We start from the raw sequence: 110,711 nt of genomic DNA on the forward strand, positions 1-110,711 counted from the left end.
TGGTTCAGAAAGAGGGGTATGCAAGACACTTGATTACCTTGCTCAAAAGCTCTCTTTGTTCAGACCTTTTCTTTTTTTTTATAAAATACTGCTGTTGCTCTGCTATCCCATAAACATAAAAAAAATCCAAGAATATTTTGTCAACTCTCTTGGAGGCCCATTGCCCATTGATATAGCTACGACCTTAAAATCCACACAGCCAAATAAATTATTTGCACTTAATTGTAATCAGAAAGGCAATCATGTTGTCATATATTTCTTTCTTTTTGATGGCTTCTTGTTTCCCTTATTAAGTAAAACTAGTTTTAGGCTGAACAATGATTTCCGGATAATCAGATAGATCCATATGCAATATTAACAAAAAATGTGAAGATAGAACAACAGTACATGGTAATTATTAAACAGATTTAACATCTTATTCAGAATTTTATTTTTCATACAAAGGTACATAAAAAACAACATTACAAAATTATTAATCTTCATCATTAAAAAAAACCAAAGCTGATAATAAACAAAATAGAAGTACAAGTCAATTAGAATACAGAAATAGGGGGTACTTTAATGTCCCTTACTAGGTTAAACTTCTTCTTTGTTCTGTTATTGACAGAACAAAGAAGAAGTTCATCCTAAAAATTTAGCACAGAATTACAGTTCTGCTAGCGGGCTTCCTTCACTGGCTTCTCTCATAAAATACTCCTGAAGTCCATCGATGAATTTTTTTGGATCTTCTGTTGATACAAGTCTACAATGAAGACTTGGGTTTGTCTAATCTTCAACTTCACCCAGTTTTTGAGTAATCTTTTTAATTATTTCATTTTCATTGATTTCAGAGCTCTTCAAAATTTTGAACCTGCTGTTGCAAAGAATGTTAGCATTGATTATTCCACTTACATTTGACATTATCTACTTTTAAACCACATTTGGTAATGCAATTTTTGATTGTGCTACTTTTTACTTCTTCCCAACTATGCAACTGATGCAGTGAAAATATTAAATTATGGTAGAGGAAGGAAATTAAAATACAGTATTATAAAAATGTGATGTGCTGGACTTTTTAATAGTTTACATTTATGTTACAAGCAAAATTAATGATAATATGGTCCATTACCAATAAACTATTCATATATTACGGTCTTAGAATAATAATGAAGCAATCACTTCTGAACACTTCATCTACCTTTAATAATAACATGTACAAGTCAACTTATTCTTGGCTAAGATACAAATGTATCTTATGTATTAAAAAAATATGCTGGTGGTGTTTTAATGTCCTCCATGAATGAGAAATGATTTTTTTGAAGTTTTTTTTTTTTTATTTATTGAGAACAAAGAATGAGTTATCTAGTGTCTCTGGGAGTAGCATTCTGAATGCAGAGTAGATATGAGGAGGAGATGAGTAAAATAAAATGAACTTAGCAAAAGCTAAGTTCAACAAATTGGTTTTTATAGATCACTGATTAAACAATGTTGGATGTAATTTCATAGCATACTGCAACTGTATGCACTTGATTTTGTTTAAATATTTTTTATCCTGCTTAACACACATATTATGCCTACAAAAGTTTCTGTCATCATGATTGTGAAGTAGTCACAATTTTGTTTCAATTGTTAGTTTGACCTATAATAGGTATAAAGTTAGTAGTAATCAGTTCCAAAATATATCCAGTAAACTGGTCATTGGAATAAGTACAGGTTTAATACAAACTAGTTAACTAGTTGCTATGGTATGATCTTTGTTAAAACTTTGGTTAAAAATGTAACAGAAACAATCACTCTTTTAGCAGTATGAGACGATCTTGATAATGCCAGGTATAACTTAAAATGAAATTAATAATTACTACCCATCACTATTACTTGTTTAACAACAACCAAACAATGTAAGGATTTTATAAACTCAAATTAACATCTTGCTTTGATACTCAAATTGCTCTGCACTCCTCGATTGGTGAAAAAACAGCATCTAAATTTTAAAATACAGAATATTATATATATATATATATATATATTTTTTTTTTTATTGTAACTTTTATGTGAAAGTAATTTTTAAGTTTACCTATTTCAGGAAACAATTTATGGAAACAGAGTGTAATAATTCATTCCTTGCTGCAGCTATAGTGACAACAACTATGACATTTCTACAACCAGACTGTCATGCAATACTGAACCAAATAGCAATTGAACTCAACAAATTAACTGATGTACCTTCTGATGACATAATTGCTCTAGCTAGTATTATAACTATGATTATACTAACATAAAAGACATTTTTATTCAAATACTTTAGGTAAGTATTTTAATGTATGAGTTAAGTTGAGGCAGCATTTGTAAATTTAAATAGAACAATAAACCAACTTAATTACACTTTTATAATATTGACACAACAAAGGAAAAACTTAATATTTAGTAAATCATTACAACTGTAAATTTTTTCTCCAAATATATACATATAACTTACAATTAATGATTATTTTCAGTTTCAGGTGGAATTTGTAGCCAGTAAGGAAGAGTATTGCACAACAGTAATTTATTATTCTTTTGAAAATGTTAAAATGTATGACTTCTTGCTTTCAAATTACATATATTATTATTTTTAAGGTTTTTTTTAAATGAAGTTATCTAGTTTTTAATCTTTTAAGGCTCTAGCCTTAAAAGTAAAATATCATAAGTAGTTTGATTTATGATGTTTATTTAGTAGGCTTTAATAAAATTCAGTAAATTTTTTATAAATTGTTTAAGTGTGTTGTTTTCTCTTGGTATTTTATGTTATGGTAGTTACATGGAATGTTGCAGTTATTTGTATATTTGTATATTTGTCCTCACCCAATGATATGATCTGTTTATGTACAGGGCCACTGTGTTCTTAGTCTCCGATTAGTATTTAGTGCATCACTACAGTTTATTCATTTATATTTAGTTATATTAATATATTTGAGGGTTGGCGAGTTCTTTTAAAAATTTGCTGTATGATGTTGAGTATTTTCACTGCTTAAAAGTGACAATAAAGCTCATTCTTTAACATTTTGGCAATATTGAATGATCATTGGTTGAAATGTATGTATTTATGCCCTGTGCCAAATGTTTTTACTGTACTGATTGTACATTATCCTACATATGTGTAAGAAAGCTGTGCGTTTGTGCTGGGTAGGGTGATTTTAGTGTCAGTTGTTCTACATGTTGAAAGAAGTATGCATGCTTACTATTTATGTTAGATATGGTGAGGCCTAGGAATTCAAGTAATTTGTTGTATTCACATTGCAGTAAATTGTAACTTGGGTGTAGTTTGGTGATTAATATAAGGCATCATCTTATGTTGCCTTTGTATAGGCCAAAACAGCAATGTCATTACAACAAATTCAGCCAGAATGCTAAATTCAGGTGTGTCAAGTGATGTTTTTGTACTGGGTGAATTTTAGGACCTGACAGATAAGGGATACAAAATCATGGCAGGGCCATAAAACCTCCAAATAGTTTATAATGATGGAGTCTGTTGCACTTCAATAAAATAATAAACAATTTTATTACAATTCTAGTTAATGATCAACTTTGATCCATATCTTCTTTACATAAGAAAAACAGGCAAAATCAATCAAAATAACTTACATACAGTAGGAAAGTACAGTACTGCTGTTTCATAGGAAAATCAGCTCTGGCCACATTACTTTAAAATGGTAAAGGGGCAGTGTGCATAGTTCAAACACAAATACCACGTACTGTGTAAACTGTATTTTCTATTCAGCTGATCGACTAATTCATCTATCACAACATAAATTTTAAAAAATGAATAAATTTATTTCACTAAAATGAATCTGATTCTATCGTAGATTCATTAAGATAAGATGACAAGTATAGAATTCTAAAAAAACATTTCACTTGCTTTTGCACAATGAAGAACACAAAGAAGGAATGTATAGAAAAGAACAGAGAATGCCTTCACAAAAATATTATGTGCAACTCATAAAGTAGTATACAAGGTTTGATTAAAAAAATAGCAGAATTTTTAAATTTCCCAAGCTGTATTATCCAATGATTTCTTTTTTTTTTGTGTTGTTGGTATGCTTGTTCTTGACATCTGTTTACATTGGAAGCCATATTGGAGATTTCAAAAAGGCTTAGTTGAAAATTTTTAAAAGAAAAAATTGAATTACATTAAATTTTGCTTTAAGAATGTTGCTTTTGGCGATTCTTCTATGAATAAAACAAATGTTTTCAAGAGTCAAGAGAAGTTGATAAGCATCCAAAAGTAAAAAAAGAAAATGATTATGGACAATCTCCAAATCACTATCAGAGAATCAATAAGGATTACTACCTAGAAGTTCTATCTATGCTGTTTGCATTAAAGTAACTTATGAAAAAAATTCCTGAATTTGTGCCAAAACAATTCATGGTAATTGTACGATGATAATACACCTGTTCATACACACTTCTGTTCGTGAATTTTTGGTCAAAAATTGCATTCCAGAGTTGCTTCAAAGATTGGAAAAAGCACTGGCATAAATGTAATATATCTGAAAAGGAGTATTCTGAAGGTGACAAAATCAATATTGACGAATAAATAAAGATTTTCTGAGAAACTAAAATTCCGCATATTTTTTTATGTGTTAGTTGTTACTGTGACCCCTTATCTGTGCAAATTTTTAAATAAAAGAACAGAAACGAGCATGTTAATTGAATTTACTTTATTTTAACTTTTGCTTAATATATTTTTTAGCATGAAAAAGGAGGTATAAAGTTAGCTTAAAAGGTTTTGTTCGTGTGATGGATCTCAAAACATGGATCTATGCACAAGCCAGCTTCACAGTTATACATGCCATCAAACCTTCACCCCAAGTTGTTACTATCAGTGACTTGTAATACATCCCCAGAAAATAAATCATTCATTCTATTAAAAACATCATCTTGTAGGTCTACTGCATCACCAGAACCATTATGCATTATACTACCCAAATTCATCCTCATCAGTCTCATTTAATGTAACAATATCTGAATCTTCAGAATCAGCGAAATCAGTCTGATGCTAAGTCACCTAATAACCTTGCTACTTATTATCAATCACGTAGGCACTATATTCTGCCATGTTTAAACTGTTTACTTTCTACAAAAAAATTCTCTAAACAACTGAGAACAAGAAATCAAGTGTTACAATTAAAAAAAAAAATTACGGTACAGAAAGAAAACTCTTATTATAAACAAAATGTTTTTATAACTACATTTGGAAAAAGGAAACATACTGTAAAGACCATGTTTTTATAACAAAAATCGCGAAAACGTTAAGTGTAAACTGAATAACAACATTGAACAATGGCAGAAATCAGAATGACGGCAGCTTGGTGGGAGGAATAGGCTACAGTAAAGAACGTTCAAAACAGCTGGTTCTCTTAGCAATTGTTACAGAAATTAGGCCTATGAGTAACATTTTGTAGCCTGACGATACTATTCCCTTATATTACTAAATAAATTGGGTCAAGTCATTTTACACAGCAGCGGCTGATAGCAATACACAAACACCATGGGACTGAATTTTCACTGCCGTAATAGTTCACCATAAAAAAATGAATAGTTTATTGAACAAGGAATATTTATCATGTTTTTTGATAGGTTTTACTTTGCAAATTGCAAAGTATTCAGCCTTAAATGTATTCCAAGTTTGAAGTAGGGAGGGGGAAAGAAATACTTTTATAAAGGCAGCATTATAAAGATAAAAAAAAATCAAGTTTTTTCTTTTTACCAGTAGAAGGTAACCAAAGCAAAAAATAAGCAATGAAGCAAAAGATAATCTTTATATAAAATAGATAGTTACAATCAATATGACTGGACAGACCATTAATTATTGGATTTATATGACCCATTAATTATATATAGCAGTAGGAAGAACAAAGGGATCATAAACAAAATAACTTTAAACACAAACATTTTTTGTGGTCCTTCCTAGATCTTATAGTAAAAATGTTAATTGTAATTCTTTTTTTATTTTACTAACATTTTAAAAATCTTTTACGAACTATGGAAAAAGGTGAACCGTATCACAAGTAGCATGTTTCAGTAATATCACTGATTTTTCATTTTTAAAATTAATATGTTAAGTAAATGTGAAAAAAAAAATTAAAATGCTGTCAATATTTTTGGCAAGCACCTTCAGAATAATGCGTAACACTTTTTTTTTGTATGCCTTTGAAAACGTCTGGCAGTGGATAATGAGTATTGTTAATTATGTATTTTTTGTTTTGTAACTATTTTCTGAGATATTGTTATTGGCACACTACATTATAAAACTAAATAACATATTAAAATAAAATAAAAAAAACAGCATAATTCAACTACACTAAAATCTACTAGGTACGCCATACAGAAACAAGCACATAAATATCAACATTTGCAGAGAAAAAGATTTAAAAATTTGATGAAGCAACACAAAAAATACATTAACACAGCAATTGATCATCAACCAATAAGTCCACTGAAAAAGATAAGCTTTGAAAAGATTTCTCAGAAATCCAATTATCATATAATTTAATTTTCAATATTTTCTAAGTATAAAAACATGTTCATAATGCTGACCAATGAGTAATAATTATTTTTAGTCAGCCTTGAGCGATTGTCATTTCTGAAAGTGTTCTTTCATGAATACGCAGGAGCTTTATATGAAATGTTGAACAAACCACAATCTGATATTTGATCAAGGTCATCATTATGAAGAATGAAAAAATTAATTATAAAATAAATAGTGCAATTCTTTATTTCTCAGAAATTTGGTAAATTACTAACAGTCACTACCAATAACTCCATGAAAACACTGTAAGGGATTTTTTTCACTCTTTTTAAGGAATCAAAAAGAGGTGCATAAATGATCTACAGAAAAGATCTTGCTAACTCTTACTTAACTAATTTCAATTTTACCAAACAGCTATTTGAACTTCAGATGTTATTCCAAATTGGATCCATAGTGTAGTAACAAAGATTAATAATTTAGGTAGGTAGTAAGCTACTGAAACAAAAAACCCTCATTAAATCATTTATCGCTAATCTAGTCTACATTATTACAAGCTGAAATCTAGCCATTATTCTAAAGATAACTACGTTGATATGCAGGTTATTCTCTTGAATAAAAATTGCATCTCTTGAATAAAAGAGGGAGAAGTTTATTAAAACTATCAATTTCAGGCACATTAAGAATGTTTGAAACCTTTTAATTTTTACAATATTTAATTACATATATGTGCTATTCTTTTTTGTAGTAAAATGAAAAATGTTTCTACAAAAAATAAGAGGAAATTTAAATGCTTTCCAATTACCTAAATGAAAAGCATACTGATAAGCAATGAATATTGATGTAGGTGGATCAAATATTCATATTAAGTACGAGGTAATAGAGTATTCGTAAGTAAATAACACGCTGTTATACGTAATACCTTAGAGTTATTATTAAATAAAACATTTTACATTTTATCATTTCAAAAACGGATAATGAATACAAATATGGCTCACTATATCCATGTTAGTGACAATATATATGTCACTATATACAGTTACGAAAATATAAGAAGACCATAACGTCATGAACAAATTGATACTTGTTTGTTATAAAATTTATTTTATTTTTCATGAAAATGTATAAAAATTAAATAATAACACTAAGTTGTATATTAGAACTTCTTAAGTATTTATTAATATTTTTGTTAAAATTAACTAAAAAAAATTCTTAAAAAAAGATATAAAATATTTTGTTCAAATAAAAAATGTATATTGGTTTCATTAAATGTACAGTCGAATGATAAAAATATTCCTGCAAATTAAAATTTAATTACAATTTATAAATATCATTATCAAGTATGTAAAATAAAATAAATGTATAATTATTTATTTATTTACCATTTAAACTATTGCTATTTAACATTCAGTCTGTGTATGTGGTCTAAAACAGTAAATATATATGTTCGGCAGAAGTATTCAGGTGTAAACATTAAGCTTATTGGGTTACCCAATATTGGTGGGTAACTCAAAAAAATTAGCTTGAATAAATAAAAAACACAAAGTAGTAGATTAATAGATTGAAGAGATATATTAAAAGTTTACAGGAGAAGCCATTACATAAAACAAAAGTGGAACTATTATTCTAAAATGATTTTATTTAACATTTATACTCTGTCTCTTCTGTCGAACAAAAAATATTAATTTTTTTCTCCTATTAACAAATAATTACTGGCACAAAAAATGTGAAGGAGAATTAACATTATTTCCTGGTTCACTATTGTATACATTGTATCGTATAATATTTAGATGTATCAGTTCTATAGATAAAAACATAGAATGCCTACAAACATAAAATATGGAAGAAGCTAAAAATAAAGAAAATGAGTAAACAGCAAGAAAAACTGATCAATAAAAGAAGGGACTGCACAGACAACCAGCCACAACCAAAAAAGACAAAAAAAAGGTTTAATATAAAAAATAAAACTAGTTAATGTTTACTTTAAAAGAAATTAATGTTGCTTATTAAAGAAAAGCTGTAAGGATCATGTTTAAAAAAAGAAAAATATAAATGTTGTTTATTGCAGAGAATACAAAAGAGAGCAATTACCTAAGTAAACATAAGCAATTACTTATCTTTAAATATAGTAAATTGTAATAGCAAATTAATAAAATATTTATATATAGTCCTCCTTCACATTTTATCAGATTTAAAAATAATTAAACTGTACATAAAAAATTCAAGTATTAAAAAGTACCTAATATTATAAATATGTATACATATTCTCATAAATGCACATTATAAAATCCTTAATATCAACAAGTAAATCACTAAAACTGGTGCAAAAATGAAAAAAAAAAAACCATATTGAAAATGCTTATCAAGCTCCACAAAAAAGTCATATCTGTAACCGTATATTTATGAAAAAAATTTTCCGTAAAATTAGTAATCAATTACACATTATCCATTGAAACAGAAAAGATCAACCCTGTGCTCCAAAAATTTAATTAAAACATTATTAATAAACTTAACAATTAGAAAGTGCTGCCGAACTATTATTTTTTTAGTTAATTTTAGAATATTCTAATTTTCTCCAAAAAGAAATAGTCCTTTATCTAACCACACAATTACTACTTTCATCCTCCTTCTGAAATTCAAACTGTAGTTTGAAAAGTTACTTTTTCATGCAATTTTATTAAATTAAACTTTTGAAATATATGAATTGCAGACAAAACAAATCAATATATAAATATATTTTTTTTTAATAAGTATACAAAATTAAAATTACAAACTGAAATTTAAAAAGAATAGTTTGTTTCTACATGAAAAAATTAATTATTAGCAGAGGAGTGTTTCAAAATGCAACATGTCAAAAAATTTTTCAAAATTAATTATAGGTAGCAGCGCTCAACCTTTGTAATTTTTTACATCAGTAAAGTAGATTATTTGTATCAAAATATGTTATTTTCCACATTGCCATGATGATTAATTTGGTGAGTTGTTTTAATATGCAGTTTGTCTATCCATGTGATTGATTCAAAATGGAACTTGCCACTTCTTTAAAGAACAACTTGTATTTCAGGCATCATAATAGCAGGAGTGGTTTGAGGTTATGGTTTAAACAATTATTTTTTCATATCAATGTGTTTTATTTTGTACAGTTTTTTTATGATTATGGAGGCATCAGTGGATGTTGGGCCTAATAATAAAGGCTGTAGGAAGAAAATTTGTACGGAAACAAAATGCAGAAAGGAAAAAGCTCAAGTAAGTATTAATTCATACAGTACTCATTTAAGCAAATAATTTAATTTAAAATACATAATGTAATTAATTTATTATTATTTAATTGTAATTAATTTATATTATTTACAGTAATATAATTTTAAGTAATTTTTGATTTTGTTTTATACAAAATAATGAGAGACAGTGGCATAGATTTTAACATAAAATTTAATTTTAGTGATTGATGATTTTAGATTAGGCCTATAATGAATTTTATTTATTACTACATTACTTGCACTCTTTTATTTTATTCTGTTCCTATGAAACTTTGATTACTTATTAGTAACTTTTTTCCCCACCTATTGCAACTAATAATTTGGACATTGTAATTTAATGCAATCGTGACTTGTTTAGCTCACCACATGTTAATATAAAATCAATAAGAGTGAGCCAAAATGACTAATAAGATCTGAAATTTTATAAATGTTTCAGGTATACTGACAAAGATACCGAGATGGTAAATTTTATTCCGCCATGTTTGTATCGAGGTGGGAGATTTCATTACCTTCAAATATCAGATTTTGATCTTAAAATGGCAAAAACTAAGTTATATAAGACAGCTACTAAAAAATACACCAAGATAATCTCCTGTCAAATATGATAGATTTAAAATTACCTTCTTGAAAGCGATGCAGAGGAAACAGTGAAAAGGAGAGACCAAACACTATCCAAGTGAATTAAAGGTACGGAAAACTTTTTCTGGAATTAAGACTCTAGATAAATGCCTTCATTGGTCATAAAATATTAATGATTAGTTTAATCCATTTCTGTGTAATTGACACAAAATAATTGCCACTATTACATTATATTAATGTTATGTTGGGTTATTGGCATTAACCACATGCCCATATTATTATTATTTATTTGTAAGCTTATTATTCTAATCAAAGTCAGTGTATTCTATGGTCCTTAATTAGATTAATTAATTAATTAGATTGTGACTGAAAGGCAACCTGTTCCTGTGTGCTCAAAATTTTTACCAAGCTATTTAATGTTAGTGAAAACAATTCAGAAAGGAGAATCAATTTCTGAAAAAAGATGAGGGGATCGCAAGCTGAAATCATTTTCTAAAGTTAAGCACTTTATTTCTAGCCTTAAAGCCCATGAGAGTCAATATAGTAGGAATAAGATGTCCAAACTGAGAAAAATGTACAATAATTATGTTGATCAATCATTCAAAGTAAAAAAGTGTTTTTTTTTTTACAACATTTTTGTTAAATACTTTGATGTAAGATTTGGAAGCCCTGCAGCTAATGCTTGCAGTTACTGTGTCTGATTCAACTTGGGCGCACTAATAATGTTACTAAATTGAAATGTGAACTAGAAATTCACACGCTTAGAGCAGAGCAATTTCATATAATGCTTCAAGAGAAACCTGAACATTCTCTGACTTAATATGACTTACAGCAGGTGCAGGTACTGCCCAAACTCTCTGTAAGTGAAGCTTTTTATTCAAGGCAGATATCATTTTATTCTTTCTGTGTGACAGTTCTACCCACATTCCAGCATATATTTTACACATGGACAGAAAATATGGCTGGAAGAGGGTCTGTTGAAATATCTTAAGCACTATATAATTTTTGGAATAAATCCATGCGGCTTTGCTGATGGATGTGCTGAACAAAATAAAAAATGGCTTGTGATTATTAAAATATGCACCTGTACATGTAAAAAAAAAAAATAATAGTGCGAGGACACTCTATCCTACCTGCTGATGGGTTTTTCTAATGAGAATCCAGACAGCATTCAGAAATAATTCACGTAAGTGACTATATAGAATTATATATAAAAAATTCGTTAATCATCATGGAATATGACATGAAGTCACTTAGTGCAGTTTTTAGAAAATTACCAGGTATTAGCAATATGAAAAAAAGAAAAACATAAAAAAAAATGGCAAGAGTGTATGAAGAATCTAAATGGAACAAAGTTACAAAACGAATTTAGGAAAACAATACTGCAGATAAGAAAAAGAAAATAACAAGATTTTCAACATCTTGGTGACAAGATGCTAAAACGGTACAAAGAACAGATTCTGCTTAGTAGAGAAACAGATGATGCCATCAATGAAGAATTCTGTGATTGCATTGAAAAGATATTCCAAAAATGATAATTTAAAATCTTATCACTGTATAAATGTAACTAAATTGATAAATTGTAACCCAACTTGATTAGCACTGAAAACTGTTACAAAATGCAACTTGTCTGTTCTAAATACCCCTGAAAAATTATTTTTTTTCCAGTGTATTATGAATAAGCTTGGAAAATAACATAATATGTGCTAAGATTATTTTCAATTATGTATAAGAGTAATGTGCAAGTTTATTGCGATTTATGAGAAATGAATCATTTTGGATTTGTTGCATTTTGACAACAATCCTCATTTGTCCACTGTACTGGTATCTGATACATATGGTGTCATGAAATGCAGACAAACATTGGTTGTTCTTTTTCACAGTATGTACAGCAGACAGCAATGTAATCTGTCTTTTGTAGTACACATTACTAAAAAAAACACTGCATTCTATTATTAATAAAATATCCAAACCTGGGCTAAAAAACTTTTAAATACATTGGTTTAAAAACTTTTAAACCAAAATATTGCATTTAAAAATTTTATTTTTTGAATTAGTGACAGTAAGTGTGGAACTTGAGTGAAAACAATTCAAGTAAAAAAAAAAAAACATATGTATTTACAGAAAATAAATAATTGAATAAAAATTTCATAAAACTGAGGTAGTATTATAAAAATCTATAAAAAAGCTTCTTTATTGTATTTTTTCCACAAAATTTTCCTTTTAAATACCAATTTCCTTTTAAATACCAAACTAGAGAATTAAATGTTTAAAATTTTATTTTATACATACATATATAAAATGTATGATTCAAATTAAATGTTTAAGTAATGAAAATTGTGTATATAATAACAAAAAACAACTGGTAAAAGATAAAATAAAGAGCATAAAATAAATCTTATTACAAATTCTAGTGTAATAATTAAAGTAATAATAATAATAATAATAAATAGGCCAATCACCTTAAAAATTATTTCCTAAATCTATTATTCAGTTTTATTATTTTAATTTTATCAGTTTATTATTATTTACTAATTAATTATACAAAATAATAACCAATAAAATAATTGACAAACACATGAAAATCTAAACTGTCTACAAAAATTAAAAAAAGTTTGATACTGAATTTTCTACATACAAAATAAGAAAATGAAAAAAATCATAAAATTAACACTGTGTCACCAAAAAGGTCCATTAATAATTAAAAAATATATATGTATAAATTAAAAAAAAAATCTGTAGTTAAACTAAAATAAACTGATATTACTTGTGATAATTAAAATGATCACAAGAAATGTTTTCTTTTTCTTCTTATTGTACAATAAAAGAGTGCTTCACCAAAGAAATGATAATAAATAATAAATGCACATCATCTAAGAATCGATCGATCTATAATTATGGACAATATTATATGCAATGAAAATGATAATAATGATATAATGATGATGAAATGACAAGTAATCACTATCAAAATAACGTGATATTTCTATTTGTGACACTTGCAAGAAAAAAAATCTGTGCACACGCAAACCTTTAGATGTGGAAACTTTTTTCACCTCATTATTACACTCATCCAGTATATAATAATTACTTTATACCCTTATTTACATTATAATTACTACGACGTTCAATTAGAATAATCATAATATAAAGTACTTAGTTTTTATCATATTTTTAGTAACACTGATTCATTAACTAATCTGACACAACACATCCAAGGTCGTTCACTTTGCTTTACCTAATGTCATTCAAATGGTGTAGTTTTCAGATGTCTGGGCAGTGGTATTAACAGATGAGTTTGACTGAAAAACTGTTTATAAACACACCACTGAAATAAAAAATTCACAGGAAAATTAAAAAAATAAATTAAATATTACTACATAACAGTAATTAGCCACAAATCAGTAGTGCCCAATCAATCATATTCAGCATTTCAGCATATTTTTCACAAATATTATATTATTTAAACTGTACTATTAATGGAGCTTCAAATTTTTACTATAAAGGTAATATAGGTATTGAACTATGAATAAATTAGTTACCAAAGATTTATTTGACTTAACATAGATTAACTCTCTGTTGGAAGTTTTTTGAATTCAACAAAGCTGTTTATAAACAGAGGGGTCCAAAAAAATGTACTCACAGTTTGTAATTAAATAATATTTAAACAAAAAGACTTACATTCACTATTCTAATGTATTTGTCAGGGTAGGGTAGGCGGAGCTGGCAATTTATGCTGCACGTGCACCAATGGCTGAGGTTCGCTTATTGTTTGCTGAATGCAAAGCTGTACTGAAGTGGTACTGGAAGTATGAGAACATTCACGATTGTACCTTGTGAATGTTCGGCAGTGGCAGAGAAAGTTTGGACTAACTTTCACGTCGAACAATTGCCCACATTCCCGATAAATTCGAAGCAAACTGAACTGTTAAAGATGTGCACAAGGAAAGATTTGGTCGACCACGAACAGTTAAAAGTCCAGCATTGCAACATTTCACCAATCACCCCAAAAATCAGTGAACTAGGGAGCATGTGAAAGTGGGGTAGGTAAGCCGGTCAGCTGTTAAGTTAGAATTACGCCTTGTCAGTTAATTCAAACTTAACAGTACTGTGAACTGCCACAACTGTGTTTACTGGGCTCCTGAAAATCCTCATGCTCATGTGGACAGGGCAGAAAATCTACCGGGGGTTGGTGGTCTTATCAGTGCATAATTTGATTGGTCTTCTTTGAGGGTAACGTAATTGGTGAGGTGAGGTGTATCTTGATATGCTTCAGAAAAGGATTTTGCCTGCCAACCTGCATGGTAGTTGGGTTGAAAGGTGCTGTTGAGTGGGTACCTCAGTCTCCTGATTTGACACTCCTGGATTTCTACCTCTTGGGTAGAAGTCCAGTCACTCTATCAACAATCAGCGAGCTATGTGAAAAAATTGTAGTCATGTGCTGCAATTATGCCAAATACACTAACTGCCATAGTTCAGTATGCAGTTCAGCGCCAAGGCATTATACAGAAACTGCTGGTGGTCATTTCAAACACTTACCATAACCCTCTTAATGCCAAAAATTGTCTTGTCACATCACATCAAACTTTTCATGAGATATGGACTAACAAACAGTGAGTACATTTTTAAACTAAATTCTTATATCACCCACACAGTTTTTGTGTGAGAGAGATCTTTATATCACATTTAAAATAAATACACTTTAATTTGAGTTTACATTAAAAAAAAAAAAGATAAATGCAGTTTACACTTATTATATAAGTTTCTTAGGAAAGCTTCTTTTATACTTAAATACATTTTTATGTACTTTTCAGCTTGCTTGCTAAGGGATACTTTCTTTTCCTTACGGTACTATCTGTGGGATGTGCAACATTTCCTTCTACACTTTGAGTGGCTAACAAAAGATGAAATCCACTTGGAATATAAAAATTTGTGGGCAGGCTGCTAGAATACAAATCTTATTAGTTATTTTCTATTAAATGGGTTACCAAGTTCGTAGTATACATTCTTTTCTCATTACCATCCTGGATATATTCTAATAACTAGGGAGATTAGCTGCTAAAAGCACAACCTTTTGAAGTAGTGACCGAGGTCCCCAAAACAATCCCGACCTGACATTTGAGAAAAATGATAGCTTGATCAAAAAGCACACAAAAATACAAAACTTTCCACTATTCCTGTTTTATAATAACAAAAAATCATGTGTCATCAATAACAATAATCATATGAGTGCCTGCTACTTTTTTCTTTATCTGAATCAGTAATTTTTATGGAAAATTCAAATAACTCTATCTTGTTTAACTTACCCTATATGATAAATCTAAGTCTATGCCTGGACTGCAATAGAATTAGATTTCATTTGAAATTTAATCAGCTCTTCTACAAGAGATGTTGGTTTTCCAGCGTACAATATCATATACTGATTAGGACTCCTTTGTTGAAAATAATGGAACCAGCTATTTTTGGCATGTGGGTTTTGTTCTCGATTAGCCTAGATGGTTTTGTTGCGTTCTCTGTGATCTCATTTACTCCTTCCCACTAATGTGCTGTGGTAACACGACCACCAATTGGCTTATTAGCCATACTTCAATGCCATATTTAAATTTCTGTTCTTGTTATTTGATGGTGTTAGATTATACTAGTCAGCAACAGTATCATTAAGCATCAAGACATGGATATCTGGGGCCTACACTATTACCCAATAATTTCTCTTAAGATTGTTTTTTACTTCCTTGAATCAAGTAAAGGAAGTATTGTGATCGCGAAAAATTTCTGTTTTCAGATTTCAATGGAAATATCTATTTTGGCTATGCCTAAATCCATTTTGACTAGTTTCAGCATGACGTCTGTACATACATATGTATCTTTAATGTAAATTTTGGATTTAGGACTGTTGTAACATCTAGTTGTGCACCTCCCTTCTTGATTGCAAATCAGAAAAAATGTTGATTTTGGACTTTTTCTTAACTGCAGTAAAAAGCCTTCATTGAGAGCTTTTCAAAGATATATCATAAATGGTACTTATTTTCATTGGTTCCATAGTTATAGCCAAATAGAATTTTAATTAATGAAATATTTGGATCTTACAAGGGTAAAGCACATCGGTTCGAATCAGACTTCATATATATATATATTTTTTTTTTTTTAAATTTAAATTGATTTATTAATAATTATTAACCTCCGACTGTAAAAAAATATTTACAATAAATAATAATTCAATAAAAAAAAAAAAATTTTTTTTGTTGGGCAAAAGACCAAGTGTTTATCATTGCATTGCCCAAACACAAAGTATTATTTGCTTTAAAAATCAAATTTTTTAAATTCACAATTAAAATTAAAAAAAAGTCCTGGAAAACAAAACATGAAGTATAAATACAAAACATAACAGAATAAAAACTTAAAGTAGAAAGTTAAAAGCAAAATCAAAACAAAAAAAAAATATTAAAAACAAAGACAAAACAGAAAACTTAGACGAAATGTTAACTTTTTTGGGGTGAAAAACATTGTGTTACCATCGTCTGGAAAAGAAAAATCTGGAATATTAAAATAAAATATAAAATCTAATAAGACAATAATGAAATTAAAGCAAAATAAAAACGTAAAGTAGAAATATAAAAACAAAATTAAAACTCAAAGTAAAATACTAAAACAAAGATAAAATTAAAAAACTTAAACTAAGTTAACAAAATATTAATAGCTCGAAAAAACAAAAATACCTGATCCAAAACCTCCTTATTATTGCCCAGGATTTGACGAAAAAATATTATTGCATGGGGTGGTGCATACAAAACGTGCACGAACTTAATACAGTCCCTCCAGGAAAGAGTATCGAGAATAAGTAAAAATACTTTTAGTGAGAAATTACCTATGAACATACATTGAACAGTTGTTTTCTTACCAGTTATTAAATTACAACTACATTGAATTACAAAATAAATTCATCAATTCCAATAGTACAACAAGAAATAAATATATTCAAATACCAAGAAAAAATAAGATTGTGGAGAAGTCCACAAAAGCAGTTATATCAAAGCTATAAAAATATTTAATCTACTGCCAAATGATATCAAAAGATTAGTAGGAAATAAGCGTACCATACATAAGCAGAAAACTTAAGGAATGGATTATATTTAAGTTTTATGTATTTTGTTAAAATAATACTAAACAGGGCGCTTTAAGAGCCCTAGTTGAATTTTTCAAATTCTATGCTTAAGCGGTTGACGTGTGGTTATTACTTTTGGTAATATTTGTAATATGTATATCTGTTATATATATTAAGTTCATTTTGTTTTAGTATGTAAATTCCAGTCCTGCAAACAGGTAATCACTATTTCCTCTGCAGGTTTACTGATGTGTATTAACTGGTGAAATAAATAAATATCAGAAATTATTAATGAAATAAAATTTCATGTAATTTTAAAAAATTGTGTATATGTAATTTAACAGGCGTACAAGGAAGTCATGTGATGTCCACATCAGATTTTTTATTAATTAAATATGGCATTTTCCACAGTAATTATATTTTTACTTTCCCCCTCGAAAAAAAATTAAAAATTAACAATTTCAACCAGTATTCAAATAAATAATATCACCGAAACAGACAGAATGTTGTGAATAAACAATCCTGACCAAATGCAAACATAAAAATGCAAACTACAAAATAACTTCAAATAACGAAGAAACATGCAGCAAAACCAAACCAAACATATTTTAAAGATTCTCACGCCTTCAGAGCTTTTTCTATCAACTACTGGAAGAGGTCACAACATTACACCAAAGATGAATGAGGACTTAATAACAGTTCTACTCAATAAAAAAAATGGCAAGTTTGTTATCAAAAAGTGCAAGATTTATTCATAACTTCCATTAGCAGAAGTTAAATAAGGTAAAAGTGAAGTGAACAACTTTTAATGTATTTGAATTATCATTTTGTAATTATTATCATTCTGCAATTGACTATTCATTATTAATTATCTATTTATTCATTCTAATGAGTTTAATATTAAAATTTGAGTTTAATATTAAAATCTGAAAAAAACAAAAAAAAAAAACGGTGTTACTTTATTAGTTTATTTAATTGTCATTTATTCATTCTAATAAGTTTAGTAGTAATTTTTATAATCTGAAAAAAACAGTGCTTTTAGTGGTTTTGTTGGCTTCATTTCATTACTTGTCAACCCCTTTGAGTAACAAAATAGTTTTTATATGGTTTTAAAGTACATAAAAAGTACTTTGTAAACATTTCAGATTTTTGTCATCTGTCTGTCCTACATGTGGTTTTTGGGCCCCAAAATGAGACATTTTCAAAATATTACAATTTTGAAAGGACACTCCGTAACAATCCAATTTTTTTTAGAAGTACCTAAGTGTTAAAAGGTAAAAAACAGCCCTTCATTATTTATTTTGGGCCCAAAATCTGGGAAAAAAATTGTAAACAAATTCAGTAAACATTACAAGATTTGATTATATATATAAAACAAAATGAATTTTGAGTACATTTTTTACTCTTTTTCTAAAAGCCCTTTTGGACCCTCTGTATGATGTAAAGTAAGAATGCTACAGCTCATAGAAAAAGTGATGAAGATGGCTGTTTTTACATGTTTGCAAGTTATAAATGTCTATTACTCAAGAAAAAATTTTTTCAAAATATATTTGGCCACTATTAGGTGGGTAGTTATAATATACCAAATATCATCAAAATCAAAAATAGTGATGCAGTGATCATTTGTTGAATTAAAATGGATAACCCTGACACTAAAATTAACTGTTGATCAGCTGTTACGCCCACCTATGAAAAAATAAATATTTTTAATATGTTTTAGAAGGATATCTATCAATCTTCCAAATTCATTTTTATCATTTATATATAAATTTTCTGTTTAAAACCTTATTACTTATTGATCCAATTTTGTATGTTTTATTTCTAATTACAGTTGAACCTCTCAAATTTGTGTTAATTTTAATAGATTTCATTTACATCAATTTTCTCAGAATTAAATTCTCTACAGGTTAACCAAAAATTTTTATTTGTTTATTGGTAAATTAACAAAGTTAGTTTATTCCAAACCTAAGTGAGATAGAGGTCTGGGACCACTTTTATTCAATTTCTTAGAATAAAAATGCATAAGTTACTACCAAATTTACTACTCGAATTGTACCCCAAGAATTTTAGTACAGTTTAATTTCACAGAGGGAATAGAATCAGGCCTAAATGTTTCGTGAGCCAAAACTATCGAACAAACTGTTTTCTGACCTATGTTTATATGAACTTTTGTTCTTATTTTTGGCTGTAACATCATTCCCATGAGATTACCGTGCAATTTTGAATCACCCGTATTCATATTCATATACACTGTATATTTTTAATAAAATGCTTCGTACAAAAATAAAAAACTCTGAACCAGTAACAAAGTAAGTAGGCTATAAAAAAAATTCTCTGTTGTTCGGTAATTGAATAAATTTATTAAATTAAATATTTGCAATTGCATCTCTATGACTAGATTAAAATTAAACAGGGATATAAAATATCACATCACCCCTTCTTATGAATTTACAGATTGTGACTTCATAAATATTGCCGAATGTCAGAAATGACTTAACATTATATCATTACTCTTCTTATAACGAATCAAGATTTTGCCTTTATAACTCAAAATTAAATTATTTTATGGGGAAAACTGAAATGATATAATTACTGTGAAAATATTATATTTAAGTAAATACAAAGAGAATAACGATCTTCAAAATTGTCATCTCACAGTGTGAGCTCTGGTTAGTCCACTGAGCCTCAAAGAATCGCCTTGCATATATATAACCTATGGGTGCATGAAGAAGAACTAAAATCAAGGTACAGCTGATCAGGCTAAGTGCTTTTTAAGTGGTTGCGACCATAGCAAGTTGGTGAGAAAGGGAAAATGAGATTACAGCAAGAACACAAACAAAACCTAGAATAATCAAGAACAAAATCCATACAACTGATAAAGGCTACTTGTGATATGCTTAGAAAACAAATTCCAATCCATATGCATATGTTTTGTATAAAACCATATTTAATAACTTGATTTCCATGTTGAGTGACTTTATTCAAGACTTAATGAGAAAATATTTCATAGGATGAAATATTCCAACATTGCTAATTGTTATAAGATGGAAATTTAATTTACTAAAGCGATGTCAATAGGCTGTTAATTAAGAAAATTCAGATATGAACTATTGCAGGATCTTCATCAACTCTTATAAAGTTGCAGTTAATATAGTTTTACTGCATAACTTCAATGCACCTTGGCTATACAATTCGGATGAAAGAAAGATTACATAGTTAAAAAGATAAAAAACTAAAACAATAAAGTAAAATAGTTTTTGTGTTTAAACAACACACTACAAAAAACAGTGAAACTTATGTACTTACCTGAATGTAGTGGCCAATGGTTACTGAATTAACATCACACACAAACTATTCCTTTTCAACTGTGAAAGGGGTAGCTATGCAAGGGATAAGCACTATCATATACAGATAAGAGCACTAGAGTAAATCAATTTCAGCAGAAAAGAATGGAGAACATTAACTTTACACATGATGAAATTGAATGCAAAGGTGGCAGGAGTTTCACAAATTCTCCCTTCGAATCGCAGAGCCTGGACAGTGTACCTTGCTGCTGTATGATTCTGTAATCGGGTGTGTTTAAGGGTTTATTTTTAATGACAGGTCTAAGTTTTAATGTTTTATTATATTTTATGGACGAATTTATTAGCATTCCATATCCGTTTGTACCAGCGTTCTCAAATCCAATTCTGGGTCTGGCCGTGGGAGGCTAGACTTTTAAAACCTGTCCTCCCGATGTAATTCCTTTCCTGAAAATATGGGAGCTGTGGCTGATGATCATAGAGATTTCTTCGAGAAATTTAATGAATGGTGAATAAAGAAGCAAACTAAATCAAAATTTCTTGGCTGATATTTGAAAGACACTGAGCAAGAAATATAATTAAGCAATACAAGAAAAAGAAGATAATAAAATCGGCGTAATGCTGTGTATTTTGCAATTTACTTCATATTTGAACAACCTCATAAATCTATGTAATTACTTAAAAATCTCTTTCAGAGCAGAAAAATGATTAGTGTAATTGGATTAAAAAGTAATTATACGTTATTTGATTACATGTCTGTATATTTTGTAAAACAATAGTGTCATTTAATTGTGATAAAAGAGTACAAAAATATGAACAAGTAGGCAATATGCTAGCCATAAACTGATACTACAATTTCAGAAATTTTCTCACTCCTCCAAAAAAATTAAATCATTTAAGAATAATTAATTTTAACTCTGAGGAAACCATATATGAAAGTTCATTTTTTAAAGTTAATTCCAAAAATCAAAAGAAGAATCAGTACACTGTTTGTTTGTTTTACTTAGTCTTTTTGTGGAAGGTTCCTGTCATTCAGAAGGTGATATTGCAGATTATATCAGATGTGTACGGGAATTTTTATACAAATTCCATGTATTATTGTTATTGTCAGAAAAATTAATCCATCCCCACATTACCTTGGATTGTCGCAAATCACATAAATGATTATATATACAGAATGATTACAAATGATTAATCGGATTTTAAAAATCTGTATTTAAAAAAGTAATACACATAAATTTATGTGTATCAATACTGGTCCAGAGTTTCAAGACATAAGTTTCAGGTTAGGTTTAAAGTGGTCGTCGACAGGCAGCAGCACAATCTAAAATGGGTCTATGCAACAGAAAGCATTCTGTGTCTTAAGAGTGTGAGTAATGTTTATCTGCTATTATCATGCACCATTTTTATTCCGGAGATGGTTTGAAACAGAACCAGCAGGCCCTCGAAGCATTCTATGATGGTATTGAAAGTTTAAAGACACTGGTTGTTTGTGCAAAGGTAAAAGCACCGGATGCCTACGCATTTTGGATGAAACAGTGGAGAAAGTCAGAATGAGTTTTGTTCATAGCCCAAAAAAGTCGACTTGATACGCTAGTAGTGAACTCAATATTCAGCAGCCAACTGTCTGGAAGATTTTGCAAACTCGATTATGACTGAAACCATACTATATAAAGTTATTACAAAAGTTACAACCAAATGACCTCAACAAATGATACAAATTTTGTAATGACATGCAGGATGCTGCGGAGAGTGACGATTTTGCTAACAGTCTGGTGATTAGTGATAAGGAAACATTTCACTTGAATGGAGGTGAATTGCCATAACATCAGGATATGGGATACTGAACCTAATTCTGTAATTCGTGAACGTATTTCCCCAAAACTTAATGTTTTTGGTGCAATTTCTAAAACAAAGCTGTATGGACTGTTTTTCTTCTTGGAGAATACAGTGAGAGGTATTTCATACCTCGATATGATGCAGTTGTGGTTGTTTTCTCAAATGAAAGACAACTCCAATAACTTTGAATACCAAAAAGATGGGGCTCTGCCTCACTGACATGCTGAAATATGAGGCTTCCTGAATGAAGAACTCTGATGCTGCTAGAATGGGTGATGTGCAGGTGATCACTTAGCGCTCTTAAAATGGCTTCCTAGATCTCCTGACCTCACAGTTTGTGATTTTTTCCTTTGGGGGTATGTTAAAGACTGTGTTTACTTGCCACCACACCCAATAACTTTGGTTGAACTACAGGAACACGCTGCAGTTGCATTTATGACCATCAACAGGGATATATTAATGCGTGTGTGTGCTGAACTGGACTATGGCATAGATGTGTGTTGTGCAAACAAATGCAGGACTTGAACAGTTTCTGTTTATTTTCATGTATAATTCATAATTTTATGTGCACTTCTTTTGTAATAAATACAGATTTTTAAAATTAAATGAATCATTTGTAACCACTTTCTCTCTCTCTCTATGTATATATATATATGAGAAAGCTTAAAGAATTCTAAATGAAACATAATGTATAAGTATGTATACAAACTTATACATTATGTTTCATTTAGAAATCTTTAAGCTTTCTCAGGTTACAATATACATTCATACACACATCATACAAAATTCTCTTACATACTAAGAAATTAACTGGTCTACCCATCTTAAATAACAATATTTTATCCCCACCCTTGTAATAGATTCCCATTCTCATACATAACTCGATCTTATCTTTAGATAATTACATGTATCTCTTTATATAACCTGATTGCTATTTCCTGTGTATTGAAACCAATGCACATATTTTCTAAAAAAATACAAATATTAAATATTACTTTCCTTAAAACTAAATTTACAATATAAATATGACTTTTTAAATTAAATTAACATATATGTTAGTTGCTTAATCCGGCTATGTTCGTTCTATTGCTGACAGTTTTTGTATTTTTCTTGATGTATATCATTTCTAGAGTGGTCCTTTTACATGTATTTTGTTCTATGTCTAATATTTTGGTGCTGTTGAAATTGAACAAGTGCTCATGTTCTACTGTATGTTTTGTGAGCGCTGTCAATTTTTCTAAGGAATTGACAATACATAAATATTCTTTTTTTATGAAGTGTATTTAATTTATAAGTTTGTATGGTTGATTGGTTAACCCGAGTTTAATAAAGGTATAATTTTAAGTAAAACATGTCTTTTTATTTTATATATATATATATATTAAAACTGACCTCGAGCATAAAAAATTGATACTATGCAACAAATATTCTGCAAATGTAAATAGATGAGGTGAAGCACTATTGACCATCAACATGACTATGGCTTATAAACCGGGAGGGCATTAAGTTTTTCCTTTTCTGCATCAGATAGATCACGTGCAACCATCATTGAGTGATGCATTCCACAAGCAACCTGTTCTACATAAATACCATCCAAAGCTCTCACTTCTAATGGTTGAGTAGTTGACCGACGATGCTCTCCATGACACTGAACATAAACAGAACAAATAATACACATAAATAATGTTAGAAGAAATAACATCAAAATCTAGATAAAATTTATTGCTTATGTTATAATAATAATGATAATAATAATTTATTTTATTTATTTATTTGTTTGTTTGTGTTTTTTGTACAATAGGAAGATACCTATAGCCTTTGTATATTACACAATAGTACATAAAAAAATATATATATATATACGTTAAATATAAATTAAAAATACAAAATTTAATCATTAGTTCATAATAATTATTAGTCATTAGTTCATAATAATATAATAATAATAAAGAAAAAAAAATTAATAATTTGTCCAGAAAAATAGTTTTATTGAAGTGGTCTGAGCAATCTATTATAGTTGAGATGACATTTTTTATACTAACAGGAAACAACAGAATTTCTCCAAACCATAATAGTGTCTTCAAACTTCACCTTGTTTTGTATGGTCATATTATTCTATTAACATGATAATGGCCATCAAATTGTTTATATTCAGCATAATTTTTTAATTTTCATATATGATCATAAATCAGTACTAATATGAGGGGCATTTTTTGCAAGTCTGTGCAAAGTAAAAAAATAGGGGGTTGTAGTACATTGCTAGGTCATTCTTAGTTTCCTGGATCTCTGCTAGAAGCATATACCAAATTTCCGTCAGATACATTTATAATTTTGTTCTCGGCAGTTGTTTGAGCAAATAAAATATTATGATTTGTGAAAGATGGACAAAAGAGAATTTCATGTGATAATGTACATGATTTTTTTTTTTTTTGGCAAAACTGCACAAGAAAGAAGGCCAAGGTTGCCTATATACTTCACGAGTTTATCCACAGATTAGAACAATTTACCAGTAATTAGGTTATTTTTGGAATGGTAATATAAGCATAAATGTCGCTGAATGTTGTGGATGGCCTGTTAAGGTTGCAATTGGAAAAAATATTTTTTTTTGAAATCCATAATATGGTGAGAGGATAAGAGACTAAGAGTGAAAGTGCTAAGACATGAAATAGGTGCATCATATTTTACTGAATATTTATGAATGTGAAAACTGTCTATAAGATGCATATAACATTTGCTTTTAACAGCTTAAAGTGTGAATGGATAAAGATTTGTAAGGATGGTTAAGGACAGTTTCAATGTAATCGAGATCAATTTTGGAATGTTTCATAACATTTGATGAAGCTTGGGTATACTATCAACCTGAAACCAAGTAATAGACAAAACAGTGGGTTGGAGTTGGGAAACTTGCTCCAAAGGCAAAGAACATCCCATCAACAGGAAAGGTCTGCTTTTAGGATACTTATGGCATAATCTTCATTAACTTTCTGGTAAAGAGTAAAACGATAACTAGGCATTAATATTATCCAAGTTTGTGAGATTACTAAATAAGGTAATAAAGAAAAAATACTAAATTTGATGAAAATGAAGGCTCATTTTCATCATTTAGTATTTTTTCTTTATCGACTTGAAAGGAGATTATGTTGAGAAAAAAAATTGTCATAAAAATAACAAATGCTGTTTTACAAAATAAATATAGTGTATTAAAGTGAAATTTAAAATATGGGACAATATTAACACATTTTTTTTTTATTTGGTACATTTGCTATGGAAATGCTATTGAATTTATTACAAAGTTATAAAAAAGAACTTCTAAGGTAAATTAAGAATGGATGAAACTTAAAACAACATGGTTAATAACCATATATATAGTCTGTATAGAAGTTGTAAAATACTAGTAAGATTAGATTTGTCAAAGATGCCAAAAAGTTCTCTATTTTTATATTTCAAAATTATAATATTTTGCCATATTCTTCAGTTCAATAAAAAATATTCTACCAAGAGTTCTACCGTATTTATATTAAATCTAAAATTAAAAAATGTATTTTTTCATTACTTGATTTAAAAAAAATAATCAAATAAAACTCTTTAAAAAAACCGTAAAAATAAAATAAATATAATATAGGATATAGAGCCGGATGTTTTATGCTTAATCAGAATTTGTTACAGATGTATAGTAATGTTTTAATTGAATAAAAGTGTATTAAATACTATGAATTTCCTTTTACTTTACAAGGCTGTTGCAAACCTGTAGAGTTATATAAAACATTACAGAATTGAACTAAAAGAACATTACACAAAGAAATACTTGACAGTAAATTTTACTGTCTGTAATATTTTTCGCAGAATAATGGTTTTGGCTTCGACAAGTAAGTACAAGTATGTACTTGGCACCTTTTTGGACATATCCAGGACCTTCAATAACTTGTGGTGACCCTCTGCCTTGTTTCAGCTTCAGCAATGTGGATTCACACAAAACAAGATTAGGACTATCTTGAGCTATATTAGTGACAGAACCGTTGTCCTTTGTGACGGCGGCTCAGAAGTAGGAAAGACCCTGTAAAAAGGTTGTCCACAGGGTAGTGTTCTAGGTCCAATCGTCTGGGTCGTTGAGTTCAAATCTTTCATGCGGTTGTGAATGCCCAGTGGCTGACGCATCATGGTGTATGCCGATGATGGGTTGCTGGTGGTCAAAGGTAACTCATGTGCTGAGATAGAGCTCAGAGCGACACGACACAGGTATGCAAGGTTCACAGGTTGTGGAGTCTTCAGCATAAGATGGATTTTGGTGCAAAGAAAACCGCCGTTCTTAAAGGTCGCCTGGCTGAGACCTGTCACCCACAGGTCGTGATGAATGGCCTTCATACCGTTCAGAAATATCTAGGTGTCATCCTTGATGAGAGGCTTCAATTCAAGAAGCACCTTCAGTTTGTCGCAAGGAGGGCTGTTGATGCCTTCTTTGTTGTTCATAATGTCATCCATCCCCGATTGGGGGTTGAATTATCAAACATTGTGTATTCTTTACAAAAGTGTCTGAGAGGCCATAATGTTGTATGCTTTGCAATCTGGGCTCATCGTTTACAATTCCAATGCTATAAGGATATTCTATTGCGATCCCAGACTCTTCTATTGTTAACTGTTATTGGTGGCTACAGAACTGTCTTGAGAGAAGCAGTCTCTGTGATCGCCGGCATGAAACCAATTGATATCCTAGCTATGGTACGTAGTAAGTGTTACATTTCTATAAAGGAGGGCCTTCTTACTGCTAGGCTGCGAGAGATTGGAGACCAAAGTTTTGAATCTTGGCAAATTAGGTGGAATGAATCTTCTACTGGTCGATATATGCATGGTTTATTTCTAGATGTTAGAGGGTTGCTAGCGATTAGGTGTTTTTCCCCCCAGTTGGTATATAACAATTTCTCTCGGGACATGGTGCCTTTAGGGAAAGTTTGGCTAGGTTTGGTTTGGTTGATTCAGACCTCTATCTGGACTAGACCATGGATACCGGTGTTCTTTGGTGGTTGGGTTTCAATTAACCACACATCCCAGGAATGGTCGAACTGAAATGGTACAAGACTACACTTCATTTACACTCATACGTATCATCCTCTGAAGTAATACCTGAATAGTAATTCCCGGAAGCTAAACAGGAAAAAGAAGAAGGCCTCTGTCAGGCTTGTAAGATTGATGATACAGTGGACCATATCCTTTCTGTTTGTCCCCGGTATGAGGCTGAACATACCAGAGTTGTTAGGGAGCTTGAGAGAGTAAACTCCTTTCTGGATCTATGAATCAAGTGGAAGATTCGCAGAGAATGGACTGTAGTTACTGGCTTCCTCCATTTCCTCACACTGCGCAGATTAGCTGAGGGGATATAAGTAGAGCAATACCCTGGGTGGCTAGGGCTCCACCTGGACAGTTGATTGGCCGGAGGTAGGCACATTGGCATCGAGCCTTGTAATATGTTTTGGAAGTAAAGTAGCAGAACTGCTGTTGGCGGGATGGCGTCTTTATTACTGAGGGTATGGTAATCCATGCAGCACAGAGGTGCAGCACCATCTTGACGAGGGCAGTTTATGGAATATGTAGCAATATCGCTGTTGACAGGATGGTGACTGCACTGCCGAGGGCATGGTAATCCATGCAGCCAAGAGGTGTAGCACCATCTTGACAAGGTTAGTTTATGATGTGATGAAGTAAATGTCATGCAGGAATCTGCGATAGAGCTGAGTGGGAGAAAAAGGTGTGTCCTCTACTCCCTGGTAGACCAGACTGGAATCCACAGTTGCAATTACGTTAAAGGCTTAGAATTGATCATGTTGAGATCACTAAGGAAACTAAGTTTAAATACTGTTGTTGCGATCAACATTTTTTGTGGTGTGCATTATTACTGATATAGACTCGTATATCTTGTTTGAGACATTTACAGTCACGCATTAAGTATCGGACTAGGTGCAGGGTTCGTGCTTCCGCGAACCTGGTTAGACAGTTCAGAAGGCAACAATGTAGGACAGATGTCCAAAAGAAGCCTACAGCAAAGGCAAAGGCCGAGTTAAAATTCACTGATGTAAATGTCTACCGAGGCATTTACATTGGTGGCATCCCAACTGAGGCCTGGCTCAGTTAGAGGGTCAAAAGATGACCTCCATTAAATCCCATCAAGGCTAAGAATGGGGGTCACATGTGGCAACCGGAAATGTCACAAGGTGGGTGTCTTCCCCTATGGGAGTTGGGATGTCTGTAATATTATAGCCCACCAGGCTGGTCTAGTGTGGTTAACTCATCGCAAATCAGCTTATTTTGAAGTCGAGAGTTCTAAGGTTCAAATCCTAGTGAAGGCAGTTAACCACTTTTATACAGATTTGAATACTAGATCGTGGATACTGGGGTGTTCTTTGGTGGTTGGGTTTCAATTAAGCACATATCTCAGGAATGGTCGACCTGAGACTTAACAAGACTACACTTGATATACATTCATAAATATCATCCTCTGAAGTAATAACTTACGGTGGCTCCAGAGGCTAAACAGAAAAAAAGAGAAAGTGTCTGTAATATTATGAGCTGTCTTAACTTTTTTGTCAGTTAGATGAGACCTTAATATTAGATGGATGGTATTCATGTTAAATAGATTTAAGAAAAATTAAAAAAAAATAAAGTTTAATATTATTAAGGAAGTACAAATATATTTCAATCAAAGACACAGAACTTGGGAAAAATATGTAACCAGGAAGAAGAAACATATTAGAAAAAAAAAAATCTTGTTATTCTACAAATATTTTTTTTTGTGGAGAAAATAGATTTTTAGGTATCTGATAAACAAAAAAAAAACACACTATAAATATTAACTGATAAAATAAACATGATTGATATTAAATTGTCCTGTTGAAGTATGGGGAATTTGGATGAATAAATGTAAGTACGTGATGCTCAGGTTTGCTCCTGATGAAGATATCCAACAAATTGTTTGACTTAAATAGTAACCAATTAAATTAAAAATATTGTTTATTGATAACAGCTTGCAATCTCTACTTATTAAGATTCATTTCAGACAGTGACTTGTGAATAATTACTTTACATTCATTTTTTTATCCAAAGAATAAAGTGCTGGGATTTAAAGTTAAAAATTTGATACAATCTTGAAATTGTATTCTAAAACAACTCAATGGAGCTAATAGATGAATTTAATTATCAGGGCTATTTACTCTGCCCCTTGCAGCAAAAATTGTTTATAACAAAAAGAAGTTGAAATATTTAAGGAAGAATAGAGTTTTGAAAGTTAACCTTCAGCAGGATGCATTTAATTTCTATACAGTAATGTCTGTTTTTGTGTCTATCCAAGGCAGCAAGTGCTAAAATCATTAATCAAAAGAAAGAAAGGAGAATTAAAACTACTGAAAAAAAGTTTCCTTGATTAGATCTGAGGCTGGACACATAAGATAAGAAAGAAGAAATGAGGAGGAAATTGAAATACACTGTTAAGTTTTGACTATATTAAAATTATCATGTACAAAAGATTGGTTTAACAAAAGATGGACTGCCTTGGTTTTTTTTTTTAATGAGATCCAAAAGAAAGACTGAAAGGTAAACAGGATCTGCTAAGACCCAAAAAATAATTGGTAGATCAGTGGTCATGATATTATAACGTATTTAATTCCAATTATTTGATGATTCCAATAAAGGGAGTTAACTAAATCACTAACCGATCACTAATTATACTGGTGGGTTGTGATTATGAGAAAGTAAATTTTCTCCTTTTCTCTGAGACAGTAGCCAGTAAACTAAATAAAAAACATCATATAAGCCAAACTTCAAACTACTTACCTTTTTGGCATAACAGTCTATCCTGTCACAGTTTGACATACTCACTTTTCAACTAAAGTAATTAATATCTATTATCAACTATAATGTTATTTTATCATTTCTAATAACACCAGTAGTTTTTAACAATTATAACAGTAAAAAAATTCTAACTGTAATTGCTCTCAAATGATTTTTTTCAAAAGAAGTAATGCGTTTCTATAAAATAAATTTACCTCACACTGAATAATAAAAAGCTTGTTATTATATTCTTATATGTATGTAATATTACTTGATCAAAAATAAAATTTACATCGTCATCCCTTCACCTTCCTCACATACCAAATATTTACTCTTAATCTCTCTCATATAGATACTCTAATACTACTCTCCTAGTTCAATTTAATTTTTGCAACGTGCCTGAACAAACTGTTTCCATTCAATTCATTGATAAGAATTCTTGCAATCTCATTTTTTTATTTCTTGACAAACTATTTCTTCTATTCTTCAACCCAACTTCCAATATTATTCTTTCCATTTCTTCTTTATTACCTCATCTTTTCAATTCTCTAGTAAGTAATCATTCTCACAACAAATATAAAAATTCTACTTTCTGCAATTTATCTTTTTGTGCGACACAACTGCATATAGCACAAAAATAAGGACTGAAAATAATATAACAACATAACATTACTATAGTGATTTAATGAACTACAGTACATTGATGTTTTATATAGTAAAACTCATTTTATAAAAACTGCTACAAGATTTAAAAATTTATGAACAAACAAAGCAAATAATTTAATATTAAAAAGTTAAGATGTTACCTACCAATTCACCATACGCAGGGCTCGGTCCAAAAGCGATGACACTGTTATCAGCTGCTAATACCATGCAGGTGTAACCACAGCCAAATGAACGAATCGACCATCCAGAAAGATCTTGTATAGGTTTTGGGTACATATTTGCTTCACCAGATTTCTTAGTCTGGCCAAATAAGTAACACATCTCTGTTTAGAAAAAAAAATTTATCTATTATACAACAATAACAAAAAATGTGTTATTAATACACATAAATACTATTTAAAAATGTTCATTTTGATATGGGAACAAGATGTAAACTAGAACACACTTAATTTACTTTAAATAATTTAATTTTCTTTAAACTTGAAGTAATGACATGTTTATACAGATTCTCAAAACTATGATTCCCAAAATATTTTAAAATTAAAACACTAGGAGTGTTAAGTTATTTTTAAACAAAATTAAATAACATTTTTTTTTCTTAAAATGTAATTTAATGTTTATTATTTTGCTTAAAATATGAACTATTTGTTCAAAAAAAGTTTATAACTAAAATTTAAAAAACTATTAAAAAAATATTTATAAATAAATATTTTTAAAAAATGTGTTGTCCTTTTTTTGGATTAAATGGCATGCTTGATGTATATGTTAAAAGCTTACTAGAAAATGTAATTTCTGCGATGATCAGATTTAATTGAAGATAAAGATTGCTGTGTAGAGTGCTTTTGGTGATATGGTTCTTGCTGTTGAAGATGTAGATTACTGGCTAGATGAAAGTATCATTTAAATGGTGCTATGTGTGAAGCTGCAGAATGCAGTTTTACAGTAGATGTATGTTAAGTTACGAATGAAGGCAAAGCGGTTGCTTGAATTACGCTCTACTAATGCTTCATAAAAAAAATAATTTAAAAAATATATATACATATATACAATTAAATTTTACTGATTCACTTCATATTTCTCCCAATTAATCACATAAAAAATCATAATATTGTTAATTCAAATTCACTAGCACCTAACCCACAGGCACTTTACTTATAATGCATTTTAATAATTTATCTACAGACAGTGTTCTCCAACCCCCTGGTTTTGTAGTTCTAGAGCTACATAATAAACTGAGTCTTCCCAAATATCTAGTCTATCTTTAATGAGGTGTGTATTTTTAAAGTAAGATCAGTTTAAAATAAAAACAAAATTGAAAAATAAGAACAAACTTTATTATTTATGCATAAAAACTACTTTTATTACTTTTTTACACTGCTGCCTTCAACTTCATTACATTTTTCATATTTTGTTGCACTAGCTTCTTCATTCCCTCTTCAAGAAATTCCAATGTCAGTGACTTAAACCACCAGCACCACCATTTTTCAATTTGTAATCACAGTCAAACTTAGTTTAACAGTGTTGAACACTGTTAAAAAGGCAACTGTTTAAGGTGAAGAAAATGAGATTATTGCTGGGAGCTAAGTCAGGACTACAGGATGAATGACTAAAGATTTTCATTATTTCTCTGTTTTCAACTGTGACACAATGAAGCACCAGTTTTCAAATTTTTTTAAACCAAATCATCCATTATCATACAAAATGGTCACTATATTCATCATGATTCTTGAAAAGAATGTCACCAGTGTCTTAATTTAGTATCACTCATGATATTCAGCCCATAAATGCTACAAATTTTCCAGCAATTGTTTTTTTTGCCGTCAAAAATCAGATTACTACTTGTACTTCACACTTTGCAGGATAACAAACTGTAGCGCTATAACACACATATTCTTATATTATGAATATATACAACAAAATGACTAAATTACTGTCACTATCAGCCGATGTTGTGGTTTGGGGGACTATTGATCAAAATAACTAAGCTACGCAAGCATTATCTATTTATATCATGTACATACGTAAGAAATTCAAAATGGACCTTTAAACTCCCCTGCTATATTAAATGGGCCTAATTTCATCCATTCACAAATTCAATCAATGAATTTTGATAGTGATTTTTAACCAAAAAAAATCTATATTTTGTTTTTTTTTTAATTTGTTGCAATCAGCATGTATTTTTTCAATACCACCTTTTCAAAATGCCTTTACTTTAAACAAAAACATATTGTTCCATCTTGACCTGCTTATTCACTCAACTTCTAGTTATAGAAAATAATCTAACAGTATTATTTTGTATTCAACCTCATCTACTTTTACTAGTATTATTTTTATAATAATCTGATTTCTTAAAAATTTAATATTACCTCTGTTAATATTGTAATTCCAGTAAAAATGGAATCTAAAGATTTAATTAAGATACGAGGTATTATGAAAAACTGTACAGCAAAATTAAAAATATTCATTAATAATTTTAATTCCGAATCAGACATTATGATCTGTTCACTATAAAATTCAATAAACTATTAGAATACGAAAAAAACATTTTTGAAGTTCAATCTGAAATGAAAGTGCATAAAGATGCAACAGATAAAGATTTAGAGGTAGGGACATCATATATGATAACATTTTTGATAAATTTAAATTAAAACATAAAAAACTAAAAAGCTTTTCAAAATTACAGATGCAACTGAGTCAAATAAAATAATTAACAAACCCAATCAAATTACATTAAAACCTAAACAGATTGAGCCCTTTCATGGTGATGTGAGAGCATGGGATACATTTTTTCATCTTTTTAATAGTTTAGTACATAACCACAAAGAATTTTCCGATGTTAAAAAGATTTTACTACCTTACAAATTTCTTAAGGGGTAATGCTTTAGAATAAAAAATTTATCACTAACATCTGAAAATTATGAAACTGCCATAAACTTACTTAAGGCTCGTTATGACAACAAACGACTAATTGCAGCTAAAGATGCTATGGAAATTATTAATCTAAAACCATTAAAAAAGGAAAATTCTGAATATTTATCTAAATTCATTGATCAAATTAATTCAAATATTAATGTATTGAAGAATCTAAATATTGATTATTTAGAATTTATTATAACACAGTTAAGTACTCAAAATTTAAATTTAAACACTAAGAGACTGGAAAAAACATTGGAAAATAATGAATTTCCAAAGTTAGAACAACTCATTTTTTTATTTAGAATGTAAGCGTTAACTACTTGAATCCACTGATACGATTCAATGTAATGAAAAGCTATAACCGTTTAATGTAGGTTTTAGCGGCAAAAAATATGATCATTCAAAACCTAGCTCTAGTAAAAATGTAATTTATATAAATAATTCTAATCATTTATGTGCGCATTATGTAAAACTAGCAACCATAAATTGTATCAATGTGATTTTAAGTTATAATGTTAATGAAAGGAAAAATTTTGTATTTCAGGAAAAATTATGTCTTAATTGTTTAAAGTAAACAGGATATTGTGAAAAAGTGTAAAGTAATTGCAAAAAATACTTACAAAAGCATCACACGCTAATTCATTTAGATAAAACGCTGTAAGAGCCAACAATTAAATCTTCTAAGCCAAATCAAGCTCCTTCAGCTAATAGTTCATACGGTACTTTAAAATCAGAACCTAAAAAGTCTGTTTTACTTGCAACATCTGTAGTTAATGTAAAAGATAAAAAAGGTAATTTCATCCAAGCCAGGGTCTTAATAAATAGATATGGTAGAATTTAGAGCTAATGTGGACTGTATTTTTGATGAGATGGTAAATGATGAAATGAAGCAATGCTTCATTGTTCTTGAACAGTTATATTTAATTTCTTGTCACCCTTGACATTTTGATTGAATTACAATGGTTACATTAAACTTCAGAATGTATGACACGTTATAATTGAACTTGAACATTATCAAGAAAATATGAGTTCCCTTGGACTGAAATGAAAACATGACCACATTGCGCAGGATTCTGACGTAGAATAGTTGTACGAGCTTAACTTGCCGGTGAGCACTAGCAATCACTAGATCACAGCATCGGACAACTCGATGTGGAATGGAACACATATGTTTTATAATTACAGCAGCCTAATAATACCAATAATTTCTTTTAAATAGCTTCATTTTTTAACAATGCATTGAAAATACTCAGAACCTTTAAAAATTTCCTACATAATTTTACCAACATTAAATATTTTTTAATATCATCCAAATAGTAAATGGATATAATTGTACAATCTACTTATTATAACACATTAATTCATAGATACTATTTATACCTACTTTTTTTTAATATAAATTCCATTAATAAATAATTACCAGTTTTAGTAGAAATGTCCTTTTCTTTATCTTTCCTTTTTAGATAAATGTATTTATGAAAGATTTTTTAGATTGCTGTAAAAATTATTTTTTATTAAAATTCTATTGAAAGTTAATGTTAATTTAAAAGGGTTATTACATTTTTATAATGTATATCTTAATTGTCTGAAATTATTCAATTTAAAAATAAAGTATCTTAATGGTGGATAATGCTGCTAATACATTACAAGATTCTCTTTGGGAATTTTAAAACACAGACATAGATTACGGAACTTGCATATTTCTAACAAATATTTAGGTAGCTATAGGCACTTTCATAATGATTGAATATCTATACAGACTATAAAATGGAATTGTTTCTGAATGAGGAACCCCTTAAGTTGTTAATTCAACGGTTACTAGCTGTTATGGCCTTACTTTTTCCTGTTTAGGAAATTACTTTAGAGGATGAAAAGTGTGAGTCAAAATGAAATGTAGTCTTGTAGTCTCAGTTCGACCATTCTGAGATGTGTGGTTAATTGAAACCCAACCACCAAACAACACCAGTGTCCACAATCTAGTATTCAAATCCATATAAAGCTGTTATAACCTAAACAAGTAAAACTTAACCTTTGAATACAGAGTAGCTAAAGGCAATAGAGAAACAAACTGATGAAAGAAATTACTGTTTTCTCATGCATAAGATAGTCTTTCAATCAATAAAATTTCAAGTAAAAACCTATTCAAGAAAAACTCACCAGTACACGTAAGTACAAGATCCCATAATGCTTTTGTTAGTCAGAACTTTAAACAAGACTGGTAGACTGATGATAATTTAAACACACTTAACACTTTGTTCTAATACTAAATATGTTCAAATACATTAATACATCAATTATGAGTACAACTGTACCACTGAAAATCTTTATAACAGGGATACTAGATAATAAATTACATTCAATTTCTTCTATGAATTTTCTTATGTACTTAAAAAAATTAATACTATATTTACATGTTTTTTTTTTTTTATTAAAAAAAGCTTTTTAATAATTCTTGTACATTTATTGTTATTAATTTTTTTAATAGAAAACACTATTTTTAGTAAAAAAAAATGACCATTTGTATTCTTATCACAGTTTATAAATTATGTATTGTTAATAGACTAATACGCAAGTGCCTATACCAAATATGAGTCCTGATAAAAGCCCAAGAACGTTATTTGGGGCACAGTAGCTTATGAGGCATACTCTAGTGTGCTGTGTTACATAAATCATACCATGATCAGAAAGAGAATTTATTGAACATGATAACTGCATAGAAAATACTATTGGCTGAAAAATTATCCATCCCTGAGGGAAATAGTATGAAAACAGGAAAACATATAATCAAAAATTCTCATTGTAGTGCTTAATTTCAGTTCAAATAGTCAACTTTCAATAACATTTTACAAACCATAAAAAATTACAAAGGATAAAATGAAAATAAAACCCTGTTTTTAAGGAGGTACCATTCTCAACTGAAATTGGTTACATATATAATTAAGTAGTCAGAAAAATATTATTAGATCTCAGACAGATTCTCAAAAACTTATGTGCTTGTATGTATATAACAGCAATCAGTTAATTTTGTACGAAAGCAAATTATTGTCAATTTTATATATTTTTTTTTTACTGGGACTGGGATTTTTATTGTAAAAATGGAACCACTATTACTTTTAGAAAGATGCAGCAACTAAGTTGAATATTTTGAATGCTATGAAATAATATTTAATATACAGAAAAAAAAAATTTTGTGAAGTAAAGTTGTTATTAAATTGTTAAAACTAGCATACGTCTTGTCAAATAATTATAATTTTACAGGAAAAAAGTTCTCTGCCCTAAAAGCTATAACAAACAAATGTCAATCTAAATATAACCGATTTGAGAAATTATGCAAAAATATCATAAATTATTGATTAAATGCAATTTATAAAATAAATATGAATAATTAGTTTTTATTCTTTTGGTATATTACTATAACACAAGGGCGTGTTATCAAACATTTTTATGATTTATTAAATTACAAACTGTTTTTTTTTTTTTTTTTTACAATTCAGACAATTGTTTTAACAATTTTACATATAATTTATTTATAACAACTTAATGATTTCTTTAAAATTAATTACTTAACTTTTTAAAATTAAATTGTATTTGCTGACAAATAATTTCTACTTACCAGAACATAAAAAAAAATAATTTTAACTCCTCCACAAGGTGTGATAATGTTTTACATATCTCAGGTGATTTGTTCTAACTGGTTTATTTATTTAAATGAAGTGTTTTTGGACAGTACTACTGAATAAAAGTAAAGAATTAGATTTCTTTTAATACACAAAATGTTTCTAATTAATCCATGTTACTATTACTGATCATCCTTAAAAACAAAACAAGTTTGTCACTTCATTGTTACTTCTACAGTAATGGAATAATAGGTTTATGAGTATGCACTATTATACAAGCTGGATAAATCAAGCAGCTATTGCAAAAATCATGAATTTTAAAGTTAATATTTTTTGTAATATTAATTTTTTTTATTACGTGGTCCACATGACAATGTTTCAACATTGTAAATAAAATTCTAATCAAATGTAGTGAATGGAATGGTCATACTAAAAGACCAAATTTATAGTTAATCTTTCATATTTTATTTAACAGTAAACTTTCATTTAGAAAAAAAATGGCAGAATTCCTGTTTTTTTTTAAATCCTAATAAGCTTCTTGGGTTTTACATTTCAAGAAAAATAATATATTACATATTCTAGTAAGTTTGTTCAGTTCTTAACAAAGGACTAAATAGAATAATTTAAGAACTATACTTATATGAATAATTCCTAATTTTTTCAAACTTTTTTTGAACTAATGTAGGTGTAAAATAAGGGGTCAATAATTTTGTAAATAATAGTACTGACCACTGTTCAGAGTCAAAGAAAAATGGTGAACAAAATCTGCTGCAGTTTTGAAAATCTGCAGTGAATGTGAAAATATTAATATTATTGTCAAGCATTGTTCTACATAAAAAACTTTATGTATAAAAGATATTTAATTTTAAGCAAACATACAATATCACACACACATATATAGGTTCTCATTCTGTTGGTATTATGATACTGACTAACTCACTGTAAGCTTCAATGTACTCACTATACTCATTGTAAGCGACACTGAAAGATGAGCCACAAGCGATGCCCTTTACTCCACGCCCTTGCGTATCAAAAAACTTCACTTGACGAGGTACCATCTCATCCTTTGTATCAGCATGACCTAATCTACCATAGCCACCAAAACCCCATGAAAACACTCTCTTTCGTGAATCCAAAGCCACCTAAGATGCATCAAACGGTATTATAAGTAACTGATAGATAGCTAAGTAACTTATTTATAAGTAATAACATAAAAAAATTAAAGAAAAATATATTTGGATAAAATATAAATAAAATATTAACAAAAAAATATAAATATAATTGTAATAATAGTTATTTTATTAGATAAAAAAAATTATCAATTATTTTTCCTTTAAAATAATTTATTAAATTTTATAACATTTTAAAAAAAATATATACTTATTCAGTTTTTTATTTTTTATTTCAAGGTTATGATGATTTTTTAATTAAGCAAAATTACTTACTTTCTGTCATGGAAGTAGTTATGATAATTAACATTTTCTGATTACTAAAAATCTTAAATCTTATTTCTATCATCCATTTTTTATTTGGTATAATTAAAAAAAAATTGTTTTAAAATTTATTTTTAGCTGAAAGTAAAAAAATGAATTATTTTTGCAAAATTTTGTTATCCCATAGTGGTCTCTTAAAAGTATTCAGTTCTTTATATATAAAATTACTAGTTTTGGAAAATGTGGATTTGAATTAAGAGTTCAAATTGGGAGCCATTATGAGCTCATGAAGACAATTAAAGAATGCCGAGCTATTATAAAAACAAATAGCAGCTTGGAACAACAAGATAAAGGTCAGTAAATTATTGTTACTCTGCGACAGTGACTAATGCCCACAAGTGCATTCCATGTCAAAGAAAAAGATTATAACTGTACTTCAGAATTCCTTTTTAACTATAATATTTAGGAGTGAAGTTGTAAATTTGCTACTTTTGGACCTGATGGTAAATGATGAAGCCATCCCTTCACAAAGCACAACAGAGAACTGTTATTTTTATTTAGTTATAAAATTTGAGTTTGCTCTACGAATCATGAGACCTTGCCGATAGTAAGGGGGCTTGAGTGCTCAATAATACAGAGTAGCTGGACCAGGTAAGGTGCAACTGTATCAGAGTGGTACCTGTTGAGAGCCAGGAATGATTCTCGAAAGAGGGCAGCAGCTCCTTCAGTAACTGTTAATGGCATAGGTCAGGAAGAATTCAACATCCATATCAACATCACTCAAACTTCTGAGTACTGCACAGCTGAAAGCAGTGGAAAACTATAGCTGTTTTTTTTCTAAGAAAATTTAACAGTCTGCATTTTCATGTAACAAAGATGGAGGCATCTTCCTTGGTAAAATAATCCAGAGGTAAACTAGTCCCCCGTTCAGATCTCCAGGTAGGGACTGCTAAGGAAGGGGTCGCTGGAAAATTAAACAAACATTCTAAAAGTCGGAGTGTGAAATGTTAAAAGTCTAAAAAAGGTTGGTATTTTAGAAAATTTAAAGAGGGAAATGGGTAGGTTAAATGTAGATGAAGTAGGGAATAGTGAGGTTAAGTGGGAAGAGGAAAACGACTTTTGGTCAGCTGATTTAAGAATAATTAACTCAGGGTCAAATGAAGGACAGGCAGGAGTAGGTTTTGTAAGGATCAAGAAGATAGGGAAGAGAGTACAGTATTTCAAAAAGCTTAGCAATAGAATCATTGTACTCAAGATAAACCTACGCTGACAACATTGTTAACAATGTCTATATGCCTACAAATCCCAAAATGATGATGAAGTAATATCTAAATGAAGAAATTGATGAAACAATATTAAATACATTACAGGGGATGAATATTTAATAATTGGAGATTGGAATGCAAACATTGGAAAAGACAAGGAAAGAATATATTGTGGGTTTATATGGGCTCGGCAAAAAAAATGAAAGGGGGGAATAACTTATTGAGTTTTGCACAAAATATAATTTAACAATTGCCAACACCCAGTTTAAAAATCATAATAGAAGTATGTACGCATGGAAAAAGCCAGGCGATACTGCAAAGTATCATAAAAAATTTTTACTTCCTAATTAAACAGTATTTTTTCCATTTCTTTCATCTGCTAAGTAAGAAACAAAAAATGACAAAAATTGGTAATAAGTACAACTAACTAACCTTAGTCCTTTTTCATATAACTGTTAATATTCTTCTATTACCTTAAAAAATGGTACACTTAACATCATTAAACCTTGACCCACTTTTTAAGAATGATTGTTTTGAATCATTAAGAAGTATAAATTAATCTAACAATCAATTGACAATACCGTGTGGTTGGTCCCGCAAGCAACATCCAAGATATCCGTGACATCAACAGGAATTGAATGATTGTCCTTTGTTTTTTCAATATATATGACAATCGGCTTTGGAACTTTTTCACACATAAAACTGATCTTATTTGCTTTTCCGATGTACTCACCATTAGTATTGTGACCTGTGTGAAAAGAAAAAAAACTGTTTAATACTGATCTATATTTACTTTGAATATATATATATATATTTATGTATAAACATATATTTTTTTACTTCCTTGTACAAAGTAAAGGAAGTATTGTGATAGAAAAAAATTTCAGTTGTTCAGATTTCAATGGAAATATCCATTTTGACATGAAATACGTATGTACATACATATCTTACATAACTCAAAAATGATTAGCTGTAGGATGTTGAAATTTTGGATTCAGGACTGTTGTAACATCTAGTTGTGTACCTTCCTTTATGATTGCAAACGACTGAACCAAAAGTGCCCAAAATCCAAAAAATTTGGATTTAAAATAAATTATGAAAAAATATCACAAGTTATTAATGAAATAAAATTTCATGTACTTATAATTATAAAAAAAAAAAAAAATGTGTAATTTAATAGGTGCACAAAGAAGTTATGTGGTGTCCACATGAGATTTGTTTTTAATATAAAATCTAATGACCATCCTTAAGTTTTTTGCATGCATATTTGTTATCACAAAGAATAGAAACCTATAATATACATCATTTGTTTTCAGAGAACTTATCAATATCTATAATACTATCACTCTTATCTGTGCATATAAGAAATCACCTATCCTTATAATTTTAGTAATGCCTAAGAAAATAATTTAATTCTGTAGGCCAGGGATGTTTGTACAAGGTAATGTATACCATAGAAGCAAACATAGACTGTAAATAAATTTAAATAATATCAATCATTGTGTTCCAGCCTGTCATGAGCTGTTAAATCTTACCAATGAGAACACCCAGTTTCAAATATCATTGTAGTAGATGATGAAATGAGTTTACACCTACATTGTTTGAACCGTAGTTCAGTTTTGCAATGGGTAGGGAAAGTTCAGAAAGACCAAAAACAGTTAAAAATTCAACCAAAGTCAAGGTCATGTTAAGTTTTTTGTGGTAATTAAAGTGTTACTCACAAATAATTTTGTCTAAGAACAAGCAGTTAGGATTATTTTAGCATTGTACCTTGTACTTAAAAAAAATTAAAAGATGGCTAAACTTTGATACCACACAACAATTCTCTGCACAGAAGTGTTAATTCATAAATTTTATTAAAAAAATAGTGAATGTTCTTCCACAGCTGCTGTACTCTCCCAACCTGGTGGCCTTACAGAAATATTTTAGTTTTTAAAACTTATATAATCAGTAAAAGGCCAAGATTTAATATGATTAAAGAGATTTAAAAACTTCAGATGATAATAAAGACTACTCCAGCCAATGCTTTTTATGAGTGTTTTCTTAAGTGGGAACACCGCTGGGGTAAATGTATCAACAGAGAAGACTACTTTGAGGTTGAGAATGCCCAATAGCTCCAGTTAAACATAAACATCTATACAGCAAAAATTTAATTTCTGTTTGAGTAAACTTGCATAAATAATATTACAGAAAAGTACAGTTTATTTGTCTGGAGTAATCTCAGAAATAACTCTTATTAACCTGAAAAACTTTAACACTGTTAAAAACCTACTTCTTATTTTTACAGATGACGATCTTCATAGGAATTAAGATCACTCCACCTATCCCCATTAAATTTCTCTTCATTTAATACCCCTTAAAGACAATAATAACAAAAAGTAGACATGAAAGTAAAAAAAAATACTAATAAAAGCAAAACATTATTGATTGTAAGAAAACATCATTATCATTTAACTTAGGATCTGAATTTTTGGGTCCAGGACCAGATCTCATTACCACATCTGTATGTCTATCTCATATGACAAACATAGCAAAATTGATAACTGAACCATTCTCTTTCAGAAATGTTTAGATCTATTTATTAAGGAAAAAAGAGATAATTGGTTCAAGGGAAAAACTGAAAGATGGAATTCAGGCTTTCCTGGACCACCAAACACTCATGGTTCATACAAGTATATCCCATTTCCTCCCTTTAAATTTATAACTTTAAATATTTGAAAAACTGCAATGTCCTTTTTTCATATTGTTTTTCTTTATTTCAAAATATGTTCTACCTACAAGGAGAAGTTAGTGGGTTGAAAGAGTTTGAGACCCATATATGTTACAACACCTCCAGCCCTCCTCAATTATGAAAATTGAAATTGTATCCTATTTAAACCATTCCTTCTTAAAAGATGACCCAATGTAAGGAATAACGTACTCATAAGAGTTTCACAACTCCTTTAACACCATAAAGTTCATAAAATAATTCTATGTACAGGTACCAATCAACTCTACAAATTATCATTCAAATTGAAATACAATTGAAGTTTCAGCTCAAAGGTGTTCAGTATGTATTTTTTATAATTGAAACTAATACAATACCAAAGCAAATTAAAGTATTAAATCACAAAGACCTGTACCTAAGGCTTTTTTTTTACTTACTTTAGACAATTTACCACAAAAAAATTTTTGTCTTTACTTATAAAGGAACCCTTGGTCAAAATATTATTTTGACTTGTATTCTATGAACACCTGGAAATTTAACTAGCGAATACAAACTACATCATTTTCAAAGCTTAATATATAACAATAATTCTCACCCAACTGGCCATATTCAGGCGAACCAAACGAACGTAATGTTCCTTTACAATCCAGAATAACGCTGAAGTCAGCACCACAAACAACCTTAACAATGGGAGGACCTTTGTATCGTATCTAAAAAAAAAAGTTAAACAAATTATTTACTTTTCATAATTCTTGGAAAGATATTTAAGTAAAAATTTTGTGCTTCTTTGTTTTCTAACTTATTTGAGTAACCTGTTAGCTAGTGGAAGAACCCTCCAACCACCCCCTCCATACCTAGCCCTGATGGGCTTCACCAGAGGTAATTCTTTTAAACCTCAACATATGATATCTCTTAGTCACCTCGGCCCAGGATGCCACTGATGCGAATGCCACAAGTGACATTCCCAAATGTGTAACTATGAGTATTACTAAAAATAACAAAACACATCATTAGTCTTAAGCAAGACTATAAACTATAGTCGTCAAAGGAACTGAATCTACCAACCAGAAAGGTAAAGTGAGTTCACATGCGACACAAACATGGAAAAACACTAAAACAAAAATAAAACTAATAAAACAACCAAAACCAATATAACACACAAAACAGAAACAAAACTAACAAGAAATCGTAGCAAAACAAAGTACGCAGGGACAAGATCATGCAGCACCCTAGATTCCCTCTGCAATCCGTTCCCTAGCCAAATAGCTAGAAATTCTGCAACCACTGACCATTCAGTCCGGTCCTTCCAGTTTTGACTGATTACTTTTTGACAAATTACTGCGGTGCACTCCAGATTGTATTTGGCGCATTCATACAGCACTCTACTGCAGGCACAGACCTGAATCCAGCCAGTCTAACCCCTGAAGGCCCTGTGACTGGTAAGAAACTTACATACTTGTTAGGGAAACCCATGAGGCAACCCGCAAGCTTCTAATGTCTGAGAAAAGTTCAGTAATATATTGCCCATCAATAGTCTCATCCCATCTAGCCTGCCATATATCATAACCATGTTGCTTGATTTCCTGAATCTTTTCACCCAACATCCTGCTCCTCTCTCAAAAGCTAGAATATTAACTGGTTTTACTCTAGCAGTCACCACAACTGCCTCCCATGAAACCGTACATTAACTACCCATTAACAGTCAAAAGTAATATTCATTGGGCCCTCAATAATATATCTCTGTAACTACGGAATTTCATCCTACTCGCCCAACTGGCATAGCATACAACATAATTGCTTTGCACATGCCCATGTACAGAGTGCTTAGGATCCTAAAATTGAGACCCCAATCCGGACTGACCACACATCGTATGCCCAAAAAAGGCACTAAAAGCCTTTTTTCTGCAATGTATTGAAGGTGCCTCTTGAACTGAAATTTCTCATCAACATACCCCTCCCCACAGGTACTTCTGAACCTGAATGTACTTTATTCGATGGCCTCAAACATCGATACTCAAACTTTCTGCCAAACAGCCTTTGAAGAGCATCATCGTGATCTTCTCCAGGCTGAAAGTCATCTTGTGTTGATGAGCCACAGCTCAAGCACCCTGCATGCACAAGTGGCCTTGAGCTCAATCTCTCTCTGCGAGCATCCTTTGACCAACAGTAGCCCGTCGTCTGCTTAGGCCACAAGACACCCACTGGACAACCTCAGCCGCAGAAGAGAGTCAAACTCCATCACCTTCAAGAGAGGGCCCAACACACTGCCTGGGAGACAACCCTTAGACAGCATCTTCGCTACTTTATGGCTGCCTTTGCAGAACAACACATCCCAATGACTGAATAGTTATTTCAGTCATTGAGTGTGCAGCTTATTTTCAGTGCATCCTTGTCTTTGTAATTGGAAAATGTCAGAGGGCAACCATAGATTGTTAAACACTCCAAAAATGTCTAGGAAGATCCCAAGACATATTCCACCTCACTGACCAACACCACATGAAGTATGACATCCTCGGTGCCTTTTCTGGAGCGGAAACTTGTAATGGTTTTCCATCAGCAATCCACACGAGGCCAACCTCTCATTTATACGTTGATACAACACCTTCTCAAAGACCTTGTTGATAACTGGTAGCAACATCAGGGCTGATATGATGAACTAACAGCCGGATCCTTGTCGCCCCCCTTAAACAACAATTTTACAATACTTTCTTCCAGCACACTGGGAAGAACCCACCAAAAAATAATTTATTAAATATGTATGTGATAATTCCAATGTTAACTCCAACCGAATGGACAAGGAGCTCAGCCGTCAGTCCATCAAAACCAGGCACCTTACCTCTATCAAGACTACAGATAGCCTGATGCACCTTGGCCTCAGCAATCTCCACAGACAATATGTCCCTGTGAAAGAGAGCGACCTCACGTCCCACCCGAAGATGGTATGCAGTCTCTTCAGCTTTGCTATCACCAGGGAGAAGATCGTCAAGTAGTCTGCATAAAATTCCAGAGATATCAGAAACCACACCCCGCCGGGTAGAGAGAGCTTACTGAAGAACATCCTTTCTACATTTATGTCCTAGAACCCTACAAATGACTCCCTAGGGATCCTTGCTCCCTGGTTGTCCACAAAAGAATGCCACGAGTTCCTCTTGGTCATCTGAACCTTATGACCTTTGATCCCTGTATTTGCCAATAAGAAATGCGCCCATCGCTCAGGATCAGCCTCACATTGAGAGTTCCTCTGTAAACGACAAGACAGCTTTCTTCATATTAGATAATTTCGTATTCTACCAAGGAGCCCAACTCTCTCAACTAGAACTGAAGGGAATCGAGTACTCAGTGGCATCCATAAAAGCTGCTGTTAACCTCTCTGCCAGGTCCTCTAGGCTAATCGTATCCAAACACAAAGTCTGGCTGACAAAGATCGACAAACTTCTAATCCGCATCCTGTGCAGAAGCCGACCCTGCTCAACCAGAACGTTACGTCGGTAACAATCATGCAAACCACCGATGATCACTTCAGCAATCGTCAACTACTCTCTAGTAGCAAACATTGGCAGGAATATACCTACCAATGGTTACATCAATGTTCATTCTACCAAACAACCAACACCCATCCAGCATACCCTTGTAGGTGGGTAACTCGCCAGATTCATTAAAAACCTGCACACCATGTTGGGCTATAAAGCCCTCAACCAACTCACCACTAACATCGGGAGACCACTATACCACAAATGTGACAGTGTTGACATCCACACCAATGAGGATTGGACTTGGACCAGAGAATCTGATGATCCTATCGCAGACCTTAAGATGATGATCAGCAGGGTCACGGTACTGAAAATATGAACTTGCAAAATAAAGATGTAAGTTCAGAATATCCAAACAAACAGCAACATGATGCTCATTAGAGAACTGTTGAAGAAAAACACAATCTACGAAAAAATGTTTTCCAACGAGAGAAACCTGGCAGATCAACAGAAATAATGTAGGGATGTTGCAATAAAACAACATTCAAATTCCTACAAAGAGCAAACTCACCAAGCTCTACCTGAACAACGTATGTATCCTGTGTGTTTAACTGACCGAAACTAACCATGAAAATCTAACGAATTACAGTACATGTTGATAGCTCTCTGATAACACAGCCACTCCTTGCTGTTCATAAAGTGCTTACAGTCCTTGTGAAAATGCCTGCAATTCATAAATTAATATATATAAGTGTCCATTAGGGCACTCCTCACGCTGATGCCTTTCATCTCCACAATGTGCACAGACCACTGCCAATTGTTGACAATTCTTGGCCATGTGACCATATTGTCAGCACCTGAAGCTGCGCTGGACATCTAAATATTCTCTAACCCTGCACAAAGAAAAGTTGATGAACAACCTGCCTTGTTTCATGAAGCTATCAAGAATCTCAGAAGTAATCTCAAATATACCATGAGAAACCTCTGCCTCACGCCTACTGGATTTAAATAGCAACCAACATCCAGTCTTGAAAGTGACCTCATCCATCTGAATATTCTGCTGCCTCAAAAGAGATAGCAACTCATCCTCAGATAGCCATATATCAATATTGTATATAATAATTCTAGGGCACCTCAGATGTTTTGAGGCAACTCTCATGTCAGATGTACCAACCTCTAGAAAGTCTGAAATAACCTTCACAGTCTCCTTGTCGTCTGCAACAACGACCAACGCCTTTTGAATCTCTGATATTCTGAATCCTCAAGTTCAGCCTCTTGTCAACTTGAAAGTCATCCTTCATCTGCTCTTTGGTGCAGCTCCTTCCTTTACATTTATGAACAGGACCTTGGGTTACCGACAAGATAAACTAGCCTCATGCTTTCCTTTAAGTACATCCCTCCATCGCTGTCATTGCACTGACTGTGGCATCTGAGTAGGAACATTAACAACCTCCTTAACCACAGGAGGTTGAGTCACAACAGTCTCATAACCGTTCATCATAGCAGTCATTATCACTTTAAGTTCCTTTAACTCTTTCTCAACCACCTCATGTCAGGTCTTTTTACTGATACTACTGGAACCCTCTAACATATGCAATGCTGTCACATAATGTTCATAAAAAGCTCTTAAAAGAGGACCAGAGCTTCCAAGCACACCCAACAGCCCTCTGGAAATCATAGACCACATTTCCCACGAGCAGGGACTCCTGACAGTCCAGCCCTCAGCACCAGACAATGACAAAGAATCATTGTGCTGAACCTCGGATACCACGTCACCAGAAGGTTTTACCTGCCTGGTCTTACCCTGCCAGACATCTTGTTCGAATTAAAAAAAACCAGATAAATCAACTAAATATTATAAACGTAAATAAACCAGAGCCAATGAGAGGCTAGCTACAAATCAACAAACAAGATGCAACAGAACCTGAAACAAAATAACACAAATAAGTAATAAAACAACACAAACAAATAAAGTATAATACAGCACAAGCACAAGCCCAGTCCCAGTATGGGTGGTTAAACAAAACAACCACGTACTAACCTAATGATTAGGATAGCCTATAGGCTACCCAACAGTAAAACCCCTTAAATATTTAAAAAAGAATCCTAGAGCTACACCCTAAATTATTAGCACAAAACACAAATCAAACCCATGCATAGTGGATGTTCTTTCATCCACTATGAAAGAACACAAACTTCACAGAGCCTACAAATAAAAACATATGTATCAGTGTCGCTATGTAGAATTCTATTATTAAGACAGAACCATGTTCATGTAAGAATTTTCATAAAATAACCTATTTCAATATGGTATATTGTCAGGGTATGATAATAGACAGGGAAAGTTTTCATTGCCAAGCCACTAAGTTGTCTCCTCTGCATTTCTGATTCCCCCACCATATCCAGTCTGTCCCTCAGTGGCTTTTTCTTTTTCTTTTTCCTGTTTAGCCTCCGGTAACTACCGTTTAGATAATACTTCAGAAGATGGATGAGGATGATATGTATGAGTGTAAATGAAGTGTAGTCTTGAACATTCTCAGTTCGACCATTCCTGAGATGTGTGGTTAATTGAAACCCAACCACCAAAGAACACCGGTATCCACGATCTAGTATTCAAATCCGTGTAAAAATAACTGACTTTACTAGGACTTGAACACTGGAACTCTCGACTTCCAAATCAGATGATTTGGGAAGACGCGTTCACCACTAGACCAACCCGGTGGGTGTCCCTCAGTGGCTAAGCAACAGATACATTACTTTTTACATTTTACTACATCCTTAAGCATTTTTGTCTACGATACCATTTTCTTATAACTAAACAGAATCACATATTCTTTGTGGATTATCAAATACAATCATTAATCCCTCGGAAACTTATTTACAAAAAAAATTTGTTAGAGAAAAACAAAAAATTTATTAAGAGTGGTTGACAAACATCAGCAAATGATGACTGCCGTCCCAGGAAATAATGATTACAATACTGCCAAAACAATAGGATTATTTTTTTGTATTGACTAAACCTTTTACACAATTACAATAAACAATTATTTTATATAATAATTTTCTTCACTTTATTTATGCAAATTTGTTGTATTGCTCAATTTCTTCAATTTAATCCAAAATGGGGGAGATCAGAGATCCAAAAGTCTTGCACACCAAATTAAGGTGTCTATAAGTAGTAATACAGTTGAAAAAGTTATATTGGCTATCGCAAGATAACACCATGAGTATTAACAACAAACCTAGATGCCAATGTGGCGTGTTGTATTGACCACACGATGCTTGCAGTAAAGCTTTGTTTATTGCTTAGTAAACATGTTTTCCCAAGAGCAACAAGTTTTCATTGTTGAACATTATTTTTCCAGTCACTCTTATGCACGTGTGGTAGATGAATTTTGTGGGAAATATCTGGATGTGCCAATGCCAAACAATTTGAACATTACGACATTAATCGCCCGTCTTAGACAAGAGAAACGGGAGACCAGCCATTTTGACTGAAGCTAAACTGGTTGACGTTAGGAATGTGAGGCAGTGTTCACCTTTAAAGAAGCCTTAGGATACTATCAGCGCACTCTCAGATTTCATGTGAAAGTGCTCAGAGAGCGATGAAGTGGTTACACTTTAATGCATATCATGTTCGAAGTGTTTGGTAATTGAAGGAGCCAGATAAAGAAACACACGTACAGAAAAACATGGTAAAAAGAATTTGTACATGCATATTGGAAGGGGCAGCCATTTTCAGCATATGTTGTGAAATAAATAAATCTTTAAATATTATTTTATTACATAATGTCTTATTTTTTTCATTAGTTTGAAATGTGTGGCTTTTGGATCTCTCTGTAGTACAGAAATTTATATAAAATATAATTAAGTCATAAGATAAGAAAGTTCTTTATATATAATAAAAACTAATTGTTAACATATTTTAATAAGTTAATAAACTTAAATAAGTGAATATTAGTCCAGCCTGAATTTTTGTATAAAAGAGTTGCATTTAACAAAAATTACATTAATTTTTTGAAATAGTACTGAAAACCTGCAACATAATGGTAGATGGTACTTCCAGTTATTCAAGCTAGTGTAGAAAACACACCTTTTAATATTTTATCTTTACTTCACATCTAGATGCTATTCCCAAAAAATTCTAGGCAATGCATAATAGTCAGTTTGTAAGGAATGCAACCTACCATCTTAGTACAAGTTCTACAGAAATATTAAGTAAATAAAATAACTTAATATTTAACATCAGTCATGTTAATAAGCTTTAATAAATAATCTTATTTATTATAATAACAATATCTAATTATACTTTAGATCTAATTTAACCTACTTTTGGCTTGTCCAAGCCAAATTGGTACAGATCTGATAAACAGCTTAGCTGCATATCTTGCTGCTCAACGAGCACAGGTTTATAATACTACTCAATTAAAGACAGTATGTATATGGTACGACTATTGTTTATTCCAATCAATGAACAAATTCATGTCTTATATTTATTAGTTACTTATTTAACCTGAGTTCATATATTACTAAATTAATTTATTTCTTTATTAGATACTGAAAAAGATATGTTATGCAGTATTATGCAGACTAATCCACTGTTACTGATTAATGTTTAAATGTATTTATTTATAGTTTTATAATTGTATAAAATATCCAAGCCAAACACGCACAAGATTGATATCTACTGTAGTTCGATGTGTGGTGCCGACAAGTGTGGATTAATTTTGATAGTTGGTGATTGATTTTGAATGTGTGGTGCCAGGCATTAGTATTTTTAGGTTTTCACTTTTTGTGGGAGTTTAGTTTTTGGTTTTAGTGTTTGTTTTTGTAGTTGTAAGGTATAATTAATTAGGATTGTTATTTTTGCAATTTTGTTTTCTTAGGTAGTTTTAGGTAACTTGGGCTGTTCAGTGGGTGATTTATGTGTTTAAGTCTCCCCTGGGGAGTCTTCTTTTAGAGTTTTTCATGGTTTTCTTTTGATTTATGTTAAATATTTTGGTTTAGGATTTTTGTAGTTGTTGGCCTTTTGTTATTCGGCTTAAAATTTTTTGTAGTTTGGTTTTTGGATATGGTTATTTACGTTAGCAACGTAAATTGGTCTTTGCTGATTGGCTGCTGGATTACTGGTTTGTTTTATTGGCTGTTATATTTTGTTAAGTTTGGACTAATTTCAATGCTGTAACTTATGGCAGACTGTAAAGTTTCAAAGGAAGTGCGATTAAAAAAGGCTGTTGAGGACAATGAGGAGAAAATTGATGCCATTAGTGCAGTTAGTGTTGTAACAAGTGTGTCCAGTTGGACAGAGAAGCAATCCAAGTCAGTGCAGCAGCAGTTAAGGAAGGAGAAAGGGATTAGGTTAGGTGACCTAATCACCTTTGTCCTAAGGGATTAGGAGAAAGGTGGCACTTAGACTGTTGTGGGGGTGACCAGTGCGGCAGTAGAGGAAGAGCATGATGATTCTGGCTCTGATGCGAGGCTTGTGGAAGAGGTATTTGGTTCTGTTGTTATTCGTGAGAAATCAGATTTGCTGCTCCTGAAGACCAACAAGGATGAAGCTGTTGCTTTAAGAAAATTGGTGATGCAGTTGGGATCAAAAGAATTAGTTTCACATGAGGTTGAGGTTATCACTGAATTGACTGATATGTTTAACGGAATACATGATGAGGTGGAGGAATTTGTTGAAGACTCAAAGAACGTGAAGAAGAAGAGTGTCAGCTACATCCGATCTCGGCTTTGTAAGTTAAGGTTTCTACACTTGTTAACTGTGAAAAAAATGATAAGACTACAGGGTTACATAGAAGACTTTAGAGCCAGGATGGGTGAGCGGGTGAAGGCTGTTTTGACACCACCTGTTAAAAAATCATTCTTTGATGCTGTTCAATCGCAGCCACAGGTTATATTGATAGATAAGGTTTCGGGAGTTACATCAGTAGCTTTTAAAGGTGAAGTCATTAAGTAGTTAGAAGCAGGGAAGGATGGCTTGCAAATTGTTAGCATAAAGGACAATCCCAAGTATGTTAAGATTATTGCTACTGACAGTTATAACGAAGACCAAATCAAGGGCAACTATAGGATCAAACAGTATCCAATAAATACAGTGACTTCAAAGCCTCTCAGGCCACGTATGATCATATAAGATCATACGTTTTAAAGTATAGAGGAAAAGAATTTTTTGGAAGCAGTCACAAAACACTAGTTGTAACATCTCTAAAGAGTTTGCTGGTGCATTCAAGATTGTATTTTTGGCAGGCAACAGGGTTAGTAGTACTGTGCATTATGTTGTAGAGATAGGCATCTTACACCAATGGGAATGTCACGTGTGGCATCTTGACTAAGGCAAGGTGGAATATGTCTTGAGGCCTTTGAAGATGACCTCCGATAAAGCCCCTCAGAGCTAGGTATGGAGGAGGTGGTGTGATGTTTAGATTCACCACATTAGTCAGGGGGTCCGGATAATTACTAATGTTTATGCTATGCTCTTCGTCCTTTGTTCTGGGTGTGGCAAACACCATACGCTAGCCTTGGCTATGAATCATGAATAAGAAAAATTTCTTTATTCAAGCTTGTGTAAATAATAACAAAACAATGTGTCATTCTAAACATTCAAATGAAACATTAAATCTCTATGCAAACCGTTCCTGATTCATTTGGAGTCAACTTGTTTTTGAAAATGATTCCAATTTTAATTTCTTGAAAGTAGTTGAAATAAAAGTGATTTATTCACATTAAATTACTAAGTTTTTGTCGGCTCTATTCTTATAGTAGTAAATTGATTTTATTATTTTGCATATTATGTCTAATTTACGTGGAAAAGTCATTCACCGCCAAGAAAGAAATTATACACAATATTTTTAATTACATGACAGAAGCTGCTGCAGTTGGAATGTTTGTTAGAGACTCCAAAAAGTTGAACGTGTTGTGTCTGCCACAGCAGTCTCAAAAAGAACAGTTTAACAAATTATTGGTGAAATAGCTTTGGGAAAATAGTTATTTCTCCTCGCAAAGGAATGGAGTGCTCATGTTTGCACCACACTATTTTAGGCCACTCATCATGCATATGAAAAAATTGACAAAAACTTCAAATTTTTAATTTGAAGCTATGACTCACATAATCTTAAATATCCACCATCAAAGCTTGTTGTAAAATCTATTCCAAGGTATTGTCCTAAAATTCTTTTTTACTTTTAGTGCGTTTAATTTAAGAGTGGCGTTTTAAAAAGTTCTTTTTATATTTTTTTTTTATTTTTTAGTCTTCATAAGTATATTCTTTACAACTGTGCTAGCTAGCGCACAGGTTTTGAGTGTATTTAGCAAAAGTTCAGATCGGTATATTTTACGGTGGTTCAGTGTAATCAAAACATGGGGCTAAACGATTTAATTACTGGATAACCAAGATCCAGTTGATCAAGAGTGTACCTGATGCATTAAAAAGTTAGCGCTCGACCTGCTGATACATATACATATATTCCCCAAGAATCAACTTAGCAATTTAAAATAATTGAACATATTATACGAGAAGTAAATTACGGATGAATAATTTGAAATGTTCAAAGCAAATGGTGCATCAATATTCTTTATTTTAATTTTTATGCCATTTCAATCGTGAAAATCAGATGAGCAGTTGCCGAGATACTACAGTGACAATCCATTGCACCCATCCCCTATTTCCAAATGGTGCCCCGGGAGCACTTGAAAATATTATCATCTGACAAGTATCACTTGTCAGATAATGTCTGCCCAAGTATCACTTGGGCGGATGGGATGTCATTAAGGAGGGGAGGGTCACAAAATTTTTCAAAGCAATAGGACCAACCGTTTTTGGGATATTTATGATTTTCATCCAAAAATTTGAATCCGGTTAAAAAGTATTAAATTTTCCCAAAACGTTGGTCACTACTGTACAGAATTTCTAGTAGCAACTGTATTCCCTAATATATATCTCACTTACGATTTCTTTCACTTTGAAAATATGCATGTAAACAAGGTCGCATAAGTTCAAGGAGAATTTTTTCACTTAGCAACTTAGACTAACTTAGTGACTTGAAAATTGACTAAAATTTATTGTCATCAGGAGCTAACTTGTACACAAAATTTCAGAGCAAATGGATAAAGAGGAAGTGCTTCAAAATTTGACTGAAAGGTTCAATACCATGTATCTCACATACATAGTCTAAGAGCAAGTTTTATTCGGTTATGAATCTATTTATTTTTTAAAATAAATATTATACTAAAAATAATTTAAAAATTTATGATGTGAATTTGTTTATTGATTGGAATAAACATTAGTATAAAAAATACTAAAAAAAAAATGTATATCGTAAATTAGTGTAAAAAAATTAGTTAAAAAAATATACATTGCATATATACTGTAAAATTTATAATACCATATGTATATTGTCTTTCACAAGTAGCATATTTTAGCTCTGCGCTAGCTAGGCAACAATCCCTTAGATCAGGATCGGTGGCAATTTGGCTTGGACAAGTTATATTTAACTAGTCTCCTTTTCGCCACTTCATTATAAAATGAACGTAATATTTTTACTTTCAATTAACAAATTAATTTCATCAGCAAACTATACATCTTTATTTTTTTTCTATAATGATTACTTCAGTATCTAATTTTTCCTTTGCTTCCCATTTTACTCATTAAAAATGAATAATTTTATCTTCACTGAACCTAAAATACATTATTTATATTTGTAGTACATTATATTGCAAAACTTAAAATATGTTAATTTTTTAAGAATAGTTTCCTCTACTGTTTCTATTATAAACAGATTTAAATGCAACAGTAAAGGCTAAATACTTGTCAGATTGCTTTCTGAGAATACTGCTTTTCTACTCTAGCTGTCTTTCTTTCAGATACCTGATTCTTACCTATTTACCTCAATCAATAATTAATACGTAGTATACTTATGGAAGCTAACTAATTTCCAGTCATTATTTTTTTTTTTAAATTTATTTTAAAAATAATAATTTTTAATCCTATTTCCATATGCACAGAAACGTTATTAAATTCTTATCAACTATCTGAACAAAAAAAGGCAAATTTATCTTGGACATGAAAAATAAAGATATAATAAAACACATAATAATTATCTTCAATTAATTAACAGAAAAAACTTAACCATTTATTACATTTCTTCAAGACTTATTTATACCTTAAATTATTCTCTTATTTAAAAATTTCTTCTTAACATGAACAAAACTGTTTTTAAATTAAAATATAATTCAATTTACATGTTATTAAATAGAGTGTTAACAATAATAAAATATTTACAAACACACACACACACTTTTTTTTAAAATCAATTCTTTTAATAACCATACTCCTCTCTGTACCAATACAAATTAATTTATACTTAATACATCAGCCCAAGTACAGAATAATTGAAATAGGATGACTTACCTTATATTTCATTATATAAGCAGAAGCATTTTCACAAACCTAATTTGTATAATCAGCTGCACTATACTTATTTATATATATTTAATGTTAATTTTTTTTTGGAAACTAAATTTTATTACAAACTTTTAAATTAAATTTAAATTTACTTTATTGTACTTTAAAAGCTTATACAAAAATTTAAAAAACTTTTATTTAAATTAAAAATTTTAAATTATAATCAAAACAAGATGTAAAATATAAAAATTATAAAGATTTAAAAAAAATTGAATTATAGTCAAAACATGATTTAAAATATAAAATTATTTTAAAATTATAAACATTAATTGACTAAAATTGATATTAAAATTAAGTTAAGAAATTAAAATGTAAAAATTTTTACGTATGTGAACAATATGGCAGCAATATAAATAAATAAATTAAAATTAAAAACTTAAGTAAAATTATATGCTAGCCATTTCACTGAATTTACTTTACTAACCAGATTGGTAGTTCAATTACTCAACATTATTATCAAAACATTTATAATACAGTCACTTCATACTCTGAAGGTTGATCATATTAAATTTATTTTTATGTTTATGTTTATATATAATTAGAAATTAAAAATTGCAATATGCATAGGAACAATAAGGGTTTTGACATTTTAGAAAGGTATTATATAAACATAAGAATAAATTTAATTTGATCAACCTTCAGACTAAGAATGAAGATGATGTATTAAATGGTATTATAAACGATGTGGTACATAGCATCACTATTTGTTTTGAAGACAATGTTGAGTAATTGATCTTCTAATCTGGTTATTAAAGTAAATTCAGTGAAACGGCTAGCATATATTACTTTTCTTTAGGTTTTGATTTTACTTTAAAAGTTTTTAATTGCTTAATTTTTATCTTTATTTTAATTTTAATTTATTTGTTTACATTGACATCATATTGTTCACATAGGTAAAAATTTTTATATTTTAATTTTAATATCAATTTTAAATTTAAATAAGTCTTTAATGAAATTTAATAAGTTAAACAAAAACTTTAACATATAATATAAATGAATAAGTAATATGATACAAAATAGCTGATGATGCGAATTAAGTTCACGAAAGTGCTTCTGCTTATGTCAGAAAACATTCTACAGAGTTATGACTAGTAAAAATTGGATTTCAGTACCCCTGGTGAAATGAGGTTATACTGAAAGTTTTTTACCTGAAAAATTGAATACAAGTCCAAGAACTGCATCTCCAGAAGTTTTCATAGCCAATGTGAAACAGAAAACTTTTATTGATGAAAACACATTTTTCTAGATTTGAAGTAAATAACTTTGTTAAATGACTAATAAATGTATAGATTTTATTATCAAGATTTGTAGTGAATTTAATTCTGAGAAAATTAATGTAATGTCTACGAAAAAATCTTTTATTATTAAAATCAAAAGAGAACAAAACTTAACAGAAAAATTTTATGAATTTTTAAAAATTAAAAACAACAGTTATTAGTATAATAAATTTAGGCCCTTGCAAAATTAGATTGAAAGCACTAACTGCATGCTTCAAAATGAATCTGAATACAACTCATTATTGTTTTAAAATTGTGGTTACATTTTAATAATAAACATTAGGTGGTTTGGTTGTTTTTGACATACTTTTGATTATGTTCAATTACTTCTGAGAATCAAGTTAAATAATGTTTTTTGTGTTTATTGTACTCTTAACTGTACCTACATTTTTCCAATTGAATAAGAAGTTATAAAAGTAAAATTATGGTTTGAAAAATGCTGCATCTCTTCACTCACACAGAATTATACTGATACAAGTTTTGTGTATAGCTTTTGGAATGGAAGTACTACAGCTGTGATGGGCGATTACAGATGTAGGATCCTGGACAAGTAGTTCCAAATCGTAAAATATTTGTAGAATTTTTTATAATCTTTGTGAGAATGGTACACTTTCCAGGGTTTATGCTTCATCTGAAGAACTGGTACATAAAGTGAAAGTGAAAACATTCTTCAGGTGGTATAGCTTAGTCCTACAGTGACCGAAGAATTTCTACACAATTCAACATTCTATAAAGTACAGTACTGAGGACATTACATGCTCATGGAATGTATTCTTATCATGTTCAGAAAGTTAAATACCTCTACCTTGATGACCATATCAGATGACTGCAGTTTTGTCATTGAGTTAATAACAATTATGATTTATATGTTTCATACTATTTTCATACAAAGCTGCTTGTTTTACCTATAATGGCATAAACAACAAACTGTATTCACATTGGTGGTCTGGAGCAAACCCACATGCTGTAGCTGAATCAAATTTCCAGGAATGAGTTTTGGCAAATGTTTGGTATAGAATGATCAACACCAATTAATAGGCCCTTTCATGCAAGAACAATGTATTATGAGAAGAAATTATTTGTAATTTTTAAACAATGAGTTTCTTACAGTGCTTGAAAATTTCTCATTGGTAAAACAAATTGGAATGTACTATTAACTTAATGGAACACTCACACATTTCACGAATGCAATAAGACAATTCTTAGATGAAAAATTTACAATACATGAATAGTATGTACAGGGCCAATAAATTGACCCGGACCTTACTCCTTTAGATTACTATTTGTGGGGATGGATAAAATGTGAGTTATAGAAGCAAAAAGTAGATACATGTGATGAAGTAATTGCTCTCATTCTCAATGCTTCATCAGCAGCAAAGCTGTCGTCAGGTTGGCAATAGAAAAAGTACGGAAACTTGTTGAAAAGTGCATCTAAGTTAAAAGTATTTTAATTTTTCAAAGATCTATATTTATTATACTAATAGCAGCTATTATTAACTTTAACAAATTCATATTTTTCTTGTTTTGTTCTGTTTCAACTTTAATAATAAAAGTTAGTTTTTTTTATACTTTTCATAGACTTTATTGCATCAATTTTCTCAGAATTAAATACTCTACATGTTTTGAAAATAAAATCTATGTACTTATTAGTCATTTATCAAAGTTATTGCACATCAAATCAAAAAAGTGTTTTCATCACCAAATTTTTCTGTTTTACTTTGGCTTTTTATTAAAACTATATAGGAGAAACAGTTTTGGTTCCCGGTCAAAAAACATAAGAAACCATAAGTTTACCCCTTACATAATACCTCAAAACTTTCTTGATTTCATTTCACGAGGGGGGACTGAAATCCAGGCAAAGGTTTTTCGCTAGCCATAATTCTATAACAAAATGTTTTCTTAACAATGTTTATATGAACTTTTTCCTTATTTCAAGCTCTAGAATCAGTTCCCTAATTATTTTCCTTTTCCCCTGAATCATCCTGTATACTTATTAAATGTTATACATACATAAAAATGTAAGTAAATAATTATTATTTACTATCTCTTAGTTCACTGATTACTTCTAGATTTTTGTAACTTTTTTTAAAGATTTTATAATATTTGACTAAATTTTTTATTAATAAATTTTGTGCTGTAGTATATAAATAAAATACTAATATTTATTGTTGACTTTCTATCCACTTTATTGCAAATACTCATTTCATATGTAGTAAACAACAGTTACATATATTCTTTCACTTACGCGAACAGCCGTTAAGTGTTCCTGAGCTCCATTGCCTGATCCACACTGTCCCATCTTGTTATCACCGCAAGCATACACTGTACCTCGATCTATATAAATACAAAATATGTACACAACTCAGAACCACATACTAATCACAAAAACCATTTCCATCAATATCAATAAGATAAATAATAGTAAAATCAAACAATCCAAATTACAGCTTATGTTCAGAACAACCAGTATTTCATCGCTTCTGTTTCATATCTTAGGTTTTAAACAGTTTCTGTATTAAACATTGAAAATGTTTGGTTGTTTGATTAGTGAACAATTACGTTCATTGAACCTGGAAAAAATGATAAATTAATTTATGAATAACAATTAAAATTAAAAGCTTAAGAAAAATCATTTCACACAGTAATATCACCTAATACTAGAACACTATAGAACATTATACAAAAGTTACATGAAACAGTTAGTTTTAACATATACAAATATTAATGTGTTTCAGGAAATATTTTTCAATTTCTGGGAATATCTGATATGAATGCTGTTAATTTAATTAGTTTTTTCTTCTGTTAAGCTTCTATCAGTATATCCACATCTAAAAACTGACTTTCTACAAGAAAAGGGATACAAATCACTTCATCCAACAAGTATCTTTAAACTTTGAATCCATATAACAGTGATGGGTATAAACATGGTGAAATCAGTTGTGTAGTTACATGTTTGATCTACGTCACCATACCAGTATATTTACTGTAGAACTTTACATAAGTCTTTTACTACATTACAGATGAATATCAGTCACCTTCTTGGGTAGTATTTTAAGTAAGTGTATTTCAAACATTATTAGAAATACTCACTACACGTCTAATAATTTCAGGGATACCCCTGCTGTTTACTCTCAGAAACAGCAATACGTGTATCAAATTTTCTTGCATTCAAAGCCAAATGGGAATATCCCAGACAATCAACAGCCAGTACAGCTGGCAAGGAAACTTCCACTTGGTAAACTTTAAGGAAAGCATAACCGATTTAGATTATTCATATTTTATATAACATCAATTGAAGGAAGTGACTTGTCAACATTAAGCTGCAGGAAATTGAAGATACTGCATCGGCAGAGAGAAATGAGTGTAAGGCAATTATTTATAAAAATTATTTGTACTTTAGGGACATCAGGACATTTTTGTATTTTAAAATATAAAATGGAATAAAATGATAAAAATTCAAAAAACATCAGACATAAATATATATAGAGAGTAGTTATGATATGCAATAAAAGAATAAGAAAGCAGTCATACAAATAAAAGATGAAGAAAGGTGAGCAGTTCCATTTCAGAAAGGAATGAGGATTATTCTGCCCCCATTGCTTTTTTTATTTCTACATGAAAACAAAACAAGAATTAAAGAAAAAAAATTGAATAGAGAAATAATGGGGAAAAATGTTGAGATTTGTTGATATTGTGCTTTTGGTAGAAACAAAAATGGAGTTAGAATTCTAAGTAGCATCAATTTATGGCAGAGAGAAGTCTATTTTTAAATTAAATAAAGGTAATAAAATTAATCAAAAAGGAAAATAATGAAGAATTAAATATTAAAATGCATAAAAATAATATAACGTTAGACACATTTGCTATTTTTGAATAAAACAGAAGCCAGATGACATTTGAAATACAAATCTAAGATTTACACAGACAATCTTGAAAATATTTGTGTAAAACGTAGTACTTATTGGTAAGGAAATGTGGACAATATGAATAAGCAAAAAGAACAAAATAGAGGCCCTTAAAAGATAATGCTAGAGGAAAATGTTGAGGGTAGGTAGGTAGGTAAATAAAATGTTAAGTGAAGAGGTCTTAATTAAAATGAACAGAAAAAAGAAATTTGATATAGAATTTTATAAAGGAATTAACCTTTTCAGATCATGTAGCCTTGGAACTGGTTATGTGCGGCGTCAGTTTTAAAACGCAGTTACAAAATCATTTTATATGGGATCTAAGTCGGTTATTTTTTTTTTATATTCACAAAGGAATCAGTTTTATTAGACAATTTGAACGACGTTTACGTGATGTAATGTAAAATGTTTTATTTAGACTAGAAAGAATATGACCATTTTTTCTCAAAAATGTGCTTGTGTGTGTGACATGTGTATTATAATTGCTATGAGGATTACGGATTTATTTATTATTTACAAAAATAGCTTATCTTACTAGCAACATATCGATGTATTGAAACACATAATAAATTATGATATACAGCAAAAAAAAAGAAAGAAGGAATTTGTGGTCATAAATATGTCACTTTTACTTGAGGTCTACAAATATCTTTTTTGACAAATGATATCGGTAAACATGTAACACACATCGATTCGTAATGAATAACAGTATATAGTAAAAATGGTTTTTTGTCAATCTGAATAGCCTTTTGAGTGGTGGATATTTTTATAAAATGTAGTTTTCTGAATCTACCTTCACTTATACTAACATATGTTACTAACTGTGTTTTATTACACGGGTTTTTCATCATATTTTGCCCAATTTTCAACCGAACTGCTTGAAAGTATTATTTATAAAATCAGCAAACTATGTTTCATAAACACAGAGCAAAAAAAAATTCTGCAATTAAATTATAATTTTTGTAGTTTCAATTATTTTTTTTTATTACAGGTATAAAAAATATCCAATCATATCAGTTTTTTTTTGTCAGAATCTGTTAAATCTCTTTAATATACTGTAATTTTTTGAAATTTTTTTCACAAGAGGGTAGCATAAGACTATGACGGGAAGCAATTAGATACCAACATATTTTTGCGGAGCGCTAATCAACCGCGGATCATTGTTGGGGAAAAGGTTAAGTAGGTTTGTGGGCCGTGTATTATATAACACTGGAGTGTGTAAAAGATAATTAAGGACATAATAAATATGCTGTCAAAGAAAAATAACATCCAACCAGTTAACTGATTCAATACTAGATAGTGGATACCACCAGTGTTCTTTGGTGGTTGGATCTCAATTAACCACAAATGTCAGGAATGCTTAACCTGAGACAGTACAAAACCACACTTTACATTCATACATACCATCCTCAGTAATACCTTATGGCAGTGTTTGTCAACCTTTCAGTATTTGGAACCCAATTTTCATTGCATGCCCCCTCTCATATAATAACAATGTATTTTAAGTATTTTGACGCTAAGCTGCACTACGGCCTTAATAACAAACCTTACAAATTATCAAGAATAAATAAATTTAGTGATATTTTGGCAACACAGAACCGCTGCATTAACAAAACCAGAATCAATGCCTCTCTATTGCTCTCTGTCTTACGTCCACCACATTGGACACTCTCAGTTTCGCGAGAACATTCTGGAACGTCTGTGCAAATGTGTATATATGCTGCACATTGTTCAATTCCAGCCAGTCTCAGTTGAATCAGTCCTTCTATTGCTATCGAATCTGTCATGAATTGTATGTTGTAATTTGCATGTTAATTGCAATTCACAGTATTAAATAATCACAGCAGTAGATTTATACAAAATTATGGATAAATTATTAAGTGGGTGTGAGCATCAGACAATAATGAAGCATCAACAAGTGCACAGACGAGCGTGGTTCTGAAAATAAAATCATGAAAATATTCTCAAGAATACTTAAATTTTGAGTTTACCAGTACTGAAATAAATGAAGAAGAAAGGCCTCTGTGTGTCATTTGCTCAAAAATATTGGCAGCAGACAGCATGAAACCTAATAAACTTCAACAACATTTGGAAACTCTTCCTAGTGAGTACGTTAACAAACCCCGAGAATTCTTCAAATTAAAATTAAAATCATATGAAAAGCAAACATCATTTTTTAAAAAACTTTGTGAATGAAAAAGCTTTACTTGCCTCTAACATAGTTTCATATAAAATAGCTAGATGTAAAATGTCTCACACCATTGGTGAAGAGCTTACTTTGCCAGCTGCAAATAAAGATTGCAATTTTCCCAAACAACAGTTGTTTCAGTTGTTTCTATCTCTATAAAATGATACTGTTGCCTGTAGAATTGGTAATATAGCTGAAGATGCACAGCATCAGCTTTTCAAGAAGTTGTGTGACAAATTGTTTTCAATTCAGCCTGATGAGGCAACAGATAGCAATAAAGATGCTCATTTCATTGCCTATGTTTGATTTTTTGATGGTATGTCAACAGTAGAAGAACTACTTTTCTGCAAATTAATAAAACTCAAAGCATCTGTTTACGCCGTTTGCGTAAAGTGGTTTTATTCCAATGAATTCAAGGTTATGGTCGAGTCTTGTAGTTTACAGGCTTGGTAATTTTATTTTGCATTTTTGTAAGGCTTATCTATGTGTATTTTTAAATAGGTTGTTTGGGTTTGTTTTCGATATCATTTCTCTCAGTCTCCAGTTTGACTTACTGATTGCATCATCATATTGGTGTTAGCTTATTTCTATCTCGCATTATTTATTGCTGTTTAGTCTTAATATATATATTTTTTCTTAACTGTTTTTTATTCTCAACCAATTTCAATATTGTCATAGTTCCTAGAAGTCTATTTTTCTTTATCTGCCCTGATGGCATTTCTTCAACTTGCGTATTCAGAATTTATTTTATCACTCTTATGTAATTCTTTAGTGGTCTGCTTGCTTGTAAATTATTTTTGTTTTGTCTTCGTTCCCAAATTCCGCACGTTTTCGCTAATCGTTCTCATACTAACACTAAGACACTACTCTTGTTGTCAACACACACACACACTCTCTCTTCTGTCCATTGCTTTGTTCGCTTTCCCTACTTCTCACCACGCCAGCTTTGTTCATTCTAGTCCTGACTTTCACGCTGTGCGGATCCTGGTCCTCCAGACTTGGAGGACCAGGCTTCGATGTTCTCATTCGCTCGTATAATGTTAATACTTTCTTCATAAACGTATTTCTCTGTCAAAATATTCTCTAGTTCTACTTGTCAGTTTTTCGTGATTTCACAGTTTTCTATGTTCGTTCTTGCCTCGTTTCTTTGTTAACATAATCTTCAAATTCAGTATTTTACATCTCTCTTGAAAGTGCTTCAATCGCTACAAACTGCCAATTCTATCGACGCCGAATCTTCTTGAGCTGCTGATTATATTTTCATCGATGCAGAATCTCCAAACTCGTTGCTACATATCTGAGATGCTACGTATTAGTCTACCTCTAAACCACGTCTCACCCCTGTATTCCTGATACACTACTGCGGACTACGCCCAGGATTACTGTATGTATTCATTTACCTTCATTCACGAGTTCGTCTCTTGCTAATATTTGTGTGCTACAGGCAAGTTCAATTTTCATTATTTATTACGTTCAACAGTAATTTTATCATTAAAATTTGTGGAACATTCAGTTAATCGTACATTTTCTCTTCTCTTAAATAAATCTAAAGAAAATTACTCCTGATGTGAAGTTATGTTTTAGGACTTCTTTGTAATTTTATATTTTCAAGAAACCTTACTACTAAAATGAACTCTATTTATATGTTTAGTTATTTCAATTTGATTATTGTAATTAATTCCTTTTGTACTAGAATATTATTGTGGCCTTTTTTCTATAATAAACTAGAATTACATGTTTTAATTATTTAATGATAAGTTTGTTGTTCATAAATCAGGAAAGGCCAGTGCCAATAATTAAGATTTACTGTAATTTATTTTTTTAAGCTAATGACATTTGTTCATTGCTAATTTTTCAATATTACAGCATATGTCAGTAATGCAATAGTTTTCCAGTCATACTATGTTTATTGATGTTTTGTTTTTCTAAGTATATAATTGTAAACCTCACTTTAATATTATTATTGCTGATATGCTGATTTCAGTTGATATTTCTTATGTGAAATTAAGTTATGTTTATTTCATAATTTAATTTAATTTAAGGTTATGCTTTAACTTAAGTTCATTTGTTTTCTTTCCAATTAAAGTCCAATTTCTTTTGGCAAATATGAGCTATGTGTTCTCTTATTTTTGTTAACTATACCCAACAGCATCAGCACTCTTATTATTTGCTATCTTAAATGATTTTATAAACAAGGCAAATATAGTGGAAATATTGTGTCAGAATATGCACCAATTGTACTCATTCAATGTCTGGAAGATTCCAAAGAGTACAAGCACTTGTGAAACAAAAATCTCCACAATGTGTCTGGACACACTGCACGATCCACAAAGAAGTTCCAGCTTCTGAATATCCTGGTCTGAATACTGTACTAACAACGGTTGTAAATGCAGTAAATTATATAAAAATAAGACCCCTAAAATAAAGAACCTTTTCTGCAATTTGTAAAGACATGGGTGCAGTAAATTCAGTATTACTATTTTATTGTGAAGCAAGATGGTTATCACATGGGAAATTTTTGTGTTTATTAATTAGAAGATGAAATCAGCATTTTTCTAAAAGAGGAAAACAGGCTGGAAGCAGAAAAGTTTCAAGATGGTTTTTTTTTAATGGAATTACTTGGTCGACATACTGGAGAAATTAAATATCTTGAATCTTAGTATATACACGTGTTGGATACAAGTAAGTCAAAATGGTAATGCTTTTAACAGGTTTTTCATGATTTTTGAGAGGTTATAACTTTTCTATTAGTACAATACACAAGAATTTTTTTATTTGCCACAAACATCTACAAAAACACTTCAAGTTGTGAAATACACAACTTGAATAACATATACAGCGGAGTTTTATGAGGAGAGTATTCAAAAACTTGTTACAGATGTGACAAGTGCCTTAATTTAGATGACAATTATGTAGAAAAGTAGCTAAAAGATGTATATAATAGGTTTTTTTATCAATTGGTGTTTTTTTTAATAACAAATCAGAAGTTACTTTTTGAATAACCTCCACAAATTTATAGGTAAATAAAATACTGAAGTTGTATTGAATACCATATATCAAGTTTAGGTTGACAATTTGTAGGTACACTGAATGTAACAATTCCTAAAAAATTTAGATATTGGTCAATATCTAAATTGACCAATATTATCTAATATCTGTTAGATAATAACTATACAAAAGTTTGGAGAAATTAATGAACAATTTTTCTTACTTGACTCTTTTTTTTACAATAAAGCACATACAAAAAAACTTGCTGATAGAAATATGTAACATAACAGAGAGAATATTTTACAATGACAACTAGAAGCACAGCTTCCAATTGGCATACCTTGTGACAGACTAGTGATAACATTATACCCTCTACAAAGCACCAGGAGCAAATAATAAAAATAACTTTACAGTAATAAAATTTGAGACATCTACAAATTACTAAATCACTCACATTTAAAAACAAAACCTCATTACAAGATTATTAAGTTATATTAGAAAGAGACATCACATCTTACTGCATCCTGAACAAATTTCACTTATAAATTGTGTTGAATTAAATAAACTTGTAAATTGTATCCAATATTATTGTATATTATTGTTCATAAATTATGATGATTATCATGTGAAGTACTGTTTATAAATAGCAATTAGAAATGTTTTTCATGATTTATATGTGATGAGAAGATATCATGAAACAAGGACTAGTAAAGATAAAAACTGTATATACCATTTACAACAGCCAGCACAAGCATTCAAACAACAGCCTTTTCAAAATTACACCTATTTACTATATGTATATACAGCTGACTTATTTCTAAAAATTGTTTTGTTACAACAAACATGCATAATTGCAACCAACCTGTCAGGAAAAGTGTATGAGAACGTCCACATGCAGCACCAACAACCTTATGTTCTTTGAGATCTTCAACGTATAAGGGAGTGTCTTTCCTCACCATATCACCAGATCCAAGTTGACCTCTCTCATTACGACCTAAAAAGAGAAGAAAAAAATTTACTTAAAATATGGCAGCAAGCAGTAGAAAAGCAAAATGTTTACAAAATTAATTATAATGCAAGTTTAATCAAAAAGGTGAAAGGCCTTTCAAAAAAAAACCTTGTAAATTCTTCTTTTTTCTGGTAGTTTTCTTACTAATATTTTCCAAACATCAATGAATTTTAATTATTAAAATTTTCTTTGAAAAATTCTTAATATGGTTTAATAACATCAAAACCTTAATTGATTTCTTACAATTTTGTTTTTGTCACTCTTTTACTATTATAAGAGTTTTGCACAAAATTGTTTACCTGTGTACTTTTTTTAAAGCTTCTGAACAACTATAAATTATGTAAATTAAATTTCCACTTACCAACTATTTAAAAAGTGTAAATCCTAGTACTTTCATAGCTGTTACTTCATCTTCAGGGATGTTAATTTAAATTCAAATTAATAATCGTTTTTAAATTAAACTGTTACGTTCATAACAGCCGGTCGTCAAGAATAGAATTATATATGTCAATAAGACAGTAATGTCATGTTTGTAAGATTTTTGCGACTAGTATGAAATAGATTTAATATTAAATGAAATGTTACCAACCTATTAATAATTAATTATATCATTTGTTTATAAAGGATAACATTATCGAATCTGACCTGTTCATTCATCAATGTATTATTATTTAAATATATATGAAATTTTTCTAAGATACTGGTTTTATAATTATTATAGTATTCTAATATTTTAATATATTCGTCGGGGTTATAATTATGTCCAGTTTCTAAAATGTTTGGCGAAATTAGATTTTTTTAAATTATTTTTAATAATACAATTAATAATTTCTTTAATTCTTATGACAAATAAACGATTTGTCATTCCAATATATTTTAAGTCACAATTTTCGCAACTAAGACTGTATACTCCTTGTTTTTCTAAATTATAATTATTTTGATTTATTGTAATAGAAGGGTCTTCATTATTTATGTATTTTATTATTTGTTGTTTGTGAATGCTCATTATTTTAGTAAAGTACATGAATTGCATTACTAAACATAAAATATTGCTGAATATTTACAATAAGGAAAACATTTATATAACTATTTCTGTTGCCATATTATTTCATGATTTCAGAACTTTTACCTAACCTGCAGTTATGATTAGAAGAGTCAAGTTCTTGGTCGCAGACCAAAGCATGAACAAACTATGATATTTTTCAGACATGATCCTCCAGATGGTGTTCTGCAAAGTTTCAGACTCGTGCATTAAGTGGACAGTTTGTGATTACTGATTAAAGCAAACAAGTTTTGACATTTTCTGAAAAACGGATAAAATTGGAAATCGAGCATCTATGAAGTACTTTGTTTTAAAAAGTTTGATCTCAATATGGACATACAAAAAAAAAGTTAGATTCACTTTAAAGGATTCTTCCTCTTTATTTTTGACGATAAAAAAGTGGGCTGCTGAATTTAAATGTAGTTACATCCATTCAGGATGAGAATACTTGAAATGCCAAAAAACTGCTGTGACAGAAAAAATCATTGCAATTGTCATACTAAATGATTGCCAAATGAAGGATCATGAGCTTACTAATATTGAAAATATCTTGAAAGACCATCTCCACCACAGCTACACAATGTTTTGAATACAAAAAAGGCTTTCTGCTTGACAAGTGGAGTGCTTGTCAAAGCCACATGACTAAACACTTTTCAAGGGTGTTTAGATTTAAATACGATTCCACTGAATTTCTTTGTCATTTTATAACAGTAGATGAAATATGGATTCACTATTACATATCAGAGAACAAACAGTTTACTGGGTATGAACAGGTTAAAACGTGCCAAAAAAGTGAAAACTGTTCCACCTGTAAGGAAAGTCATGGCTAAGTTTTATTTTTTGGGGGGGATTCTTGAGGTGTGGTCCTCATAAGACTACTTGGAAAAAGGCAGGACCATCACCATTAAGTATTAAGCTTTACTAATTCACTACTGGATTGAGTACTACTATTTAGACTAAATTTCCACATCTAGCCAAAAGAAGTGCTTTCACCTCAATAAAGCACCAGCACACAAGTTTCAGGTTATTGCTGCAAAACTCCATGACCTATGCTTGTAAGTGCATCCAAATGCACCATTATTTACTTCCAGTGATTACTTTCTCTTCCCAAACCTGAAGAAATTGATTTCCGGATGAAAATTCATTTCAAACATGTTGAAGTTGAGACAACTGCTTGTTTTATAGCGTAACATTGTACTGAGGGTATTAAAAAAGTTAAAAAGTCATTGATCTAAATATATCGAATTGGAAGGTGACAACATTGAAAAATAAAATAAAAATTTCAGAAAAATCTTGTTTTCTTGCCAGGCCAAGAACTTTCTAAATGGCCCTTGTGTAATGAGACTGTTATAGTCTTTTTGTTAAAAGCTATTAACAAAAGATTTGGTCAAATCTGACAAAGTAGCTACCTCAAAATTGAAATAGTTGCAAATGAAGAAATAACACAAATAATGTACTATTCTTAGAATTAAATTGTCCTTAGAAAAACAGTCCTCATCTATGCAATTCTCTTTAAATATTTTATAACTTTTACACACCAAAATTTGACAAATAAAAATAGTAACTTATTTAGGAATTAAAATATTTAATACAGTCCCGGATTCAAGCAAATAGAACATTATTAAATTAATACAAACTTTTATTATTTCAATATTAAAAAAATTAATTCACAAGTTAACATTAATAAAAAGTGGCATTCTGGGAGGTTTAGCGATTCATTTACAAATTTTGTACTGTATCTGTTATAAAGTTAAAAAAGAGATAAATATTAAAAATTAAAAAAATTACTGCCTAAAAAACCATTACTGATAAATACTGCTCTTTATTAAGGATAATTGAAGTGTGCAGGTGACAATTTTGTATATATTTTTCAAATTTTTTAAATCTATTAAATAAAGTAAAGACCTCACTTTGGCTGCCACTCTTTTGGCAGCCAAAGTGGCAACACTATAGAGTTACTAGTAAACATATGGTTATATGAACAGCTGATTTATATTAGGTATTAATATTTTTAGTCTATTATTACCATGCGAGACATAAACAAACTTTTTGTGAAACAAGTTTTTATTGTGCGTTACAAAACTGAATTATATTAATTATGAGCAATGTGGTGCACTCAAATTTTTTGTTAAAAGTTGGTGAGAATGCTACTGAAACTTTTTCAAAATTGAAAAGGGCATATGGAGATGACACTCTGTCATGAGTCAAAGATTTTAGGTGTTAAAGAATTTTCAGATGTCCGGGAAGAATCAACTGCGGAAGATTCACACTCTGAAAGACCGCTTATGTCAAAAAGCAACGACAATGTTGCGCGAATCAAACTTGATAAGATACAACTGGCAATTAACTGTCAGAATGATTGCAGAACAACTGAATTTAAAACATACCACAATCCATCAAATTTTGACAAACAAATTGGACTTGAAATATGTTTGAAAAATTGGTCCCAAAAAACAGCAAATCAAAAATCGAAACATGCTAATTTTTGTCTTTGATAGTAATGGCATTGCTCATAAGAAGTTTTTGCCTACAGGAGACTGTAAATCAATATTTTTACAAAGAAATTCTTGAAAAACTGCGGAAAAGAGTTGCCTGCATGAGACCAGCTATCAAAGACAACTGGATGCTGCATCATGACAATGCACCTTGTCATACTGCACTCTCAATTAATGAGTTTTTGGCAAAGAAAAACCAGTTTTTGTAGTTCCTCAACCACTTTATTCATTTGACTTGAGTCCCTGCGGCTTTTTCCTATCCCCAACTTTAAAAAAATATGTTAAAGAACACCATTATGGAAAAGTAGAAAACTTAAAAAAAAAAAAAAAAAAACTAACCAACCATCTGAAGGATATTCTGGTTTCTGATTTCCAACACTGCTATGAAGAGTGTGAAAACTGTTTGAAGCGTTGCATGGCTTCCCAGGAGAACTATTTTGAAGGTGATAAGAGTCCATGTGTAATTCGATTGTAAATAAAAAAATTTTCTGAACTAGTATTATTTTATTTACAGACCTCATGCGCACACGCATGCATAAATTTAAAGAACTTAAATTTAGGTTGTACTCAACCTAAGTACAACAGAACAATAAAGTAGGATGATACTTACCTTATCTTATCAAATATACAAAAAACATTTTCGTGAATTTCTCACGTCCTCAGTTGTAATCCACACAGATTTGAAATACATTGAATTATACATTGACAATGTCTGAAAAAGTGCTGCCATTTACTGCAGCATTTATAATCATGTCATCCTCATACTCTGTTTGTAGGTTGATCAAATTAATATATATATATTACATTAGGTGCTACCCAAAAGTTTGGGGAATTTTACCATAAAAATAAAATAGCTTACCACAACTTATAATTTCCACTATCTCCTTTAAAGTAACCCCTTGGGCATTGATACAGTGATCCCAGCGTTTTTCCCATGATTCCATACATCCCTGGAAGTCTGCAGGTGTAAGTGTTCAAAGCACGTTCTGCGTTTCTTCCTGAATCTCCTTAATTGTGTTAAAACGACGGCCTTTCAATTGAAATTTTATTTTCGGAAACAGAAAAAAGTCGCACGGGGCAAGGTCAGGCGAATAGGGTGGCTGGGGAATCACTACCGTCTTTTTGGATGCCAAGAAATTCCAAATGGCTAGCGATGTGTATGTGGGCACATTGTCATGGTGCAGAACCCAGCTGTTGTTACCCCCACAGATCTGAACGTTTGCGCCTAATGCTTTCATATAACCGTTTCAAAACTTCACAATAGAACATCCCATTGACAGTTTGACCAAGAGGAACAAATGCCTTATGGATAATACCTTTGATGTCGAAAAGAACAATCATCATGGACTTCACGTTGCTACGAACTTGGCGTGCTTTTTTTGGCTGCAGTGAACTTGCCGACTTCCACTGCGACAACTGCTGCTTAGTTTCAGGGTCATACCCATACACCCATGTCTCATCACCGATTATGATGTTGGAGATGAAGTCAGGGTCATCACTTGCTGAATTTTTCAATTCACTACAGACTGTTACGCGATTTTGTTTTTGGTCGCAGTTCAACAGTCTCGGTATGAATTTTTCAGCAATGCGTCTCATGTTCAAATTGTCTGACAAGATGCGCCGCACAGACCCGTATGACATTTGCAAGATTGCACAAACATCACGGATTGTTTGTCTACGATCTGCAACAATAGCCTCTTGCACTTTCGTGATGTTTTTTGGTATCGCGCTTCTTGATGGTCCTCCTGAACGTACATTGTCATCAACTGTCGTTCGTCCATCTTTGAATCGTTTGTACCACAAAAAAGTTTTACTTTTGCTCATAGGAATGTCACCAAATGCTTCCACAAGCATGCGATGGGTTTCTGCACCAGTTTTTTTAAGCATGAAGCAAAATTTGATGCAGGTTCTTTGCTCTTTAAAATCTGCCATTTAGAACTTTGCCGAAGCAGTAAAACACAACTGCACAAAAGTCAACAATACAGCCTCTCACAGTCACAGCTGTTGGAACACTGATTCACAAAGAGTACTGTTAGCGACATCTAGTGGCAGCAGGTCGTACCAGCAATGGTTCGCGCGTGAAATTCAAATTCCCCGAACTTTTGGGTAGCACCTCGGTATATATAAAATCTCTCTAAAATGCCTAAACCCTTATTATTTGCATTCATATTATATTTTCTGATTTCTAATATTTCCAAATTTGTTTGAATATCAGATATTGAATGTGCATTATTAACAAGATGATCAGAAACATCAGAGAAACACAGCTTTCCATTTTTATAATACCTAAAATGTTCAGAAAATCTAGTTTTTAAATATATAGTAGTTTCTCCTATATAAAATTGACAACATATTTGTATAAATAATTTTTGATTTTACTTGTTAAAAAATAATTTAATTTCAATTTTTAATTTTAAATTACTGATTTATAATTTATATTTAAAAAAAATTCTAACACAGTTTTTATTGCATAGTATAAAAAAGAGAAAAACATTTTATTATTCTTGATAATGTATAAGTGTAACATGTAACTTGTGTGAACAATTTAAAAAATGGATTATAACTGAGGATGCGAGAAATTTGCGAAAATGTTTTTTTATATATGATAAAATAAGGTGTCCTCCTACTTTATTTATTGTTCTGTACTTAGGTTGATCAAGTTCTTTAAATTTATATAGTAGTACAGAGGAATATGATTCTTAAAAGAATTGTCTTTAGAAAGAGTATATATATATATATATATATACTTTTAGAAAAGTATATATATATATATATATATATATATATATATATATATATATATATATTTATATATATATATATTTATACAACCAATGACACTCCCAGTAACAAGGATTCCAATGCATGGTCATACATCTAAATCAGTTCAGCCATTGAGCTGGTACAGTGAAATATATATACATACATGTACAAACAATAACAATTGCACTCCTTTTTGGGCAGTCATATAAAATACTAGTTAGTTACATGATTAAAATTGATCATTTGATCTATCAAATAATAGATTTTAAAAAATCTATCGGATGAATGAGTAGTTTTTGAGTAACTCACATCTCAACACTTCATTCTCAATGATTCGGAAACCTCGTATCTCATATGTGATGTCAATAAAAGAAAGGGATTATTAGTTAATATTTAGCAATAAAAAACATGCTTACATGATCAAACACACTGCACACCAAAAAATCATAAGATTTTTTTCTTCAAAGTTTTAAACAATAAATAACAACAGTAATAATTATTATTAAATTTTTAATTTAAATTTTACTACCGTAATTCGGTAGTAAAATTTATAATATCATTCATAGTATTCTACTATGAATGATATTCATTCAATATCATAGTAGATTTTAAAACATAACTATTTTCGATATAAATAAATCAATACTGAAAATACTATTGATTCCCCATTTAGAATCGTATGATTTTTTTGTTGGCCTTGTAGTTACAATTAAACATATATAAATATTTATATAGCCTATGACAGTCTGTGTAATGTAAGGATTCGAAAGTGGGATCATAAATCTGAATCGGTTTGGCTATTGAGCTGCTACAGTGGAACAAACATACATATACCCTAAAAACATTACACTCCTTTTTGAGCAGTTGTGTAAAAATATTAACAAGGATATCTTTATACTGTAACAGTAATTATTATTCTATTACATCAATTTCATAAGAAAAAAAATTACATTATTTTAGTTTGTAAAATGTTTATTAAATTAATAGGTGTAATTTGCTTTTATTATAAAATGAAAAGCTGAGTTAAAGTAGTTATTTCAGTAACTAAAGAATTTTTCTTTCATTGTAATTCCCGAAAAAAAATCCAGATGTCATTTACAATGACTAGAAAGAAGGGAATTATCAAGTTTTTCTTAACTTTGGCTGCTTTATAATGTGATAAATTAAAGATAGCAGATGATAACTTCAACCCGCTATAAGTGGATTAATCACTAATTACTAATATAAGTACACAAACAATTTGATTACATTACATGTTGATTATAAAGTTAAACTCCAAAAATGGATTTCATCAATTTTTACTCAAATGAGTGGTTCTGCTAAGAGCAATTCAAGAAATATTTATATGGAATGATCCATCCAAATTGCACAATCATGATTATCTCAATGGCTCAAACCTCTAGCAAGAGCAAAATCAAATAACCTCATCTATTAATGTAATCTGACTTATAAGTGAAGGTCTACTAAAAAATATACTTTCTGTAATGTAATGATATAATAATTAAAAACAAATTCAAAAATTTAGAATAACTATGCACATAAATTAAAAGTTGATAAATAAAATAACAACATGAAAGCAATTCAGAATTTTATTTTCACATTCTGCTATCTAGGTTAGGAAAGTATAAAGTAAAACCAAGATTATATGACTCTTTTATGATGCCAAGGAACCCAAATTCTATATTTCAAACTTACAACTTCCTGCTAATAACGTTCATCCATGAAAAATAATATGTTTTATTATATTTTAAGCCAGATAACTATAATACCAATAATTTTTTTATTCTTAATTTAAATACTATATAATGTTTATTAACAATTAATATAATTTAATAATGTTCTGTTTTTATAATTTAATAATTTGTAAAAATACAATTATTAAACTTTTAACGACTTCAATTACATTAATTTACTAAAATTTAAATTCTGTAAAAACTTTATTTTATTAAGCTTTTTTTAGCTACTTAAAAAAATAAATAAAAATAATTTTACTTATACCAAATCTAAAGAAGAGCAGTTTTTAGCTCGTTTTCATAACAATCTTAACTTTACAGCTGCAGGTTGAAACTCATGCCACTTTGAAGCAGCAAAGATATATCTACAGTGAATAATTCATGTGCATGACTTACTGGAGAAACAGGTGAGAAAGGTGGTTTCTAATTTCCTTCTCAACAGAGTTTAATTTCATATCAGCATGCAAATTCAGGTGACATCTGACCTTGCAAGTGACACTTCTTCACTCTGTTCGACACAAAGACTTGATATATAATGGAAACATTACTGTTAAAGAAAGCAATTGAGATTAGAAGTAATTATTTTATTATGTTAATAAACAATTTCTTGATTAGTAATATGTAGAAATATAGACCAATTTATAAATATTCAAATCAAATAATTTAAAGTTATAGATTTCCACTAAATTATTTACATTTACAGAATTGTAATTTTATCCTTTCCTTTCTATTTAGACCAGTAAGTTTGGGAAAAATCTCCTTACTTTTCACGCAAAGTATATTACTAATGTATGCTTTCTTATTCACAGATCCTGCACTTACAAATGTTAAAAAAAAAATAAAATAAAAACATAACTCAAGATTTTAAAATTACCAAATGTCATTGCTTTCCATTCCTCTGTAATAATGACACTGTGAGCAGCAATAGGTCCACTTACGACAACCCTAACTCGGATCCCATCTAAAGATGAAAGCTTATGAGGCGAGAATAAATTACGACCCATGTGAGCTGTCTTACATCCTTTTGGAGCAGTTTTTCTACCCACAAGATCCCAATTCATACATCCACTGACAAGGAACGTTCCGATATGATCTGGCCCTTTAACTCTCTGAAAGTATAAGTAAAATATGTAATATAAATTTATATAAGCCTTAAATTTTACAGCAGCCATTGTATAGTGATTATACAATGCAGGTGATTTTTTTTTTTTTAACATTGCTAATTGTAAGTCGTGACAAAAAGATTTCTTCAGTGATTATAAAATAAGTTATACCGTAATTTATTTAATTTCTTAATTGCATATTGATTTTTTCTTTAATCATTATGATTGTATAAAAAGTGCCGTGTAACTTTCCACATTTTTTTTTTAATTGATTCAAAACAAATGTATTATTTAGGGAAAAAGCCCAATATATTTTTTGCAAAACTTTAGGTATGGAGTAAACAAATATACCTCATGGTTAGAGTATTGTTAATCCTTATACATCCCACAGGTCAAAATTCATCTCATTTCAGTCCATTTTTTTTTTAACACTATCAAATTTTTGAGACTGCTTTCTATTATGCACTAATCTTTAATTTCAACTTAACTGTTACATTCTAACTATCTTCACTGCTAAAAATATTAGGAAATGGGCATATTAGGAAGTAGGCATATCATGACGAATGAAATTTAAATAGTAATTTTGCTATTCTACACAGCAAGCAGCTCCGAGCTGAATGGTAGAGTGGGGGGTTAATGTTTGGTGTGTTAGAGAGGGGGAACCAACCCTGGGTTGGTATAGTGGTGAACGCGTCTTCGCAAATCAACTGATTTCAAAATCAAGAGTTCCAACGTTCAAATCCTAGTAGAGACAGTTACTTTTATATGGATTTGAATACTAGGTCATGGATAATAGTGTTCTTTGGTAGTTGGGTTTCAATTACCCATACATCTCAGAAATGATCAACCTGAGATTGTACAAGACCACAGTCACTTATACTCAAATGGTCGACCTGAAACTACACTTCACTTGCACTCAAATGATCAACCTGAGACTACACTTCACTTACACATCATCCTCATTCATCCTCTTAAGTAATACCTGACAGCAATTCCTGGAGGCTAAACAGGAAAAAAAAGAGATAGGGGGAATCAGCTTGGTTAGCTCCTCTGCTCTGTTCTGTCATCAGTACAGCCATGGGTGAGCAAGAGGTTCCATTGTCTGTAGCACAACATATAATGATAAAGTTTTTAACTTAAGTGTTAAACCAATGGAAATTTTAACTCGTTTAAAGGTAGAGTTCGGGGACACTACACTGCACCAGAACCAAGTGTACACATGAGCCAGACAATTTAAGGGAGAGCGAGAAAGTGTAGAAATCAAGTTATGATAGATGCTCAAGTGTTGACGAAATCACATCAGAAGTGGGTATCACTATGGGAATGCTCAATCCATTATCAGTGATCAACTTGGCTTTAGAAAAATTAGTGCTCGATGGGTTCAGAGGTTGTTGACTGAAAATCAAAAGCAAGTCAGTTTGAGATCTGTGATAGACTTCTAAATTAATTTCAGCAAGAAGGGGATGATTTTTGAGGTGTATTGTAACATGTGACAAGACATGGGTCCACCATCATTACAATTGGGATGAGAAAAGGGTTGCAGAGGAAGGAAGAGGGCTGTCCAGTGAAGCCCAAAACCCATCTGTCAACCAGAAAAGTTCTTACAATGATTTTTTTTGACTAAAGGGGAATTTTACTCTTGAGGGGAAACCCTCAACTACCCTCCCTAAAGTCCTAAAGTCTAAAGTAATCAATAAATTTATTAAAAAAAAATTACTGTTTATATTTCATTCACCCTCGTAAATATTAATTATACAACGCTTGTCTTGTTCAGTCTCAAACTAGTAAATTTCTTCCTTAAGACTGGCATGACAAAACAATGTTTAAACTTTTATAAATTTACTAACTACAATTATATATAAATAACAGGAAATATACTTCCATAAGATTTCTTTCAAGACTTCAAGTGCTTTGTTATTACACATAGAACCTTGAATATTTTATTTACAGTTTTGAAAGCATAGATACAGCATTATTGAACACATATATTTTTAAAATATATCGTTACTGAAAGTTCTAATAGAGTGTAATATTTATTGCTGTATGTAAAATAGTTCTGCACTGCTATGAATTTTAATAGAGCTATTATTTCACATGTGCATGTATAAGCTCTTTCTTTTCAGTTTTTTATTAAAATGTTATATGAGCAGTTTCTTATATAGATAAATCAGTGTTATGTAATGAGCAAGTTACATCATGCAATGGAAATGACGTTTTATGTATGCTCTTTTGTAAATGAGACGTTCTAAGTAAAAGACAAAGTGTTTTCAAATTTAAGACCTATTGACTTGGCTCATATGTATGTTTGTAAATTTTGAATTATCATTCTATTTTATTAAGTTATTTTTTTATACAGTTGTTTAGGTATGTGTTATTACTATATTATTCTTTTATGGGATTACATTTTAGGACATTTAAGCTGTTATTATTAACCTATTCAATGATTCTGTTAGGTAGTGTGTTATTTATAACGATTCCAGTTTTTTCTGACTTAATTTGAACTTCTTAGACATATAGAATTCTGAATGAAAATATTTACATTATTAAAATGATAAACATATAATAATTTATACTACATAGTATGATACTGTTAATGAGTCATCAAAACGTTAATGACAGTGATGGTTGAAATTGTGGGGGGGAAGAATAGAAGTTTATCTAAAAAGAAAAAAAATTATTTGGTTATGTTATTATCAAATTTATTTTCTAATATTTTTATGACTTTGCCAAAGGCACTGTCACTAATTAACCTTTACTGTTTACAGTACCTGCTGTATCATTTTTTTGAAGGTCCATATATATAAGCTATATTTTATTCTTTAAATAACTGCAAATGATCAATCATCAAACCTACACTATCAATGCTAAGTTAAAAGTGGTTTCAAAAATATATCTAGCATACACTTTCTGACATACATGGGAATTTAAAATATTTGTTGGAATAATCACAAAAAAGATAAATTACCGTAACTCAAACTTATCTTCTGCCCTTAAAAATTGTTGTCTAAAAGGGCAGGGTGCACTATATACAAGTTTAACACTGCAAATTAAAATATAGTTTAACAGTAAAACCTAGAAACAAGAACAAAAGAAATATCAAATTCCTTGAGATGAGAATGTCAATAACACAAAAACCTGAAATTTTTGGTGCAAATTTCACTAAAAATAAAAACGATTACTCAAGCTGTAATGTTTTGCATTTTTTATTAATATTTTCAATTTTTAAAATTCAACCTCCATAATACAAAACATAAATATAATAAACGAAGAATTACACTTAGAAAGTTGACAAACTAACAATAAAACTGAATTTAATGAATTCCGAACGTAAACTAACAACCGGTAATAAGTTAGGTTAGTAAAGTTGTTGTATGGTGTACAATAAAAAAATTACTATTCAACCGACATTTCCACGGTTAATCGAGTAAACAGGCTTCGTCAATTAAAAATGAATAATCAAAACTAATTTCGCCAATAAAAGCCTATCCATCATTTATTAAATAATAACTGAGGAACGCATAATAAAATACTTTTGGAAGGCAAGTAAAATGACTCAAATATTACCATGAATTTAGAAATGAATAAAAATCGTACAGCTTGCCCTCATTGTACAATAGCCCGGCCTAGGTTAAAGTGAAAGTTAATAAGTAAGCCAAAGCTTATTGTTAGCTTATATTGTTATGATTACTTCGATTAAAAATATAAAATCATTAACATACCAACGATTCATCTTCTGCTGGTAAGTCATCAATTTCATTTCCGTCTTCGTTAGCGGAATGGACGGCAGAAGCTGATCCATCGTTGGATAAATCGCTTTGAAATTCATCATCAAAATCACTCAAATCATCTTCATTCCTTTTCCCATTCTTCTTTAATTTCTTTGACGATCCCTGACCGCTTTTAATTTTACGTTTAGCTGACATTACTCTTATAATCCGTTAAAATACACTACAGCAATCAAAGCATACACGCGTAAACAAACTTTTTGTAATGCCCTTTTTATCGATTCTAAATTAGTTGTCGGTGTGTTTTGGTAGTGGCCTTCTTTCCATTTTGATTTAGTTAGCAGAGTTTCCAGTAGTGTGTGCAGGTTTAAAGTAGCCAATCACAATAAACATTAAAAAAGGAAGAAGAGGAACTAGATACACATGTTCTTCTTCCTCTTAACTCATTCGTTTGTAATGGATTTGAATTTTGACCGTTTATTTTTTGTTTGCATACGTTTGCTTTAGATTTTCCAGGTGATAATTTAATATTTTTGGTCTTTACGAAGCAAGAATTAGTTTGTTGTTAAAGATTGTTGTTTCTATTACATTTTTCTTTGTGATTTGACTCAATAAATGCGTTATTCGTTCTGTTTGAACATGATTAATAACGGTCTCAGCTGTATGTGCTTGGTGTTCTGTGGCAGTGCTAATGTTATTTTGGAACAGTAGACGAGTCAGTTGCGTATATAGGTTTATTTTCCGAACCTTACTGAATTTATAGCGTATTAATAGATTAATTTATAGTTAATATACAGATATTTAAAAAATACCGGCATAACCTATTGTAATTGATCTTTACAACAGCGTGACTTGTACATTGTTATTCTTTTTCATAAATTTATTATAATGGGAATCAGCCAGAGTATAACAACCACAGAAGAATGCGATAATTGTAGTACACCTGCAATTACTCGTATTCTTCCAAAGAAATTCGATCCTCGTTCGCCAACAGAAGGAATAGTACGAACTCCGATTGAGGTAAGTATTGTTAAAAATAATTATTCCTCTTGTTGAATACATAATACCATCGTATGGAAATGTTATATGCTGGTAATAAGTTATAACCTAGTTAAAATATATACTGCTGTTAATTTGAATTGCTACTTGGCCTAATTTTTTTAAATTAAAGTTAGCGTCAGTTAATCTTGTATCGACGTATTTCAATATAAAACATGCAGCCTGCATTATAATTTTGGCCCAATATTTAGTGAAGAAAGTTAATTTTATTGTATGTTGAATTTACTTGAATTTGCCATTTTGTTCTTTTGTAACTGTATTCTCTCTGATACATTGAGTATTAATTTTGATATCTCTACTTTAAATAAATATCAACTGGTTTGTTATAGATTAATGTTACCATTTTTTATTTGATATATTTTCTTTTTAACACCAACACATTCTGCTATATTATATAGTCATATTTATTACTTAGAAACATTTTAATCTTAAGTTTATATTCCGTAGTTTCATGATGACAGTTTGGTTTTCAAATATGACCCTCTTGTCTTTTACATTTAGCTTAGGAATTTCATAACAATTTTTTTTTATGGTTTGAAAAATATCACTAAGTAGTTACAATAAGATTTATATAAACTTAAAACATGATGATGATTACCTGAAAATTTTTCTATATAAACATTTTTTCACCTGATTTATTTAAATGCTGTTTCATTGACTTGTAAAATGTGGGTTTAAATTGATTAAATAATTCAGTAATAACCTGTAAGTCACTAGCCAAACTCAAGGTATCGCTATAATTTTCACCCTTTTTTGTTTGTATGTGAAATTATCTAATACTTTTTTTAGATTTAATTGTAATCTTGAATTACAGTCTAATTGTTAAAAACGTCTTTAATAGAGATAGTATTACCATCTTGATCATATTTATATCTCTTGTTCCTAATAATCTTGAAAACGTATGGAAACTTCATTTTCATACTACAAAACAGAAAAATAGATATTGAAAAAGCATTAGTTAGCTACATATTATTTTTAATGATTTAGTAATATAATCTCATGTAAAATTATTTTCTCATATATTAGTATAAATTATTTGCAATGGATCTAGTATTTTGCTGTAGTTAAATGTGTATAATTAAAAAGAAAGGAACTCTTGTTAAAAAAGTTGTCTTCTTCCCTTGTTAAAATGAAAATCAAAATTCCTGTCAAACTGGTTTGATTTTGTGACAGTAAACGCATTCTGGGGGATTTCTGTTTCATATGTAGTAGTTGCAAAAAGCCTAATGGATGAAGTACTGATTGGGTAGGACATAGTACAAAGCATATTGTCCTACCATTTAAATTGTATCTATTTATATCCTCAATTGAATGACTTTTCTTTGCTACATCTTGGATTTTTTTATTTGAGTTGATTTTCATATTGTTTTTTTTTAGTAATTTGATTAGTTACATGAATAGTTAAGTAAGTTGTCATTTATCATATTTATTCTTATACATGGCTTCTTAAACTAAAAAAAATATTGTTTTTTAGGTCACATGCACACCAAAGAATAAAGAAATAAATGTTAAGACATCACAATTGTCCGATTCTCCAAAAAATATGAAATATGAAAAATGTGAGAATAGAGTAATTAGAAAAGTTGATTTTGATGAACAAGAAACCGGAAACTCAAGCCAAATACACTCAGAAATTAATGAAGTAATGCGTAGTGAAGAAAATAATACTGTCTTAAATATCATTGATCGAGATAAAATTTATAATAATAATCATGGTGTTTTTTATGATTGCAATGATGCTGAAGAACTAAAAAATATAAAAGCAGATGAAGATGGAAATGCATCACATGAAAAAAAGATGTATCTTGAAACTGATATTGATGCTGTTAATGATAGTTTTATTAATAACCTCCATCTTGAGCACCCTAGAATTAAACAGCTCAAGAAGAACAAAAATGTTTCCCCGGTGTCAATGGAAGGTACAACTTCCTTTAAAAATGTAAGTTCTACTTTTATATTTATTTTTATAGGCTACTTGCTGTGGGGGAGGGATGAAAATAAGTCCAAATTTTTATACAAGTTATCTACATATTCTTTTTTTTTCTGAGATAATTTTATCAAATTTGAGAACTTGAAATTTACAAATATCAAGGTAAACATCAAAATTGTGTTCTTTTGAGATTTTATAAAAATATAAATACTTTTTTTTTGATTACATGATACCTTAGTCAATTAAAATAAAGAACAAATTTTATGTGCATGATTTTATACTGATTAACACATATTTTCATATGGTTAAGCAGTTATAAAACTTACCATATGTTTTAATACTTATATTTATAGGCATTTAATACTTTCGATGGGCAGCTAATCTTCAGAATAGCATTTTATCATAATTCTTATAAAAGAATATTGGTACTTACGTATTAACGCCACCGCAGCTACAGCTTTATTTAAAAATAAAGTAGTCAATCGGATTTCGGTGGAAAATGAACAGTCTCTTTATTAATTTTAATAAATGGTTATTTATTTTATAAATATAATATAACCGAACTTAACCTACGCTCGCTTCGCTCGCTAACCTTGACTAATTAACACCGTAATTTTTTGAGTATTTATTTAATAAATTCAGTAATTATTGCAATTTGATTATTTAAATATTATTTATTAAATAAATACTCAAAAAATTACAGTGTTAATTAGTCAAGGTTAGCGAGCGTAGGTTAAGTTTGGTTAAATTATATTTATGTTAAACTCTATATCGGCCCATTTTCCACCAAAATCCGATTGACTACTTTGTTTTAAATAAAGCAGTAGTTGTGGTGGTGTTAATACGTAAGTACCAGAATATTTTATATAAGCAATAAAATATTTAAAAAAAATTGGAAACTTGAAACATTAAAGTAAAAATAGTCTTTTTAGAAATAGTTTAAACATTCTTTAATTTTATTGTGATCAAATTTAATCTTGTAAAATTTGATCCGTTTAAAGAAATTTTGAAGAAAGTAGTTTTTTTTATTTTAGAAGGTTGATTTTAATTCGAAAGGTAATTTATTAATATTTATATATTTTTTTTAAGATTGCTGTTAGTTCATTGTGCCAAAGTTTCAGTTTTATTATTAATTTATCTTTTGCCTCATTGCTGTTCTGAATTGAAGACCAGCATATAAAAATACTAAGCAATTAAAATAATTGGGCCTACATAAATAATAAATTGAGTTATTAATTTAATAGTTTATACAAAAAATGACATCTAAGACATGTTCTTTTCTCTTTTAGCAACTGTAATTTATCCTATATACAAGACCCATTTGTAAAGTTCTCGGTCTGCAAAAGAAAACAGAATTTTTTTTTTTTTCAGCAAAGTCACCATGCAATTTGATACACTTCGATGAATGACCTTCCAACTTTTTAATATTCTTCAGTATAATTAATTCAGCTTAATATTCTTTTGCAGACCTGAGTACTGCAAAATAAGCAGTTGTCTCAGCTTTGACTTTACCATTTGAAGTGAATCTTTTTGCACAATGAGTCATTTCTTCAGGGTTGGAAAAGAGTAACTAATCTCTGGGAGCCAAATCCGCCACATGTAGAAGCTCTTTTAAACAGAGGTCAAACTTTGAAGAAACTCTATGGAATAACTTAATAATTTAACTGTTAACAAACACTGCATCCATCGAGCAGAAAGCTTTTTTGTATCCAAAACATTTATAAATGTCACGAACACTGTCTATTGAGATGTTTGCGAGTTCAGCAAACTCATATCCCTTCAGTTGGCAATTATTTAATTTGACATGATTTTGTTGGTTATAGTGGTTTTTGGATGTCTCAAGCATTCATCCATTTTCAATGGATGCACAACCATGTTTAAATTCATCAGGATATTTTTACCAGAAATGAAGGGAAAGAGTCCTTTTAAATAAAATTAACCCTTTTTGCATGTTCATTATGATTAAATCTTTTAAAAAACTGTATTTTATAACCGCTCAAAGGTCAGATTTTTCCATTTTTTCAAAAAATGACAACTTGTTTTCTGTACTCTATCATTACAAACTAGCAACTAACTTAAGTGAAAACTTTGGAACATGCCATTTGGTGGATCGTAGTTGACAAATATCATAGTCTTTTGGTTATAATCTCTATATCAGATTGAGAAATTTCCAAGCAATCCTGATATCCCAATCTCCTGGAGAATTGCGAGTTGCAATTGCACCAAGTAGCTAAAGTGCATTTCTGTGTATGTATCTCATCACAATTTGCTTACCTCCGGGATTGATACAAAAAATGTGGGAATTATTGCATCTTTGATTAGTATGATGTGATGCGGGGTGGTTCTGTCATTGGGCCTGTCCAGGGATTGTTGTTTCTTATCTGTTTGTTTTACAAAAATCCCAGCTTGGAGCAGAGGTATTTTTGGATAAAGTTAAGCCTTCTAATACATAATTAATCAAATATTTTTGCACACATTACTACAAACTACATATTCTACTGTATATAGTCTTGTATACATGGAATAAAAATTTGTTTTTATTCCAGTATAGTATTGCATGTTTGTTATTGCATAAGATTGTTGGTAGTGTTGCTGTTACTGCGAATTTTGTGAACAGGCTATTGAATCTTTGTTAGTTTTTATTGTGTGTGTTCACTAATGGGCCTAACAGTCCATGAAGCACATATACTGACCATTGAAGATGTATTAAAAATACCAAAAAATGTTGAAAAAGATTAAATCAGAACTCTTGAATGTGTTATGGCTTTGGTTCTGCAAAGAACCCGGGAAAGGAACTCCTTTATCTTGACCCATAATTGAAGAAAAAGCGATGGTTTAAACAAGAAACTGGAGTGGGAAGTGAAAAATTCACAGCAAGTGAGGGATGGCTTCACAGGTGGAAGAAGCGCCATGGAACTTGACAAGTTGCCATTGTTTGGGGAAAAATTACCAGCACCCAAATTCAATGCCTATGGATATTTTATGGGCAAAGAAGTGGAGAGACATAGCAACCAAGTCCAGGATGCCAATTTTAAAACAAAAAATTAGACTTTTTCAGTTTTCGATAAATCTGTTTTGATCAGTTATTTTTTTATTATGCTAATTGGCCTTAACTGAGATAGAGTTTAATATGTAATGTTTTTTAAAACCATTGTACAGTGTATGTACTGTATTTCGCTTTTATTATGTATTTTTTTCTTATTTAAAAAAAAAATACATTTTATTTTGTTGCATTAGTGTACTATTTTAAGTTTGTTGTTTATTTTTTTTAATAATAATCAAATGTTTTGCTCAATAACATCATGTTAGTAAAATTAAACATTTCTCCTTTTATTTACAGTTCTTTAAAGTGTCATACATGTTTTTAATCTGCTTTGCATTTTAATAATAATTTTTTACGTTTCGCAATATCTGACCTGTTTTCCATTCCGACCATTGCTTGGTCCCATGGGTGATGGATAAATGGCGTTCTACTGTACCTTCTTTCTTTCTTCTCATGAAATTAATTGCGTTTATTTAAATTTATTGTCAAATCATTTCTTATGTTTACATGTCATAATCGTGAATTTTATTTGTATGCTTATGATTTTCTTGTTCACCTTCCTCATTTAATTAACCTACATAATTTTTATATTATATTTCATTACAAATGTTTAGCCAAGCCGGTTATCAAGATAAGAGTATCTTGAGTATGCCGTCTTTTTTATTTAGGTGAACCACCACATCTAACAAAATTAGGAGTCTTATTTTAAAACCCATGCATTTGTGGAACTTTGTATAATTGAATAATAATAGCAGAACTAAGCTGAATAAATAATGACCCCTTTTTATAGAGTAAAATAAAGATATCACACCATGGCATAATGTTTTAGAAGTTTCCAAGTGCAAAGGGTCTATGCATATATAAAGTAAGAAAGTCATTTATATTATGGTTATATTTAAAAGCAAAACTGAACTCTTAACAATTATGTATATTTAGTGAAATAATTTTAAAGCTTATGTTCATTTATTTCAGGTAGAAAATAATGATATCTCAATTGCTAAGATCAGCATTCAGTCGCTTGCAGATGAATCTGTAGATGACCCTTCAGTTGTTGTGTCTGATAATGAAGAAATTTTGAGTCTACGTAGTGTTTGCAAACCCAATGTTCAAGAGTGGTTAATTGCTATTGAAGATGACTGTGACAGTTTTATGCCATTTGATATACCACCCGATGATAACAATAAGTTGGACAAAGCAGAAATTTGTGGAAAAACTGATAACTCGCTGCTCAATTTTGAAAAGAATAATCTAATTACAACACCAGATCGTAAAAGAAACCCAGCACCAATTGTTAGTTGAAAATTTATTTTTACTTATTTTGTTTACTGAGTTTAAGAAAACAAACATCATATGTATGTTTTTTCATATCATAGTATGATAATTTTCATTTTGGAAAAATGCATTATAAATTAAGCTGCTATTAAAAAAAAAATGTTATTGCCCTTAATCATGGTTCTGGTAATTGGCAATCATCTACTGGGACATGATGAAGTATGTAAATGAATGGTAACTTCTGTGGAGAAAAAGAGTGGGGTACAAGTACCTAAATTTTGTCAAAATATGTTTATATCTTTTCATCTAAGTTTTGCAGCTTTACTTTTCATATAATCATTAGACCCAAATTCAATCTGATCTGTGTTGATATTTTTTAATTAATATTTCTGTACTAAAGTAACAAAAATTAAAACAAAGGTAATTGGTGTATCTTAAATTATCTGTAAATGTAGTTACATTTTATTTCATTAATGTTAGAAAAGTTGTAAATAATCTGGTATAAAAGTGAACTTCATCCAGTCAGCCATCCGTAACAATTTGTTGTTAGAGAGGAATATTTCTTCAAAAGTATGATATCTAAATAATTATCGTTTAAAGTTTTAAAACTTACCTTTTGGAATTACAGTTCATTGAAAGTTGTGTCTGAGATATTATCTTGATTTTATAAATTATCTACCTCATTGGTGTTTCCATTCCTAGAAAATCATGTTTATTTCCAGAAACATGTTTTTGGGATTCCATCTTGACTTATTTGTGACTTTTTTAATAATTCTACTATCTGAAAACCTTTTACTTTCAGTTGGGACAAAGGTAAGAGAACACAAACATTTTTTTTTTTTTTTAAATAAAATCACATGAATTTTGCAATGGAGCTGTTCCAAATACTTGAAAGTTTTCTTAAATTTTTATTAGATCAAATAAAACCAGCTTCAATCATATTGGACATAGAGATATTTTTCATCTTATGTTAAAATCCATTTGGTGAAACTTTCATTTTCATTTATCCCACTAGCTCTTGGCTGAAGAATGAGATGCCCTAACGTGAATCTTAGGACAAAGTTGCACCACTTTTAAATGCATTGAAAATTTTTTTATCATGCTCTTTTCACTAACCATTTGAAATGTTGGAATATTCCGTAATTTCTTTTACAAGTATTGATTGAAGTATATGATTTCATTGAGTTATCTTATCAAAAGTTTAACTTAATAGCAAGTTGATAACTTCTCCCTTGATGTTTTATTGTGTAAGATTTTCTCTTTCCAAACAGCCTGAATGTTGGAATGGCATCATGCCATTGTTAACTTCAGCCTTTTGTACAAAGCAAAGAGAGCCCCAGAGCAGGTCTAACCATCTTAGTACATAGCCGAGAGTTCAAATGAAATTGTCAATTCACCGTCTATTAGATATATGCAGTACCTTTATCTCCATGATCACCAAATACTTTTACTAGTTCTGCTAAAAATAGGTGGCGTTACAGCTAGAAAAATTTAAAACTTATTTAATACTTTCTTGTGATAAGATATTGTTTATTTAAGTGGCATTTTTTTCTGTAAGGACAAATAGAAAAATTTAATGACTTCTGTTACTGCTGAAAATTCAGTGATATGCACTTATGTTTATAATTTTTAATGTATAAATTGATATTTGTTCTTCATTGGAAAATTTATAAGGCATTCTTAGATAACGACATACACACAGTATTCCATCCATGTACTAAGATCTTTATTGCTGTTCAAGTACAATGCAAAAAACATATTGTTGGAATTAGATGTTATTATTGCCAACATAGGAAATTTTTTTTTTGTCTGCAGTCAATTGATTTGATGCAGCTCTCCAAGATCCCTATCTAGTGCCAATCGTTTCATTTTGGTATACCCCCTACATCCTACACCCCTAACAATTTGTTTTACATATTCCAAATATCTACATATTCCATCCAATATTCAAGCGACTGTTACAGGAGGCCTTAATATTTGGTCTATAAGTCTGTCTCTTCTTTTAACTATATTTTTCCAAATGCTTCTCTCAATTTTCCACAACACCTTTTCATCCACCCATCTAATTTTAACATTCTCTTTTAGCACCACATTTCAAAATCTTCTAATCATTTCTTCTCAGATTTTCCAATCGTCCAAGTTTCACTTCCATATAAAGTTACACTACAAACATATACTTTCAAAAATGTTTTCCTGAGGATTACATTAATTTTTGATGTAAGCAAATTATATTTTTGACTGAAAGCTCATTTCGCCTGTGCTATGTGGCACTTTATATCACTCCTGCTCTGTCTATCTTTAGTAATTCTACTTCCCAAATAATAAAATTCTTCTACCTCTGTAATTTGTCTCTTTCTATTTTTATATTCAGTGGTCCATCTACATAATTTATATTGTACTTCATTACATTTGTTTTGTTCTTGTTTATTTTCATGTGGTAGTTTTTGTGTAGGACTTCATCCATGCCATTCATTGTTTCTTCTAAATCTTTTTTACTCACAGCTAGAATTACTATATCATCAACAAATTGTAGCATCTTCATCTTTTCACGTTACTCCGGATCTAAATTAAACTCTAACATTATTAAGTGCTAGTTCTATGTAAGATTAAAAAGTATCAGGGATAAGGAACATCCTTGTTGGACTCCCTTTTTTAATACTGTTTCTTTGTTATGTTCTTTGATTATTACTGTGGCAGTTTGATTCCTGTAAATGTTAGCAATTGTTCTACCTCTATACTTGAACCTTACATTTTTGTAAATGCTGAACATTTTATTCCAGTCTACATTATCAAATGCCTTTTCTAATTCTATAAATGCCATAAATGTTGTTTTGGTTTCTTTAATCTTCCTTCTACTATTAATCTAAGCATTAAAATTGCTTCCCTTGTCCCTATACTTTTCCTGAAACCGAACTGGTCTTCTCCTAACATTTCTTCCTCTCTCCTCTTAATTCTTCTGTACAGCATTCTAATTTAAATTTTCGATGCATGAGTAGTTAAGTTAATTGTTCTGTATTGTTCACAATTATGTGCTCCTGCTTTCTTTGGTATCATGACAATAACACTGTCTGACAGAACTTCCCCTTTTTTGTAAATATCACACACCAGTTTTGTATAATCTATCTATTTCTTTTCACCTGCACTGCACAGTAATTATGGTATAGACTCCTGTCTATACCTTAATTTTCTGGGATTCAAATTTTTTAATACTCTCTTAAATACTCTATAACACCAGTTTCTAATTCATTTCCTCCGCATAACTCTTCAATATATTCCACCCACCTATCAACTTTTTCTTTCGTATTATAAATCGGTTTACCATGTTTCTTTAACACATTATTAGGTTTTAATTTATGTACCACAAAATTCTCCTTAACTTTCCTCTATTCTTTGTTTATTTTACCAATGATCATTTCTCTTTCCACTTCTGAACACTTTTTTTTAATTCACTCTTCTTTCGTTAATTTGCACTTCCTGTTGTAATATTTTTTAATTGTTGATAGTTCCTTTTACCTTCTTCATCACTATCATTCTTATACTTTCTACGCTCATCCATCATCAGCTGCAATATATTCTTTGATATCCAAGGTTTTCTACCAGTTCTCATTGTTCCGCCTAAGTTCGCTTCTGCTGATTTAAGAATTTCCTTTTTAACGTTCTCCCATTCTTCTGTATTTTCTACCTTATCTTTTTTACTCAGACTTCTTATGTCCTTCTCAAAAATTTTCTTTACCTCCTCTTCTTTAAATTCCACTGCTTCATCTGACACCTTTTTTCAGATTTTTAAACCCCAATCTACATTTCATTATTACTAAATTATGGTCACTGTCAATGTCTGCTTCAGGATAACCTTTGCAGTCGGTAAGTTGATTTCTAAATCTTTGTTTAACCATGATATAATCTATCTGATACCTTGCACTACCACCTGGCTTTAGCTAGAATTATTATATCATCAGCAAATCGTAGCATCTTTATCTTTTCACCTTGTACTATTAGTCCGGATCTAAATTGTTCTTTAACATTATTAACTGCTAGTTCTATGTAAAGATTAAAAAGTACTGGGATGCAGAACATTATTGTCGAACTCCCTTTTTTATTACGGCTTCTTTTTTATGTTCTTCAATTATTATTGTTGCTGTTTGATTCCTGCTAATGTTAGCAATTCTTCTTTCTCTGTATTTGAACCCTAATTTTTTTAAAATGCTGATCATTTTGTTCCAGTCTACGTTATCAAATGCCTTTTTTAGGTCTATAAATGTCAAGTATGTTGGTTTGTTTTTCTTTAATCTTCATTCTACTATTAATCTGAGTGCTAAAATTGCTTCCATTGTCCCTTTTCCTGAAACCAAATTGGTCTTCTCCTAACACTTCCACTCTCCTCTCAACTCTTCTGTACAGAATTCTAGAGATTATTATTATTTCTAGATTATTTTTAGATTATTATTATTTTATTATTATTTTTTAGATTATTTTTAGAGATTATTATTATTTCAGAAATCTTTTGTTAAGATTTTTGATGCATGACTAGTTAAGCTAATTGTTTTGTATTCTTCACTTTTATCTGCTCCTGCTTTCTTTGGTATCATGACTATAACACTTTTTTTGAAGTCTGACTGAACTTCCCCTTTTTCATAAATATTACACGCCAGTTTGTAAAATCTATCTATCGCTTTCTTACCTGCATTGCGCAGTAATTCTACAGGTATTCCATCTATTCCAGGAGCCTTTCTACCATTCAAATCTTTTAATGTTCTCTTAAATTCAGATCTCAGTATTGTTTCTCCGCTTTCATCCTCCTTGACTTCCTCTTCTTCCTCTACAACACCATTTTCTAATTCATTTCTTCCATATAACTCTTCAATAAATTCCACCCACCTATCGACTTTACCTTTTGTATTATAAATCGGTGTACCACCTTTGTTTAACACATTATTAGATTTTAATTTATGTACCACAAAATTTTCCTTAACTTTCCTGTATGCTTCGTCTATTTTACAAATGATCATTTCTCTTTCCACTTCTGAACACTTTTTTTCAATTCACTCTTCTTTTGTTAGTTTGCACTTCCTGTTTATAGTATTTCTTAATTGTCAATAGTTCCTTTTATTTCTTCATCACTAACATTCTTATATTTTCTACGTACATCCATCAGCTGCAATGTATCCTTTGACATCCAAGGTTTTCTACCAGTTCTCATTGTTCCACCTAGGTTCACTTCTGCTGATTTAAGAATTTCCTTTTTAACATTCTCCCTTTCTACATTTTCTACCTTATCTTTTTTAGTAAGACTACTTGTGATGTCCTCCTCAAAAATCTTCTTTACCTCCTCTACCTCAAGCTTCTCTAAATTCCACAGATTCATCTGACACCAGTTCTTCAGGGTTTTAAACCCGAATCTACATTTCATTATCACTAAAATATGGTTGCTATCAATATCTGCTCCAGGGTAAGCTTTGCAGTTGACGATTTGATTTCTATATCTTTGCTTAACCATGATATAATCTATCTGATACCTTGCACTACCACCTGGCTTTTTCCATGTGTATATTCTTCTATTATGATTTTTAAATTGTGTGTTGGCAATTACTAATTTACACTTTGTGCAAAACTGAATGTGTCAGTCCCCTCTTTCATTCCTTTTGCCCAGCCCATATTAACCCAGAATATTTCCTTCCTTGCTTTTTCCAATGCTATTATTAAATTTTCATCCCCTTTTATGTTTTTAATTGCTTTGTTAATTTCTTCATATATGCACTCTACCTCATCATTATCATGGGCATGTGGACCTTAACAATCATTGTTGGCTTAGGTTTTGATTTTATCTTTATTACAATGATTCTATCGCTATGAACTTTGAAATATTATACTCTCTTCCCTACTTTCTTGTTCTTTATGAAACCTACTTCTGTCCTTTATTTGAAGCTGAATTAATTATTTTCAAATCACCTGCCAAAAGTCATTTTCTTCTTCCCACCGAACCTTGCTAATTTCTACAACATCTACATTTAACCTTTCCACTTCTCTCTGTAAGTTTTCTAATCTACCAACCATTTTTAGACTTCTAACATTCCACGCTCCGACTCGTAGAATTGTTATCTTTTAATTTTCTGGTGACCCCATAGTAGTCTCCAACCGGAGATCTGATGGTGCTGCATCTTCAGTCTAGCTACCTTGTATCACTGAGTACTCAGGCCCTTTCACCATCTGCAAGGTCTTACGATTCATATAGGGAGACTTAATGAAATACAAAATGTTAATTTTTAATTGGTTTTTAAAGATTTTTAATGAACTATTTTATTAGTGTGTTGTTTTATTTGATTGTTTATTTTTTTACATTATCTGATTCTTTTGTTTTGTAGCCTTAGAAATTTTATATCCTTTAATACCTAGATAAAATCTGCCACATTTGATATATTTTGTTTTAATAAATTTTGAAATTCTAACACTTGTATTTAGTTTCTGTGGACTGTATTCACACCGTTTTACTCAAAATTAAATTCTCTGCAAGTTTTGTTTAAAATATTTGTCTTTATTGGTCATTTAACAAAGTTATTTTACGTTAAACATAAAATTGTTCTTTTATGGCTCCAATTTTTCGTCTTTTACTCCAGATTTCTTGAAAGCCACTAAATTTACGCTGTAGATTGGGTCCCAATAATTACAATTTGGCTTAATTTTACTTAAGCTGCAGAAATCAGAACAAAATCTTTTGCCAGCCAACACATGCTAACGAGAAGTGTTTTGAAACATATGTTATGTGAACTTTTTTTATTTTCACCAGTATGCCTATCCTGAAAATTTGTTATATCTCATAAATATCCATGTGTAATTTTTTCCCACAAATATAAAGAACACCCAGTGGGGGTAATTAATTCAAATATTTATTTTTTTAAATTAATTTCATTTCATTAAAATAAAATTTTATGAATTTACTTTCAGGAAAGAACTCCATTGAGTTGTTTAATTCAGAATAAAATATTTGAGCCATTGAAGGAAGGTAGCAATCTAAAGAAAAAACAGTGGCGTGGTATACAAGAAGAAAGAGAAAGAAGAGGTCTGACACTTGGTGATGAAAATACTCCACCTCTTCCGCCGCCTATGGATAAAGTATCATCTGCACCTGGCAAACTGATAAGACGCAGAAATATCATTGACTGGGATGATGAGAATGTTACACTATTAATTTAGTATAGCTGTGTAATATTTAATGTAGTATATTTTTTCCCATTATTTATAGCTTATTAATATATATTTTTCAACACTTATTTAATTGTGATTTTAAAATAAAATTATGCATTTTTTAATCAAAGTTTTTATTTTATTTTTCATTTAAATGTGTTTTATTTTACAGATATTTGATATTTTTAATATCATTAAACCTATCATCTGAATAAACATTGTAAAAACCTCTCAGTGTAATTAACATATAAGTGGCTACAGTGCATAATATTAATATATTTATTAAAATAAACCATCTAGTACAGAATATTGAGATAAAATATATCTTATCTTCAGTTGCAACTGAGGATGCGGGATTCTACAAAAGTACTTTCATGTCTTATTAAAATTAAGGTAAGAAGATTATGTCTTATCTTAATATTCTGTATTATAGTTTAATAAAATTTAAATATAATTTAACAGTACAAAGTAACAATATGAATTCTTATAAAGATTAATTTCATTAAAATAATACATATTAGATAAAATAAATAAAATCTGTCCAGAATAAAAAAAATGTATTTCTACAGAAATTAAATTTTATCTAATCTGCATTCTTTTTAACTGGCGAACAGAGTAAATCTTTGTAGATTATTATATATTGTTTGTAACGTAGTTTTTTTAATTGTGATTTGATAGTTGTTTTTTAAATATTAATTGAAGTAGCACCATATCCATTTTCAACTGCTATAAGTTTATGATGTTTAATGAATACAAACAAAATTTCAATTTGATAAACCATCAGACTGTGTTAGGGAGACCTTACAAAAACTGAAACAGATATCAGCACTCTTGTAAATTAATACACAATTGTTGTTAGTTTTATCCAACAACAGAATTATTTCAATCATGACAGGGTGCGGGATCCCATTAAAGTACTTTCATGAAAAATTAAGGTAAGATATCTCAGTATTCTGTAATAGATGGTTTATTTAAAATATTTAAATACAAAAACAAAACCTCTAATACACACACTCATGAACAAACTATTTTCTGCGTATAGGAATATTCACAAAATGATTTACCCACTTAAAGAAATAGACTCTAATAAAATGAAATGCAGTCAAGTAAAAATAACTTTATCGGTGTAAAATAGAAAATGAACTAATAAAGTAAATATTTATGCATACAATACTTAATAATTCAGTTTTTTACTTACATATACGTCTTTAAACTGTTAGTTTCAATTAGTTACACAATACCTAGATTATTATTAACTAAATTAATATTTTAGTGACACTGAAACTGTTAACTGCATAGTAAAAATAATAGTAAGCTTCTTAATATCAACACATTTAGAACAACATTTAGAATTTAGAAGGCAGTTTGAGACCATTGTTTATTTGATATTTTAAAATTGAGAGTGTATTTTCCATAATAAAGTATTTCAACGATTCACCATGCATTTGATTATTATATTACATAAAATTTTGGTGCTGCTGTACTCTACAAGATAAATACTAGTGATTCTACTAGTGGTTAAAATTATATAGTTTACAGAAAGTGGTTTTCGATTATGATTTATTATTGGGGGTGCCTTTTATAATTAAGTAATATTAAATATGAAATTATTGTTTTATAGTAAATACAAACAATAGTAATTTGTTTTACACGCTCATTAAACATGAATGTAATTATCTTTTTTGATGATTATACTCTGGTAAACAATTTTATGTTTTATTGTAACTAATTTAATTAAATGATATTAAATCTTAACTTTGAGATATTTTTTTTACTTCATTGTACGAAGTAAAGGAAGTATTGTAATCACGAAAAATTTTGGTTTTCAGATTTCAACAGAAATAGCCATGTTGACCATCCTTGAACCATTTTGATTAGTTTCGGCATGACGTCTGTACGTATGCATGTATGTATCTCACATAACTTAAAAAGCCATGGGATGTTGAAATTTTGGATTTAAGACTGTTGTAACATCTAGTTGTGAACCTCCCCTACTGATTGCAATCAACTGGGCCAAAAATGTATATGTAGTCATACCTCTAAATAAAATGGGGTTTCAATTTTGAAACATTTGGATTTCAGACTTTTTCGTAACTGCAGTAATAAGCCCCTGTTGAGAGCTTTTTAGCGATGTCATAAGTGGTACTTATTTTCCTTGGTTTCAGTTATAGCCAAATAAAATTTTATTTATGAAATTTTTGGATCTTAAAAGGGGAAGGGACATCGGTTTGAATACAACTTCGTATACATATATTTTTTCATAATTTAAATATATTGTTTTATTAAAAATAATTAACGTGTGATTGTAAAAAAATCATCAATAAATAATAAATTCAATAACAATAAAAAAAAATCTGAAGTTAGTGAAATAAAGTTTTATGTACTTTTTATGTGAATTCAAAAATTTTTACAATCAAGAGGTTAATAATTATTAATAAATCAATATATTTAAATTAAAAAAAAAAAAGTGTATATGGTCTGATTCGAATCGATGTGTGCACGGTTACGGATCCCACACGTTTTTGTTTACACCACATATCTACTTGAGCGACGTGAAACAAAATTAATATATTGTTACCACATATATGGCTAATTTAATATCGGCAGGCGATAACGGTAGCAACTGAGCGGGCGCACAGTATACGGATGCGCTGATACAAGCATTACTCTCACCATAGCAGCGCTGCAGCCCCACCACTCCGGCTCCAATAAAAGAGCGTACACGAGAGTGAATTTGCAATTCAACGTCGACCACCACCTGAAGAAGAAATCCGCTGGGCGGCTCCTGACGGGTGTAACATTTCCGCTGGAGCAGCAGGCCTGGCCGGGCCGGGCGCTACCTTCCCGCTTCAGCTCCAGCTCGCCGGGCTTCAACTGCCCTGGCCGTGGCAAACTCAGCAACAGGAGCCGGCCCAGCGTGGAATCGCTCGGGGAGAACCGCTGCACAGGCGAAGGACGACCGACCCGACACTTTGGGGGTCTGGGGACCACCAATGCCATGTTGTAGTGGGGACCCAACTGTCGCTGAGGAAAAGCCCGATCGGACTTCAAAGGATGAGCCGTTTCTGCTGGTCAATGAACCAGCGTCCGGACCCAACAGCTGTTCTCAGAGCTAATGCAAAAAATGGCTTTTTTCAGGGCCACCACAAGGTTATGAAGTACGTGCCATCGAAGCCATTCGGCGACAATATAAAATGCTAAAGAAATTTTTAGGGTAATTTTTCTGTGTTAATTGCCCACTTTATTAAAGAATTGGAGGATTGTATCTCACTTTCAAATGAAATAAGTTTAAATGCGGTGCAGCAAAAAAGTGTCTTTAATTTAATTAATAAGCGCACAAGGAAGTCATTTGGTGTCCACATCAGATTTTTTAATAAAAGTGATTAAAAAACATTTATTTGTTTTACTTTGTGATAATTTTATAATCTAAATTTCATCTCTTTTTCAATTAATAAGTATTTCTAACTTTATTCTCACATAAAAATTTATTTTTCTAACTTAACTATATATTGGAATGTGTACACTACTTCAGTTTTGACAGTGAGTGTATTTTTTCAATTTCTGCCAATGCACCGTCCTTACAGAACTTTTTTAGTGTAATTAAATTTTTGAATTTTGTAATTCTAGAAATTATTTCAATAAGGGCTACATATCTGACCTACAAATACTTTTGTACGATTGACAATAGTGCTGCATACATTTTGTATACTGTTGAGGACTATGGTAAGATTAAAAATAATATTGGTCTGTTTAAATCATGAGATATAATTAAATCAGGTTATTACTAATCTAACGCCTTTTAAAAAATTAGAAATTTCAAATTATTGAGCTTGGACTTGTGATTAAAGCCAACCTAGCTTATAAACTAAGATGAATTCGCACTTCATTAATAAACTGAATGTAGCCTCACAGAATACTACACTTTTACTGTTTCATATCTTATAAAATATATAGGGTATGAAATATAACTGAAAGAAATTAGTTTCATCAAATATTTTTGCTTCAAACTGCATTGTAATCCAAAATAATGGTATATGCAATTTTTTTTTTCACATCAGGAAATGAGTTTTATCATCAGTTTCAAAATTTTTATCATGCTTGACAGACAAGTGAAGTTAAATAAAGCGAATAAAGTACTTTATTCGCTTTAAGTACTAAAGCAAATTTTATATTTTATTTAAAATCAATGCTGTTTGAAGAAGGCTGTCAAACATATATACTCAGAATATTTCAATTTTAAAACTGTTCCTTAGATTTCATTATTTATTCATACCTTCCCTGAATTATTATTATCTTTTATGACCATATAGTACCACATTAGTCAGCCCATTATCCAAGTCTTAGATGGGACTGTTGGTCCTCCCAGTACTTTTTCATACATTCTGATCTTTGTGCCCTTTCTATTGTAAATGTTCGTGTTATGAAGTATGAAGCAAGTGTTTTTGTTCTTGTTTAATTCTATCTATCTGTGGTGTAGGCCAATTTCTCTGATCCATCTGCATCCTGTTTTGTATTTTTTTTGAGTAGAGATTGTAGTATACTAGCTGTTTCAGAAGTCTTGAATCTTGCAACCTCATGATATGTCCAAAGAATCTTAGTTTCCTCTTACGCATAGTATCAGTGATTAGTTCTAACTCTTTGTACAAGACTTTGTTGGGCACAATCCACCACTGCCCGTCTTCCTTAATTTTGATTGCAGGTTCTTCTTTGATTTTCTGGAGTCTGTCTGTCTTTGATCGTTTGTTCAGATGGAACTGTTTCTTTTGCATAATTGGCTTCTGGTTTTATAAGTGTCGTAGTGAATCTTATTTTTGCGTTTATTGATAGGCATTTTTTATTGTAAGTGTACAAGGTTAATTTTTTAGCTTTAGCTACATTATTTCTTCTTATTAGGATTGAGGTTTTTTGTTTAGGTTGTATGTTATTATTTCTTGTGAGGTTTTTAAATTTGTTTACTATTTTGATTTTATTAACATTTATGTTTACATCTGTTAATTGTGTTGATTTTTAAGCTTAATTTCTGTCTTTTTGAATGATATTTTGAAGCCAGTTTTATTTACAATGTTTTGAAGTTCTAATATCTGTGATTTAGCTTTGTTGATGTCGTTTGCTAGCAGTGCCAAGTCATCGGTGAAACCAAAACAATTTGTTTTAATTTTTTGGCTTACTTTTACTTTGGGGGGCATTTTTTGAGCCATTTCTTCATTATCATTTCTAGAGCGTAGTTGAATAATAGCGGTGAGAGCCCATTGCCTTGACACAATCCTGTTTTGATCTCAAATTGGTTCAAATGAATTTTACCTTTGACTTAGTGTTTGTGAGAGTTGGTATTATCATGTTTATTAATCTGGTGTGTAGTCCAAAGTGTCATACAATTTTTAGTATGCATTCTGTGTAGATGCAGTCATAAGCTTTCTTGAAATCTATAAATGTTATCACAAAGTCTCTGTTTATTTTCCTATTGTAATCCATTATTAATTTGAGACTCATGATCTGGTCTGGACAGCTATTCCAGGGTCTGAAACCACCCTGGTATTCAGTTCTTTCTTGAGTTGTGAACCGATCCTGTTGAGGATGATTCTTTAAAGAATTTTGTATGTGTCAAGGAGTGAGATTCTCCTGCAATTGTTAGGGTCTGTTTTGTTATGACCCAGTTTACCATTTTCATTCTTTTTTAGTAGGGTTGCAGGTTGGTATTTTTGGAGCTGATTTTTGAATATATTCTAGTTTCTAGACTGTGTTTTATTGAATTCTTCTATTGACTTCAGTATATCTTTACGGTGTTGTCTTTTAATCTCCTTAGGGTTCAGATGGTTTCGTTTCTTTGTTTTACTAGATTTTGGAAGGAAGTTTCTGATTTTTGGGATTGGTGAAATAGCCATGCTTGATGTCTTTTCTCCACTGTTTTGTCACATTTGCTGTTCCACCATCCATGTTTTTAAGTGATTTTATTGGGGCTCATTCTTTTACAATTTGTTTAAGGTTCTTGACTAGATGTTTGAGTTTATCTGTGATTGTTATTTTTTCGGTTGCTTTTTGTTCTTGATTAGTTTGGATAGGATCCATTTTTCTTTTAGTTTTGTTGGACAGTAAATTTAATTTTAATTTTGACTAGATAGTGGTCTGAGCCTGTGTCTACTCCTTTGATGACATTTACATTATAGATGTGGTGGTGTTTGACATAGTCTAGTTGTCATTCTCCTTTAGTGCAGTCAGGGTGTTTCCAGGTTTTGAGGTTTCCTCTTGAAATATGTAGATTTTGAAGTTAGGTTGTGGTTTCTGCAGAGATCAATGAGTCTGTCCATCTTTATTTGTTTTTTATGGGCGAGCCATTTTCCAATGATGCCGCAGTATCTTCTTTCTCTGCCTAATTGAGCATTGAAGTCTCTGATTAATTGTTTAACATGGTTTTTGGTGATGTTACTTATAATCAGGTTGAGTACATCCCAGAACTTTTCTGTTTCTTATTAGTGGGAGTATGGGCATCTATTATGGTGTAGTTTTTATTTTAGGATAGTTGAGATTCTTGTGGATTGTGACTTGAATTCTTGTATGGAGTTTATTATTTAGAGGCTGACTAAAGAGCCTGCTCCAAACTGTGGAACATTTTTCATCTCAGGTATACCATTTTGAAAAGCCTATATAATCTTGAGATTCCATGGTGTCCTGGTCACCGTTTCTTATTTCCTGCAGACCCATGATGAGTATTTTATGTTGGTCTATTAAGCCAGTTATTATTTTTAGTTTACCACTGTATGAGCTAGTTTACATTGTGTGTGGAAATGTAGGTGATTTGCTTTGGCTTGATTTTGGACTTTGTATTTTTCTTGTTCATGTGAGCAGTGTTGGGGATTCCAATGATTCTGATCACGTGTTATCTTTTAAGTGGCAGCTTAGTGTATCCACATACTGCCTTCTGTGAACAATGATGTCACTTAGTTCAGCCGATGCACTATTTCTTAAAAGATCTTTTATGATTGACTGTGAAGGGGTCACCTATGATGGGACTAGGTCCTGAGTTCCAACACTAGATGTGAGGTGTGATTTGATGATAAATGAAGCTGTGAAGTTTGCTTAGATTCAGTTCGTTGGACAAACTTCTCCTATTTGTTCCAGATCATCTAGGCACACCTTGTGGAGACTCAATCTGACTTGTTATGTTGGAGAAAAGTTACAAAGTCTGATCCTAAAGATTATGCCCACATCTTTTAACTTTTTAACTTGTAAAAGTTTTTTTATGATACTTGCACACATTTTTAGTAATTAGTAAATATGGTAATTATCCTGATTAATTTTGGTTTCTTCCTCTTCTTGTTTAATATCATCAACAGCTAATTTTGTTATAGAATTGGTTAGGACAGGAATACTCAGAGCCATTAAAACTTATAAAAAGTTATTTTAAACTGTACTTATTTTATACTGAAAAATGTAGATATTATTATAAATACTAAAATAAGAGTAATTTTGCTAAAAATGATAAAAGAAAACAGTTAATTTAATCCACTATAAGTAACATACAACACACTTTCACTATACTGATAAAAGATCATTTATTGTAATGAACTGGATGATTTTTTATTTAAACAAAACCCTACTGCATTACAAAATTAGCTTTGGTATTCCCACTCAGATAAGTTGTATGTGAAACAAAATAGGCCATTTCCTAGATTGATGTTAAAACATCATTGATTGCATGGGTTCCGCCAAGAAGGTCATTGATGCCTTTTTTGTAATTCATAGAGTTATTCATCCTGATTGGGAGCTGAATCTCTGTACCATGGGGATTCTCCATACACTGCACTTGTTTGGGCTCATCATATGTATGATCTTTAGGTGTTATAGGAACTTTCACTTGAGAGCCCAGCATCTCCTTTTGTAGTGGTAGTTGGCGGTTACATGACTGTCTCGTGAGAGGCGGTCTATGTTATTGCAGGCATTAAGCCAAAAAATATCCTCGCCACTGAATGTAAGGAATTACTTTCTCTAACATATTTAATGAAATGTTATCTGCTTTTTTCCAATTTTTTGGAAAATGGAATAGCTAAATTGTTGTTTAAGGGTGGTGGCACGGATCTCACTGTTAGTTCCTCATATTGGCTTCTTATGTTATGGGTAAGGTCTTCGAGACAATACTATATCTGCGTATTAATGAGAGTTTGACATTGCAATGGTTATTGATGTAGGAGCAGTATGGCTTTTGTTTGGTAAGGGGACGGAAGGTACTATTTTAAGAGTTTTAAACATTCTGGGTATGTCTTGGGGATTTTCCTTAACATATCTGGGGTATTTAACAAACTGTGGTGGCCTTCTACTTTATTTCAATTACAGAGACTTGGGTGTACCAAAAATGAAATGCAGGTAACTTATAGATTTGTTGAGCATCGAGACATTCTACTTTGTGACGGTGGCCATGAAGTGAAGACACTGTCTACGGGTTGTCCCCAAGGCAATGTGCTGGGCTCCTTATTGTGGGTTGTGGAGTTTGGTCCTTTGATGCGCCTGAGGTTGCTGGCAGCTGTCCTATTGTTGCTTACGCCGATGATGGGCTGCTGCTGGTTGAAAGGTGTTCGTGGAATAAGGTTGAACTCTTGTCTCTTGAACATGCAGGATACTTTAGCTGTGAGGCCATCAACATAAGATGGCATTCAGCCCGGATAAAATGAAGATTATGCTGCTGAAGGGCCATTTGGCTATGACACGGCAAGTCTGTGTTTTAATGTCAGGCCATCAAATTCAATATGTTTAGGTTCAGGAGTACCTCGAGGTGTCCTTGATGAAAATGTTATTTTTAAGTAACATTTACAATATGTCACAAAGAAGACCTTCAAAGGCTATAAAAAAGTAGTGCCTTCTTTGGTATTCAATGTGTGGTTAATCCAGATTGGGGTCTGAATCTTAAGACTATGAGTATCCTCTATGAGTAAGTGTGTGAGGCAATTATGTTGTATGCCGCACCTGTTTGAACGGATAGGCTAAAATTTATAATTTACAAGAACATTTTGCTGAGGGCCTAGCGCCTTTTGTTGTGAACAGTGGCAGGTGGTTACTGTACAATTTTGAAGCTCCCCTGGTGACTGCTGGAGTAAAGACTTTTGATGTTTTTGTGCTTGAACGTCCACAACACTATTTTACAAAGAAGTTGTGTCAACTAACTTCTGCTAGAATTAGAGAGATTGAGAATGATGTATTTCAATTGTGGTAGACCAGGTAGGATGAGACGACTGATGGGTGTTACACACAAGGTCTTTTCCCTAATGTGAGGAGTCTGCAGGATGCCTCTTGGGTGTCTCCTAATAAGTATATATAACTCGTTTCTTTCGAGCTATGGTGCTTTAAGGGATAGGTTGGCTTGATTGGACCTGGCTGATTTGGATCTGTATCCGTGGTGTGGGATATTAGGTGATGCCTTTCATGTTTTATATGTCTTGTCATTAGTATGATGAAAGAAGATTAGAGGTAGTATGGCAGCTTGGGAATACTGGGTCAATTTTTGATTTACATGTTAACTGGAAAAGCCAAGCCAATTGTCAATTGTGGAGAACTTCATGAAATATTTGGTTTTTCAGTGAGTTGTGGTGGACGTTGTACAATGGGGAGTTTATGTTACCTGGATGGTTAGGGACTGCTTGGGCGTTCTCTTGTCGCCAAGATAGCCGCTCTGTAGTTTTGCTTTTGTTCTATTATTTTGTGATTTTCATTTTATTTCATTGATAGGGCTATAGCTCAAAATTAAAATTTTTTTCTACTTGGTTCTTTTAGTTTCAGTAGTTTTTTTTTGGTTTTGTGTTTATTGACAGTACATTCTTACATCGATGGAAACATCATTTGTGGCATTTACATCGGTGGCATTCTGATGGAGGCAAGGTGTTAACTGAGAGATGTTATTTTCATTCTGTGGGTTCAGATGATGACTTCCAGTAAAGCCCATCAGTCGAGTTGGAGATTTTCTAAATTATGGACGTGACTATTGTCGCTCTCCCTTTTAGTGCTATTGGACTGGGTTTTTTGGATTTGTAGTATTGGAAAATGCTGGTTAATATTTTGTGGACGTGTTGATGAAGTGTTACTATTTTTGGTGGATGGACAAATTTTTTGTTTAGATTTTTCTGATTCTAAGTTTTGTTCCATAAGAGCCTTGTATATTTACATAAGAGATTGCAGTTAAATATTCTAAGTTGGATAACAAGATTTAGCAGGAGTGTAATGTAAGCTGTTATGTCCTTGGACTTAGGAAATTTTCAACATTTATACAGGTGAGTAACTTATTTTCTCTAAGTGCTGGTGGTAATTATAAGGGGGATTTAAATTTCTCATTAATTCCTTTCCTTTTCTGATCCCACCCTCCACCTCCCAGATCTCCAACAATCTAGAGCCCCGCACTCTCTGACCCTCCTCCCCTTCAAAAAGTTTTATTCGGTTTTTGGGGGAGTCAATTATAAGGGGGATTTAAATTTCTCATTAATTCCTTTCTTTTTCCGATCCCACCCTCCACCTCCAAGATCTCCATCGATCCGGAGCCCCGCACTCTCTGACCTTCCTCCCCATCAAAAATTTTTATTCGGTTTTTGGGGGATACATTTTCCCAACTCACCAAATAGTCGTATGGGGTGTCTAAAGACGCAGAATTAGCTCCACAGCAAGGTTCTGTGGTTAATTTTTTGTTAAAATCAATTAGAAACCAGTGAGATGGAGGAAGCTCCTTTTAAACCCAGTAGGAAGCTGGAACATTCACCAGTTCGCAGAAATCCGACAGGACAGAGTAAAACAATATCTGAGCCCATGGTGGCAATGGTTAAGAGGCCGTCGAAGGTGGTACAGAGAGAAATAGTGGCATCCCCAGCTTTGAAGAGACTGAGGGTTGCGTCATCAGAAGAAGGAAACAGTACAGTAAGCAGACTGCAGATGTTGGTAGCCAGGCTAGGGGAATTGACCGACGCTTTGCACGATTGTGTTGACCGTAATACAAAAAAATAGATTAAAATTGTGGATTCTGACTTGCTGATTATTACACATGAATTTAAAGAACTGTGTGATATGTCTCCTCTGCTTGAGAAGATCATGGTAGCCACACAGATAGATGAATATTGGGTTTCTGGTATTGAAACTAAACTGGTGAGAGAGGTAGACGATGAGGAGCTGGTGCTCCTAGCAGCTTGGTGTCAGCCGGCTTCAACTCTACGAATATGGAGATGGTTAAGGAGATCCCAGCCAACAATGATGATTATGTACACTTGGTAGATCTGGCTGGGGAGTATTGTACAGTTACTGATGATAGAAATTCCCTAACAGGACTGGCGGCTTCACTGTATAGGAAAAAGAAAGCAAAACGTGGACAAATTATTAAAGATAAGACAGAGGGTTCTGTGATTCTAGGAGAGGATGCAACATTGCCGGGCGCAATGGATTGTACAGTTTTCTACAACAAGAGCAAAAGAGATTTTGGCTGATTTCCTAAAGGCCATCAGATTTGTGTTGGGGGATGCGAATAACCCTTTTTTTTTTAATTGCCAAGAAGTAAGACAGGGTTTTCTGCTAGAAGACTCCTTGCTTATATTGGAAAATGTTAAGCGAATACTACTAGAGTTTTACGGAACAAACTGAGAAGACAATGAAGAATTCTATGAAAGACAGCTGCAGTGATAGCAGTAAACAGAGAGACTAAGATCGTGGTGGCCAAAGCAGAAAGCTGGTCATATGCCGGTCTGCTTTCTGTGGACGGGTGTCCGCAGAACAGGTGTTGGAGGATGAAGTTAAGGAAATTCTCTCCCTTAGAAAGGGAAACAATGAAGAGGTACAAATCAGAGAAGCTAATGTAAAAGTGGCAGAGGCTGTTCAGGATATATTACAAACTAAGACTGTAAAACTACAAATATTGATGAGATCAAGGGATGACAGATGGACCATGATACAAGTCTGTGTTACTGACGGCACAGAAGAGATGACAGTAAGAAGGTCAGTGGCTGTAGTGGTTGGAGGAGAAGAGGATTTTAAGTTGATCTCCCTCTGTCTTGCCTATGGGTCAACACAGAAGACCACCCTAATAATGTCTTTTAGAGCGGTCAAGAAGTTCACAGAGAGTCGAGTGAAAATAGAATGAGTGCTATGCAGGACTTACATAAGGAAAGATGGATGTTGGGGCTTCGGCCATATATCTGCAAATTGTAACAGTAAGGATAGAACAAGACAGAGTTTCTCTTACAGGAGGGAGGATCACCATCGAGCACAATGCCAGTTTCTGAGAGTCTCTTTTCATGAACAGAGACTGCGTTGTATAAAGTCTTTTTCAGTGCTATTTTTGAGCTGTGGTTGAGTTTCACAATCTTGCTGTCTGAGAACTATTACAATGTTTTGTGCCCTTATTGTTAGACGATTCATACCCTTTTTCACAGGGATTCAGAGATTTTGGTGCAGGATTTGTTCGAGCACCCGCCTCATTGTGGTGAAAAGAGTGGCAATGACTCCTGGTCGCAAGTCCCTGTTACGAGCAAAGGGGCCTTTACCCTTGTAAAGGCCCCAAGGAGTCCTGGTCGCGCTCTTTTAGAGTGGAAGCCGTAATCTGTAACTGTGTGTTGATCTTTGATTTCACACATTTGATCCAGAAGAGGCAAAGAGTGACTGGGGAATACAGAAGGTCTCCAACTGCCCATGGCTCGCTGCAGGTAGTCGTCACACTTGTGGGCTTGTGCCCAATATCTGTAATAGAAGGAATGCAGAAAGCATTTTGTTCGTATACTGTTAGGTCAGGGAATCTCCGACCATGACAGATGTTAGTGAGGTAGGTAAGAAGCCTAGCTGGAGGAGGGGGCTGGAGCTTTTTCCTTCAACCTCCTCAAACACTGGTTCTGACAAAGATAGTTCAGAAGTAGATATAGGGATGACCACCCAAGAGGTTATGAATCCACTTATTGAAGAGTTCTTGCATGCCTGGCAGTTTCTGAGAGTATTAACAACATGTGTGTGAGGCGGAGGGCCACAAGACGATGGAATGTGATCTTAGATGATGAAGATTATTTAGCTTAATACTAATAGATGCAGGCAATTAGAAGATGTTGTCTGAGAGGTTGCTATAGGGGAGAAAATAGAGGTGGTCTTACTCTTAGAACCACATGTAGTGTTGCTGACTGGACCTACATGGTTAGTGGATCGGAAGCAGATGGCAGCTAAGGCTTTCCAGTGTCTGGGGTCTCCTGGTTGCTGGTAGTGAGTGGCAATGGTGATGGATTCATGTGGGCTGACTTGGTGGATGTGGTAGTGATATCTTGCTACTATTCCCCAAATACTACTTAAGAAGAATATGTTACATTCTTGGACGCATTGGAAGAGGTTGTTCACTGGCACCAGGGCGGAAAATCCTCCTGACTGAAGATTTTAATTCAAAGTCTCTGGAGTTTGGTGGTGTGAGGAGCAATACTAGGGGCAACTTCCTAGCAGATTAGATTAATTCATGGAGTCTAACATGCATTAATGGTGAGGATCTCCAGTGATCATCGATCTTGAGGACTAACAAGGCTGGAGAATAGATGGATTGAGATGAGAGTCATTATCATCCAAGAGATGGTTGAGGAGAGTCTTTCGAATCATTATATGATCCGAAGTTTCAATACACCAGGAAAGTAAATAAGAGGCATCCTGCCTCTTATTAGAGAAGATGATAACCCCAATAATGGGCTGTAAGAGATTTGCAGAAGCCACTGCCAGATGATGCTGGAAAATATAATGCCAGAAGAATTTATTGGCATTGTGAGTGAGGAAAGTGCCAGAGCTAAGGTGGTGGTGCTCGCCTCCACAATAGACACACATTTTGGTGGTCCCAGGACCTTGCAGTACTCCAAAGAAGAGCATGGGAGGGGCACACTGATGATATCAGAGAAAGGCTGGATCAGGTCAGGCTGCGGCGCGAGTGTGCGGCTGCCTTACAAGGGTTGGAATGGCGCATAGAGCACAGGGAGGAGGTGGAATTTATGGCTGAACAATTCGGTTGGGCCATCAAGACTGAGTGCAATGTGGTCCTACGACGGCCTCGGCCAATGGACGGACCCTTAGGTAGTGGCTATTCCACTGATAGGAGAGTCCCTGGAGCCGTCATGACCGCTGCTTCTGGGGAGCCATCTGTTAAACAGGCGGAAACCCGGGAAAAAATGGTGGTCCTCTGACCTTAGCGAGCTGCGCGCAAGGCTAGGTCCACTAGTAGAAGATACCAGCGCCGCCCCCTAACGGGGATTATCGTTGATGATGTGCGCGCTGAAGGTCTGCAGATCTACCGGCGTGCTCGTAATGAGTACGTTCATGCCATCAAAGAAGCCAAACTCAAGTTTTGGCAAGACTCCATGTGTGAGTTGCAGTGCAATCCCTGGCAGCTCGTGAAGTCATGTTACCGGCCAAAGCCATATATGTCTTCATATACAAAATTACAAAATCTTAGCCGCATTTATTTTGAATACTAATTGGTTTTGTATATTTGAGAAACAAAATATTTCTGGTCTATTGCTTTTATTCTGAGCGGAAAAGTCATAAAAGGGGGGTTGCAAAGTCATCATGAAGCTTTAGTATTATCTACACACATAAAATATAAATCTTCTCTTTTGGCAATCGGTCTTTATGTTTGCGTGTCTGAGAAGCACATGTACTCTATGAAGTAGGATTCAAATTATGACAAAAAAGAGTTCAATGAGTAATGTAAGTTTAGCTAACTGTTAAAAACTGTAATGGATAGAGAAAGAAAATATACATAACACACAAAATAATATACATTCCAAATATACATATCAAATTATAACCAGCAAGAAATGTTTAATTACTACCAGCAAGAAATGCATTATTTACATTTGCAGAGAAACAGTTTGTTCTTAATTTTTTCAGCCTAGTTCTATAGTGTGCAATTTACATATGTTAAATTTTTCCTCATCAAATTTCAGATCATTTTGGCAGTAGTGGGTTAAAATGTTTACAAAAAAACTTTTAATATAAATAAAAAAATGTCACATCTTATAAACTTGGATATGTAATTGAAAAGATATGATGAAAGAATGAAACCAGAAATCCATTTATACAAGAGTTTACATTGAATTGATTCATAAAGAAAATTATTCCCACAGATAAAAAATTAATAACTGCTTTTACATGCCTTCTATCAATTTGATTTTTTCATTGCATAAAATAATCTTTCTCTAATTAATAATTTTCATTAATTTTATTTTTACATAATGAAAAAAAAACCAAAAGTATACATAGGTAAGTTTATACTTATCCTAATTCAATTACTGATGGAAGTGAAAACAGGCACAAGATTGTTAGACCATAATTTAGCATCCATTTGTAACAATTTCAGCCATATCTCAGTTTTTATCAACGGATTTGAACAAATGAGGTATCATTTTGTTCACATATCGAATAAAACTTAATTCAAAAAACTAATATTTACACAGCTACAATGATTAAAATATTTAAATGGCCGCCAATTTGGAATTTTCTAACTTCTTTATTTTGTAAAGATGCTATTGGTAAATATGCACCAAATTTCATTAAGATTCCTCAGTTCATTCTTAAGATATATATTTTTATTTAAAAGAAATACAAAGTAGTGGATAGAAGAAAATGGAACACATACACAAATGACTTGCTTGCTTATTTATTGCTGACTTGGAATCAAAATAGAATTTGAAGAACATAATTATATGTATGTAATATAATAATATTATATGTATGTAATATGTGTTACAATAATTATTTTTTTTTTATCTCAAATAAATCACAATTCTAATACCTAGATATATTTACTATAACCGATACTCCTATAGTACTCATAGTAAATGCAAGTTTTTTTACTGCTATGAATATATTTAACATAAACAGCTGTTTCAGTTCTTGATATTACAAATCATGATTTATCACAATACTTTGAGAACAATCTTAATATTTCTAGCCTGTTGAAATGCTATTATATTTCTAAAAGCCAAGTATTTATTGTTTCATATGGCAGTTACTGCTGCTGATAGTACTAGACTGCAGATTATACAGACTCCATGATGAGACTGGGTGGGAGTGCGGGGTTTTTTGTCCCTGGCTCCTGCACAGACCGG

At 31.2% G+C, this 110,711-nt stretch overlaps 3 protein-coding genes across 5 annotated transcripts in view; 2 read left to right on the forward strand and 1 right to left on the reverse strand.

Annotated features, from left to right (window-relative positions):
- Positions 1-2,278, forward strand: part of LOC142320042 (cyclin N-terminal domain-containing protein 1-like) — a 42,783-nt gene extending 40,505 nt beyond the window's left edge. The window contains exon 6 of the mRNA XM_075357720.1: positions 2,063-2,278. Within this exon, the coding sequence (XP_075213835.1) occupies positions 2,063-2,258 (196 nt within the window). The 3' untranslated portion in view covers positions 2,259-2,278. The remainder of the gene's footprint in view (positions 1-2,062) is intronic.
- Positions 2,279-12,680: 10,402 nt separating this feature from the next.
- LOC142319609 (protein RCC2) lies at positions 12,681-80,492 on the reverse strand. 3 transcript variants are annotated; one of them, XM_075357086.1, is made up of 11 exons: positions 80,144-80,492; positions 76,196-76,430; positions 67,142-67,273; positions 59,444-59,532; positions 43,581-43,695; positions 40,860-41,026; positions 38,542-38,722; positions 31,192-31,370; positions 23,959-24,214; positions 17,040-17,188; positions 12,681-13,651 (listed from the first exon to the last, which is right to left on the reverse strand). In XM_075357086.1, exons 1-9 carry the CDS (start codon positions 80,345-80,347, stop codon positions 24,044-24,046), a joined length of 1,473 nt encoding a protein of 490 aa, XP_075213201.1. In that variant the 5' UTR covers positions 80,348-80,492; the 3' UTR covers positions 12,681-13,651; positions 17,040-17,188; positions 23,959-24,043. The 3 variants fall into 3 exon arrangements, with proteins under 3 accessions (XP_075213201.1, XP_075213202.1, XP_075213200.1); XM_075357087.1 differs by lacking the exon at positions 17,040-17,188 and having other exon boundaries at positions 12,681-13,633; XM_075357085.1 differs by lacking the exon at positions 17,040-17,188 and having other exon boundaries at positions 12,682-13,651.
- A 26-nt stretch (positions 80,493-80,518) lies between these two features.
- Positions 80,519-94,762, forward strand: LOC142319610 (uncharacterized). Its single transcript, XM_075357088.1, has 4 exons — positions 80,519-81,169; positions 82,683-83,147; positions 87,154-87,471; positions 94,393-94,762. Exons 1-4 carry the CDS (start codon positions 81,038-81,040, stop codon positions 94,639-94,641), a joined length of 1,164 nt encoding a protein of 387 aa, XP_075213203.1. The 5' UTR covers positions 80,519-81,037; the 3' UTR covers positions 94,642-94,762.
- Positions 94,763-110,711: the final 15,949 nt, after the last annotated feature.

Source organism: Lycorma delicatula, chromosome 2 (genome assembly GCF_047948215.1).
Source record: "Lycorma delicatula isolate Av1 chromosome 2, ASM4794821v1, whole genome shotgun sequence".
NCBI classification, from domain to species: domain Eukaryota; kingdom Metazoa; phylum Arthropoda; class Insecta; order Hemiptera; family Fulgoridae; genus Lycorma; species Lycorma delicatula.

Excerpts from the sequence above, each read along its gene's own strand:
- LOC142319610 (XM_075357088.1), top strand. The coding sequence starts at position 81,038 with ATGGGAATCAGCCAGAGTATAACAACCACAGAAGAATGCGATAATTGT. Across the intron at positions 83,148-87,153 it reads GTACAACTTCCTTTAAAAAT|GTAGAAAATAATGATATCTC; the intron begins GTAAGTTCTACT and ends CATTTATTTCAG. Across the intron at positions 87,472-94,392 it reads AAAGAAACCCAGCACCAATT|GAAAGAACTCCATTGAGTTG; the intron begins GTTAGTTGAAAA and ends ATTTACTTTCAG.
- LOC142319609 (XM_075357087.1), bottom strand. The coding sequence starts at position 80,347 with ATGTCAGCTAAACGTAAAATTAAAAGCGGTCAGGGATCGTCAAAGAAA. Across the intron at positions 59,533-67,141 it reads TCATACACTTTTCCTGACAG|ATCGAGGTACAGTGTATGCT; the intron begins GTTGGTTGCAAT and ends GTATTTATATAG. Across the intron at positions 43,696-59,443 it reads AACACTTAACGGCTGTTCGC|ATACGATACAAAGGTCCTCC; the intron begins GTAAGTGAAAGA and ends TTTTTTTTTTAG.